Source organism: Pelodiscus sinensis, chromosome 4 (assembly GCF_049634645.1).
Source record: "Pelodiscus sinensis isolate JC-2024 chromosome 4, ASM4963464v1, whole genome shotgun sequence".
NCBI lineage: Eukaryota > Metazoa > Chordata > Testudines > Trionychidae > Pelodiscus > Pelodiscus sinensis.
In genome coordinates this window covers 24,925,979-25,070,157 of record NC_134714.1, presented here as the reverse complement: position 1 = coordinate 25,070,157, position 144,179 = coordinate 24,925,979, and the positions used below count along the sequence as shown (strand labels likewise).

The window sequence follows — 144,179 nt, the reverse complement described above, 5'->3', positions numbered from 1 at the left end:
TGCAGAAGAGCAGGAGGGCAGTGTGGATGCTCTACGGAAGAACAGCAGTTCTTGTGCAAGAACCTACCAGTATAGACATAGCCTCAGAAGCCTTGCAGGAAAGACCTATTCTTGCTTACAGACAACCCCCTAACCTGAAAAAAATCCTTTCCTGTAACCACAGTACACAGCTACATAATAAGCATCCAAGAATCAACCCCTGCAATCAACCCCGGAGCCAGCTCTGCCCGCACATCTATACAAGAAATTTCATGACTGGACCCAACTACATCAGCCACCAAATCAGAGGATCATTTAACTGCACATCCAGTAATGTGATCTATGCGATCAAATGCCAGCAATGCCCCAGGACCGGGTAAGAAGGTTTGAGGGTAAGTGAAAAAAATTAAATTAAAATGGAGCCTGCAGGTTGCTAATTGAGAACCGCTAGCTAACATTAGAACTGACGCAGTGCCCCATAGATCTAATAGACTGCACAGAGCACCTGCAAGACTCCTTAAGCACTGCAGCCAAGCTGAGTATGTTACAATAGTCATAGAAAAGTTGGAACATATGTTAAACTGGGAAGGGGAGGTGTTAGGAGTGTGTATTGTGCCATTAAGAGCAGAGCACATGCTAGGAAGATGAGGTTGGAGTCAGTCAAGAGGCAGGCTCACCAGATACATAGATAGGAGCACATGGGTCTCCTTTGTCTTATCTAATTCTGTTTTAGTTCTAATAGAATCATAGAATCATAGGGCTGGAAGAGACCTCAGGAGGTCATCAAATCCAGCAAGGCAGGACCAATCCCAACTAAATCAACGCAGCCAGGGCTTCGTCAAGCCAAGACTTAAAAACCTCTAGGGATGGAGATTTCACCACCTCCCTAGGTAACCCATTCCAGGGCTTCACCACCCTCCTAGTGAAATAGTTTTTCCTAATATCCAACCTAGACCTCTCCCACTGTCACTTGAGGCCATTGCTCCTTGTTCTGCCATCCATCACTACTGTGAATAGCCTTTCTCTGTCCTCTTTGGAACCTCCCTGCAGGAAGTTGAAGGCTGCTATCAAATCCCCCCTCACTCTTCTCTTCTGCAGACTAAACAAACCCAAATTCCTCAGTCTCTCCTCATAGGTCATGCTCCCTAATCGTTTTGGTCGCTCTTTTAGAAGCCTTACTTCTAAAAGTCTAGATTGTGCCTTTTAGTTATGAATCCACAATCCAACCCAGTGGTAAAGGAGAGTATTAGAATCTTTCCACATTAGGAGTAAATAGGTCAACTTGACAACAGAGTGGGAAGATGAAATCTGTTGGCATCACAAATCCTTCTTTCTGCAGACTACAGATGCCCCATGAGAGGTAAAGGTTAGGTTGTGAAAGAAGCCTGCCTACAAAACCTGCTGCCTCAAGATTACTTCAGGAGACAAGACAGGAGACCCCACAGATTGTTGTAATAACTTTTGTACAAGGCACGTCTTGTGAGGTATCACTTAAAACTCGTCATTTTCTCATCACTGAGATAATGACAAAATGCACATAGCAACGTTTTACATGAAACTATGAACATAAGCTGAAATTTTGACTAAAGTACATTTTCCAGGTACATCTGAGGAGTGGCCAAACCAGTCCCTCAGGGTATGTATACACTAGCTCGTTAATTTGAGCTAGGTAGGCAAATGAGGCGACCAGAGTTGCAAATGAAGCCCAGGATTTAAATATCCCGGGCTTTATTTGCATGTTCCCCTCCGGTCGCCATTTTGAAATTTCACTAGCCCGAACTCACTGCTGTGCAGCTACACACGGCAATGAAACATTAATTCGAACTAACTCCTTAGTTCAAATTAACTGTTATTCCTCATTCCGGGGAGGGGGGGGGGGAGGGTTCTTTTAAGCACAGGTCTCAGATAGCCTCAGGCAGCAGCCACACAAGGTAACTCCTGACCTGATGCCCTGCCAGAACCAGTTCCGGACGGCCTTAAATGTGATTCAGCGTCTTATCAGTGTGGACGCACTATTTCAGAATAGCAACATGCTATTTCGAAATGTATTTTGTGTGTAGACGTGTTAGTTTGAAATAAGCTATTTCAAAATAAGATATTTCAAAATAGCACTGTAGTATAGACATACTCTTAGGCACCTGTAACTGTTTTGTCTGTATTTTTCTTGTAATAATTTCTGATTTTTATGTGCCATTGCTTGTGCTCAGTCTTCATAGACAAGACAGCCAAAGGGTGGGAGACAGGAAGTGCCATATACCCCTTTTGAAGACAGGGAAGTAAGGCACAGAAATATGAAGTGATTTGTCAAAGGTCTCACAGGAAGTTTCAGGCAGGGCTGAGACCCTGTTCAGTGCTTTAACCACATGGCCATCCTTTTTTACTCATTAGCTAGATCAGAGGAGTCATCAGAAGTATGCTCTGTATTATTGCCTACCTACATGATACCAGACTGGTTTGCACTTTTGTGCTTCACCTTACCCACAAGGATGAGACAGATTTGACAAGGCTGTAAGCAGATGTAAAGATTTCTTTATCCTAATGTCAATGTTCAATATATTAACTTCATCCAAGCAGTCTGACCCTGGGCACAAGTAATGGGATACCAAACAGCTGACAGGATAAATCTCTATGGAAACCTTGACCCAATTTGTGCCACATTAGATGCATGAGGGAGGGGAGCTAGGCATGCAGTCTTTATGGAAGCAATCTGAATATGCTGAAGAAATGATAATGGGATCAGAATGGAAAGGTACTGGTTAACGAAAGCTCATCAACCATGTCAAAAACCATCCACACAAAAGTAACTTAGTGCTATCTGATGCTGGTCAGCACATGGATGCTGTGTGCAAAGCAAAAACAGGCAGAAAGCTATCAGAAATCAGTATTTACAAGGGGCTTCTTCAACTGAGTAGCCAAATGACTCATTAACTCCAACTAAATTAGAAGAATGTAAAGAGGGGTTCATATGAAAAATTGTCCAGAGAAAAACTCAAGGCCAAATCCCAAGCATAGCTCTATCAACTTCCAGGCAGCTAAGCTGATTTACACCAGCAGAGACTTTGGCCCTGAATTTCTTAAGAACATGGGGGTCACACAAATCCTGTCTTAGGGCATGGTAGAAAGTCTGCTATGCGAGAGAAAAGTTGACAGTGATAATGATAAGTGTGTTTGAGACTCCTTAAGCTAATCATTCAAGCCACGGATCAAGAGAGCGGGTGGTTACGTGGAACAAAAGGATAACGCCAAGAACCTTGTCAAGAGGGGGGGAAAGGGAGGGAAAATTTGCTGAAAAAAAGTAACAGCTGAAAAGTGAAGCTTATGTGACAAGATGGGTGATTCCCAGGGACAGAGATTTGGGCAGGAATAGATGCTAAAATTATATAGAAAGGAATATAGAAAGGATTCAGCCGAGTCAACAAAACAAACAAACCAACCCAAAACCACCTGGTGGAATTTGGAAAGGAATCAATAGGTTTGAAGAGACTGGCTTACTATAATTAGGGAAACACTCATTGCTTTGATTGGCATAACAACTGAGGGTGAAAACCTGGCCTCACTGAAGTCAATGGCAAAACTCTCCACACAAGTCTGGATATTTGCAAGGCATACCTCTGCTTATGGCAATTCCAAGTCTTGTGAGGGATAAATGACCATGCCTCCAAATATTTCAGAGCCTGTAATATTGCCACTGACCCTGAGTTTCTTTAGCAGACCAGAATATGAAGGTCATTTCTGGCAAGTATATAGCACATAGATTTGTCAAGAGCACAGATGTATCAGCAGGTTGAATAACTGTTGTCTAGGCCCAGCAGTTTAATAATCTAAGATGCACTTGAAGAAGGCTATTATTTTGTAGAGCTTTAATTCCTTTTAATTCTATTTAAATACTCAAGTACAATATTCTGTAGAGAACAACCCTGCATTAGTAGAAAGAATGGGCCAAAAAAGGTCATTAGATCTTTTCTATCTTTAATGTCTGCCATTCTAAGCACCATTCCATTCAGAACACTTAGGACAATAAAAGTATCACAAGTATTGTTGCTTTTTCTCCAACATTTGCTATGTTTCCATATGCAAAGACTAGCACATGTTCTTCCATTAAAAATGACTTGTTTTAGATTCAGGGAAAAAAGCAATAGCAAAAAGTAAAAAAATAAATCAAGGTGTTTAGGATCGGGAACACTGTGTTTCTTCGGTAACAAGCTGAAGCAATGGAGTTGGTTGTTGTCTCTGTAGACAAGCAGGGTTCTTTGAAATGGCGTGGTACAAAAGCATAAACTTTCAGGCTTCACACCCCACAATTGTGATTTTGGTTATAAAGGGTGAGTTTGTTCCCATTGTTACAAAAATTGAGAGGTGCTTTGATTGTGTTAATGGTTGAAGATAGGAAGGAGTATAAGAATAACTGTATTGTTTTTGCATTTGGGATCAGGACTGACACCCACACATAAGTCATTAGGCCTATAAAAACTGGACATCAGTTAGGATGCTGGTGTGCAGAGACCACTGCCTATCCTGCTGACCAGACTTGTCTCATTGCTTTCCGATATTCCCTGTTTCTCTGTACCATCTGTTCACTCGTCTAAATTTGTAAGCTCTCTAGGGTGGGCATCATCTTTTTGTTCTGTTTGTACAGCATCAAGCACCATGAGATCCTGATCCATGATTACAGATTTTAGGCATGCCATTAGACATAATAACAATTAATTATATCCCTGTGTCATTCAAACAAAGTCAGTGGAATTACATTAGTGGTGATTTAGCTCAGGAGAGTTTAAGGAGGCATCACTTCAATTGGGTTTTTTGCTCCTCTTGTTTATACTGATGCTTTCTCCAGAGATCCTATATAGCTGGGACTATTGGTTCTCTCAGCTGGAATGGGAAATTGTTCTCAGGGAACTATCCAGCTTCGTGGTTTGACATAAATGAGGAAGATTGAGATGAATCTTTCCGATTATGCAGTTGTGTTATATAAATCAGTCCTGGTCTTTTCCTTTCAGCATGGGTATGGGCATAGTTTAATCACATTTGGGATGGCAGAAGATTTAGGAGCTTAAACATGTGTGTTTGTGTGTGTGGCTGTGTGTGTGCGTGCACACCTATGTGCATGTGAAGCAGGTACATCTTAACTTCAAAGGATGAATTGTACCTTTCCCTGGCCTGGGCCACCATCACTTCACTCTCTCTCACACACACACACGCATTCCTCTTTCGCCTAAATATTGGTGGGTTTCAGAAATACTAAACAAATAAGCTCACCTTGAGCTTCTTATTGACAATTTGATATGATTTTATTGTCTAAGTTAAAAACTCTCTGAAGAAAAGAGTTCGCATATTTCCATCAGTCAGGGATCTATTACTCATGCTCGACCATCTGTTATTTAATGAGAATATGACAAGCTGATTGTTATTTTTTTTAACATGGCAAATTGAAAAATGTGACTTTTTGATCTATATTTTAATTACACCCCCTCTGACTTTTTCTCACTTGCACTTTTCTCATAATATGCATTGGGAGGGTAAATAAAGCTGTGACTTTCTCTACGAACCCTTTCTCTCTGGTGAGTATTGAATTTCTTTACATTTTTTTCTAGTTCACCTACCTATAACGAATTGAAGAGATTTAAAACTAACTTCTTTTCTTAAGCTCAAGAGCTAAGGAAGGAGTGAGTTGTGATGAGAGATGAACATGTCTGGCTTTCCAAGCAGCTCTAAGTCTTCTGCATTACTGATGATCGCAGATCTACTGTGCCCTGCATTTTCGTTGACAATATAAATCACAAGAAATCATGCCATGTGCATTCATATATTTATTGGTTTATAGGTTTGATTAAATATTGAAAACATGCTAAAACATTTCCTGCCGTCTAACAAAAAAAAAAGAGGGAGGGATATCCAACCCTTAAAAGCCTAGATTTCAATTAAATTGACCCCAGATTCATTTCATGACAGGTTGCTGCTTGTTTAGATGGGCTTCGTGCCTGAAAGATGCAGTTAAATCTGACTAGGTATAATCTGAAAATATTGCTTTAAAGTGGCTGGACCCAGTCACATGACATGTTTTTGTCCAAGTTCCACTATCATGTGACAATCTACAGTGGATTTATGAAATTAAGCACAGATGGCTACTTTGTTGTTGTTCTTTGAACTGACAGCTGCTGGTATAAAAATAAATTAAATATAATTTCATATAAGTCAGACTTTCAGTTTTTTGTTTTTTGTTTGTTTTTCTTTTTGTTAAATAATCTTCACAGATTTTTTCCTCCACCAGTTTAATTTTATTGATTCTTCTCCCCCCACTTAAATCTTTTCCATATCCGCAAGGCACAAACCAATGAAAAGATAAGGGAGCCTTTTGCCAAGCTGTCCTGACAATGACCTCTGTCCTGATTTGGAGGCAGATAGCATCTCTAGGGGCAAGTGGAGATCTAGACACCATAGTAGCCAAGTCCTTATTGTCAAGCAGACAGAGAGTGACAATGGAAACAAATTTATCAGCCTTGTGCATTTCTGGTCTATGTAATGAACTGAAACAGGGCCATCAAAACCTTTCCCCCTGGAAATGTTGCTGGCTGATTGTGCTCACAGATGAAAAAACATTTATCCACCATATCACCTTTAGGAACCTGTCTCCAAAAACCAGCATATGCTGATAAAAGGGAATATAATTATTTTGATCCATTATTATTGTTAATTATCATTAATTATTATTGCTGTTGTTTAAAATATGCATGTTAATAATTTGATCTGCAGCAAAAATGAATGGGAGTCACTCCAGGTAAGAAAAAATGGCAGATTCGTAATAGGCAATGAGCCGATTTTTAAGAAAACAATGTTTAAGGATTAGCCAAAGGGCTCTCCTTTATTCACAATTCTCCATGGAGCACTTTAAAGTCTTCTGTGTTTGTATCACTTAAAGTGCAGCTATTTTAGGTCAGTGTAAATAAGTCATGTGTGCCGTCAGCCTTGTACAAGTGCTTTCTGCTGCTTAATAATACATGTGCTTGTCCATTATAGGGGCTACATGTATATGTGTTGGGCTAGAGAGGCAGTCATGCAAAGATACCATCTTTGGGATAGTGGCCTAATGCTTTAGAGAGGAGGCATGCAGTGCATACTTTGATGACCTTAAGCAGGGCAGCACCTAATATACATATACGCTTATGCCATATAGAGAGACAGGCATCATGAATTTCTTCCCCAGCTCTGTCTGGCAGACCAGTGCAGTTACCTTATTACAGAGTGGGAGCAGGAGAGGAATTTTTAATTAGCCATCCCAATGGATAATAGCAAATCAGAAGCTTCAGGAGCTATCTTTCAGGTAGGACGGAAGGTAAAATCTCAGAGTGTTGAGTGAGGTTCTCTGCAGAACGATGCTGTTTGGATTAAGGCCCTGATAGGACCCTGGCAAGCAGAGCTCCTGCAACAGCCCAATGCCCCACTGAATTTAATAGGGCTACATGCTGGTGCAAGAGTCTGCCTGAATATTTCACACTGCACAATCAAGGTCTAATACTGGACACTCAGCAGCCAGTCCTGCTGCCACTGAAGTCAGTAAATTCCCATTTACTTCAGTGGTAGCTGGATGTTGAGCCACTGAAAAGGCTTTAAATAAAACAAACAAAAACACTCTGTGACACTAACATGATATTTGCAGCCACTCTGCTTGTGGTTTCTAGCCCTTTCCCATGGTCTATCTTGCCTATTTGTACTCTAAGCTCTTTGGGGAAGGGACTCTCCTGTTATGGGATTTGTACACTGCTCAGCACAATAGGACCGCATTCTCGGTTGGCCTTTTGGCATTATCATAATCAACATGCTAAATAATGATGATAAACATCCACATTTCAGAGGCACAGTCCTGTGGCTTGGTACCAGAGTGGGCTCCAGGAATCTCTCAGAATTGATCCTTTGGTGAGTTGCACACCACGAGATGAATGTGCAGCTGCTGGGAAAGATTGAGCATCTAATTATAATTAAAACCTGGTTCTGAGACTTTGTATCCTTGGTAGCATCACTGACTCTCTCAACCTCAGTAACACTTGTTGCTCCTGTCAGCATCCCACAGGGGACTTGTGAGGGTTACTCAGTTGATATTTGTAAAATGTTTTGTGTTTTTTGGGCATGGTTTTGTTCCCATGGACATCCCTAGTCGAACCCTAGTAGAAAAGGATCAGGCCCTAGAAAAGACAGGTCTCCCTTTTGCTGGAATTTGAATAAAAATAATAATGCGTTTTTGTTGGTTAATAGCCTACAAAACAAAACAGATTGGACAAACACCAGATATAATGACATTTGACATGATCTCATGATGATGAAATTGAGTAAAAGGTCTGGGAAATTAAGAATTAAAAACTAATCTAGCAAAATAAAATGATGAAAAGAAAAAAAGATAAGATTAGTTCAATATGTGTGCATTTTCCTTCCCTCCTCAGCCATAATGGATCTGATCTTGTTTGGCCTAAAACAAGATTATATAGATAAATAATTAAAAAAGAGGATTAAAACCAAGATTTTTATAGTAGGAAACAATGGCACTTGAGTTAATGAACAGACTTTAATATGGAAAAAACCATAATAGTGTTTCTTGTGCATATGTGGGAGTAGGGGGATTGTAAGAACAAGCGATGGCTTGATGCCTGGGATTGTCAAAGCCCACTAGGGCAGAATCACCTCTTTGTCTTTGCTGTGCTCAAAGTCATCAACCCATCCTGTCAAAGGAGAAACTCCTACTCTTTAGCACAACTGAAGAGACATTAGAGCCCAGGTCCAATCAAATACCATTGTTTATCTTGATAACAATCCTGGAGGAACCCTTGCCTGCACAGATAACTCAGGTTCAGCTCCTCGAGTAGCAACCAGGACATCTGTTTCAGGACTTGCTGTTGCAATCTCTCCACACAATTTACAGCATTATTACTGCAGTCTCTAAAACAAATGTGCGCAGCCTTTACAAAAGTCATCTAGGGAGCTAACTCTTATTGCTTTCAATAGGAATTAGGTGCTTAAATATCGCTGAGGATCTCAGTTCAAATTTGACATTCCTTGCGTATTCCGGAATTTGACTGAACTGCAGTCAACCATTGTATTCATTCAACTTCTGTCAGCTGAAACCCAGACATCCCCATAGTTAGAGAGAATCTTCTTAGGAACTGAGAAGGCGAGGCTGTGCAAGTGCACATTGGCAGTTTTGCTATCAGAATGGATGGTTGGGACAGAAAGTGAAGGTGCCATGAAAAGAGAATATTTGGACAAACTTAGTTTTAGGTGCCACTGACATGTATGTTCTGTTGTTGCTATGACTAGAAATGGTTTGCTAATAAGGAGAAAAATAACTTTTTATTGGCTCCTGCTAGGGCAATTGCTAGCCTATTAGGAGCTATTGTGCTTTGTCTGGAGCAAAATTATAAAAAGTGTAGTTAGAAAGTGAACTTTGGGCGGGGATCTGACTTTGAGAAGCAAATTCATGGAAGGCAGGGGAAGGAAGCCTGGCCACTGATTCCTCGAAATCACTCTTAATTTTAGGAAAATATAAATGTTCTGAGATGCTAAATCTACTGTGATAGCATGTCTGTGTGTGTGCTTGAAATCTAATCAGTAGTTTCAGTTGAAAACACTCTTGCTTGTATCTATCATTTATCAGATGGATGAGCTGTGCACCCATTGATTTATTCCTCACACCACCTGGCGAGAAACAGTAAAGTTGCCACTGGTTTGAATTCTTAAAACCCTGGATAACTTCTCACAGGCTGGAGAAAGAGGGAGCTTCCAGTCAGGGGAGGCAACAAGAAACCCTGCTCTGTTAAGCTGGCCTAGTCCAACCCAATTTACCTTGAATCTTCCTACTGCCACAGTTCTCAGCTTCAGCACAGTGTTCCTTATAGGCATCCTCAAGCCCTAGGAGTTCATCACTTAAAGCTAATTTCAAATTCACCAAACTAAATAACAAAAAATAGACCCAACTCAGTTCAGAGTTAAAGTGTATCTGAAAAATTTATGTCTGTCTTCCTGAAGTTCTTAGTGAGGGATGTTTCCAGTGACCTGGGAGTCCAGGATGTAAATAGTGAATTAGCGAAATGGCCCAGTGTCACAGAAGTATCTGGGTTAGTCAAGACTATGGGAAACTCTGAGGTGTTTCAGAAAGGTCTATAAACAGGGCAACATGATGGCAGATGAAATTCAGCATAGATAAGTGCAAGCTAATGCACATTGCAAGGAATAATTTAAACTCTTTGTACACACTGAGGGGCTGTGAATTAGTGGTGCTAGGCATCATTGTGGATGGCTCATTGAAGATGTCTGTTCAATGTGCAGTACAGGTCATAAAAGGAATGGGTGAAAATTTAGCAGTAGCTACTGGTGAATAGGCTGTTGTTATTCAGACTGGAGTAATGTTCAGCATCAGGAATTGGAGTACATTTTAAATCCATTGCACCTCCCAGAACCACATCTTTCCTTTTTGCTCCAATAAAGTCTTCTAGGGTGCATATGTGCACTTGTACATTTTACATATCAGGATTAGCTGGCAAGCCTCATAAAAGATTGGGGCCCTCCCTTAAATGTTCATCTACATCCATGGATACCTAAAAGTTCAGGGTAAAGCCCCGAAAAGTGAAAGTTATGCAGCAGAGAAAACAAACCTTGATAATTAAATTACTGTGAGTTGAAATTAAATGGTGTGTCCTGTTTATGTGGTCAGATTGCATAACTATTGCATTGTGGTTCAAGAGGATTTCTATACAACTTCCTCTGCTGTTGGTGCCCAGTTTTGCAATGATTTATCTAAATGCCCCTTTAATTGCCATCCTTGTGGAAAGCACAGCAATAATTCATCATTATCAAAGCAAATAATCTCTCACTGGATGGAGGGGGAAATGTGGTTTAGGGTTTGGGGTTTTTTCCCTAAAGCAATGTGCATAAGACGATGGCTTAGAATGTGTGCAATGTAAGTTAATTTGTATTCTAACTTCTACAGTGCCTTTGTATATAAATGGAAGTTATGTGCATAATTTATGGAAGATGGTATATGTGAATTGGAGTCTCTAACCCCCTTGAACAGACTTGCTCGGGCATGATGTGTATAATGCTAACACACTTAGACAGTGTGCAGAGTGGAATAGTAGGGAAAAAAATCACTCTAATACTGTGCATTACAATAATAAATGCAGGAATTAGAAGTTTGTACTTCTCTGTAAATAAATTATGCATACATAGTTTTAAATTAACCAAATTAAATGATTAAAGACACACCATTCCTTCATAAACATGTCTTGGGAGTGGGGGAATTCAGAGTACAGGAAAAGAGTCCCAGCTCCTCTGAGTGTCTCTGTTCCGTAAGAAGCAATTTTAGATGCTGTTTCTTCTCCTCCCGTTTTTTGCAATGATAGAAAGAATGTTATTATTGGTTTCTTCTGCTACTTCAACATAAAGCAACTGTTAAAACTAGAAGTATAGATGCTGCTTATGTCCTCCATCCAGGTGAACTACTATGGCTTTAAGCTGAAGAAATACTCCATATTCTCTAAGGGTGTGTCTAGACTACCTAGTTTTGTCGACAAAAGTGGACTTTTGTCGACAAAACTATACCAGTGTCTACACTACCGCTGAGTTCTGTCGACATAATGTCGACAGAGCTCAGCAGTTTTGTCGACGCTGGTATACCTCATTTTACAAGGCATAACACCTTCTGTCGACAGAACTCTGTCGACAGAAGGTGTTATTGCCTGTAACATTGCGTCCAGACTACGGAGTTCTGTCGACAAAGCAGCTTGCTTTGTCGACAGAACTCAATGTGTCTGGACGCTCTTTGTCGACGGAAGTTTTGTCGACAGTATCTGTCGACAAAACTTCCGTTGACAAAACACGGTAGTCTAGACGTACCCTAAGAGGTCAAGACGTACCTCTGAGTGGCTTTAAAGCTCCTGCTTCTGGATTTCAAATTGTAGATGTTCAACACTTATAAAATCAGATGCACGGTATCGTTCCTCCCCTACATACCACATAGCACTATGGAAGCAGGAGGTAGATGCTGGTGCAGGAGTAACTTTAGCAGGGGTGGCCTGTCCATATAGGCGAACTAGGGATCACCTAGGGTACCAAGTTAAATGGGGCACCAAATGGTGGCGCAATATCATTGAGGGGTTTGGAGGCGGGGGTGCTGATTGCATGGTTCGCCTAGGGCACCAGTTGCTGGCAGCTAGTCTAGGGCCGTCCCTGAACTTTAGGCAAACATGGCCACAATGGCAAGATCCACCATAGTCCACACTCCACTCTAGACATTACCCCCCTTTTCCTGAAAGAGCAGGTTTATCTACTAATTTCAAGAAGTGCTGGAGTGTCTCTAATTTATAAAGGCCACCAACCACAAGGAGACGAGACATCAGTGTAATGTGGCCTTTAAAGGGTGACACCAGAATGTTCAACCCCTACCATCTCACTTACCCCTATCCTGAAGTGTTTGCTTTGCAAGAGAGTCCTATTGAACCCAGAGCATGCTGAACACTGATTGAAGATGAATATTTCTGCCATAAATATCTCTTTGGAGTGGGGAATGCTGAATGTATGTATAGAGCCCTATTTTCTGTGAGCGTATCTGTTTCAGTTGAAGCAATCCTAGATGTTGTTGCTCCTCCTGTGTAATGACAGAAAGGGGAAACTGAGACACAAAGTGGTAATGTGATTTGCCTACGATCATACAGTAGCTCAGTGGTACAGTTTATAATATAGCCTCAGTCACCTCTTGGCTCTTTGTTCTGTTCATTGGGCCACACTCCATATTTGCAGTCGGCTGTGCCATTATGACATCTATTTAACCTATACAGAACATTCCAAAGTAACGTGTTTGCTGAAGCATTATAAGCATTTACACTTTTCTAAATGCTGCGTAACCAGCGACGTTAACTGAATTTGCATATTTAAAAATCTGAGACTACCCACAATATATATCTTTCAAATGAATTTTACACCTCTCCACTTGGGAAGAGTATACCAGGCTTGTCACTCCATGTAAAAATGATTATTTTAGTGCAACTTTCTCCACATAAATCAGTTCAAAGGCTGATGATTTAAGCTGCGTGAAAGCAGAACTAACACTGGCTTTAATTGAAGGCTGTGCAGATATGTCACAGTTCAAAGAGCTCGCTAGTATTTCTTCTTTAATTGCACCTTCAGCTATAATGCACTGATACTCACTTTCATTCACGGCATTTTGCCCGTATTTTCCCTCGTGTTTGCTGTAGAGATGGCCTTAGTCTAAATCCTTGCAGCTGACCATTCCCTTTCTTCAGGGCTGTGCATGAAACAAATCAGACTGAGAATTTTGCAAATAGACTCAGTTTTTAACAACAGATAGACCTACAAACCATTAGATCCCAACACTGCATGTCTGTGGCATACTTGAAATGCAGATCCAAATCTTGCATATTGAGCCCAATTCTCCTTTTCTTAAACCTGTGTTTGGGTAATTAAAATGGTAGTGGCACGGAGAGCTCTGTAATTAAGTCTCTGGAAACATTCTGGTCCTCTGTTGTCAGTTGCATGTAAGATCAACTGCTGTTGGGTGCAGTTTAGAGAAGCATCCCAAAAGATCCTAGGTCAAATTCTCTCCTGGCTTTTATCCTGTTCCACTCTTAAGCAGAACAGGGTTTCAGAGCATGTACATCTGGGGAGAATGTAGCCTGAAATATGCATATGTGGTAACTTAAGCAAATCTCTTTGGCCTGGAAAGATAGACTGGGGTTTCAGCTAAAGATGTTTTCTTACGAGCTCCAGTTCTCCCTTGTGATGGGTAAATTAGAATAGCTTTTCCCAAGGCAATGAGATATTTATTCTTTACTTTATATTCCAGCCACAGACAGGAAGTGAGGAAGCAGAAGAAAATTCAGATGGATAGAATTATTATGAACTTCAAATGTCTTGATAAATTTGGTTTGAACTTTGAATGAAAGCAGGGATATGTTTCAATCTATATATTAGGGATGCAAATGGTTACCTGGTTAACCAGTTTTCCAGTAAACATTAGGCTTATCGGTTAACTGGGCCAGGTGGCAGGAACCCAAACAAGGCAGCAGGCAGGGCAGCAGTGGTTCCAGCAGCAGCCCTGCCAGCCGCGGCCACAGTCCCAGCTCTGAAAGGTGGCAGGCAGGACCCCTGCTCCAGCAGCTCTGGCAGCCCAGCCATTCCGGCAGCCTTGGCCCCACCGGGTGGGAACAGGTGGGATCTTGGCCCAGCCATGCTGCAGTGGCAGCTCCAGCCTTGAATGTGCTAGAAGTCCCATCCCTGCGGGACCCTGCCAGGACATTCTAGCCCAACTAGATCAACCATGCTGCACCACACTGCAGGTGGGCGGTGCTCCAGCCTGGCTGGAGCAGCCCCCCACCTGAAATGCAGCAGGTTGGGCCTGCCCTGGCTGGAGCAGCCCATGACATGGCAGTCCTGGCTGGGCTGAAGTAGCCCCCCACCTGCATTTCACTGCAGATAGGGGTATGCTCCTGTCAGTCCAGGCCTGCCATGCCACAGGTGAGGGGCTGCTCCAGCCTAGAGCAGCCCCCACTTCAGGATTATGGTTAAAATTTTACATCCCTACTATATACATATATATTTTAGAGTTTGTGTGTCTGTCTGTGAGTACATCCATCCATCTCTCAGTCTGTTTGTTCAAGAACTCCTAAATGATTAAAGCTAGGACCACCAAATTTGGTATGCAGCTTCCTCTTAGCCTATCGTAGGCTACGTCTAAATTATGCATCCAGGGAACACGTCTGCTCTTCCAATATTTTTTGCAGAAGAGAAGTCACATTCTTTCGGAAGTCCCTGTATTCCCATTTCACGAGGAATAAAGGCTCTTCCAAAAGAGATTTTTCCAAAATTTGGCCCAGTATAGACGGGTCAAATTTCAGAAAAGCCTCTTCCAAAAAAATATCAGAAAAAGATATGCCAATTGTGATAAAACTCCGTAGTCTAGACGTAGCTTTAAAGCAAGCTCAGGGTTTGGTTGTGCCAAGAAAATGGGAAATGCCCAGAATGGGATTGTTTTCCATAACACAGAGTGGAAGGCATCTGTAAGCAGGGACTATTATGCTCTGCAATGACCACTGCAGGCAGCAAGTGTAAGGGACAGTTATACTGCAGAATAATCACATGAGGGCAGCCACACCAGGAAGAGAGTGGGCAGATGGGGCCAGGGATCTCCATATTGCTGGCCACCGGCCATGGGTAAGTAGCCTCCTGCCTCAAACCCCTCTCCCCTGGTCTTCGGTCATAACACTGGAATGGGAGTGGCCTGCCAGCCAAGGATCTACCACCATGCCCTCCTCCTCAGAAGCTCTGCCAGGACCAGTCAGCATAGTCCCCATCCCTCCCAGAAGGGACATGGGGTGGGGCCAGGAAGCCAGTTGCCCCCCTCCAATAACTGTGGAGGCCACAGGCCAGAGGACCCACCAGCCAATGCTGGGCAGCACAATGGAGCTGCAGTCATTGGAGCAGCACCACCCTCACTGCCCTGGTGAGTCCACCCCCGACATCTCAGTTCCCAGCATTGACTCTTACACTGCCCCCCCCCACCCTATGCCCTGAGCCCCCACAAGGACCCAAGCAACTCTGGGTAAATCCTCTAGTCTTATATAAAGCAATCCTCTGACACTCATTTCATAACTGGATCAATCAAAAATGATTTTGCTTGAGCAGCAGCCAGGCAATTTCCAACTCCGTAACAAATGAGATCCAAACTTTTTCTGAAATATGTTATTTTTAAACATTAAACATGATACATTTGTTAGCAAGATCTTTTTTCAAGACTCTGGCGCAAAAATAGCCTTGTAATGTAAACTGAGATTTGTCAACTGTTCGTGGTGCAAACCAGCGGTTTGGAATATTTATGTTTAAAAACAGTTGAACTCTTCTGTTTAGAAATCTACTTTTTTACATTTTTGCACTGTTTTCAATTGCAAACTCATTAGGATTTGAAACAGCTGAACTTAATGTTCACACAAAATAATGAAAGACTATTAGACATTAAACTCTGTGGATTTTTTTCTTGCGCAATGGGACCCCAATCAGACTGCAGCCTTTAGCATCATTATAATAGAAATAATTAATATTATATTTACTGTTTGCAAAATTAGCACATATTTACTCTGACCATAATGACGCCATTAAAAAGCTGTTATGGTTTTGTAAGTCAACTTGTACACACACCAAAGTATACTCTCACATGGGCATCAAAACAGTAAAGTCTTGTCTACAAGCATTTAGTTTATGGCAAGCTAGGGTAGGAATCATGGAATCTAGCTTGCTGCACTGTGTCCCTGTATAGAGTGGCCATATTTCTGGAAGAGAAAATGGGACACCCCCAGCTGCTTTCCCTAAGGAAACTACAAAACATCGATAACCTCCCCAATAATACCATCCTTGCCACCATGGATGTAGAAGCTCTATATACCAACATCCCACATGAAGACGGATTACAAGCAATTAGAAACACTATCCCAGAGGACACTACTGCCAACCTGATAGCAGACCTATGTAACTTTGTTCTCACCCACAATTATTTCCAGTTTGAGAACAACTTATACCTCCAGATCAGCGGCACAGCCATGGGTACACGCATGGCCCCACAGTATGCTAACATCTTTATGGCTGACCTAGAACAACGTTTCCTCAACTCCCGTCCCCTTTCACCCCTCCTCTACCTACGGTACATCGATGACATCTTTATGATCTGGACACATGGCCAAGAAACACTGGAGATATTCCACAGAGATTTCAACAACCTACACCCCACCATCAACCTCAGCCTGGACCATTCTACACGAGAGATCCACTTCCTGGACACCACCGTACAAATCAACAATGGAAGATTAGACACCACTCTCTACAGAAAACCCACCGACTCATACAGTTACCTACATGCATCCAGCTCCCATCCAGAACACACCACACGATCCATCGTCTATAGCCAAGCCCTTCGATACAACCGCATCTGCTCTAACCCCACTGACAGAGACCAGAAGCTTCAGGATCTCTACCAAGCATTTATAAATCTCAACTACCCACCCAGAGAAATAAAAAAGCAAATTGAAAGAGCCAGACGAATACCTAGAAACCATCTACTTCAAGACAGACCCAAGAAAACCAACAATAGAACACCACTTGTCATCACCTACAACCCCCAACTTAAACCTGTCCAACACATTATCAATAAACTACAGCCTATATTGGAACAGGATACCATACTCAAAGAGGCTCTGGGAGACAGACCCATAGTCTCCTATAGACAACCACCTAACCTCAAGATGATTCTTACCAACCACCACAGGACATACCACACTAATACCAACCCTGGTACCTTCCCTTGCAACAAACCCCGTTGCCAGCTTTGTCCACATATTCATTCTGCTGATACCATTATTGGACCTAACCAAGTGAGTTATAAGATCAAGAACACATATTCCTGCGCATCCAGAAATATAATCTATGCTATCATGTGCCGAAAGTGTCCGTCTGCTATGTACATTGGACAAACATCTCAGACACTTCGCCAAAGGATTAATGCCCACAAAACAGATATCAGACAAGATCACAAAGAGAAAACAGTTTCTTGCCACTTTAACCAGAAAGGACACTCTCTAAATGACTTAGCCACCTGCATTCTGCTACAAAGACCCTTTACATCTGCACTTGAAAGGGAATCCTCTGAACTGTCATTTATGTTAAAATTCGACACTTGCCAACAAGGACGTAACAAGACTTTGAACTTTCTCACCCATTACCAAGACAGTTTCCCCAATTATCACCTGTAATACCATTAACTCACAAACATCCCACTCTCCCTACCTTTAATATCAGCAATTCACAGACACTTACCTTCCTTCCTCCCCCTTCCCACCCCCCCGCATCCCCCTTCTGTTCTGCAATGTGATTTGTCCTTTTCATATTTGTTCATTTTTTTAATTGTATCCTTTGGTATATATGGTTGTGACTACTTTCTTCCACTATTTGATCTGAGGAAGTGGGTCTGGCCCACGAAAGCTCATCATCTAATAAACCATCTTGTTAGTCTTTAAAGTGCTACATTGTCCTGCATTTTGCTTCAACTACCCCAGACTAACACGGCTACATTTCTATCACTATTTTTGCACAAACACCCCTAGTGCAAAAACAAAACAGAAGAGGGTATGCAAATGAAGTGCAGGAAAATGTTAATCCATGCTTCATTTGCATAGGCTTTTGTGGCAAAAGTCATAGTGTATCCGTAGCCTGAGTGATTAGGAGGCTGGAGTACATGACCTACGAGGAGAGACTGAGGGATTTGGCATATTTAGTCTGCAGAAGAGAGGAGTGAGGGGGGATTTGATAGCAGCCTTCAACTTCCTGAAGGGAGATTCTAAAGAGGATGGAGAGAGGCTGTTCTCAGTAGTGACAGATGGCAAAACAAGGAGCAATGCGCTCAAGTTGCAATGAGGGAAGTTTAGGTTAGTTATTAGGAAAAACTATGTCACTAGGAGGATGGTGAAGCAGTGGAATGGGTTACCTAGGGAGGTGGTGGAATCTCCATCGCCTAGAGGTTTTTAAGTCTCGGATTGACAAAGCCCTGGCTGGGATGATTGAATTGGGATTCGTTCTGCTCTGGGCAGGGGCCCAGACCTCCTGTGGTCCCACTGAGGTCTCAATGACCTCCTGAGGTCTCTTCCAGCCATAGGATTCTATGAGTGACCCCACATGCTGGAATGCTGCTTTCCTCTCCAGCCTTGCCTCGCCCTTGTGGGTGGTCTGGCATCTCCGCTTTCCCCCTCTGCATCTCACCCACTTTTTTGAGAAATGTGGATATTTCCTCTGTTTTCTCTCACCGCCAGATCAAGTCTGCAAGAGCAAATGGAGGAAATGCCTCCTTTTGGGGAAAAAAGTCGAGATGGCCACGGTGGGGCTTAAAAAAAGGACTGTCCTAGTCAAAACGGGACATATAGTTATCCTAAGCACATGCATCCTGCTGACATGCAATAGTAATACGCACCAGCAGACTCCAAACAACCTGCATAAGTACTACAACTTTTTAAAATATCAAAATACATAATTGACCTTATAAACATATAGCCAGATTCCAGCTACTAAGAATAAAGCCAGACCATCTGTCTTGGCAGGTGTGTTATTGGGCAGCTGCAGGAACAAAAGGGGCTGATCAAAGGAACCGCTGCATCAAACAGTGCTCCGAGAAGGAAAACTTACAGTATTCAACATGGAATTCATGGCCCAGTAGAGGTAGGATGGCCGTATTCAGGGCTATCTTTACCCAAACACAGACTATGTTGCTGCATAGGTTTCCTGAAAATTTGGGGCCCCACAGGATCTTAAAGTCCACCTATCCACCTCTTCCTGTCCCTGCTCTGTGGCTTTGCTTCTTCTGGAGAGGATCTAGTTAACTTACATGTGAAAAAGCCTGCCAGAGCTACTAGCAGAACATGGAACCTGCGAAAAAGCCATTCATATACTATCAGTTTCTGAATCTACTGTTAGTCTACAGGACCATAGCTTAAAATTTGCTTTAATATATTTCATTAGTGTATTGCTGACGATTATAAAATCACATCTCTAAAAATCATCATCACCTCTTCCTGATCTGCCGTCGGGCACTATGCTTTTGACACTCTGGTAAAGACTCACTAAATAGACCATCAATTGCTCTCTCATTGACTCTGGTACTCCACTGGAATGAGAACAAGAAGAGTTTCTCCCATTGACTCCCCGTAGTGGAGACCCTGCAGCAACTTGACCTAAGGAATGTCAGCTACAACCAGGGGCAGATATAGGGCAGGGCGAACGGGGCGGCCGCCCCAGGCCCCGCACCTCAAAAAGCCCCACACATGCGCCGTGGCGCCACCGTGCATGCGCCGTGGCAAAGGGGGGGCCCCCGCGAAAATATACTGCCCGGGGCCCCACAGAACGGTCATCTGCCCCTGGCTACAACTATGTTATTCACATAGCTGGAGTCATATATCTTAGGGCAGGTCTACACTATGGGGCAATGTCGATCTCAGTGTATAGAAATGGATACCCAAGGGAAGGGGTATTACAATTTAAGATGAGCTGTTTTCAATAGATAACATGCACATCACTGCACGTTTGTTCACACTTGAATCTTCAGATAATCTGGACAGGACTTTGGGAAAGTCTGAAGCAGATCTGTTCACTCAGACCAAGAATTCCTCAGTGTTAATATGGCTTCTGACACTGGTAACCTCTGCAACCTTGGGAAAATCACCCAACCTTTCTGTCTTAGTTTGACCATTTGTAAAATTACTCCTAGCTCAAAGTGCTGTGAAATTTACTTAGTGTTTTTAAAGCAATTTGAAAGTGCAAAACACCTAATTATTTTATGGTCCATTTGTTTTTCTTAGTTTTGAGAGCTCATGTGGACTCAGCTGGAGGATCTGAGATACGTTTTTAGGTTCTGGGCAATACTAAAACTTAATTCTTGGCAAAATCAGGAAGGTGGGGTGTTTCCATTAGTCCTTTTATCTAACTGTATCTTCAAGATCTATGAATCAAATTAATTAACATGAATAATATATTCAGAGATAGAGGCCCAAGCCGTGCAGCTCTGATCCAATGTGAAAATTAGCAATGTTTGGCCCTGGAGTTTTGATTCAATCTATTTTTAAGAAAAATTGCAAAGTTAATTTCCAAATTCAAACTTTTCAGACACATCTCTAGTTGTATTGGTTTTCAGGACTATGTAAAAAGTGTTGAATTCAGCATCTGCTATATTTAAAAAAAATCTGCTGGGGAACGTGGGCTAGATTCACAAAGGGACTTTGTCTCTGAATTGCCTCTTTAAGCACCTCAGTCCAACACTTTGGAGCCACTGGTTTCACAGCCATGACTCCGCAGCCACCTAGCCCTGTAGGTACTTAAGCTGCTGCTTGTAATGTGCAAAGCCCCCTGCATCTTAATGCTGACCTACAGCTAACAAGCTGCTTGAATTCCCTGCTCCTGACAGATCCTGAGTAGGGTTTACAAAATTGGAAATAAGGTACAGCATTTTAAACAGAAAAGGTGATTAACTTTTGGTAGTTTCTTCCATTTCTCTCCCAAGGTCTTCAAGTCAAGATTGGTTGGCTTTCTGGAAGACGCACTTTCACCAAACAAGTTATCAGGCTCAACATAAGAGTAACCGAGTGACCTCTCAGGATGGCAGAATACATGATCTAATTGTCTTTTCTGGCCTTAAATTTGATGAAGTAATCTGTGAATTATAACATTCAACGCTAACAAAAGTTTTAGAAGGGATATAAAACCTGAGGCATCTAAGCCCCAACAATGCTCTCACTATGAGGGATTAAGACAAGACTTTTCATGGCAGATGGTTATCCCACATCTGCCCACACCAGGGTTTTGTGCATCTCCCTCCAAAACAACTAGTGCTGACCACTGTCAGAGATAGGATACTAGATAATCATAGAAACGTAGGACTGGAAGGGAGCTTGAGAGGTCATCTAGTCCAATTCCTTGCACTCATGGCAGCACTAAGCATTACAGTACAGTAATTCCTCATTTAACAAGTGTCCTCTTAACACGTTTTCACAATATCATGATTTTTTTTTTTAGGGAACATTTTTTTAATTACACGACCATCCCCGGAATAACACAATTTCCCCAGCCGGCCCGATGCCAGCGTCTGTGCAGGGCTTCCCCCGCCTCCCTGCAAAGCGGCAGAGAGTTCTTACCGCGCCATTTCCCGGTGACCCCCTCTCACTGGACGCAGTGCAGGTCCCGGCAGACCCGTCACAGGGGCATACTCCCAACGCAATCCCCCTCCCTTTTTCTCCCCTCCCCTCCCCTTCCCTTCCCCAGAGCGAAACACCTCCCCTCCCTGCTGTAACCCAGTCCCCTTTCTTCCCCAACTTTATGTCCTGGTCCCAACAGACACCACCGCTTGAAACACAACCCCCACCTTTTCCATTATTTTCAATGGGAAAATTGACCCCGCATAACATGTTTTCACTTAACACAATCATTTTCTGAAACATATCTGTAGTGTTAAATGAGGAATTACTGTACTCAGATCAGGGGGCGGCAACCTTTTCAAACCAAAGAGCCAAACTACATCAAAATTCAGAACATGTGGTCAACAAAGAGTCGTATAAGAATGCCCATTTGCATGACTGAAAATATACAGCTTAATGTTATTGATAATTGACACAACTAATAATAGCATAAATGAAACATTGTACTCACAGACTTTATTTAATAGGACTTCTGCCACTGCTGGGGGTGCAGTTTGTGGATGTGGGGGTGCAGGAGTAAGGGTCTTGAGTGTATGAGGGCTCAGGGCAGGAGTTGGGGTGTGTGGGAGGTTCAGGAAGCAGGGTGCTGGGGTAGGAAATAGAGTAGGGGGAGAGCTAGGGCTGGATTACCTTACCTAGGCTGCTGCTACTGCATCCGGGCAGCTGGGACTGGACGTGGGGCTGGGCCAGCATCACTGCAGCTGGATTGTGGCCTCCTACCCATGCCACATCAGGAGGGGGGCCACCACCAGCCCTTCCTGCAGTCAGATGGAGGCAGGACCATGAAGTCTGGCCCAGGATCAGAGCTGGGAACAGGACAGTGTAGCCAGATGGGGACTGGGCCCCAATTGGGACCTTGTTGGCCAGGCTTCATTTTAAATAAAATAAAATATTATGTCCAACACAAAAGGTTTCAATATTGTCTCTATTTATGGCAGGGGTGGGGAACCTTTTTGGGGTTGGGGCCACTGTCCCACAGAAAAATCAGTTGGGGACCACACAAGTGAGAAGCAAAAAAAACCCAAAAACAAAACCTCTCCAAACCCCTCCAACCCTCACTGATGTGGCCCCAAGGCTATGTCTAGACTACATCCCTCTGTCGGCAGAGGGATGTAAATGAAGCACTTCGAAAGTGCAAATGAAGCAGGGATTTAAATATCCCATGCTTCATTTGCATAATCACGTAATGGCGCTCTTTCGAAAAAGCGCTATTTTGAAATTGAAACTGCAGTCTAGACGTGTTTTTTTCTAAAATGGGGCACTTTTTAAAAGATCCTGTAAACCTGTAGGTTACTGAACAAGTAGGCTTGGCATTTTCAATAGTCACCACCAGTATAGAATACCCTGCTGAATTTCTGATTTAAAACTGCTGTATGTGACTTGTTCAATTAGATGGGCCACCGACCTGATCTGTATGGCACTTCCTACATTCCTATCCACATAAACCCTACCGATAGGAATTCTCTCAGTAGTTGCTGTAGTAATAATTTATCTGAGACTCACAGAGAGGCCAGCTGCACTTCCACAGGTGTTCCACTGTGGTGTGGCTAATGAATTCCTGTGATAGTGCTAGTGAAATGTGATTTACATTTTTCATTAAAAATGTCACCGGAAGTCCAGTCTCTGCATGTTACAGCATTTGAAGCTGCTGCCAACAGCGTACAGTTAATATTAATTAAAGTGAAAGATGACAGTACTAGGAAAGGGAACAGTTTTCTCCACTCAGATAAATGACCTTTAGCGAGTACTTGTTCTTTAGTTAGAGTGGGCCATTACTTCAGAGTGCTGAGCATTTTCAATAAAACTGGGATCTCTGACTCAGTGTTCAGACAGACGTTCCAACGCTGGCAACAAATGATCTTTGTTTTGAATTTTGTCATTAGCAGTTGACCACTCTCACAAGCCTGTTGTGTCCCGCTAGATGGTTAATTGTTCACAAATACAGCTTTCTAGCAAGCAGTGGACAGGGACAGTTTAAGAAAGGGGCTTTAGGGGATACAGCCCAAGGCCCCAGGATAAGCTTGGGGTCTGAGCACAGCCGTTCCCCCTCTATGCCAGGAGCTGTCACCATGAAGACCATTGCACCAGGAAGCACTGTTCCTGTGCTGCCCTTGCCTGCAGATTTTGGAAGGGGGCAGTGCCTGTAAATGAATACAGGCCACACAGAATCACTTGTTTCCCTCCTGCACCAAATGGGAGCTGTCCCGGGTAAATGCCCACCTCCCAAACCTCTGCCCCTGTCCCCTCCTGCACTCTAAGTCCCTAATTCTCTCCCAGACCCCACATCCTTTCTCCATCCCTGATCCCCTCCCACACCCAAACTCTTACCCAGCGCCCACATTCCCACCCCAACCTCCTGCTCCGAGCCCCCAACCTATTCCAAACCCCTTGAGTGTGGCCTGGAGCCCCCTGCATCTCAAATGCTTCATCCTCAGCCCCACCCCTCAGCCCATATCTCCAGTCAGAGCCCTCTCCCCCTCCCCACACTCCTGCCTCAACCCACAGCCCCTTCCCACACAGTAATGTCCTAATTTTTGGCACCACCCCACAGTCCAGAGTCCCCACAAAAATCTGACCCCAGAAGAGTTAATCCGGCTGTGGCTGCATGGGAAGGGGTATTAAACTCCACACTCCATTTCAGTGCTACTCATTTTTTTGTATGGCCTTTACTTTCCTTTGCAGAAATGGAGAAAGGTTGTGAGGATGATCGCGTGGAGTGCTTTTTTTTTGAAAACTGTTAATACATGCATATGACAAACAGAATTAAAATAAATTGGTGGGTTTCACATTTCTCCCCATCATTTTTATACTTGGTGGAGAAAAGTGCTGGTTGCCCTCAGGGGCAGAATGCCATGTACATTTCAAACATCTATGCCAATGACCCTCACTTCTCAATAGCAAACTTTCTTGTTGTTTCTGCCATGGGCAAATAAACTAAGGACAGTCATGGTCTGATCCTAATTCCTTTTAAATTGATACCTTGGATCATCTCAGTTCCCCTTGAGGGTCTTTCAGCTATCCATCAATATGAGGATGATGTCTGCCAGAGGGGTTCACTAGAGGGTTTTTAAGTAGCTGAGAAGCCCAACTTGTGCCTTACAAATTTTCCCACAAAAGTGACAGGTATAATCCTGGAGAGACATAGGTGTTGGCTGGACTGCTATGCCCTTTCTTTTCTCCTTTGTCACTTCTCTGTCTTTTTGGGGTAGGATGCTGATGAGGATCTATGACCTTCAGGAGCATCAGAGTACTCTTCAAGAAGAAAGTGTTTTAGGGGAAAGAGTCAATGTACTTGATACAGTTCATGCTTACAAGTTGTAAGTCTGGCACTCCTCATACATCAGGAAGGGAAAAGTCAACATCTTCCAGTACTTCTAAAAGAAAGTGGCTGAGAAAAGTCAGACAGGGCTGATGGCCCATCACCAAGGACAATGGAGTTTGAAAAGGCACAGACTTCCTTTAGATGCTCTTTACTGCCACTGACTCAAGAATGCTATGATACTACAGAGTCAGGTGACCTGGTCACGTGGTACTAGCCACCATCTTGAACAGCTGAACTCTTCCACTGTAAGGTGGGGGAATCAGACAAAGGATTCCCACCATACAGGAAATACTATATAAGGAGAGGGATGAAAACAATCATGGTCTTCAGTTTGCTTCTCCTCTGCTTCCCCATCAAAGAGATACTTGAAAACACCTGGAAACAAAAGGACTGGAACTGAGGGTAGGGGAGAAGAACTACTGGACCCATGCTATAAAGATATGTATGAAGGAACATACAGAATAATATTTAGGGTAAAGAATTATTATTTATACCCAATTTCTTTAGTGAATCCAGCTGAAGAACATAAAAACATCAGACCAAAGGTCCGTCTAGCCCTGTCTTCCAACAGTAGCCAATGCCAGGTGCCTCAGAGGGAATGAGCAGAACAAATACTCATCAAGTGATCCATTCCCTGATACTCATGCCTAGCTTCTAACAATGAGGGTATGTCTACACTACCCCGCTAGTTCGAACTAGCGGGGTAATGTATGCATACCGCACTTGCTAATGAAGCCCGGGATTTGAATTTCCCGGGCTTCATTAGCATAAGCGGGGAGCCGCCATTTTTAAATCCCCGCTGCTTCGAACCCCGTGTAGCGCGGCTACACGGGGCTCGAACTAGGTAGTTCGGACTAGGGTCCTATTCCGAACTACCGTGAAACGAGGAGTAACGGTAGTTCGGAATAGGCACCCTAGTCCGAACTACCTAGTTCGAGCCCCGTGTAGCCGCGCTACACGGGGTTCGAAGCAGCGGGGATTTAAAAATGGCGGCTCCCCGCTTATGCTAATGAAGCCCGGGAAATTCAAATCCCGGGCTTCATTAGCAAGTGCGGTATGCATACATTACCCCGCTAGTTCGAACTAGCGGGGTAGTGTAGACATACCCAGAGAGTCTACGGACACCATCCCTGCCCTTTCCATGCTAATATGATGTATCTATCCTCCATGAATGTATCTAGTTCTTTTTTGAACCCTGTTATAGTCTTGGCCTTCACAACATTCTCTGGTAAAGAGTTCCATGTGTGTTTTGTGAAGAAATACTTCCTTTTTAATTTTAAACCTGCTTCTTATTAATTTAAATGGTAGTCCCTAATTCTTGTGTTATGAGGAGTAAATAGCACTTTATCTACTTTCTCTATACCAGAGTTATTGTAACTGGAAGTTGTGCATAACTTCCTCTGCATTGAAGGAGGCGGCAAATGTATGGTTTGCACTCCTCGGGCACATCTATACCACAGTGTTATTTCAAAATAACGTGAGTTATTTTGAAATAAGATGAGCATCTACACAGCAAACCCGTTATTTCAAAATTATTTTGAAATAACAGGCTTCTTATTCTGGAATAATAAACCCTCATTTCATGAGGAATAATGCCTATTTCGAAATTGCTATTTCAAATAGCAGCAGTGGAGCAGCCACTCTAGGGCATCTTCCCCAGGGTATTCAAAGTAATTATTCCCCAGAGCTTCCTGGGACTCTAATTTGAGGTAGTGTGTCCACATGAAAGTACTCTGAGGCAGGCTACCCTTGAGGCTTCCCTGTAACGTGGATGTGCTATTTCGAAATACCCTTGTAGTGTAGACATACTCCAAAAGAATTGGGCACTCAGTGCTGTAGCAAGTCCCTAAAGCTGAGTCTGTATCATTCTGCAGCTCTACCTGTATCGGTGCTGGAAGAGACTTAAGAGCCTGGTTCAATAAGACAGAATAAAAGGGGGCTCAGGCTGCCAGGAAAGGCAGGGTCAGTGAGATCTCAGCATATCAAGTGACATCCCAAAAGAGTCCAACCTATCACACATACTGCACCCACTCACATTTTCCTGAGTTTGGGGGGGGGGGGGGGAGAGGAAAGAGAGGTGTGTCCACACTCCAGTCTACAGCCAGTTGATTGAGTCACATTCCTCAAGATATTTCTTCCTATGCAAGAAATTAAGTGAAGGGTTTGGGCATATACAGGACTGAGAAATTATATGTGCGTGCTTCCGTTTAAAGAGAGTTGTGCTGGATCTGCTTGTGAAGCAATTTCAAATTATTGAGAGCAGCATGTCACATTACCTCAGCAGAGGCCTTTATAAGCTGGAAGTCTTAAACCTTGATCACTTCCAATTGAACCACTTATAAAAAATGTGCACTGCTGGAATAGTTTAAATGACTGCATGCAATGTGTACTGACTTAACATGGGGGGGGCCTCAATTAAATAACAGTTCGGAACATAATGAACTGAAAAATTTCACACACCCCACAATGAGATAAGCATGAGGCGAAGAAAGTGAGAGAATTAAGAAGTACATTACACATAGCATCAGCCATTGGCTGGTGAGATTCAGCCAGAAATCCAGCATAATAGCTCAGGAACTAGTTGTTAATAAAAGTCACATATGACAGGAGAAGGGGCAATCCAGTTCTTTCTTTCACAAGAACAGGCTATCTGAATGCAAATTAGAGATACAGCTAAAACCAGCACCTTTGCTCTGACCACAGTTGAATTTTGGGGAGCTTTGGATCTGATCCAAGCGTCAGAGTTTGCAAGCTAATGCACACTGCCTTTACATTCCAGATATTAAGGAAGGAATGACAAACAGGATAAATCCAGAACCAAGGTAAGGTAACCATGCTCAGCCACCTACCCACTTCCAAGTTTGTCGGTGAGAGAGGCAAATCACAATTTTGACACACTAACACACATATCCTTTTCCCTGGAACTGGTATAATGGATGAGATGTAGCACCAAGAAGAGTGGCTGGAGTATCTTGGCAGTATTTTTCTTTAATGTTTTTGAACTGCTAAAAGCATGTAAAAAGACATGGGGAAATGTATATGGTACAAATGCGTCAAGCTTTTCATAGTACTGTTAAAAGTCTTTTTTATGTTTTAAGATTGTAAATTATTGTCAACTGTAATTGTTTACTAATTATTTCTCTATTTTTTTGTGTCCGATTTTTATCTTCCTAAAGTGGCACCTACTTTACTCCATAGTCACAAAGAGGAGCTGAATAGCAGCATCTCTATTCCTGAGAAAATATCCTTGTACAACATCTGTAGTCTGGGACTAGGTTCTTGGAATAGAGCTATATTATTTATTTTGGCTGGGCGGTTGTAGCCAGACAGAACCACCCCCCTCCCCAAATCCTTGGGAGGGAGAATCCGTGGGAACAAAACTCTGTCTTCAAGGCTCCAGGACCTCCAGAGGTGCTAGAATAACTATGGCCTTGGATGCTAGACAGAGACCAGATAACAGCAGCAATTGGGCCAGCAGACGATTGGGGCCTCGGGCTGCCCTTGGCTGGTACCAGTAATTGATACGCCTACACGCCATCCCAAAAGAGGAATCTGCCACCCCATCAGAAAAGAATGTCCGGCCCTAATGATTTAATTGCCTCCACCTCACAGGTGCAAATTAAGCTTTGACAACCCTCTGTGAGATCGGGCGTCACAAAGATGTTCCAACTTAACTGCCATTTTAGGACATGAGAAGCATCTACGTGACCACAGGGGTATAAAGTGGGGTCCTATACCCCACTCTAATTGGAGATCCAGCCATATACCTGCTGGTCAGGCGGTCTTGGACCCCCGAGACTTTAGGGACGCCTTCCTCTCGTACCGACTGCTTCCCATTGGGATTGAGAGGAACACTGGCTTCACCGGAGTAAGGATCACAGGGGTGAGAATATACCTGCTAGGTGTCTATTTTGCACACATTCAATAAGAGCTCAGAGAACCAAAAGGGTTCGATGGTACCTTTAAGTGACTTTTATTGTATTTTCTGTCTTGTCTTTATAGTGGCTGTGTTATCTGTAACACAGCAGTAACATTTAACAGCTAAGCTTGCCTTGTAACAATAAAATAGTAACTGTTTAAGCTTTAACCTGACTCCCCCTGTTGCTGTAACAGAACCAAACACAATCAAAAGAACCATAGCCAGTTTGGCTATCTTGCCACGGTCAGGGGTAATCGCAGTAAGAGCTTAGCGTTGAGTCATACCACCTCCACGGGGCTGACTTTTGGGGCGCCCGTCAGCCTCTCTGGCTGCCCGCTGCAAAGGGACTCTGTCCTAGCAGTTAAAGACTTGGGTGTGATAGGTCTCACAGACCACTCATTACCCCGGCCACCAGCTAACAGCGGTAGGAAATGCAAAATGGTCCCTACAAGTGAGGGTATGTCAATGCCAACTTTGCCATCATTTGCTATTTGATCCATGGTCGGAAACCAAAGTTGACGCATATGTACCTTCCCAAGTGACCATTCCATTTTACTAGCCATTTTATTATGGTGGACTTCTTATAAGCAAAAAAGGATGGCTAGACGACAGTATGTTGAGTGAGAGCCAGATGATTTAATTTATGGCAGTTTACCAGATATGAACCTAACATGAAATAACTGAAGTAGAATACAAAAGTCATTAGCATATAGTGTAACCTTAATGGTTGAAGGCAATGACTAAAAATGGTGGCCATGTCCTGATCTTCCCCCCCAAAAAATGTTGCCAAGCTATATGAAATAAGAGGGAAGCTAATGAACTTTTTTTTTTTAAGTTCCAAGTTTGGCAAATTTGAATCTAATTGATATTGTGTGAAATATAGGAATTACCATTTCAGCTCAGACCAGTGGCACATCATGTCACTTTTCTGCCATGATGATGAACAGAAGATGCATCAAAAAAATACAAGAATCACCACAGAGGACAGCTGTATTACATAATGTTTTCAGGGAAGTTTCTACATATTCAATTGGGGTGGGGGTTACAGCTTTAAAGATTAGGGTTAAATACTTTTTTTAAAAAAAACTACACAACACTTGTGGAACTGTGAATAAACATCCACACAAATGTTTAAGCCTTTCTGAATTTTACCAAGCCATTGGCGTTCACATTACCTAGTGGCAATGAGTTCCTTTTTGTGTTAAAAGCATTTTGATCCATTTTAAATTTTCTGCCTTTCAATGTTCGTTGACTGGCCCCTTGTTCTTCTATTTTGAGAAGGAGAAAAAACAAGCTGTTCTTAGAGACTTACAAATATATATATATAGTATCATGAGTTTTTGTGGGCAAAATCCACTTCATCAGATGTGGGGCTGGAGAGGAATAACAGAAATCCAATATTTTATAACAGAAAAAGGGAAAAAACAACTGGGAAATAAGCACATTGGTGCCAAACTGCACTAGAACCAATTACTGTGTGAAGTTGCAATTTTCAATGAAATCTGATACAGTTTTATCTAATCTTGTATTTGAGTGACAATATCAGCACATTCTACAGTAGTCATATAAATGTAACTTTTAGAGTTTCCAGCAGGAAATGTAGATTCTCAGTACCATTGTTCTTGAGGTTAGTCAATCCAAAGCCCTATAGTGAAGAATTATAGCTTCCACAAAAACAGACAGGCCTTGAGCCTGGATTCATTCCTTTCTAAGATTTTAATGCTGCTTATTTCCATTCCCTCTGTAGAAATATACAGAAAAAACCACTCATGCTTTTGCCTTTTATTTCTAATCATATAGCCTCTTTATTGCACCTGTCATTCCCATACTGGAGCATTAGGCAATAATCTATACAACTACTAGTCTTCTTTTAGCAATATTCGGTGAATTAACATCTTTACTGATACTTGAAAACACAAGAAGAATAGCTCCAAGGTGTAATTACTACACAATCACTCAGCACTTAAAAAAAATAAGTATGATTTTTACTAACATAAGGAATCATTATGGTTGCATTTGCTAGCACCTTGGATGCTACAATTCACAATTAACAATTGGCTCTTCTGAAGCACCTTTCCTTAAAGAACCGAGAAGAGCTTTAAAATACATGTCAACTTTCATTTATACTGATTAATTTCCTTAGCAGCAGTAGCATGTGAATATGGAGGTTAGACGTGTAGGTATATTTGGTCTTTATTTTGGGTCCTACTGAACATATCAAAATTCCCATGGATTTTATCTGGATCAGGATTTGAAACTGTGAAAACAAACAAAACAGCTTCTTCACTTCATCTTTTTTCATTGGTCTATGCATCTGTACATGATGTGCTGATTGGACTATAGATACAGGATACTGGTTTGGGCATATGGGTAATCATTTAGGCACATGAAGAAACATTTCAGAGGGCAAATTATATATTTTAAACTTGAGGACTGGATGTATATAAGTTATTGTCTTAAACAGCAAGATCAACTGACATCAGTTTACACTGCAAATACTTTGTTTTTCTATTTCATTTTCCTACAAAGTTTTACCTTCATAAAGGATCAGATAGCCTGTAGCTCTTTTCCCTTTGTTACTAACTGTACAATAGCTATCCTTACAGCAGAACTACATCTTTGTTCTCATTTAATAACCATCATTCTGTATCTGCCCATTTTCAAGAAGGAATAAAGTTGAGTGTTCCAGAAATCTGAAAAAAATTTGAAACTTGACCTTTATTAAGTGGGTTAATTGTCACAATCTCAGCATGTAGGAAATTAATGACCAAAAAGTGGAACTCCAGAGATTCAGAAGACTAGGTTAATGTCCAAAAAAGTCTACACTCTGACCTTTTTGACATATGCCAAAAGAAACAGCCACCCTGATAAATTACTACCTGTGTGCAATTATAATAAACCACTCTGATCATCTAATCACTTGAATTAATTGCTGCAAGTCACTATGGCTTTCTTATAGATATTCAAGTTATTCTCAGGAAGCCCTTGCAGTTTATGTGAGGTTGATTGTATAGGTCTGTTTCAGCACAGCAGATTCAGTTTAAAGTATATTATTCATACATTTAGGCTACAAAAGCGTATAAAACATTTATTAGCAATGAAATTAGGAGTCTTAGCTAAACATCAGCCCTAAAAATGGTGAACTGACTGGGAATAACGCTAAGGAAAATGAAGTTGCTTAAACATCACATCATGCACAGATTGCTGGATTTAGGGACACCTATATGACATTGAGAAGATGTGGTCACTCCTAGTGTCAGTTTTAATTGTACAGGGATTCAATGGACAGCTGAATAGCCACATCAAACCAGTTTTATAAAAACAGTATTTCTAAAATGGTTACATTGAGGTGGAAAGACCGGATAGCTTAGCACAGAGGGAATGTGATACAAACTCTCTTAACTTCTAGTGACTTGGCTAAACATGGACTGGCTGGATGAGTAGAGTGAATGGCTGTTTGAGGGTAGATGCAGAATGAATCCGTGACCTCAATATGAATTCCAAGCAACATCATAGACGTGAACAAGGCATTATCATGGGGATTAAACTACACCCATCCTTGCAGCACTCAGGAACATAAGTGGGGCACCATGCAGAAGCTTGTTCTGTCCATGCTGTTCCTGTTTGGAGGATGAATGACTTCAGTATCCAGGACTGTCAAGCTGATGATTAATATTAAAAAGACCAGTAAGTATTAAATTATTTAATTACTCTTCTGCTTTCTAATTCTGTGCACATACAAGATTGTAGCTGGAGACCAGCACTTCTCCTACATACAAGATTTTTGACTCCCTCCCATGCAGATTTCAAAACACCCTTTTCAAGAGCCATCAAACGCTCTCACATCTCATGCTGCACAGGGCTACTGAAATGTTCGTGTTATAAATGCCCTCGGCCAAACCAAATGTAGGTGGGACTAGTTTACACTCAAACGTTGCTATGTTTGATCATAGCTGCACTTAACCAAAGTAGCTGACAACGGTCATCATGGCTGTATAGTTAGTATACAAAAGGAAAAGTGGATTGATTTTTGTCTGCACAATGACCACAAAGTTCTGGTAAGCATCATGTCACCCACTGGTCACATTTTGTCACAAAATAACAGCCTGTACCATTTTCACTTTCCTAGAGCATGGGAGTCCCTGGATCAATTCCATTAAGAGAGGGCTCCTTTGTGGCAGTGCAGTATGCTACAAGCTCTCCATTGGGAAGCTTTGCAGCTTGTTTTTAGATCCAACAAATTCTTCTGTTCTTCCAGGCCTAGCATGAATGTTTAATATTTTGAAACATGACTGAGTTAAAATTACTTATCAGTCAATGTGGCGGTCTGCTAACAATTTATTGAAACCATCCCTGAGAACAGACACCAGGGCTTAAGCCAGGGGTGGGCAAAATTGTCCCAAAGGCTGGAATTGACCTTTCAAGGCCCAAGATCCAACCCATAACCCAGTGGGAGCCTCAGCTAAGCATCTTACCTGCCCCACTCTTGCATGGCGCTCAGAGCAGCTGGCTGCAGGGGCCATGTGTACTTCTGATTTAATTAGTATTGATGTCATGCTGCCTTCTCTGTATCTTTTTTTCTTTTTCAGTATCTAATGGAGTGAATTGTATCTCATGAAAGCTTATACCCTAATAAATTTGTTAGCCTTTGAAGGGCCACAAGATTCCTTGTAGTTTTTGCTGAAACAGACTAGCATGACTATCTCTCGGAAACATGTCATAAGACTGAATCCTCAATGGAATGTAACTTGTGTGTGCAGTATACATGCCAAATATGTTCATTAACAAAACTAAGAGCCTAAGTTTCCAAAGCTATTTACAAATGATCTAGGTAGATATATGGTCCTCCCAATAGGTACATTTTAAAAGGCTTTTAAAGCACCCACTCAGACTGTGATAAATCCCTTATACCATGGATATGGTACTTCCTTGGTAGCAAAAGGCAGGTCTTTCCATCTGTTTCTCTTCAAACAACAGTTTTACCAATACATGTAAAAATGTATTTTCACTTAAAGTTTGATTTCCTCAGCCCTTCCACAGGAGCCCTATAACAATGAGTAAGCCTTTTCTAATGCAAAAGCCCCACAGAAGAGAAAAACTGGGAGCCTTTAATGCTTCTTTCCAGCGCCATTCAGTTTCTACAATTTGTTTCACATCTTGGCATGTGACAATCCTGAACATGGCTTCCAAGATGCATGCATTATCATAAGTAAGCTGATGGAGGCAGCAGCATACTGTTGAGGGACCTCTACTATCCATGAGTCCACTCTGTTGCTGTGCTCTACTGAAAGTGGTCTACACATTGTTAAACATAGGAATATACACTGTATTAGAAACTTTTAATAGTTTAATTATCAGATCAACATCTGAAACCTTTATGCTATAGGAAATCCTCATTTGAGTAATATCATCTAAAAAAACTATTAAGAGTTTGAACTGTTGCTAATTTAGAAGCATTTGATTGAGCAATAGTTCGCCTAAGCAGTGTTATTTGGCAATGCAATCCATGAGAAAGAGTAAAACATATCTACTCTATATTTTAGAGAGTTTGTGCATCTGTCTGTCCCTGAGTCTTGTTTGTTCAAGAACTCCTCCTAAATGGTAAGAAGCTAGGACAACCAAATTTGGTATGCAGCTTCCTCTTCTCATAACTTAAAGCAAGGTGAGGGTTTGATTGTGCCAGGACAATGGGATGTGCATGGAACGCAATTGTTTTGTGATAGCAAGGACAATTATACTCCGGAATGACAATGGAGGGGGCCAGCAAGAGCACTCCCACAGCCCCTGAGCAGCCGACCAGTCTAGGGGAGTAGACCCTGCTGCCCCAAAAGCCTTGGAGAACCACAGAGCAGCTGGCAGCACAGTCTTGGCAGCCCCTGATTCGTTCTGAGCCTCTTCCCCGCAACCTTGACTCCTGCACACACACCCCATCCTGAAGGACCCAAGCAATGCTGGGTAAATCTTTGTGCAGCATGAACCTCTACCAATGTGCCAAAAAGAGAACCTCTACGAGTTGCAGCTCTATGATCATTCCTTCTTAAGAGCTAAGCTACTTTAAGCATGCAGCTTCTGCTAAGATTAAGTATGGTTTCTGTATGAATTACCATTTTAGAAATTTACAGAAAGTATCTAACTTAAGCTCAGTTCCTAAAACATCACTTGTATCCTTTGTCTAGTCTGTAATGTTCAGTTCAGGGGGAATACTGCAATTTTACTAAAGCTTCAAATGGAACAGTTGCAGAATTCCACTAGGTCTAAATTTTAGCTTGTCTCACCTATAGCAAAGACATTGATATACTGTATGAAGCCAAGTAAGTTTGTACAAGTTACAGGTTGTTAGATAAAAGACCCTCAGCAGATAATATTTTCTTTGAATTCTGCATGAAAACTTATTTATGTCTTGGAAAACATTCTGAGAAATCTGACTGATGTCTACTTACAAGATTACTACATATAGCTAACTAAACAGAAGCAAAATTTGGCATTTATCCTAGCATTAGTGTGAACAGCCATATAACCAAACATTAAGAAAGTTAACTTTAAAATGCTTTTGAAAAGGTCTGTTTTCATGACAGATGGCTATAAGGGCTTATCAGTGCCAAAATAATAATCCCCTCCCCCTTCAATTCTCAAATGCTTAAGGAAGATTTTAGATTAATATTTCTTTGAGGCCTCAGATCATCTAATGAGTAGAAATGTAAACTAAAATATTAGATTATTCCACAATAATACTGTATCCAACATGTTTTTGCTAGATAACACTAACGGATCAAAAATAGGAAAATGAGACTGCTTAATAGATCATTTACTGTGCTTCTTCGCATGATCACTATTGATTTGACTTGTGCTTTCTGTGGAGTACTGAAATGTATTCTTGTAAAAGGTTTCCCTTCCTCTCTCACTATTGGGGAAAGGCCACATACATATTAGGTAGGTTTCTGTTGTTGTTTGTGTAATACACTTACTAGCAAAGACATTGTAGAACTATGCTTTATTCAAGAAAACCCACACATTCCTGCCTGTGGTAACCACAGGTTTTGCTAAGCCATAGTTAACAGCAAATATTGGAACAAAATACAGTGCATCAGATTGAACCAAATTATTTAGATTTTGAATTACAGTGAAAACATTTAGGGAGAGCTAGTTTCAGAATTGTGTATCGCTTTCTACGATACATGTGCAATGAAATTGGCAGAAGCAGAAACAGAAGAGTATTGTTTCTAATAAAAGATGAAATTGTGACTATGACATTTAAACTCTCAGGATGACAATGCATGCTGTTCTACCTACAAGCAGCATTTAGTTACAAAAATATCGGTCCAGCCTCTAGTTACTTAGTGGGGAAACAATATCCCCAGTGTGATGGCAACATGCCATTCTCAGTGAAATATTTAGAAAAAACTATTTAACATTTTTTTACATCTCATTGGATTCCAAAGTTGCTATGGCAATATGAAAGTCACTTCTTGACATGTGTATTGCACCAACAATTAATGCAAAAGCACATTTTCAAGTTGTAATGTAAAAGAGAAGCAAAAAAATCTAAAATAAAAGACTAAATGTCAAAAGGCATTTTAATGCAACCAATCTTGGATCAACAAGTTGCTACATTCATTAAAAAGTTTAAGCAGTCATCCAAGCTTGCCCAATCTTTCCAGTATTCTGAACTTTTCAGGATAAAATAGTATAAAAAGGAAAGTCCTTAAAACTGAGCGCAGAATTAAGCTGTTTATTATTACTCCTCCTAAAACAGCCAATTTCAAAGACAAGCCTTACCACTATCCTCATTTCAGTACTAAACTGTGCTACAATCGCTTTCAGACAGAATTCACAATGTATGTGAGAGGGATGACCAGGACTGCTGGATAGCTAGCATTGTGCAGATAACTCACCATGCATCAGATAGCTACACAATTCAAAAGATAAAGTGTGCAACAGGCTTGAGTTTGGTCTTCCCCAAACTAAAATTACTCCTGCTTACTTGCCTTCTCCTTCAGGAAAAGGGAATCAAATATATTTCACCCAAAAGTTAAAGTTAAAATAAGGTTAGCTAATAGCTGTCACATTCAGTGTCACATCCAATACTACATAAAAATGAAAAAGTAGCAGACAGGAGTATTACTCATGGTTTTGTTTTAATAATGGTTTTAGCCAAAAATGTAGCTTTGAAAAATCTCTAGCAAATTGTGAAAATGTGAAGAAGTTGGGAAGCAACTTCAGCATGAACCACATGGTTTAAAGCTGTGGCTTGGCCTATCTGCTTTCAAACTCTCCATTACCTTGCCAAAGTTTAAATAAGGAGGTACCATTTTAAAATAAAAAGTGAAGGATGTACTGTAGTAGCCTAACTTTGATTCAAGGAGAAAGTTGAAATGTTTTTATACAGTAAACAAAACACAAAAGTAAACTGAAATCCTTAGAAATCACTGTAAGTATATAGAATTAGGGTTCTCATCAACATTTAAAACTACTGAAAATAAGGTTGCCATCTTACCTTTTTTAGACTGGTGTTTCTGGTTTTAAACAGGATTCTTCCAGTCTCCCAAGTTTCTGATCCTCTTACTCAGTTTTCTGCTGTACTGCTCTCCTACTTTCATGCTGAATACCGAGTCAGTCCTGCCTTCTGCTTTTCTTGGCAGGAGGCAGAGCAAGATTTTAATTTCGGTAGTCAGAGTGACAGAACAACAAAAGCACAGCAGATAGAGCATAATTTTTTCCCAAGGAAAAAAATACATTTGCCCCACAAGTCTGTAAAATCTTGCAAAGGCATCTCTTTCCCCAGTTTTTGTCTGAAAGCAAGATGGCACTCTTAATTGCAAAGGGATGATAAAATTTTTAAATAACTTAAAAATCATTTTTTTATAAAGCAGCAAAACATTTTCCTCTGCAGAAAGAGAAATGTTAACAAAAACACATCAATGTAAATGCACTGTTCATAAACTTTTGCTAATTTTAATTTTACAATAAAGTCAACCTTTATTTTATGACTACTCTTTAACCTCATCAGTACTGTCTGAAGAAGATTCTTTGGCATCCTCAGTCTCTCTGCTGCTTTCCTCTTGATTTAGATTTTCATTTTCTGATTTGGTCCCATTAAGGAGAGTTTTTTCACCATTTACAAACCCATTCTCTGTGACTTCTGCATCAATAGCTTCATCAATCTTTAAGTCCCCTTGGTCCTCTGCTTCTTCCTCTAGGTTTCTCAAGACGATTGGGAGTCTAGAATCTGCCACAGTGTTCTCTAGCAAGGCAATATTGCTCTCTTCATATTTTGGAAGTAGGGCTCCTTCTGCCATTTGTCTGCTATAGTACTCTCTGTTAGCAGCTGCACTCCTCACTGCTTTCTCCAAAATCTCTTTTTCACCTAAACGCAATTTGATAGCCATTGTTGCATGGAAGGTAAGGTCATGGGTCTCCAAGAAGGATTTATCATCCTGGAAGAAAAAGATATGAAGAATATTAATAAAGACAACTTTTGTCCTCCAATAAAAACAGCTTCAGATCTTGAAGCTTAAACTCCCAGGCAGGTTTTTATGATGGAGTCCAATTGAAGTTCATGGGAAATGATAAAGAAGCACAGGACCCCCCCATGGGAATCACCTTGCAGAAGCCCCAGTCAGTCAGTTTTAAGGATACTTGTACTGAAAGCTAGTTAAAGTGATATACTTTCTAGGTATGTGTGTTTAGTAAAATGTGTAATCAGTTTTAACTTGCTGTATATTTTTATATTATGTACTAGTAGAAAAACAAGGACCAACAATGCACAGAATCATGAAAGTGAAAAAGGAATGTTCATACAACTAAAACTTGATTAAAAGCAGTTTTGTTTTACTAGAATTACATGCAAAAATCTCAAGATTGTATAGAATTACAGATTCTTGGTAGCTTTACCTCCACAGTGGTTTTATAGGTTTTCAAAAGAAGAGATGCTCTGGCTTCAAGGAACGTCCAAAGTTTAATTTCATTATCCCAACTAACTGGAAACTCAGAGTTGCCAAGAGTGAAGATTTTGTCAATGGCATGCTCTCCTATTAAGTGTTCTTTCAGCTCTTCTGCAACAATCATGAAGAACAATAGGTTAAAAAAAAATCTCACTATTCACTATGGTAATTGACAAATGTAGAAAGCTTTCATTTACAACAATACATGATTTTATATTGATTGAGAGAAAATGTTCTCCTCTTAAAAGAAGTGATCCAACAAACTACTATTGATTTTGAGGGGACTACTAAGCAAAACAAAATAAAAAAAAAACCTGAATACTGTTGGTCAAAAGACATCCATTTAAATGTGCCTTTCACAGAATATGTCAAGTGGCTTGTGACAACTGTGGACAGGATGGACTAGGCCCTGAGGCCTCCTGCTGGATGCCTTGTGCTCCTGCCACACCCAGAAAAAGGCAGTGAAAAGTCCTCCAAACAGGCTAGAATGGCTGCAGGGGAAGCAGCCACACAGGGGCTAGGAAAACCATATAAAAGGAACTGCAGAACAGAGCAGCAGTTAGGCTAAATCTACACTGGGAAGGTTTGGTAATGAAAGTGCAGTAGACATGCACAAGTCGCCAAAAGTGAAAAGCAATCAAACCAGATTTTCTGCCTCCCATTGTCAACATTCCATGGCCACATTGCTAGTGCCCAGATGACAGACAGAGCAAAACAGTGCGAGTAAGCATTCCACAGCACAGTGTTGTAGAAAGGCAGAGCTAGTACCTGTGTTTCTTGGGATTCCCCCATAGCTCTGTGAACTCTCCATGTTAAGTAATGTCAAAGCAGCACAGCAGTCTTTCCAGCCCTCTCCCTGCAGCAGCAGTCTGACTGCTGCTGAGTTCCTAGCAGGGCAGAACAGGAGCAATCCAATGATTTGTTCTTTATTTGTTTCCCAAACAGAGCAGTTCACTTAGCTGTCAGATACCTCCCAGAACTTTGAAAGGGGAGGGGCAGCAGGCAGCAGAGATCACAAAACACTGAGCACAGACATCTTGGCAGGCATACTAGTGGAAGCCAGTTCTCTTGACAAAAAAAGCAGTCTACACTGGCTCCTTGTTGACAATAAAGGGAGGGGAAAAGACAAAAGTCTTATGTGGGGCTGGAAGTTCTCTCTCTAAAACTGGATGCTTTTCCCGACATAAGTCACATTGCAGTGTAAATGCTCTCACTGTTTTGTCACCAAAAGGTAGTTTTTGGTGCAAAATATGCCAGTGTAGACGAGGCCTTTGATGTAGAGTAGAACCCAAAGACTGAAGACTGGCCAACTGGCTGGAGTAGCAGGAGTTCTGTAGACACTTCAATGTGGAGTGATAATGGCAAACAGGACAGAGCCCTGAGATAAGAGTGAAGACAGTGCAGGGTAACAGGGAAGAAACCCACAGAATCAGAGCAGCAGTGGAAAGGACCGAGCAGACAATTGATATCTACACGGTCCCTTGACTAGGGCCAAGAGTAGAAGGCAGGAGCAGGTTCCCATCAACCACTGGGGGAAAGCGGCCTGGATCTTGAGGCTTCCTCTGGGGGAGAGGGAAATGAAATGGACTACAGTGGCCTAGCCAAAGGACTGGAACCAGAAGGGCCCTGAGAGGGTAGAGACACTGCCTCCAGGAAGGAAGCTTTGGGGGCACCCTTCTATTCCAGAACAGGAATGAACTGAGATACATTAAAGAAGGCATCAAGAGAGGCCTTGTTAGAATTATACCCAGAAGAGGGTTGTTTTATTTTGTACTCAGAGTGTGTAATTTTAGCAGAGACACCATAAACAAAAAGAATACACGCACATGCACTTGGTCAGTGGGCACTCGCGAAAGCAACCCCGTTACACAACATTACACAAATTTCATTAATCTTAATCTTTTAATGAACAAAACTCTCCCCTGCAAAACATTGTGTCACAAACTTCAAATTAAACATTACCAAAGTTGGTATTAGCATTTATACAATAAGAACATAAGAATGACCATACTGGTCAGACCAAAGGTCCATCTAGCCCAGTAGCCTGTCTGCCGACAGTGGCCAGCACCAAGTACCCCGGAGCGGGTGGACCGAAGACAATGATCAAGCGATTTGCCTCATGCCATCCATCTCCAGCCTCTGACAAACAGAGGCCAGGGACACCATTCCTATCCCCTGGCTAATAGCCTTTTATGGACCTAACCTCCAGGAATTTATCTAGCTTCTCTTTAAACTGTTATAGTTCTAGCCTTCACAGCCTCCTCTGGTAAGGAGTTCCACAGGGTGACTATGCGCTGTGTGAAGAACTTTTGCTTATTAGTTTTAAACCTGTTACCCATTAATTTCATTTGGTGTCCTCTAGTCCTTATATTATGGGAACTAATGAATAACTTTTCTTTATTCATCCTCTCCACACCACTCATGATTTTATATACCTCTTTCATATCCCCCCTCAGTCTCCTCTTTTCCAAACTGAAAAGTCCCAGTCGCTTTAACCTCTCTTCATATGGGACCTGTTCCAAACCCCTAATCATTTTAGTTGCCCTTTTCTGAACCCTTTCCAAGGTCAAAATATCTTTTTTGAGGTGAGGAGACCACATCTGTACATATGACTCAAGATGTGGGCATACCATAGTTTTATACAGGGGCAGTAAGATATTCTGTGTCTTATTTTCTATCCTTTTCTTAATAATTCCTAACATTCTATTTGCCAATAAACTTCTGTGTCATGTATAAACAATGAGGAGCCATGTGGCACCTTAAAGACTAACAGATTTATTTGGGCATAAGCTTTCGTGGGTAAAAACCACATCATCAGATGCATGGAGTGGAAATCAGAGGCATCAAAAGAAGAGAGTTACTTATCAAGTGTTTCGACAGTGTTATAGATTATGAGCAAACAAAATGTTGATTTAAATGTTCAAATTGCCAACTCTGGATTTTTGCTAAAGATCAGCATTTTCCATTTCCATAAGAATCTGGTGGTAAAGGCTGAAATATAGTCATTATAAGCATGCGATAAACTAACCTATGAATAAATAAGACTGCAAATCAAAAATAATCTACTGCCAGCAGAAGAAGAAGAAAAAAAAAAGACAGTGGTGATATAAATGGTATAATTTAAAATTAGAGCATTCACTCCATCTTCTATGTTGAGGAGAAAGTCTCAAAATTCTCAAGCTGTCAGCACACTAATATCACATGACCCAGGAATGTGGACTGATGTAATTTTGCATACCTTTAGAAAAGTCAATGGCCTCTAATGTTCTAATAATTTTTAGAATGTTACATAAGAAGACTGTGTTCTATTGTGTTCTCACAGACAAATCAATCCCTTTTCAATTTTCTCCTTAAAACATTCATAGAATATTAGGACTGGAAGGGATCTCGAGGGGTCATCAAGTCCAGTCCCCTGAACTCATAGCAGGACCTTGTACCATCTAGCATGACAGTAAACGATTAAAGTTTCACTTTGAAATTTTCTAGTTTATCTTCCCACTTACAAAATCTCAATCAATAGGAATTTTTGTGAATGTTTTACCTTCACTCATACAAAATACTCGAAGGAAAGCCAGAAGCTGAGCAGAGATTGGAGGCTCAGTGGAGTGCAAGGCAAAAACACTGGAGCTGACCAAAAAAAAAAAGAAAAGAAAAGAAAAGAAAAAGAAAAAAGAAAATGAAAATTAGACTATGGTAACTTCAGTATGAAACAGTCAATGTAGAACACCATAATGTCTGAGTAGGTTCTGAAAAAAATGTCACATCAATTTCTGGGTCTGAACTAAAGAAACTTCTCCAAACTGTTACAGAAAGAGAACAATCACTGCTCCGCAGAAAAGGCAATTTTATACTTAAAATGACTTTTTATATGATTTTCATAATAAATTCATGCTTGAATTTAGTTGCCTGATGAGTAATGTAAAAGTAAGATTACAGGCAGTCCCCACACTTACGTCAGATCCGCACTTACGAACGGGGCTTTTCTCGCCCCGGAGCTCACGGGCGGCGGATCGCCACCCGTGTCCTCCGGGGCGAGAAAAGTTTCTCCCAGTCTCCCTGGTCTGCTGGGGGGGTCCAGCAAAGCCGCTGGACCCCCCCAGCAGACCAGGGACACCCGAGCAAACCCGCCCAGGCGGGGGGAGTCCCGCTGCCTGGGCGGCTTTGCTCCGGGGCAAACGAGCAAAACCACCCAGGCAGCGGGATTCCCCCCGCCTGGGCGGCTTTGCTCCTGTCCCCCTGGTCTGCTGTGGGAGTCCAGCAAAGCCACTGGACCCCCCCAGCAGACCAGGGACACCCGAGCAAAGCCGCTGCCTGGGCAGCTTTGCTCCTGGGCAAACGAGCAAAGCCGCGGCTTTGCTCTGGTGTCCCTGGTCTGCTGGGGGGGGGGGGTCCAGCTGCTTTGCTGGAACCCCCCAGCAGACCAGGGGGACAGGAGCAAAGCCTTGGAGCACGCCCGCAGCGGGACAGCCCGGGCGCGCTTGGGCTGTCCCACTGCGGGTGTGCTCCGCGGCTTTGCTCTCCGTCTCCCTGATCTGCAGGGAGACGGGGAGCAAAGCCTTGGAGCACGCCCGTAGCAGGACAGCCCGGGCGCGCGTGGGCTGTCCCGTTGCGGGCGTGCTCCGCGGCTTTGCTCCTGTCCCCCTGGTCTGCTGGGGGTGGGGGGGTGCAGCTAGTGCCCCCCCCCCCCCCAGCAGACCAGGCTTTTCTTGCCTACCCCTGGGGTAGAGCAGCTGGGGGCTGCCGGGTTGGTCCCGCAGCGCCACTCCGGACCATCCCGGCAGCACCCCAGCTGCTCTGCCCCAGGCGTCCTGATTCAGCCGCTGCTGGTCAGTTTCAGCAGCGGCTGAATCAGGACGCCTGGGGCAGAGCAGCTGGGGTGCTGCTAGGTTGCTCCAGTAGAGCCGAGGAGCCGCGCTGCTGGAGCAACCCAGCAGCACCCCAGCTGCTCTGCCCCAGGCGTCCCCAAGTCAGCCGCTGCTGAAACTGACCAGCGGCTGACTACAGGAAGCCCCAGGCAGAGTTGCTCTGCCCCAGGCTTCCTGGAATCAGCCGCTGATCAGTTTCAGCAGCAGCTGACTTGGGGACGCCTGGGTTTCTTATGCTGAATCTGTATGTAAGTCAGAACTGGCATCCAGATTCAGCTGCGGTTGAAATTGATCAGTTTCAGCAGCGGCTGACGCCAGTTCCGACTTACATACAGATTCAACTTAAGAACAAACCTACAGTCCCTATCTTGTACGTAACCCACTGACTGCCTGTATTCTTATAAAGGGCTGATTTCAAAACGTTAACAAGCAGTACACTGATAAGTATCAGTCATTAATCAATTACTGACAGTCAACAACAGAAGGGCATGGATACTAGTTTCCATTCAGATGGTTCCTTTCCCCTTGAGAAAATAATGTTTCATGATTGCTGCCCACCATACTACTGTCTGAACAGCAGTTTCTTCTAAGTGTTTGAGTACCTTCACTGGCCTTGCGCTCCCAGCAGTGCTTTGCTTTTGAAATGTACAAGAGCCCTTTTAGGGCTCTTGTACATTTCAAAAGCAGGAAAAGTGGGGCCAGAGAGGGACTGTTTGAGGCCCCCGCTGGCCTTGTGCTCCCACAAGTATTTCGCCTTTGAACTGTAGAAAAAGCCAGCAGGGCTGTTCCTGCATTTCAAAGGCGGAGGTGCCCTTATTGACTAATCAAATAGTTGATGCTAATTACATTGACTATTTAATTAGTTGATTAATCTAAATTTAACATCCTTAAGCCACATATTGGTTTACATTTAACCTTTCCACTGTTTTTGATGAAGCACTTAGTATTTCATTTGCTAAATAAATGGACAAGATATTAGGCCTATGCAAACTCTTCAAAAGCAATTTTAATAATGTACTACTGGACTGTATACATTTTGAAATATTTTAAACATGAAAGAAAACATTCAGTTCATTCTGCTTTACTCACGTTGGAATGCCAGCACGAGCTAAGACCTCTGCCTTCATAGCATATAGCCTGTCACTTTTACTCACTCCAAGCTTTATTTTCACTCTGTCATGTGAATTATTATCAAAGAAAAAACCACTGTGGATCACAAATTCAGCATTCGACCGAGTGCCATAAAAAATGTAAATCTAGAGGGATGAAAAGAGAAGTGAAGGGATGGGCAGAAGGGGAAAGTTTAAGATTAATTCACAAAACTGACATACGTGGAAAATTATTTACAGAAAAAGTTATATTGACATGAAATATGTATTTATGTGGTTTTGTCAGAAATGCATGTTTATTTTCTCTTGATTCAAAATAACAGAGTTTCGCCATAAAACTTAAGGAAGTTGCGCAATATGCTCAAAATTTATATATATTGAAATGGGCCTATATTTTATACCCTATCTGCTAAGGGTATGAAATCTTCATATTATATTAAATATATCCATTAGTATTCAGCTGATGCTTTCTATATTATCTCCATTTCCCCAAACTTTTTCTAAAACAAATTTGCATTTTAAGAGTATATTTATTAACAACTTTCCTTTCACTTACAAAAAATATATTTAATATCTACATATGGTAATGTCTTTTGTTATGAGTGCCACATGACTGTAGACATGTTTCAATCTAAACAATCTAAAATATTAGATGAAGCTGCATACATTGCAACAAGTGTTTTAAAATAAGTGAGAATTTAAAGAAAAAAAAAATCACTGAAAGTTCACATTGAAGTTTTTCACCTAGCATTTATCTGTGTAAAGCTGTTGGTACAGCAAGCCACAGCACTAACCGCTGCTTTTTAAGCCGCAAGAACCTCTTTTGGGGGGGAAGGGGGGGTATGGAATTGCCATCAGAAATAAGAAATTTATCTTACATATAATTCCAATACAATCACTGACTTTAGAGATAAAAACATTCTAATTACAGACCTTTAAATTACCTTCAATTCATCTTTTAAAAAATTATATCTACAGAAGCTTGCTAGTGATTTAGATTCTTAAATAAGCTTGCATTATAAAGTCAACAATTATATGAATGATAGTTCTATGATATACACTTATAAAGACACAAACCTATGCAAACTTTGGATACATTAAAAGATTTTAAAGCCAGAAGGGACCATTGTAATCTAATTTGACCACCTACACAACACAGGCCACAACATTTCCCTGTACTAATTCCTACTTCAAGGCCAATTACAGCATATCATTAAAAAAAGATGAAGGATAAGAAGGAATATATCAAACATTCTTTAGAGCACAAAAGTTGTAATCCAAGGAAAAAACAGAACTCAAGAGGACTCCAAGTCTTGCACTCATAGATGAGTGCAAGGAACCTGCCTAGGAACTGAAAGTATCCCCAACAAATTAAGTATCAGAACACAAATCTCAGTAATGGGGGAATTATGCCATTTTACTATGGCTTCAAATGCAACAATTGCAGAATTCCCCCAGGATTAAAGACCTAAGCCCCCTTCTGGTCAACGAAATTCTATGCTCAAACTGTTTGGCTGTGTCTGCATTGGCACCCCTTTCCGGAAAAGGGATGCTAATGAGACCAGTCGGAATTGCAAATGCCGCGGGGGATTTAAATATCCCCCTTGGCATTTGCATGAACATGGCTGCCGCTTTTTTCCGGCTCGGGGTTTTGCCGAAGAAAAGCGCCAGTCTAGACGGGATCTTGCGGAAAATTAGCCCTTTTCCGGAAGATCCCTTATTCCTACTTTCAAGGAATAAGGGATCTTGAAAGTAGGAATAAGGGATCTTCCGGAAAAGGGCTAATTTTCCGCAAGAGACCATCTAGACTGGCGCTTTTCTCCGGCAAAACCCCGAGCCGGAAAAAAGCGGCAGCCATTTTCATGCAAATGCCGCAGGGGATATTTAAATCCCTCGCGGCATTTGCAATTCCGACTGGTCTCATTAGCATCCCTTTTCCGGAAAGGGGTGCCAATGTAAACACAGCCCCTATGAACTATAGGTCGAACCTCCCTAGTCTAGCACCCTTGGGATCCCAAACAAGGGAATTTGCTGGACCAGGGGAGGTCAAGCATTTGGGGATCTCCTGGGGCTCCCCTCCTGGCGGCAGCTGTTCCCAGGGGTTCCCTGCCCCCTCCCGCCCCCCATGTGCAGTTGCACCAGCTGCTCCCGTGGGTTCCATCTGCTCCCATCCACTCTGAATCTCTGGGGCCAGGGCTCTCTGGTCTAGCAACATCCATGGTCCAGCTGGACCACAGATGTTGCTGGACAAGAGCATCCCAGACAAGTGACGTTCAACCTGTAACTCAATTCATTAGCTTTTAGAGGACAGATGCTTCTCTTTAGAGAGATTCTGCTTTGTAACAATTTAATACATCATTTCTTAATCGACTGGATGTGAAAGATGTGAGGTCAGCATCTTTCCACTCATCTTCAGAACACACTGTGGAGTTAATAAATGTCTTATCTACACTCAAAGATAAGTCTTATGTCTTATCTGCACTGCGTTGGTGCTGAATATGACTTAGTTTATCCTTGTTTCAGTGAACAATGACATTCAGCATCCAAGAATACATTTGCAGCTAAACTGTGCACAACGGTACTTCATCTGTACTGGTTTTCAGCAACAGGTACCTTTCCTGATGTTGGCAAATCTTTCTGATTTAATGATTGGACCAATTAGTCTCAATCCAGGATGATTACTTTCAGGCTTATTTCTGATGAAGGACTTGGGGCATACAAAGCATATGCCAAATATCTCCAGGATCAATGGTTTTTGTCTACTGGGCTGTTGATAACACCACCTCTTATCTGTTAATTGGACGAGTACTAGCCTATTACAAATTAGTTGAATAAAAACTAAGACAGACATTGCATTGAACAAAACCAAGAGGGAGAGTTCCATCACCTGTGATAGCTGATGAAAACTGAGGGCATGGACCTTTGATAACCATATCTAAAATATATACATCAGTGGCTTTTACAGTATACACTCCCCAGTGATTAAATACATGAAATGGTTGTTACTCAAGGGGAAGCATTCAACTCCTACAGTGGAGATTTGCAAAGAATGATTATGTGACAGTGTATTGTGCTCATTATTTTGACAACTTTAGTTTAGTTTTTTAGCTTTACTAATAATTTACAATGTATTAGCCAACTACAACAAAATCATGATTATAAAGACCACCATACCCACAAGATTCTGCTATTAAATCTTTGCAGAGATATACTGAGCATTACTTTTAGTACCAATTATATTTGCAAGTTGTGTGGCTCTACTGCAGCTAAAAAAACATTCGAGTTTAGTTATTTACAGACAAGCAGAAGTTTGTGTGAAATCTTCACTCCCCTTCACCACAATAGTCAGTTGCATGAACAATACATTTATTTTAAAACTACCACACACACCACCCCTCTACCAAATAGCTATAGTATAGATAACGGTCTCACATTACCTGTTCTCCAGCCTTAAAATCCTGTAGTGCTACACACTCACAACGGTCATCTTCTAAATTGTAGCCAGTGGTGATCTACCCAAGGGGGAAAAAATAATCAGTCTTGAGCATATTATATTTCTTTCCTCCTTATTTTCATAAAGTTGCCTTTTATTAGAGATGGATATTATCTAAAGTAATTGCACACGCTACTTTTCCTTCATCTGACGCAATATGGTTTGCGCTAAATGTTTTATGAATCTTAGGCAATCATTTCTTAGGAATATTAAAAATATCAGCACTGGAGAGATCAGGGAAAGAATTTACTTACCAGAAGTAAATGGAAAGATCTGAGGGAAATACTCTCCATAGCCTACCACTTGCTGGTCTCTACCTCAATCCAATAGCTTATTATAAAGTTCTTGTGCATGAAGTCCCTCCTATGAGGCATGCTGGAGTGCTGCACTGAGTATGTGACGTTCTGTGTCAGAGCCTTCAACTACCAGTGCATTTTGTAATCTCTCTCAATGAAAGAGGTGTGCATAACTAGGGATCTTTAAATAATACCATCTTCAGAGACCTACCATTTACTTGCAAAAATTCTTTTATCTTAAGCTTAGCAATTATTTTTAAATATGGAAGGGATTTTTCTATGGGACCGGGGGGGGGGGGGGGGGGGGGGGCGGGACATTCTTTACCATACACTGAATATATTTCTTTTAAGAATCAGGATAAAAATGTTTATATTAATAAGTAAAGCCACCCTAAAGTGTATTTTTTTAAAAAAGTTAAATCTGGCATGCTCTTAAGCAATCACATTCAACATGGAAAATATCTCAAAGGATTCAAGAGAGTATACTAGACAGAAGAAAGTTGTGCAATCAGAAAACAACTTTTATGACAAGTATTCTAAATCTAGTGTTTTCACAACTACAGTGTAGTAACATAGGTTGTGAACCAGTGTGACAAATTATAAAAAGCCACAGATTTTCTCTCTAGATTGTTACTTCGTTAGAAGTTTGTTTTTTCATTTACAGAGATGATGTTTGAACTCAGGTACTATACCGTGACTGCCATCTTGCATTTGCTTGTTTGAGAAGAGAGCCCCTTAGGCTATCTTGAAAGCTTGGCTGGCAGTTTACATATTAATAATTTTACACTGCTTGCATGTACAGTCAAGCATTTGCAAGCCAAAACAATGCTTTCATAGTGACCACAGGAAACTCTTCTCAAACACAGCAAATCCAAAATGGCAGCCATAAGCAGATCCCTATGGGACACTTATAACAACACTGTACACAGATGCCACAGCTCAAAAATGCATTACATGAATTTTGTGATACTGCAAGTCCCTTATACACTTTTTTTGCAGCCTCGATAATCCAGTTTAACCTGACGCATAACATAGGCCACAATCACTCAAAGATTCCTGTATTGCACTGGATCAATAGCTGTTTAAGTACAACACAGCTATAGAAAGACATGCCAGCTTGATTTCAAAACTGAGTGCTAAAGAATTTATCACACCCCTGGGTAATCTTTTTTAATGGTTAAATATCTCTGTTAAAAACGTGCATCCTACTTTTAGTGGCAATTCTCAAAATTTCCTCTCCCAATGACAGAAATGCTTGATATTATCTCAAATGCTTCCTATGTCTTGAACAGTTTCCTTAGTTGCTTCATAAATTAAAGAAACCATTTTCAAATTTCAACAGAACTTCAGATGGGCTGCTCCGAAAATATAGTGCTAGACTCATTATTTACAAAGTTAACAAAGACAAGGGAAACAAGAAAATGAGCTCTGGAGTTGCTTTCCTTTCCAGAAGATGGATAACAAGTTGTCTCTCCATTTAAAGTGTGTTAGGAGCCAAGCGGGCAGGCAGCCCAGCTAAGTTCTGGCTAATACTGGGTCTGGGAGCTCAGACCCTCCCTGGACAGGGGCTACTGCCACCCCGCACTGCTGCTTCTGTATCAGAAGTAGCAGCATGAGGCAACAAGCAGCCAGTCCGCAAGGGGAGCTGGTTTTTAAACTGGCTCATCTCGTGGACCAGCTCCCGCCTGGTACGCCATGCTGCTGCCTCTGATACAGAGGACACAGCATAGAGTGGGAGGAGCTCCTCAGGAGTAGGACCAGAGCACACTGGCTGCCAGCCCCATCCCTGGGTATGCTAGAATAGTCGAACAACTGATAAGAATTCATGAATAGTTGATTAACTTCAATCAATCAATATTTAACATCGCTAATGAAGATACACATTTTTACATAGTTCTTAGATACAGCTGATCTAATTAGAAGCGTCAGAAGCAAGAAAAAGCTGGATGGACCTAATGCCAGCTAAAACCCAAAGAGCATTTAATAATTTATCATGTGGAAAAAAAGACTTGTGGGACAGAGCAAGAATAGGGACATATTATTGTAATAGGGACTGAATGAAGAGGTATGTCAGACTTCCTTTGGAACAGCACTGGAGAATGCAACATTGTTGTTTTCATATATTCATGCAGTGAGTCAAGTGTTCCCTTGAACTATTTTATCAGGATGCATTATAATCAGAACAAAAAGACTCCTACCCACTCCCCCCAAAGCCTACTAAAATGCATAATTCTGGGTAGATGAGTAAACTGATCTCTATAGGTATCCCTTCTACTTCTTATAATTTAACTAACCTAAACTTGCAATGAGAAGAAAGAGTTCCATCAGAGCTTGTCTAATCACATTCAGTTCCTAAAATCTGCAGCTACCTTCTTTGTTTATATATTGATATACATTTCCTTTAGAGTAAACTACTCAAAGTAATTTGAACAATTGATTACAGATCTCTCAACTTTATCCTTACAGTCTCAGGTCGACAAGTTGCCTATGCATCAAATCTATTCATTAAGTAGCATAACAAAAAATTACCAATACCCGGAGAAATTTGAAATAATTAAAAACAGCATGCTTGACCTTGCTTTTACTATAGGCTAAGTTTAAGATTTTTTCAAAGAAACATCGTTTGTCTTCCCTTTTTTCAAATCCCAACTTTTGAAGGCACTCATTAAGGACCATTTAACAAACCTCTCCAAAAGCATCAAGGAAAAGAAATAGGTTAAGGAGAGTTACAGTAAGTACCACACTTGCACCTGGAAAAAAGTCTTGAAGGAGGATTTTTTCTTTCTAAATTGTTTCATGAAGTTTAAGAAATGTTGCATACTTGAGGTTAGTCAAACACTAAATCTATTCTTGAAATAAAGTGACAGTGCTACCAGATTCTGCAACAAGCACTCAGCTGTGAAAGGTACTGGTTAAAGAAAAACAGATAAATAACCATCTCAATCGGAAAGACAAAAGAAACAGCAGCAGCCAGGACTGAATTCTACTGCATTTGGTACAGCCAGCCATCATGATGTCCTCTACAAAGAAACATGTTGTATGATTTAATGAACCAGACTGCTAATATCAATAGAAAAATGCAAATAATTACTACAGTCTGGCTGAAAATTTAAGTAAAGCTTCACTCATGACCGTACTACTGCTAACACATGCTGACCTGTCATCCACATCAACTCTCCCTTACAGAGACCAGATTACTAAAATATGGAAGAATAGGTCATATATGCTTTTTATATACACGTCATCCTACTTACTGACAACATAATTTGAAAGTATAAACTGTGAAATGTACAGAAGCTTTATGGTTAGCTAAACAAGCCAGGCAAACCATTCTCTTGTGAATTCTCATTTCATCAGTTTAAGATTGATCAATCTGTTACCAAGTTGAGACTTGGGCCTCTATGAGCTGGGAGGAAATCTCAAGCAAGCCAAAATGTCAGCAGGTCTGACTTGCTTTATACACATGCTATCTCTTGAATGTTTAATATGCCCAAAAGTAGTGTTTTTGCATGTATTAAATAGAATTTTTTTGATGTAATAACAGATGTACTGGTTTTGTTGAACTAGATTTTGTTCTTGCCGTTGCAGCCTCCATTACAAGGCTCTTTGGGCATAGTTAAGAGCAGGCAGCATTACTTATGCTTTGGGTATGTCTACACTATCAAGAAGTGTTAATAACACTTATGTCAACACCCAAAAGTCAACAAAACACAAATTGCTAGAGGATGTTTTCTCCCTCTCCCTCTCTCTCTCATATATATATATTTATATATACACACACATATATACATCTCCACTGATGGTACCATCGTTGACGCCGTTGTAGGAAGGCAGAGCTGATCACTAAACATCTTGGGATCAGTGAGCTCTCCGCGCTGTGGTATGTGAAAGCATGTGGCAGCCTGCCCCTCCACCTTCTAAAGCAGCAGTGTGCCTAACCCTGTGCTCCTAGTGCAGGGCAGAACAGAAGCAATCCAATGATTTGCTCTTTCTTTGTTCTCCAAACAGAGTGGCACACTCAGGTGTCAGATACTTCCCAGACCTTTGAAAGGAGAAGGGTGCAGTGCAGCAGAGATCAAAACACCAAGCAGAGCTATCAGAGCAGGCACTATGGGAAACTGGTGGAAGCCAGTTCTGATGACAAAACAAATAGTGTCTACACTGGCTCTTTGTTGACAAAGGGAGGGGGAAAGAAAAAAGTCTATTATAAGGGTTGAAGTTTTTGTTGCCAAAACTGGGCACTTTTACCAACAAAAGTCGCATTGTAGCGTGTAAGCTCATACTTTTGGCTACATCTAAACTACACCCCTCTCGGCAGAGGGATGAAAATTAGATGTATCGAAACTGCAAATGAAGCCAGGATTTAAATATCCCGCACTTCATTTGCATAATGGCAGCCGCCACTTTTTTCCGAAAGGGGGCTTTTTGAAGAAAAAAAAAAAACCCCAGCAGTTTGGATGGGGCATTTTTGACAGAGATGTATAGGATCTTTCAAAACAGGGCATTTCTGTCGAAAATGCCCCATCTAAACTTCCGGGTCCCCCCCGAAAAAAAGCGACGGCGGCCATTATGCAAATGAAGTGCAGGATATTTAAATCCCAGCTTCATTTGCACTTCCGATACATCTAATTTACATCCCTCTGCCGACAGACAGGTGTAGTTTAGACAGCCTTTGAGTCACCAAAAGGCAGTTTCTCATGACAAAATCTTGTAATGTAGACAAAGCCTCTATCTACACCAGCAATTGAGCAGCAAAGCTTTTATTGTTCACAGGTGCTTAAACACCCTTCCTCTCCCCAAATGACAAAAGCTTTGTTGCGACAAGCACCAGTGTACACGATGCTTTGTCAGCAAGACTGCTCTCCTACTGACAAAGCAAACATTGCTCGTAGACAAGGGGTGGAAGTTTTTTTGATGGCAAAAATTCCAACATACAGTGTTTACGCTGACTTTTAGCGACATGCATTTATCGAGACAGCCATGTCACTAAAAGCTGTGTAATGTAGACATATCCTTAGTTGCAAATTTCTATCCACTTTTTCTCAAGGTAGCCAGTATATAGAAATTGTCTCTCTAAACATCTATCATATTTTCATATACCCAATACAAAAGTATCTAGTCTCATGAAAACCTTGTCTGGTTAGCAACATCAGATACAGAACTTTGTATGTGCGAAGATTAGAAATATTCAAATTTGGCTAGGAAAAAATTTGCCATCAAGCCAGTCTTGTATTATTGGAAAGTTTTCTCAAAGCTGCATACAATACAAAAGAAAAAACTATGCACAGTTTACAATTACATATAAAAGTCTCAAGTATGAGAGATTTTTGTCATTGAAATAGTTATTTCAAGATATTTAAACATTTCTTTAAAGTGTTTGCTTTTGAAGGTCAGCAGGGAAGATGGACTTCCTGTTCAAGAAAAGTAGGCATTAAAATGTGCACTAGTAATTGAAATGGTTTAATATATTAAGTTCTAAAGCTTCTTATCCACATTGAAGAAATCCTTACCAGACCATTGATGTGATTACACATGTCCCATAAAGGAATCAGAGCTAAGGTAACTCGTGAACCATCTTCCGTTGGAATCTGGTTTTGTCGTGTCATAACAGAGGAAACTGCCCATCTGCGAAGAATAAAAATGTCAAAATTGTATTGTTTAAACACAGCTAGTTGATTCAGCTGCAATCCAAAAAACCCCGGCCATTTAGATGAGCATTTCCAAACATTCAAATCTTTGTTTATATAAAAAATGTGCCCTTCTCAAATGCTACCATCAGCATTTCCTGTCCACTTCAGTGTGTGATCACAATGAATCCAGAATTATGAAAACCGAGGTATTAAAAAAAACTGGCCACTACAAACAATGAGTAGTCCTGTGGCACTTGGAAACTAACAAATCTACTAGCTTTCATGGGTAAAACCCATTTCATGAGTTGGACTGGAAATTGCAAATATCAAAGGCGGGGAATTTGCATTTCCATATCAAAAGCTATGAATGGGACACATCCAGCTTGACTTAATTAGCTTCATTAACACTAGTCTTACAATTGACAGGTAACTTATTTTGCTGATAGATATACCCTGGATTCTGTAATTTCTAGACCAACTTATCTGATGAAGTGGGTTTTATCTACAAAAGCTCATGACTTAATAAATTTGTTAGTCTTTAAAGTGACACAGGACTGCTCATTTTTAAAGTTACAGACTAACATGGCTACCCTTCTGAAACTTTTGGCTTGTATAATTTTTTTTTTGTACACCTTAATCATTCACATTTTGGGCAACTTCACACTTAATATTGACACATCTCTCCCTCCCACACTATCAATGAAAGAAACAAAGTAATGATTCAGGACTACAAAAGGGCTAAATGATCCCTATGATAGCTCATGAATTCCTCTTATTCAGGATATTTTGTCATGCTTAACACAACTCAAGCTCCCTCTTATCTGAACTGATTCCATGTCTTATAACAGTGTTTCTCAACCTTTTTTTAAAATTTATATAAATAAAATAAAATACCCCTTTCTAAAAAAAAAAAAAAAAAAGTTATAAGTACCTCCAGTTTTCAGACCCACACATATTTTTCTATGATTGCAACACATTTATTTAATCGTCCCTGGGCAGGCAATGAAATTTTTGGGTGTAAAAAGTACAAAAATAATAAAGAGCTGTAAAACTCAGAACAAAATTTCAGTTGTCTTGATGCACCCCACAGAGTACCTAAGGGTACTCATACCACTGGTTGAGAAACACTGTCTTATAACACCTCCAAAATGCACTCTGGGTCACATGTATAGTAAAAGATTTCTAGGTCTCACACAAAATATCACTTCCAAGGTAATATATGCAGGCAAAACCTTTTGTGAAAAATAAGGGGGCTTAAACAGCAGAATAAAAATTATCTAAAAGTTACTCAAAGAACACACTTATCTCAGGATGTCATGTGTCACTTGGCTAAATTAACTTTTCTTCTTGCCTCCCCTCCCCGATTAATGACAATTTCTATATGATTGTTGTAATGTAACACTTACTCTATTCTTTGTTGTTTCTAAAAAGAAACAATGAGTATCTTAAACTACTTAAAAGATCACAAACAAGGTTCCTTATTTCTAATGAAGCATTTTTCACTTTTCAAGAGCCCAAGATTCACTTTAAAAAATACACCAACCTGTAGTCGTCATAAGTGAAAGAATCCTTTAAGGGCAGTTTGCTGGCATTAGGATGGGTCTGGCAAGTAGACATTTCAGAAAGAAGTGAAAAGAAAAAAAAAAAAATCAGAAATCAGTCAGCAGAATTTTCATTATTTAGCTGCCTAACAGATCCTAACAAGAGCCAAATGAAGCAGGAGGCGTCCAGCCGCGCTACAGAGGGATCATCATGCTATTATGCTCTCATACATCACTGTCAACTTAATTTGTTGTGCCCAGCAGCCGCCATAAATCTGTTTCTTCATATTTCAAGACTGGAACCCACAGACACGACACAAATAAAAATTTAAGGTGGACTGACTCCATAAAGGTAAAAAATAATCAACCTTACAAAACCCAAACAAGCAAGTTCTACAATCCCCACTCCTATCCTGGAATCTTAATTCTGCTTTACATATGAAGAATAAATTTATTATAAATCTTTCTTTCATTCCTTGTATCTACGAAAGGTGCATTCCACATTTCAGGAATCGCAATAGACTAAAATATTTATATAGTTTTAGTGACTCACGTAGGTTAGATAGTTTTAGTGCAGTAATCAAATGTAAACAAACTCATCCAGAAGTAGGATAATTCTATTTATCACATTACATATAAAGTTAAATATTTTAGTTGACATTAGCAAATCAAGTAATGTGGTTAATTTTTTTTTTAAAACCTATCACTCATTTCTGGTAAATGACTTCCTGGAAGAATCCAATATGCAGTATATGTAAAATAGGCCATCATACATTTTTCTAAGATGACTTGGACATTTCAAGCACTTTAAAACTTTATCCCAATTAACAGACTGAAAGCTATATTACCATAATTTTAATCTTCAAATTCAATTAAGTCTGTAGACACATTGCAGTAAGTGATCAAATGAACAAATGGTTATTTCTTAAGATACAAATGAATTTTTGCTTGGCTGTATCTTTGCAACACTGTTAATACATGAAGCTCCATGTAGTATGCAGTTTTTACTCTTGATGCATTAGCATCAAAAGTGCATGGTAATTTATCATCTCTCACTGTAATGTACTTGCTGGCACTGTGTGCAGGACAGTAGGGGATGAGGTAAAAGTGGCTCAAACCGTAAATCAATTAGAAAACAAAAGCTTGCGCTCAGTGTGCAATTTTAGGCAAATTATACATTACAAAAGACTGCCAATTGGGTGTTAGGTCCCAGGTGTCTGCTCTCCCCAATCCCTATAGTTAACCCTTTGGATGGATTAGCTCTAAAATTTATGATTTTTAAGTAAAAGCTAATAACTTGAGCTTCTCTTTTAAAAATCAGTGAGAGCTTCTACATTTCTATATATATTATACCTTGCACAGCATGTTACCTTGGGTTTAAACAATCACATTTTACAAAATAATTTCCTTTTCTTACAAAACCACTAACACAATATTGAGCCATAAGCAGCATATTTTAGGAGGCTTGTTCTCTTGCTAAACTATACAGTAAAAGATGACCATGCTAGAATCAAAGATAACTGAAATTATGTATTCTACTACAATTCTAAAAAAACCTCAATTATTTCTTTAAAATTTAATTTCCATTCTGATTATCAGTATATCAATAGCCTTGTATAATCAACTAAACATCCATGAAAGTTAACATTTTCAAGTGAAATAAAAATATTAACAGCATAATCATTTGATTTTAAAGAATATGCACTAGAACATTTACATAGAGCTATTACAAATTGGTAATTTACGTAGAGCTATTACAAATTGGTAACTGTCAAAGCAAACTTCATTCCATGCCTAGCAATCCTAATGAAAATTTTCTGTGAACAGTGAAATTTTGAAATAATTTTATTATCGTTTCCCATTTATATTTAAAACGCATAGTTAATCCACGAATATGTCGGCATATCGCTAATGATTACAAAGTTATTCTATTTGCTGCTGTAATTTTTATTAAAACAATTTTGCTCAAGAAAAGCAACATGGAGTTTTTCAACTGTCATATCGATATTAGTTTTGACTAAACAGTTCATAATCACCAGGAGAGACCTAGTAAGTGTGACACTGATGCCATCTACTGGCACTGGAGCAGAATAATCACCAAAATGCTGTGCCTAAAATAAGATCATTTCCTCTTGAATTTGATCAATAGTCATAGCATGGCCTGGCAAGATCAAAATCCTTCAAAACCCTCCTCCCTTAATTCACAACAGCTGGCTTTAGAATAAACATGACACTAATTAAAATGAAAATCTCCTCCAGCATTACCAACTAGACGCTGTTGGCTCATTCTAATTCACCATTGTTAAGTCCTAATATTTGAAACCAAAATTTAGTGTAAACTTATACTACTTTAAAATCAAGAGTATGCAGCAGTTTATCTTGAGATCAAACGAAACTTTAGGTGTACAAGAAATACTTACTTTTCATACCAACTACCATTACGGACAAGATGAATGATTGTCAACAATTCTATCCATAGTCAGAATGTACTAAAAAAAGGTGAATGGTTTATAAACAGGAAACTAAGGATCTCAATATTTTTACAGGGTTTTCCTTTCAAACAAACTTGGATTTCAAAGGTCTTCGACTGAACATGCTAAAGTGAAGTTCTTAAATTAAGCATCAGATCAAGTACTACATAGGAAGAAAATAATCAGCCAAAGTGTCCTAACCATGACCTACAGCGAGAATCTTTAGAAAGCAAGAGAGCAGTTCACATTATGATCAAGCAGCCATTGGCCTCTCCAAGAGTATGAATTCGTGTTAATTTTGATGGTGTAGTTTTTGTATTTGGAGATATTCTGACATCAAGGAACTATACTGAGACCAACAGTTAATTTCAGATGGGCTATTGAACACCCAGCCATCAGAAGGTAACGACTTTCAGTAACTACATACATCAATCCAGATTTTCAACATGTGACCTCAGAGTGAAGGCTGTGTATTCCATTAATCCCCTCATTTATAAATTTCTAGAAATTAAAGACTGACATCTTTTAACAGATGAGGTACATGTAACCAATGTTTTATATGGATTAATTATAACAAAGGGCAAGAATGGTATGGTTTTGTAATAAAAGATGCAAGCCAGAATAAAATTACAAAAAAATGTAATTACCATATTTATAAGAACATCTTCCACAATGCAATATTCTAGTAGCTATTTTAAAGAAATTAAAATACTCTAAAGTCAGCATATCTGATCATATTAGATTTCTGCCCTGAACTATTTTAGCATGCTACTTAAAAATATACCATGACATTTAAATTAAACCTATAGATTATAAGAGTTTGAAGACAAAAAAACATTAACAATATTCTGATTAAAAAAATTGATTTAGCATGTAGCTTCTCTTTATGGTCCCTTGGTAAAAATGAAATCTCCCTAACAAACACTTAATAAAACCTGTCAATATATCTAGAAAGAAAAATGACACAAATGCATTAAGTATTAAATACCCTTGGAAAAAGTCACATATTCCATGAATTTTTGATGTACTATCTTGACATTAATGTAAAACCTTGATATTTATAATTGACAGATATTTAATAAAGTATAGAAGATGGCTGCTGCATAGCATGCAAATTTTTCAAGTTGATCAAAAAAATATAGACATGTATTTAAACTAAACAAACACTTAATATTAACAAAATAAGATCTCACTTTAACTTTATGAAGACTAGAGGTGTTAGATTGAAGTTAATTAGCTAATCAAGTAGGCAATGGAATTTCTTTCAGGCTTCGACAAAAAAAGAGAGAGAGAGAGACACACATCGTCGACCGATGACATGGTCTCCCAGTTTTAAAAAATATGAAAAATGCCAGGAGTTTAACACGCTCTTACTGCATTTAAAATGCAGAACTGCAGCGGTCCCACAGCCAGCGTGAGTTGGGACTATTCAATCTCAGGTCTCACTGGCCCTGAGAGCTAATCCTACTGCAGTTCTGCCTCCCCTGCCCCACCCTCAGAACCGGCTCCTGTTCTGCCTTCCTCCCCACCCCCGGCTGCCTCTGACATAGGAGGGGCAGCTGCGGGGGGGGAGGGGAGAGAGCGAGTAGTCGACTCAATTACCCAATAAAGCATAGGCTTATCAAGTAGTCGACTACTCCCTTACATCCCTAGTGAAGGCCTTTAGGGTGCATCTACGCTACCGTAACTTGAAATAAGATATGCAATTTGAGCTATGCAAATTGCGTATCTTTTTTCGATGCTATTTTGAGTTTGTGTATCTCATGGATTTCCGCAGACATCTGAAGAAGTGGGTTATACCCACAAAAGCTCATGATACCATCTATATGTTTTGCTAGTCTTTAAGGTGCTGCTAGACTATTCGCTGTTTCTTAAGTTTTTCCAGTTACAGACTAGGTTACCCCTCTGAAGCTTTTAAACATTTCAGAGTATCTAACAATTTTCAATCCGGAGGTGTTCACTATTCTGACTAATGGCCCATCTAGCCCAAGATCGTGTCTTCAGACAGATGCCAGTACCAAAGGAATGAACAGAACACGGTAATTTCAAGTGATTCATCTTCATTCCAGCTTCTGGAAGTCAAAGGCTAAGGAACAACTTAAAGCATGGGACAGCATATCTGACCATGTGGCTAATAGTCAATGATGGATCTATCTCCATGAACATATAAAATTCTTTTTTGAAACCTGTTATTTGTTTTGGTCTTTGCAACATCCCCTGGGAACAAGTTCCAGAGGTTGATTGTGCATATGAAGTACTTCCTTATGCTTGTCTTAAAACTGTTTATGAATTTTACAGTCTCCTAGTTCTTGTGTTACATGAAAAGAGTGTGTTATATAGACTGTTTGCTTTCTCCACACTATTTATGATTTTATAGATGTCTAATCATAGGACAGTCAACTCATCAGACAACTCTCTTCTAAGATGAACAGTCACAGTCTTTTCAATTTCTCCTTGTATGGAAGTTGCCCCAAAGATCTAATCATTTTTGCTTCCCACCTCTGAACCTTTTCCAATTCTATCTTTTTTGAAATGGGGTGACTAGAACTGCATGCAGTGTTCAAGATATGAGCATACCATCGATTTATAAAGCAACATAATTATATTTTCTGTTTTATCTATTCATCCCTAACCTAATGGTTCCTAACATTGTGTTAACTTTGACTGTCATTGCACACTGAGCAGATGTTTTCAGACAATTATCCACAATGACGCCAACAGTTCTTTCTTGAGCGGTAACAGATCATTTAGACCTCATCATATTGTATGCATAGTTTGGGCTTATTTCCCCCTGCATTTATCAGCACTGAATTTCATCTTCCATTTTGTTGCTTAGATACCCAGTTTAGTGTCTTTTGCAATTCTTCAGTCAGCTATGGACTTAACTATCTTGAATCACCTGCACATTTTGCCACCTCACTGTTCATCCATTTTTCTAGATCTTTTATCAATAAGTTCAATAGTACTGGTTCCAATAAAGATCTGTGGGGATCCCTGCTGTTTACCCCTCCCCTGTGAAAACTGACCATTTATCCCAATCCTTTTTTTTCCCCTTATCTTTTAACTAGTTACTGATCAAGAGAGGACTTTCCCTTTGATCCCAAGACAGCTTACTTTGCTTAAGAGCCTTCAGTGAGACGGTATTTTGTATTCTGATATTACCATTCCCATTGATTATCACTGTTCTACTATTACATCAATATTCTCATTTAATGCCAGGCACTCTAGCTCACCCAATTAAGTATTTAGACTTCTAGCATTTGTATATAACCATGTGTACATTTTGTCATTGAATCTAGTTCTTCAATTTGTTAGGTAAATGTAGAACCCATAACCTGCTCTCCTTTTCCACAATTCTGTGTCCTTTATCAGGATTCTAGATGCAAGTGTTAGCCCTTTATTCCCTTGGTAGAGGTCATGAAAGGTATGCAAAGAGCATGCCAAGCCCCAATGGACACTATTGAGCAAAAATTCTGAGCTGTGAACGGGGTATGTGCACACCAGGAGTGGCATCCATGTGTACAGATACTAAAAGAAAGATTTGCTGAATCCTTCTGTATTAAATTAAAGTACGTGATGGCAGGAAGGGAAGAGAGCATCAATCAGCTCACTATTAAACTTTTGTGCATAACTTTGATGTTACTGGATGCCTTGTTGGGAATATGAGATATGGTTTTGCACAAGAAATATTTTCAGAGAAAAATCTGTATTGTTTCTTAAATTTTCTCTGTGCAGAAATACATAGATATCTAAGATCTTTCTATCTCCTGATTTTCAAGGAGTTCATAGCAACATAATCGTAACACCTGCCTCTGCACAGGTAAGCAATCAAGCAAAACATGAATTGCTACAACACCAGGACCTTTCCCACTGACTTATTTAGGTTACCTCAGATTTAGAAGTCCCTCCCTGAAGAATTTCTCTTTTATGTTACTATTCTAACAGGATTCTACTGCCTGGATGAAAGCAACAGCAGCCATCAAGTATCCTGATTCTAAAAAGTACTTAGGCATGTTCTCAATGGTTTGCTGAATCAGGACCCAAAAGCTGAGTTCACAGACCTCTCTGCTCTGGCTTAAACATCATATTTACACTTTCATTCGTATTAAGTTACAACAGAGGTTCCCATACTTTGCTTCCTAATCTTGTTGACAATGAGGCTGTGAAAGGAGTCCAGGGAACCTTTTTCCTGTCCCTCTTTGAAGACTAAGTTTCGAGTACTCACATCCCAAAGGAAAAATATCGAACTATTTTTGCATCAATATCACTAATGTAGGTGTCAATCTCCTAAATAAAACATTGTGTGCCACTGCAGCTCTGTCAAGCTTTACTTCTGCATATCATCTCTGGAAACAACCCATATAATAAGTCCCCACCACTGTGGCTACTTCAATCACAATAACCCCCACTGTAGATTTTCCCACTCCTAATTGATTCCCAACGAACTAGTAGCTGCCTGGTGTTGCAAGCTGCCACAAGACTAATGCCACTTGCTTCTCAACTGTCAGAGAAGGTCTCATTCTCTTATTGCTGCACTTCAGGGCCAGGAAAAGCAATTTATAAGCATCCATGAAAGTGGCCCTACACATGCAAACATTTTTCAGCCACTTCAGATCATCACAGAGCTGCAGAATTATGCAACACCATCAGTCTGCTTGTCTCATGGCACCAGAACTGGTTTTCCACTGTCAAGAGAACCAAATAAAGTTGGTGAGTCCTGGATAGAGTCTAGATATACTCCAGCATAAAGTGCAAGATACTTCTATGATTCCATAGTACTTTGTTGCTGAATGGGTTCCATGCTTACCTTGCTATGGCGCCCGCATGGATAACCAGGAAAAAAAAAAAAAAGGATGCAAAAGGGTTGTTTGCCGCTGCTTTCAAAAGGAGGGGTGGAAGGAGATAGGTGCATATGGGACATTGACAACTAGGGACGTTTACATAAATACCCATTCGTTAACGTGTAACCGCTGTAATTTTTAGCGGTTACAGGTTTACCCAGGGGAGGGAAGGGGCAGACAGGAGCTGGGGCTTGCAGGGAGCTAGCCTATCTCCGCCTGTTCCTGCGTCCTCCCCACTGCCTCTCAAACAGGCAACAGCATCGGGAAGTGCAAGGGAGGCAGCAGGAAGCTCCCACCTCCCCACCCCTTGCTAACTCTGATACAGAGGAAACAAAGGGAGGGTACAGGTAGTCATTAAGATGAACTGATAAGCCCATCCCTACTGACAACATGTACCCAGAACCACCCACTGCATTGCTTTAGTCCCAGAATGCAAAGGGGCAGCAGAAACTGTGAGTGCCACTCACAGACTATCGCTATGAAAGTTGGTGGTAGCCACTGTACTGTGAACACAGTATGTTGAACTCTTGCATACAGTATACACGTGCATCTTTCACTTTACAAAATTTGGAACTAAAAAAATCATCCTTAATAAATTCAAACTTATCTTGTAGTATAGACAAGGCAAAAGTAAAACTCAGTTTAAGCTTCCAGCTTGTTAGCTTTCACTTCTTTGAACATTAAGCTCAAGAGTTTTTCTTTTGACCAAGAATTTTTTTCTTCCCCATCCCAGTGAAGTCTCTCATTTCCAATATGCTGACTAACACGAGAAAAAAATCATTAAAAGCTAATTGATACTATATGATAGCTTCAGGTGAAGGTGCAGGTGTACGAAAAGACATACTCAGGACCAGAAGCAAGAAGTTTTGTCCACAATTGCTGGGTAATCCTTTGAAGTAGGGGCCTTGAAGAAAAACTTCGCTGTATGGAGCTACAACTTCCCTTAAGCTTAACTAAATAAAAATTCAAAAAAGGAGCAACCAAGTGATCTAGAGGGAACCAAGAATTCTCATCTTCTCTATCGCTTGTGTGATGCCTAACCTAATGAGGTAACCCATTAGTCCTGAATGGTGGATAGGAAGAAAACTATAACAAGATGTTTTCTACTGTGTGTAATAGTTTATTTCTACAGATATACACGTGACAGCTAGGACTATGTCTATTCTAAAATAAGTAAGTGCAAGATTATATAAGGTGAGAAAATATCCTGGTTTGTAAATTTCTTTTGAACACCAGAGCAGATGGATCTCTAAACTTTAAAAGGAACAATAGGACAATAATTAATTAAAGCTATATTATTCGCCTTTTGATTTGATGAGGCACCTGAAAGTACTGTTAGCTTAAGTTTGGGACAGTTATTTTTGTTTATTGCATATAATAAATAGATAGAATATTCTGTATCATTCATACATTGCAGCAGAATTCTTATGAGGAAGGAATATAACACTTGCTGACATACTAGAGTTGAACTGTATCTTCCATTATTTCATACATTTCATTTGCCCCCCTCCCCCCAAATGTACATAGCCAATTGAGATAGCAGTGGCATCCTAGTCCCATCACACACACACACACACTAATCACATAAGTTACCAGTCCTAAGGTTCAGAAAGCAATCAATCCAGAACATCTGGGATGTAACAACTGGACATACACACCAGGTAGGTTCTGGCTTCAGTCTTACTCCCCCAGTCATCATACAGACTAATACAGGTTGAACCATTACTGGACCTCTGCCCACTGTGGCTCTTTCTACAGGTTGGACCTCCCTTGTCCAGCACCCTTGGGATCTGATTGGTCCCAAATCAGGTGATTTGTCGGACCAGGGGAGGTCCCTCCAAAAATGGCCTATGCTGTCCTGCTGCTTCCAGCTAGGGTTCCAGCTTAGCCCCGCTGCTGCCTGCCCAGCTGTAACTGCCGTTACTATTGGACCCCTGCGGCCACCCTTGCTGTCCCGAACTCCACAGCTGCTGCTGCAGTCCCCGAGCTCTATGGCCAGAGCTCCACATCTACTGCTGCTGGGCTGTGGCTGCCACTGCCAGGCTCCTGTTATCACCTGGTCACAGAGGTCAGAGCTCCCTCCTGCCCCTCCGTGCCCTGCCCCCTAGCTTCTGGCTTAGTCTCTGTGCCTTCCCTGCCACTCCTGCCCCATAGACTGACCTCCCTATACCTGGGCTCTGTGGTCCAGGAACCTCCATGATCCTATCGGCTTTTAAGTTGACTCCCCCCAGTACCAGCTACTGCTTTCCTCCCCCTTGCTGCCTCTGATGGAGAGGCAGCAAAGGGAGGGGGGAAGCAAGTAGTTGAGTAGTGAGTAGCCTAGGCTTATTGGGTAGTTGACTACTTGCTTACAACCCTAATATCCACTTAACAGGTAAAGCGAAGACAAGTTCAGTGAAAGTTTCCTCACAAAGTGATATTCATTTTTACTTTTAAGTTCCTCTAAGGTGATCTGGTTTAACTTCCCTTGTATTCAACAGCATGCCTCACTGAAACCCCATGTAGTAGTATGTAATGAGAGTCCAACATGAATTTGGTAGATCAGAACTTCAACCAAAATGCTATCATGGAAAGTCAAAGGGAAACATGTCCTATTTTTCACCAACAGAAAAGATTTCTGACCAGAATTACTATTATGCAATAAATATACACACACACACAGTTTTTATCGTGTGCTGTAAATACTGATTTTCTTTTATAAACGAAGAACTCACCATTCTTTCCTCTCCAACCCCCATCCAAATGTTTATACGAGTTAAACCAGGGTCAGCAACCTATGGCTCAGTAGAGAGCCACACATGGCTCTTTTGCTGCTCAAGCTCAGCCCTCCCTCTCCCCCGCCTCCTCCCCACAGCAGGGAGCCCGTGCTGGTGCCCCAGTCTCATGGCCCCTACAAGACTGGAGCACCAGCACCATCTTTCTGCGAGGGATGGTGGGGAGAGAAAGCATCCAAGTATCTCCACTGGATCCAACTCAATGGGAAGAAACTAGAGACGGAAGCAGCTGCATGCGCTGCCACTTCCCTGCACTGCTTCCTGGAGGCTTTCCCCACTGCTCCCATTGGCTGGAATCTGGCCAAACAGTGGGACTGGCACAGGGCACAAAAGCAGTTAAGTACACCTCCTTCCCCTCATGCCCAGACCCTGCACCCTTCCATGCGCCCCCTCCCCCAAAGCCCTTCACCAAGACCCTGCACCCCCTGGCCTGTTCCTGTCCCCTCACCCTGGCCAGACACCCTACCATCACCCTGCTTCCATCATCTCTCCCCTAGCCAGACATTCACTGCCAGTATGCTCCTGTACCCTCCCTTGCTCCTGCCCTTTCCCCCCTGGCCAGACACCTACCCCCAACCTGCTCCTGTACCCTTTCTTGCTCCTGCAACTCCACCCTGGCCAGACACCCTATACCCCCCAGCCTGCTCCTGCCCCTTCCCCATGGCCATACACCCTACCTTCCACCCAAATCCACTCACTGACAGCGCTGTCCCATACACTTAACCCTTAATTTTTGGGCCCAACCCAGAGCCGGGGGGAAGGAAGGGGCACAAATCTACTAACCCTGGAACCCCAGAAGAGTTGGTCTGGTCTGAGGCCTTGAATGTCAGTCCTCCTTGCCCCTCCCCCCATCATGGGGCTGGAGTAGACACCCCTGCCATAAAGTTGAAATTTTTTGTTTTAGACGTAATATTTTACTTTATTTAAAATGAAGACTGAACAAGGCCCCGATCACAATCACAGCCCAGCCACCATCTGGCCGCTGCATCCTGGGGCAGGCCCCGTGGTCTGGACCCCATCTGGCCCCAGGAAGGGCTGGTGGTGGCCCCCTGCTGATGTGGCATAGATAGGAGGGGAGGCTACAATCCAGCTCCAGTGATCCTGGCCCAGGCCTTCGTCCAGCCCCTGCTGCCTGGGTGCAGCAGCCCAGCCCTGGCTAGGTAAGGTAATTTAGTCCCAGGACCCCCCCCCCCCCATACTCTATATCCCACCCCCAGTGCCCTGCCTCCTGCACCTCCCAACCCCTGCCCTGAGCCCCTCATCACTCTAACCCTGACTCCTGCACCCCCATATCCACAAACTGCACCCCCAGCAGCAGCAGCAGTCCCATTAAATAAAGTCTGTGGGTACATTTCATTCATGCTATTATTAATCATGTCAATTATCAATAATATTAAGTTGTATATTTTCAAGTCATGCAAATGAGTATTCATATACGGCTCTTTGTTGACCACTTGTTCTGAATTTTGATATAGTTTGGCTCTTTGGTTTGAAAAGGTTGCCGTCCTCCAAGTTAAACTAATTTAGCAACACATACTAGCCTCCTAATATCAAGTCTGACCATAGAGGATAATACAATTTGTAATTTCATTAAAATTAATAATTTAACACAGACACGTCCCCTAAACAATCATGCAGTCCTTGAAAAATACATCCTTTGAATATTTTTCCTGGTGGAAAGCTCAATCTAGTCAACAAAGTAGAAGGTTTAAGTACACAACAATCTCCACTGAGGGTCTCAGCCCCACACCAAGCAAAGGCAACATCTTTAGTGAAAAACCTAACTGCTCCTAGAAACTTCTGCTTGATAATGATCCCAAAGCAGTGCAGACTGGTCCACGTTGATTTTCATCATTTGAATCAGCTGCCACCAAAAGGTTGGTTTTCTTCTTTGGTGGTTTGGGTTCTATGGTTTCTGCATTGTTGTGTTGCTCTTTTAAGAATTCTGATAGCATGTTCCACATCTCCTCTCAGATTTTGGAGGGAACTTCAGATGTTTAAACCGCGAGTCAAGTGCTGTAGCTATCTTTAGAAATCTGATATTGGTACTTCCTTTGCATTTTGTCAAATCTGCAATGAAAACGTTCTTAAATCGAATACATGGTGGATCATCATCCGAGATTGTTACAAGATGAAATATATAGCAGAATGCTGGTAAAACACAGAGCATATTATTTTAACAAAAGTCATCAGCATGGAAGCATATCCTCTGGAATGGTGGCCTGAGCATGAAGGGACATACAAATGTTTAGCACGGGGGTTGGCATAAGTGACACGCAAGCTGATTTTCTGTGGCACATGGGATGAGAGCTCAGCCCAACAAACCTCAGGATTGCTGCACAGCTACAGGCTGGAGCATCAGCTCTGGCTTCCTGGGGGGAGGGGGGTGAGACAGGAGAGGCATGCGCATGGCGTGGCATAGAGGTCGGTGCAGCCCAGCAAGACCCTGCACTGAGCTCTGTGTCCCTGGGGCTGCCCCTGCTTGGCCTGGGCATGCAGCTCCTAGGAGCTATGGGGTTAACGCTACAGGTTCTGCCTCCTGCTCTGGGGGGGTGGGGCGGGGCGGGACAGGGCGGCGAGTCACATGTGGGATGCCAAGGCCAGCACTGTGCTGCGCTGCTCCCCACAAGGTGTGTTTGTGGGGGGGGGGGGCCTCTTTCCCAGCACCCTACTGCTCCTGTCCGTGCTGGAAACAGCCCTGGACTCTGCCAGTGCCCGCGGCCTGCAGGCAAGGGGCAAGTGCCAGCAAAGGGCTGGTTCGGGAAGGGAAGTAACTCTACCCCCCCATGGCTCCTCCTCACCCCAGCACTGCTCCCAGGGGCTGCAAGTCCCAACACTGCTGCCCTGCTGGTGAGTGCGCAGGGGGTACTGGTATGAGAGGGCACGAGAGGGCATGAAGGAGGATGCAGGGACAGGCTGAGAGGGATCAAGAGCTGCACTGAGGGGGGTGGGACGATATAGAGGAGCAGGCTGAGGAGGATCATGGGGCTGAGGGGAGTGAGCTAGGACAGAGTGAAGATATGGGGGGGGGGATACAATTTTACTTTGTAGAAGCTGCACTTTCCTTTACTCCCCATTTCTTTGCCTCCCTCCCCAACTAGCTATTTGGCAGCACTCACCTTGTCTTCGTTAGTTCCCCAACCCCCTCCCACCCCAAAACTCTCTCTTGTACTCCACCCCACATCCTCTCCTGCTGCCAAACTCCCTTCCAGACCCTGCCCTCCTCACCTCATCCTACACCTGTCCTCCCACGCAGATCCTGCATCTCTATCCTACTCGCAGCCCTATCCTGCACACTGAACCCCTCATTTTTGTTCCCACACCAGAGCCTAAGGGGGTCCACGAAATCCACTAACTCTGGAATCCCAGAAAAGTAAATCTGGCCTATGGGAAGCCCTGAACTTCAGTCCTCCTGTCCCTTCCCCTCAGCCTGTGGGGCTGGACTGCCACAAAAGTGATGTGTCTCAGTTGGGGGCCACATCAGTAAGGGTTGGAGGTTTTTGGAGGAGTTCTTTTGCTTCTCATTTGTGTAGTCCCGACATGATTTTTGTGGGTCAGTGGCCCCCGACCCAAAAAAGATTCCCCATCCCTGTCATAAATAAAGGAAACATTGAAACCTTGTGTGTTGGATAAAATAATATTTTACTGTATTTAAAATTAAGTTTGATTAACACGAGAAAGTTAAAATGCTTAATCTGTTTAATAATTTAAAATAAACCATTCTTCCTAGCTGTAGCACTAGAAAAAGGCTCAGACATAATTATATAATGAACAATGAGTTTCCATTTGCAACTGGTGGCAAGGTTTGCATTAACCTATGTGGCCCATGGGGTGCACAGTGGAAAGAGCCCCTCTCCCTCTCCTGGGACAGTAGCACAGCCCAGGGCAGCAGGCATGCAACTTCGGAAAGGTTGCCAACCTCTGGTTTAGCATATCTGGCACAAATACCTTGAGGAGTATAAGATATTACTCGAGAATACAGGGGAGTTATCAGGAAAGCAAAAGCGCAATTGGAATTGCGGATAGCAAGGGATGTGAAGGGTAACTAGAAAGTCTTCTACAGGCATGTTAGCAATAAGAGGATGATCAGAGAGGGTGTGGGGGCCCTTATTAAAGGAGGGAGGAAACCTAGTGCCAGATGATGTGGAAAAAGCTGAAGTACTCAATGCTTTTTTTGCGTCTGTCTTAACAGACAAGGTCAGCTCCCAAACTAATGCACTAGGCAACGCAGTATGGGAAGGAGGTGGACAGCCCTTGGTGGGGAAAGAACAGGTTAGGAACTATTTAGAAAAGCTAAATAAACAAATCCATGTGTCCGGATTTAATGCATCCAAGGGTACTGAGGCTTTGGTCATTATCTTTGAAAACTCGTGGAGATCCGGAGAGATCCTGGATGATTGGAAAAAGGCAAATGTAGTGCCCATCTTTAAAAAAGGGAAGACAGACAATCCAGGGAACTACAGACCAGACAGCCTTACCTCAGTCCCCGGAAAAATCATGGAGGGGATCCTCAAGGAATCCATTTTGAAGAACTTGGAAGAGGGGACAGTGATCAGGAATAGTCAACATGGATTCATGAAGGGCAAGTCATGTCTGACCAATCTGATTAGATTCTATGATGACGTAACTGGAGGGCAGGGATATGGGAAAGTCAGTTGGATGTGATATACCTTGACTTTAACAAAGCTTTTGATACAGTCTCCCACAATATTCTTGCCAGCAATTTAGGGAGTATGGATTGGATAAATGGACTGTAAGATGGATGGAAACCTGGCTAGACTGTCAGGCCCAACAGGTGATCAACGGCTTGATGTCAGGTTGGCGGTCGGTTTCTAATGGAGTGCCTCAAGGATCAATTCTAGGACTGATTTTGTTCAGTATCTTCATTAATGACCTGGATGAGGGGATGATTTGCACCCTCAGTAAGTTTGCGGATAACACTAAACTAGAGGGAGAGGTAGATATGCTGAAGGGCAGGGATAAGATCCAGAGTGACCTAGACAGATCAGAGGATTGGGCCAAAAGAAATCTGATGAGGTTCAACAAGAACAAGTGTAGAGTCCTGCACTTGGGATGGAAGAATCCCAAGTATTGTTACAGGCTGGGGACCGAATGGCTAAGTAGCAGTTCTGCAGAAAAGGACCTGGGGTTTATAGTGAATTAGAAGCTGGATATGAGTCAACAGTGTGTCCTTGTAGCCAAGAAGGCTAATGGCATATTAGGTTGCATTAGGAGGAACACTGCCAGCAGATCTAGAGAAGTGATTTTCTCCCCTTTATTCGGCTCTGGTGGGGCCACATCTAGAGTATTGTGTCCAGTCTTGGGCCCCCACTATAGAAAGGATGTGGACACATAGGAGAGGGTCCAGTGGAGGGTGACCAAAATAATTAGGGGGCTGGAGCGCATGACCTTTGAGGAGAGACTGAGCTATTTGGGTTTGTTTAGTCTGCAGAAGAGTGAGGGGGGATTTGATAGCAGCCTTCAACTTCCTGAAGGGAAGTTCCAAAGAGGATGGAGAAACTCAGGTGTTCACAGTAGTGACGGGTGGCGGAGCAATGGTCTCAGGTTACAGTGGGGGAGGAGAGGGTCCAGTGGAGGGTGACCAAAATAATTAGGGGGCTGGAGCGCATGACCTTTGAGGAGAGACTGAGCTATTTGGGTTTGTTTAGTCTGCAGAAGAGTGAGGGGGGATTTGATAGCAGCCTTCAACTTCCTGAAGGGAAGTTCCAAAGAGGATGGAGAAACTCAGGTGTTCACAGTAGTGACGGGTGGCAGAGCAATGGTCTCAGGTTACAGTGGGGGAGGTCCTGGTTGGATATTCGGAAAAACTATTTCACTAGGAAGGTAGTAAAGTACTGGAATGGGTTACCTAGGGAGGTGGTGGAATCTCCATCCCTAGAGGTTTTTAAGCCTTGGCTTCACAAAGACCTAGCTAGGTTGATTTAGTTGGGATTGGTCCTGCCTTGGGCAGGGGGCTGGACTTGATGACCTTCTGAGGTCTCTTCCAGCTCTATGATTTCTATGAAAGTCAGCTAAAAAAGTCCCATGGAAATTCCTGTTCTCACTTTCAGATAACATTGTAAATAAGAAACAGGCAATATTATCTCCCATAAATGTAAAGGAGGAGGACTGGTTGGATCCATAGCCTCTAAAGTTGTATTTTATTTTTGAATGCAGTTATGGATCAACAACAACAACAATCCATATTTTTAAGTCCCACTTCCACAATAAATTGAACTACAGTTCTTGTGTGGTAAACTGAAAAATACTACTTTTTTATTTATTTTTTTACAGTGCAAATAATTGTTATAAAAACAACAAAGTGAGAACTGTACACTGTGCATGCTGTGTTGTAACTGAAATCCAAACAAAATATTTATAATAAATTTCAATTGGTATTCTATTAGCAGCAGCGTGATTAAAGCTATGATTAATCATTATTAATATTTTAATCATTTGATAGTCCTAGTAATTTTCATGTTAAATTTAACAGGATTTAAAAAATTAATTAAAACTACAAATTAAATATTTGTTTTATAATGGGGCACCCAACAGAACATCATTACAGATGCTGTAATCTATAGCCTCTGGCTCTGTGCTGGAAGGGAGAACTGAAGTGCATTCCAGTATTTCCACCTGCCACTCCTGATTCCTTTCGCTGATCTATGAAAAAAACTGCTCTGTAATAAACTGGAAGCATGCAGTCAGATGCGGCGGGGGGAGGCGGGGAAATCAAATAGGAAATCCAATGCATATTCCTTCAAAAAGTCACAAAAGATATTTATAAAGAAAATATAACAAATGAACTCATAGTGAATATCTAAACTATATGGCTCCCTCTTGTGCTGCTTATACCACATTTCAGTGCACAAAAAAAATCCCACCAACATTAAACCAACATTTGGACTCTGTTCAACCTTCAGTTCACATGCTATGCCCATCACTGCCAACAGAAGTTACATGCACATGCATCCAAGAGAAACGAAAACCCTGTAGTGAACAAAAGTTCTCCTTGAAACTAACAATAAAAACCTCTTAAAAGAAAGGCTACATACATATAATGCTACTGATTTTGAAATTTCCTGCTTTTTATAAGTAGCATTCCAGGGTCCAAATATACCTTTCAAGTCCATCTGCAAAAAGTTTTCCCCCTTAAACTATATGTTAGTTATCCAATTACAAACATTTAAAAAGGTGTCAGTTTGGTTTATAAGTCCTGGCTAACGTGCTCAAGGGTTTATTTTTGTCTGCTCAATCTCACACCTGTTTTTGCTTATCAAACCAGACTACAGTTTAGCTGGTAACAGCTGTTAAATGCAGGAGTCTGCCTGTTCCTCATGTGTATCTGAGACTAAATCACTTTGAGAAAGGGTTTAGAAATATAGTCTTAAAAGAATACCTCATTTATAAAGAAACAAGTGAAACAAAGCAGACTACCACCAGTAAAAAACATTTAACTCTGCATTCACATGAAAAGCAAAATGTGTTTTAATGACTGTCAACTTTATTTGTGAAGTAAACTAAGTATCTAATTGACTATACCATTAACCACCTAAATTCCCAAAAGTCACTAAAGAGTCACATTGTGCAAGCTAAAACCAATCCAGAATGAAGGGATTAAAATATTTTTACTTCACTCATCAGTCTCATCCTTTTTTCTAATGTTGGAAGCCATTATTATTATACGTTTCATTGTAATATGACAAGCATTTCCTTCTGTGGCGGAGTAGCTCAAGAGTGTGGTGAAGTTAGAAGACTGGTTTGTATAAAATGGAGCACATATCAAACTCAAAAAGATTTTCCTTAATGTCTAACTTCTGGTCACAGGGGCCAGCTTTAATACAAATTTCTACACTAAAAACATGGGAAGTACTAAAGGAAACAAGTGGTGCATGAAACCTAATATTCCCTTTTGAAATACACTCAACTTATAGTACTTTGGGCAGCATCCTTTAAGGTTAAGATGTTTTTACTACAAATTCATCTCTTGCTCTGCTCCCAGTGTCATTACCACAAGCTTAATAACTTGAAAAATAATTCACCATTTGGACCAATACCTTCAATGTTAGACTTCTTGCCAAAAAAACATTTGTGTTCATGTGTAAAAATTATACTAACATGGTTATGAGCTTTTCTAATTTCTAAGAAAGGGTTTTTTGTTTTGGAGGTGAGCAGAGATATATGAAGGAGATTTAAGGGGGAAGGGTTCTGCTGATTTTTTTTTCTGCCTTCTACAATGCTCTGAAAATTATCAGGTCTCTCTGGGGAAAAAAGTTGTAAAATACATATAAAACCAAAGGCTGTGCAATGTGGTGGTTAATACTGACCCTTAGTTACTTAACTTTCTAACAGATTTTAACTGTACAGAATTAACTTTTAGTTTTGCATTTAATTATTGTGTAGTTGTCAGTGTCAGATAGAGGGCACATAATTCTCACTTACCAGAGTGTGACTCAATGCTAAAGTTATGCCAGAATGGTCCATAACACTGTTCTGATCTTTCCTTCCATTCTGGAACTTCTGCTGGTTCCAGTCCAGAAGGCCTCTTTCCCTCCTCAAGTGCTAAGTCAAGAGTGGGAAACCTAAGGCCCGGATGTGGCTTCTGGCTTGCCTGGATGCAGCCCCAAAGGCTCAGAGCTCCTCCAGCATTGGGGACCTCGTGCTGGTGCGCCAGCTTCCCCATAGTTCCCCCTCAGGACTGGTGCACACAAAATCTACTAGCCTGGGCCCCACTAGGCTCTGGTGGGCGAGGAGAATGTGGGGAATGACTCTCTCATCAGTCAGGAGCCACGTCAGTGAAGGGTTTGGTTTTTTTTTCCCCCCCCCTCACTTGTGTGCAGCCCCCTACTGATTTTCTGTGGGTCAGCGGCCTCTAATCCAGAAAAGGTCCCTCGCCCCGTGCTAACCCTAGGTGATCGAGTTTGGTGACAAGTTAGCATGGAAGGACTTGGGGACATTGCAACCAGGATTGGGTTAGGGAACACGGGGTTGGATCCACCAGAAGCCTGTTCCAGAAGCCAGGCAGCATGACTGCTTGGACAACACAATCCACCATAGGCACAGGGAAGGCCAGGGAAAGGACGGGCTTTGTGGAGAACTACTCCTGCTCCTCTGGGAAGCCTGAATTTCCCATCACTCCCTCTTCATCCTTGGTCTACTTAGGGTTCCTCACCTACCTGCATGTCCTTACTTTTTTAGAGTGCTATTACTAAGTTAAATCCAATTAAAACCATTGCATAATGGGAACTAGCACAAACCCCAATGGAAATGAAAATGGCTATTAATATTTGATAGTGTACAACCATTGTAGTGCAGCGCATTAATGATAAATGGAATGAGTAAAGATCTGGAAATCAAAAATTCCTAAATTCTAAGCCCAGATCTGACAATGATTCACCGTGCAATCTCAAGTGTCTCACTCAGGCTGAGTATATGCTAGAAAGGTTTTGCTGATACAAGTATAATGGCAAAATACTCCCTCTGAATGCAGATGCAGCTATACAAGCAAAAACGTGCTTTTTCTGGAAGTAAGAACAACCACTCCCCATTTATGTGTTGGGTCGGAATATCAGAGTCGAGGACAGTGTGTGTTTGTGAAAATGACAGACACACACACACAACGTCTGAGACTGACAGATTTGCATTGCCAGGCTTCCTCCACCCCCTTCTCTCAGTGTGAAGATAGGTAGGGTACAGAAGTGCGACAAGGAAGTACACCCTGACATCAGCACCACGCTCTTCTCCCTCCCACACTCTGCACAGGAAGCAGAAGGTTCCCGGGGGTGGGGGGTGGCAACTCCAGGGCAGAGGGCAGGAGCAGCATGACAGTGTATGGAGTGGCAAATGAAGTGCCAGCTCTTGATAACTTCCTAGCCAAATCACTCAGGATCACCTGTCAGAGGCTCCAAGATCTACCGGTAGATTCTGATCTGGTTGCTGACTACTGACTTAGAGAAGGGTGCTAACTATTGAATCATCCAAACAACTTCCATGGAGGCCTTCCATCTAAAATATTAACCATATCCCAAACCAGGCAGAAGCAGGCTGATCAGCTGATCACCACCTCAAGGTGTTATAGTTGGAATAACTAGGTAAATCTACACTTCTTAAAGTAGTAATGGCCCAATCTTCATATAAATACAAATATATTACTACACAGAATACTGATGTTTGTGTGATCATAAACAGGGGATTCCCCCATTAATACTGTTCTAAAACCAGTTACTGATTTTTCATTTTTCTGCCTGGAAAGCAACACCAGTTTCTTCTCCCAAATCGTAACATTTTTCTATTCTAGCACAATTTTCAATACGATTGGCAAATGCCCAACACAAGCCAGATTATTAATTATAAAGCTATTTTCATGGTAATTTTTAAATATTAAAAGAAATATAAAACATTTTAAAATTCAATACATATGGAATAAGTGCTGGGCAACCTGTGGCCCACTGGGAGTTCTACACATGGCCTGCAAAACATTTTGTTTACCACTGCCCACACACAGAGTTGCCAGAATGCACTGGTTTCCATCAGCATCTTTTTTCCCCCCTTCTTACTGGTATTACTAAAGTGACACGCACATAAAGCAACAGCATGTGAAGTGAAGTGAGGTGAGCCATGTGTTCCCTCTGCATCCAATCAAAGTACTTGATTGGATGCAGGTCAGTGGGCACATCCCGCAAATTCCAGGTTTGTAAACACAGCTAGCACAACTATCCTCTTCCAGGAGACCATCTTTGTCATGACAATCTTGCAGCCCACTGAAATGGAGGGCCATTCATGCAGCTCACAATCTAGCCTACGTTGCCCATCTAAATAAGTTAAGTGTTTAGTTGTGCTAGGAAAATGGGATGTGCCTGGGATGGGACAGCTTCTCATAAAACTATACAGTAAAAAGAATCACTAGGCAAGTGAAAGGGACTGGCTGGGATCATGCTTCTACCCCCACCCGGGACTGCCCCAACCCTGAACCTCCCACCCCAGATGCCCTTTTTTGGGGGGGGGGGGGGGGGAGAAGGGAGAAACTGAAGCACATTGAACCCAATTCATAGAAAGCTGTTCGCCTTCGTCAGGGAGTGGAGAGGAAAGTGCACAATTTGCTCCATTCTTCACTCTGGCTGGAGAGTGCAGGAGGAAGACAAACTTGGACCTGCTCCAGCTGGAGGACACACACCCCTTCCCCAGTTGTGCCTTCTGGAGCTGCAGCGGCCATGGAGAGGCACTTCTCACCAAGGGCTTCATTTCAGATTTTGGGAGGGAAGACCTGTGGATGCTGGGATGGAGGGGTGGAAGGAGGACAGAGGCTTCAGCACTGTTACTGAGCATGCTCAATACAAGCCAAGCACCAAATGGGGAGGGAAGGAGCCAATGAGATCAGCCCTCTCCCCAACCAAGGTAACCAAGGTACTGGAAAACTCTACTTTTTTGGCAGACAATTTAGTAGTTAGCTGATAGGAGCACTTCATCTAATTCTTATATAAAAGAAAGACAGAAAATTAAATAAATACTAGACCCATTCAGCTCTAACATCTTGTGTCACGTCACTTAAGGGCCTTAACATTTTAATGTAGAGTCTTATTTTGTTACTATCTCTGTGGAGAGATACACCCATCAGGGCTCCTGGGCTCTGTCTCAGCTCTGGAAGGAGAGTGGGGTCTAGTGGGTTATAGCAAGAGGGCAGATACATTTCAGCTCTTATATAAGAATGTCAGAATGGCCATACTGAGTCAGACCAAAGGTCCTTCTAGCCCAATATCTTCCAACAGTGGCCAATAACCTTTTTCAGATGGGTTGACCAGATCTACATACAGTATTCAAGATGTGGACATATAATGACTTTATATAGAGGCAATACAGTATTTTGTCATCTTATATGTTCCCTTCCTAATGATTCCCAATATTCGGATAGCTTTTTAGTTTTTAGATTGCCACAGCACATTGAACAGATGTTTACAGGGAACTATCCACAACAATTCCAAGATCTCTTTCTTAAGTGGTAACAGCTATTTTGTATCAATAGTTAGGATTATATATTCCCATGTTCATTACTTTGCACTTATCAACACTGAAGTGCATCTACCTTTGTTGCCCAAACATCCAATTTTGTGAACTCCCTTTATCTCGTTGCAGTCAGTTTTGATTTAGTCCCTGTTCATGCCTTTTTCAAGAACATTTCTAAATTTAACACAGTAATCCCAGCAGCACAACACTCAGTCGTACTCCTTTCCCCCTTATCTTTTAAGTGGGGGTACCTCTCTCCTCCCACTGGCCCGGTTTTCATGATGATCTAACTATCCTTCAATTACTAGAATGCCCAGCCTTTTGTTATTCTTAATCACCCTGCCTTCTTTTTTTTATTACAAACGCCCTTTCCTAAAGGCAAAGCTACAAGGAGCCCAAACTGTTGCATTTAAGAACTACCTCTGGAGTCAGGACATGCAGCTTTAAGCAGTCCTCAAGTATGAAATCCAGCGGGTTCAAACACAGGGGTGGGGGGGGGGGGGGGGGCTATTGCTCCCTAGCCCTCAATGAATGGTGCCTTTGCTTCTCACCTGACCCCACAGTGCTGCGATATTCCTCTCTTCACAGGGCAGCCTGCATACTGAACTCATTTCCAGCCCCACACCAGAGCAATGATTAAATGCAGCATGTACATTTGTGTTTCATTTTCCAAAATCAAAAGTTAGTTAAAGACTCAAGCAACAAGGGGTAAATCTTCTAGTATGATACAAATGAAAGGCACTTCTAGAATTAATAATTTATCGAACTTTAAAGATGATGGTTCAATTTCTGCTTCCTGTAAATTCGGCTACTTTGTATCAAACCTACTAAAATATGACATCCGCTCTTTTATATGTTTGTCTACTGCTAAATTACATATAATGAATCATATTTTCAGCTTTTTAAACAAAAATAAAAATTGTTTTATCATTTAATGTCATTGTTTTACCCCTTTTACTCGCAAAACCCCATAAATGCAATATTAAATTTAAGCTGCTTACCTGAATGACTTTGTAGAAATAGGCATACTGTCTAGCTGTATTTTTATACTGGCTAAAGACATCATGTATGGCCTGAGTTGACTGAAGATACTGCACTTCATCTTCTTCAAAATATAAAGGGGTATCGTAGTCACTGGGGAGAGTTTGGATGTATGGCAGCCAGAAAGAGAGAGGATTGGCACGTTCACAAAGAAGATGAAATGCCAATGTAATATTTCCCATGGCCTGTAGAATTCGGTCTTGAGAATACAAGGACCCTGAATTAACCATAAAGAACAATAAAAGGCTGAAAATAGTTATATTAAATTTATTTTAAATTAATACAATTAAAAACTGTGCATGGAAATTGTACCAGTGTACAGGGCTCCTGAGAGACAAGATTGTTATACTGAGTGCTTGTAATAAAGATACCACATAGCTGTATGACATTAGGATATACTTTTGTATGGCTAAAAATAGATTAATCCAAAGCAATCTATCAAAACAAAGCTATAGAAACATCAGGAATCTATCGCTACTGAAATGCATCCACCCTCTAAGGAGAGAGTGTCAGCCAGGCGAATAGCTGGTGCATGGGTCGGGGAAGGAGGTGGGGAAAAAAAAGAGAGAGGATGGCAGAGAGAGAAAAGAAAGAGGGTAATGAAATTCTGGTCATTGGTACTTCAAGACTTGAGATACCGAAAACCTGCTTAGACCACTATTCTAGTCCCATGTCAATGTGTAATATTATATCAAATAAACTCTTCCCATTGCACATATTTATAAGCAAGTTCAAAAGTTGCTCTTACCTAACACTGAATTTTTAGCTGATTCAACTGTCATCAGCATCTTTCTAGGAACCCAAAGAAACAACTCTTCTGCCTAAAAAAGGAAAAACAAAGCAAAGCAAAACAAAAAACAAGGAAGGACAGAAACTCATTATTTCACATGAAATACAAAACACCATTTCCTTAAAATATCTCATATATACATGTACATAGCCTTTAAGTAAATTAAAGGTTTTCCTGTCTTTCTTTAATCCTAAAGTTATTTTGAACCAAGACTCTTTGCCCATTCACTACCAAGTAAACTGACATACTGTGAGAACTTCCTACACTATCATAACAAAAGTTACATAAGAAAATAAATCTAGCCCGAGGGAGGAGCAATAAGCCAGATGTAGCTCACCAGGATTAACCCCTAATGAGTTACCAGCACTTTATTTACCTGCGCTTCCACAGTTATTGCTGCTTAAAGCTCCCATTAGCTGCGGGTCGCTGTTCCTAGCCAATGGGAGCTGGGTAAAGTGGTGTCCCAGTCCACGTTGCTTCCTGCAGTTCCTATTGACCAGGAACAGTGAACCATGGCCAATAGGAGCTTCGAGCTGCAGTATCCGTGGAAACACAGGTAAATAAAGCACTGGTGGCCCACCAGAAGCTAATCCTGGTGAACTGTGTTCAGTCGGCAGGCTGGCTATTGCTCACCTATGGTCTAGCCTCTACCTGGTTTAAAATATCATGCATAAATATTACCTTAATATTAAAATGAATGTACCCAGGTTACAAAGTCAAGCACTCACAACTAAGTAGTACTCAAAGTTAAGATGACTGAATCACCTTAATTCTTCCTTCTCATTTGCATGTGTTATGATGCAGTCTCTAATTACATGAAAACTAGTATGGGATCATATGACCATTAACTTTTAGCGCATAGATGGAGGAAGCTGTTCAATATTTTATCCTCCTCATTCTATTAACTACACACCATCTAAATCCTGTAACAAATATGGAAATATTCATTTCTTTGCTATGGCATTTTTAATTGTAGCATCTGAGTGTTTCTCACACATTAACATCCTTGGCGGAGACAATTGTTAATGAATAACCAGTTATCCTGTAAGCATCACCCATAATAGATGATGCTTACTGGGTAATGGTCAACTGGTAGCTAGGGAGCAGCCCCCTGCCCACCATGGGTGAAGGGCTGCTCCAGCCCCACTGGGCCCCCACGCAGGGCTGCCAACTCCCATCTCATATAGGCTGGGAGTTGGCAGCCCATTGCAGAGTAAGCAGCAGCCCCCCTCCAGCCCTCCTTTGTTTAATCAGTTAACCGGTTAAAACTGCACATTTAAACCAGTTAACTAATTAAATGAGATTTTACATCCCTAATCTCCACTGCAAGTAAACAGAGCATTATTATCCCAATTTTACATAGGAAATATACAACAAGGGAGAACCTTTACACTAGTAGACTTGTAAACTAAGAAAAATACAGTTTGGGCATATATTGTATACCCAGAGGATGGAGTAGCAGAAGGGCATGCGAACAGCAAGGCATAAAGATACAAGAAATGGTTAGCTAAATTGTCTGAATAAATAACCAAACTAAAGATTCACAATTAGTACTTTTTTACAACCCATAAAACAACTGGCCATTGTTAAATAATACTAAATTAGTATTGTAAATGTACTCTTTCGTATAGTTTACAATACATTTATAACAGTTCCAGTGAAGTGAACTCTCCATTGGAGAGAGAAAAAGAATAGTTTCAATGTTCTGGTGTCACTCTTCCACTATGTTTACAGACATGATTTTCTAATTTGTTTAAATGTTCATATGCTTACCTTTATTTCTCTTGTTGCTTTCAAACCAAAGCCCTCTTCTTCAAAATTTGCTAATTCGAAACCTTCTGTGGATGCTCCATTTTCAGTGGCCCATTTCATTAGTTCAGGAAAATAGTCTTCTCTTTTTCCATCAAAGGTAACAGACAAACCTATACGCACAAGTTATAAAAATAGAGAAATGAGAGGATCTAACAATCCACAGAGGGTCAATATAAATGACATAAATGAAGAACACCCAACTATCACACAGCTATCCTTTGAAGAGGTTGGGTCAGAATGAGTGTTTGTTAAAAGTAACTCAATAAAGTTCTACAGTCATATCCAATTTTATTCAACTTAAACACTGCCACATTTGCTTACTAGTCACCTTAAAAATGGTAAACTAAGGTAGTCTGTGAAAGAATATGTATGAAAATTTTCTTTTCCTTTTTTCATTTAAATGAGCGGAGAGAAAAAGACATTCCAGTGATAAGGGTTGATAACTGCATTGATCAGAACACTAACGTGAATTACTCCTGGGAAAATTCTGTGCCAAAAAATTAAGAATTCTGCATACCAGTTTCAATTATTTTTGGTTATTTATTTCAATGTCTGTAACAATACAGACAACAAAAGATTCAGGAAATTTTTTCTGACCTAATAAATTCATTATTAGGCATATTAATATATAAATAAATAATAATTTGTTTAAACTACTGTATTTCTAGCATCCTTTGGAAGCAGGGGAAAGGCTTGAGGGAGTCAGGGGTATTGAAGCAGCTGAGGGAGAAGGAAACAGATCATTAGGTATGAATTTGGAGAGTTGTTGGATATGGATGGAAGTAGTATGGAACAGGATTTTTTGGGGAGTGAGGAGGGATTGTTATGGAGCTTCCCCCATGCAGATTCTGGGAGAATATTAGCCTCTCCCATTCAGTCAGGAACATCTGCCCGTTGCCAGATATTCCTGGATTCCTACGTCCTTGCAACCCCTATCTATGTGTCTCCCTCCATTCCTACTCAGACACCCACTCCTCCATCCTCATGTGGCGCTGCACCCCCTCCATGTGTCTGTGCCCCTATTTAGCCATCCCCTGACCCTATCTATGTAGCTCTGCAACCCCATCCCCATGTGGTCCTGTGCCTCCCCTCCCATTAAGCCCCAGTTTTCTCCCACTAGCACTCATAAGCCTGTCTGACTATACCCAATACCCCACATTGTCTATCTCCCAACAGGACTTGACAGATGCTGTGAAGAAGGCAGGCTCTTTCTTTTCCCTAGCTGGCTGGGAGCGAATGCGGTAGTCTATTGTCACAGAACCCATTGGGAAAAAGGTAGAACTGCCGCAACATTTCAGCAGCTTTTTTCTGCACAAAAAAATTGAAAATATATGTGGCTCACTAATTATGCATGTGTACAGTGGGACAGAATTCCTCCAATGCAGGGATAGATTTCAGTGGACGGTCACAATATTACACTAGGGAGGGTGCAGTGGGTCCATCCATGCACACAACCATAATTTCTTAATACCAGGCATTTAACTAAGATAGAGGGCTCTGCAACATATAACCATTAACTTGCGAGAGATCCTCAAGCTCTCTCTAGGATTCAGCTCTCTTCTATATCCTCTCACCCTTCTCTTACCCCTAGATAGGTATAAGGGCAGCAAAGGGGATCCCTCTATTTGAGAAATCTCAGGTCTCACTTTCTGCTATAGGGTACACCAGCAAAACCCTAGGTCTCTTTTACTTCTTAGCCTTCATATGTACGAGACATTAGCCATTGGGGATGCCATCAATTAGTTTGGTCACACACCTCATTGCCCCCACCTCGTATCCATTTTCTGCATAATTCGATCCCTAAGATTCCTAAACCAATATCATCTCCTGAATCGGACATCCTGCACCTGCATCCAAACAGAGTCTGGATAAGTTTTGAGGGATGCATCTCTCATGGAAAAAACTCTTGAATATTGGTTTTGAGAAGTTTAAAAGCAAAGGCAAAGTAACTAAATCTGTATTACCTAAATTGTATATTTTCAACCCTCTGCTTCAATAGTGAAATCTTCATTTAAAATGACAGTGCTAAAGGTTAAATCCATCATCTTTCATAGATAAATCCCGAGCTTCATTTGCAAGTTCAAATGACTACACTAGCCACCCTAGCTCGAGCTAGGGTGGCTAGTGTAGACATACCCTAACTTCCTATTCCATTATTAAATAAATAAAAATACTTCCATCTCTCACAAACATGCTCATCTCAGTCAAATGTTGCCCCTTTTTTGTCCCTTCATAAGAAGGCTATTTTTAGACAATGTTCATACATAAATCCCAGCTGTTAAGTTTAAAAAGATGCATTTGCAAATTAAAAAACAAAAAACAAAAAACCAACCATGTATGGAACAGTGCATACAAATATATCCTATTACTCTGGTCAGAAAATGATTATATCATAACAAAAAAATCATGCTTGATCACATATTAAATGGGAAAATGCAAACTTGATGGGTCAAATTAATAGCCCACCCAAACCTTATCTACCATACGATTCAAAGGTTCTCTCAGCGTGAGCTAAAATCATTGTTTTAACCATATGATTGTATTAGTAGTTCTCATCTGACAAAATCTCCCACACAATAATAGTTAAGTGTCATTCTGACAATTCTAGTCACACACTAGGGATGTTAAATTTAGATTAATTGGCTAATCAAATAGTTGATGCCCTTGGATCAGGGCTGCTGCTACACTTCAAAGGCAAAAGCGCTGCGGGGAGCATGTGGCCAGTGGGACACTCAAGCAGTTCCCTGCTGGCCCCATGCTCCCCGTGGCATTTCAAAGCATCAGCACCACATGGAGCCTGGGGTCAGTGGGAGAGTCCCGCGCTGACTCCAGGCTCCACGCGGTGCTGCTGCTTTGAAGCACCCACTCTTCTTCCCCTGCCCCTTGCTTCCTCTTTCTGATAGAGGAAATGAAGGTGGGGGGCAAATGACTACTCAACTAGTGTGTCAACTACCTGATAAGCATTTGCTTATCGGATAGTCGACTAATCGTTCTCATCCCTCACACACACTGACATTTTTTCTGTTGTCATACAAATACGCTTCAGCCATTAGCATGCTATCTGGGGCATTATTTCTTCTAATTAAATCAAAAAGGATTCCTTCCTTCCCAGCAATATCTGAACTATTGCCTTAATCCAGAGAGACTCAAATTAAACAAAACACCCTACCACCACTTACGTGCCTAAGCAAGAAGCAAAAAGACTTACAGAGATTGTTTTGACATCAACTTTGTGGTTTTATGAAATTTGTTAACATGTTACTTTTCACTAGCAATAGCTCCTGCATTTGAATATTTTCCATATACCTGTATAATTGTTTGGTATAGATCCATGTTATCCAACACAGTAACCACATGTGGCTATTTGGCTGGATGAATGTGGCTAATTCGCTACCGCTATAGTGGCTACTGCTTCAGAAGTGGTTGGATACCATGGGTACAGATCTCACTGACATAATACATGACACAGAAGTTGATCTAAATTTTGCTGTTTTTCTATTACCTTTTTGTTTTTTGCGGATTTTCTCAATAAGAGCTCGAATTTGCACATATTCTTCCCATTCCTTTCCAGGGCCAGGGGTTGGGCTGCTGCATTCTAGAAGCCAAAAATAGTACAATTTAGTCCTTTTATCATCATGAGAAAGGCCTTGTTTTTATGCTAACTTTAAGTAGAACTTATTATAAGTCCTCCAACAGATACACAATATATGTTTTGTCCAATATTGTAAGCACTATAAATTTCCTGTTCTTACAAAAGCATGTAGTAGAAAACTTTCGAATTCTCACATTTCTTGCCTCAAAATGTGTCACTGATCCATTTATCTATTCTGATAAATAAAAAAGATTCAATAGCTAATAAAAATTATGAAGAAAATTAAAAACAGAATTATCACCAGAAGGTTTCTTCAAAACAAAGAAGATCCCTGTAACAAAAATAGATAATGGCAACAATACTTGGTTAAGATGGCAGATAATGTTTACTATTACCTTTTCCCTAATTATGTTAATACAATGCTGTGAAATACTATGTGGGTTAAGACAGGGTGAAAAATTTACCAATAATTTTCTTGCGTTGAACTACAACCACCACCATCCCAGTAACAACACATAAAGTCGTGCCATTTTTTCAGTTTGGGACATGAATGAAATGCATATTAAATTTGTACAATAAAAATCTCTCTCAATCTGATGCCTTCAGGATTGCACAAAATATCAAAGCATAGCCAAAAAAAGCGAAACAAACAAACAAAAAAAAGATAGGCATCAAAGCCCTGTCTTTGCTTGGAAAAATCAGGGTACACAATTCATCTGTGATAGCATTGAATGTGTAAAATAGAAAGTGAGCTGTAGGTTTTACCACTTCATTGTCTTACCACTCTGAAAAATGGTGGTTACCAATCCTAATTCTATTAATGTAGCATTTGAGTGAACCTTAGCAAAATCAGGACTCATTTTCCAGCTGTACTGTCACTACTACTGAGAGCTATAGTAGACAGTGATCAGATATTGTACCGCTGTCTCAAGAAAAAACACTGTCTTAATGACGATAAACACACTGAGCTCTTTCTACACTAGCCTAAAGTATATACCACCAGTAGCAAAACAAACTGACGTTTACTGTAGACAAAACCTATCCAATGGAATTCATTTGGTGAGCTCAAATCCTTTTATAGGTGCCATGGGCTATTTGTAGCTCTAAGCACCACAACTGAATAACGGAGAAAGCTAATAAAGGATGCATTTCAAGTTCTCTTTAAGAGGCTGAACATAGGTTATAGAATACTAGAACTGGAAGGGACCTCAAGAGGCATCAAGTCCAGGTCCCTGAACTCCTGGCAGGACCAAGCACCATCTAAATCATCCCAGAGAGATATTTATCTAACTTGCTCTTAAATATCTCAAATGATGGAGATCACAACTTCCCTAAGCAATTTATTTCAGTGCTTAACCATCCTGATAATTGGGAAGTTTTTCCTAATGCTGAAAAACCTAAGCCTCCCTTGCTGCAATTTAAGCCCACTGCTTCTGGTCCTGTTGTCGGACATTAAGGAAAATAATTTTTCTCTCTCCTCCACCTCACACCCTGTTAGATACTTGAAAGATGTTATGTCCCCTCTCAATCTTCTCTTTTCTAAAGTAAACAAGTCCAATTCTTCCAGTCTTCCCTCATAGGTCATATTTTTTAGACCTAAGATCTAATTTTTGTTGCTCTTCTCTGTACTTTCTCTAATTTCAACACACCTTTCCTGAAATATGGTCTGATATTTTTTAAGTGTGCAGGAACATGTAGGAAGAGTAAAACTTCAGACTGCACAAGATATTGTATATCTGATACAAAGTCAAACTGAAATTCTGACACAGCTGTAGATAAGAGATTGGAATCTCAAGGTAGCACTTGCAGGAAACTTAACTAATGCAATTAACTGCCTACAGTACTAAAAGGGCAAACAGGTCTCTTTTACCTCCTTTCCTGCCTTCTACAAAGACGTTTAGAAAAATTAAACTTACTCTGTAATAATTCACTAATTAGATTCAACACCTCTTTTGGAGAAACTGTTGCTGTAGCTCCAGTACCTGACTTCTGAGTTTTCACTCTGCTCTTCTTCCCCATCTTCCAACTATAAAGGAAAAACAGACAAACTGTTATTCATTATTAAGAAATAAAATATAATAATTAAAATGTGAAGTAAACAGGGTCTTTTCCTTTTAAATATTTTTTAAAGCACGTTTAATAGTTATTTGTTACCACACCAGTAAATATGCTCCAAATGTTGCATTCAGGCCCTCTAAATAAGACGACATTTATAACTACAGTAGAAGTATACTTTATGTAGAGATAGAAAAATACATCATATCAGTTCGGCATATTAAAAAGTATCTACACCGTCCTTTTAAAAATGCTTCCATTATGTTATTTTATCTGATGTTTGCTAAATAGTCATATTATGGACACCAATTCTCAAATGACAACTTAAATTTTATTCTGAATTAGGGATGTTTAAAAGTCGACTTACTTGCATTTCCATGCACCCACTTCACTGCCTCTATATCAGAGGCAGCAAGGTGAGGGGAGAAGGAGCTGGGAGAGGTGGGGGAAGAGCTGGCTTAAAAGCTGGTTCCCCGGAGCACTGACTCCAGGGGATGGGGGGGAGGGGAGAAAGGAGAGGCAGAGGCACAGCAGCTGCAGCACTGATTTCTAAATGTAATAGGAGCCACCAAGCTCTTACTACATTTAGAAGGCATAGGCGTAGCGTGGGACTTGGTACTGTTTCAGTGCCCACTCATGTCAGGTCCCTTGCTCTCTGCGCCGCTGCCGCCACCCTTCCCCTCCCCGCTTGCTGCCTCTATCAGACAGGAGCCAAAAATGGAGGGAGCCAGCTTAAACGCCGGTACCTCCCCAGCACCATCTCCAGGATGCTACTTCCCCCACCCCACTGCTCCCTCTATCAGAGGCAGTGGGGGCAGGATAGGAGATGCTGCTGCAATGTAGCCCCTGTCCCCAGGGGTCCCAGAGGGGAGCTGTCCCCCCCCCACGGATAGGGGCTGTTGCCACCAAGCAGCCAATGTTTCATGGTGGCCAGGGCTGGCAGAGGGCAAGGTCTGCTCAGGCAGCACCCCCTGTTCATGGCCAGCCCTGGCCGCCATGAACAGGGGCTTCTGGACTCGGCACAAGCCTCTGCATTTTAAATGTCGTAACTGCCCAGCGGCAATTAATACATCTAAAATGCAGGACCATAGAGTGGGTGGCTCCGGAGCCAGCACAAGCCAGGACTGCTCATTCCCGGCTGGAGTAGGCTCCTGCAGCTATCCCCACTGTGGCTCTGCACACCAGTGCTTATCGACTAATTGTACAGTCGTTAAAAATTATCGACTACAAATAGCCAGATAATATTTTAACATTCTTACCCCAGAGGTTGAGAGGTTCGAAGTCAGGCTACCAAGAGGCAGCATAATTGCACACTGGAATCCAGAATGAAGTGCCACAATGACACTATCTTTGGTATAGATATTTTGTTAAAACACCTGCCCCCACCGTTGCTGCCTGAGGAAGCAAGAGGGGGAAAATGCACGTAGTTGACAGGATTAACCGATAATCCTAAACTTAGTGGTTAATCATATAGTTATTTACATGCTGACATCCCTAACAACCAGTTAAGAAAATTATGGAGTAACTGAGCCATTGGCCTACTAATTCTTAAAATGATTTTCAAGAGGAACTGGACTATTGTAGATAGTTCACAAATAGCTGGCTATTTTAAAATATGGATAAATTTGTTCGATGACAGCTTCACCACATTTCATATCTACATAATTTCATCCTTTAATATTTTGATGCATTAGAAATCAAACTTTATTTTGAGACTGCTAGCATTACTACTAGAGTTCACATAACGGCAGCTGAAAAGATCCTGACTGAAGTCAAAACTATTACATCCCAGTTGACATTCTATTGCATAGCCTAGACCTTTACATTTAAGTAGAATAACCTTGAAAAAATAACTTTTGCAGGCATACACACATTTTCTACTTCTTATACATGCATTAAGAATACAGTAATCCTGGTAGCACCATACCAACCCGCTGCCCTTCCACTAACGATTTTAGTTAAATATTACCTGATTCTTTAAAGAAGCTATTGGCTTCAAAGTGTCATTAGCTCAAAGGTGCTCAACACTCCTATATAAATCTAGCAAAAAAAAAAATTTATAATCTTCTAGGTAAAAAAAACTCATGACTTTTTAATATAACTATATGTAGTTATATTAAGCAGGTGTTGTTACATTAAAAACTTTAAGGCGAGAAATGACAGTCCTGGGCATCTTGTCTGACATCCTGCATGCTGCAGGCTACAGAACCTCACCCACCCTGAAAATATGCTCATAACATAACCTGTGCTTGATTTACTGAAGTCTATAAATCCTGACTGAAAGACTTAAAGTTAGAAAATCCTCCAAGTTCTAATCAGGAAGCGACCCACACTCCATGCTGCAACAAGACGACAAAAGCTCCCAAGATATTGAACAATCTGGCCTGGGAGAAAATTCCTTTCCAATCTCAAATATGGCATTCAGTTTAAATGCTGAGCATATGGGTGAAACCCAGCAGCCTGAGAAATAACTCTCTGTAGTAACTCCCCATCTATCGTATCATCTCAAGCTACTGAAAACATTTGCTAACAGTCATGGATGGGCTATGTGCCATTGAATGCAACCTCATACCACCCCCACATTAACTTCCAGCTAGGGATAAAATGTGCTTATTTGTGTAAATGTGTATCCGCTGAAATTTTCAGCAGGTACACATTCACACATGGGAGTAAAGGGGCAGGGAGCATCACCTCCTGCCTCTCCTCCACCCCCCACTGCTACCTCTGTACGAGAGGCAGCAACGAGGGGGGGGGGGAGGAGGGAAGGCAGCTCCACAGGAGCCAGCGTTCACGGGGAGTCAGCTTAAAAGCCAGCTTGCCATGCACACCAGATCATGCCTCCCCTCCCACCTGTGAGGGGGGAGGGCTGTGTGTAACCGAGAGGGTTAACTGATGCGTACACAGTTAACCAATGAGCCCTGGCTCAACTACATACTTACATCTCTACTTCAAACTAGTTAGGTTTTTTGCACCCACTAGTCCTCTTGGAAGGCTGTTCCATAAATTTACTTCTCTAATAGAAATTTTTATCTATTTTCAAGCCTAACCAACATTGACCCTAAACTTAAATAACTCCTCTCTTGCTAACATTTATTCTGCTGATGAATTTATAGAGCCATTTCATCTCCTCTGTCTCTCTTTTGTTAGACTAAACAAGACAAGCTCCTTCAAACTCTGTTAAGGCAGGTTCTCCATTCCTCGGAGCATCCTACTCTCTCTTCTCTGACTTTCCAAGTTCCAACTCTTTCCTTCTTCACCTGAAATTAACTGATTTAAACATGGTAACTCGTAACTCATTCACAGCTAATGAATTCACAATAATCTGAAAGACAATCCTTCGTAGAAGGAGGCTGGGAGAATCCAAGCACAGATCATAGAAAGTCTTCAAAAAGGAAGGTAGCAGACAGGAGTCAAATTCATTTCGGTCTGATTTCTGTGAAGAAAGCAAGAGGGGAGTCAATGTGCCTCCCTGAACCTATGGGTATAAACGCCTGGTTTGGTCTCTGGGGGCAGGTTAGGACAACATTAACTCCTATCTTTGATACAAATGCTGGACACAGATAAGCACAGTAAATGCCTAAGTTACACCATCTTCCCTGCACTGACCTAATAGCTTCTTTACAACCTATTTCCACTGGAAATCCTTATTAAAGGATGTAGTGGTCTCTCCATCACTTGAAGTTTTAAAATCAAGACTGATGGCTTTCTAAAAGATATGCTGTAACTCAATCATAATTAGCAGGGCTTGCCGAGCCGCAGCGGGCCCGGCTCGCCAGCCGCGCTGTCCGGCGATCTGCGCATGCGCAGATCGCCCTGCACATGCGCAGATCGCCCGAACCCGGCTCTTCTGGGTTGTAATCTACTCACCATGGGCGAGTAGATTACATAGTTTGTCAAGCCCTGATAATTAGAACCCTGCACAGATACAAGATTTGTATCTGCAGCTGCAAAAATGAGCCCTGGATATCCGCACTGACATCCACAGATGCGGATACCAGCACATCTCAAGTAGATATCCACAAACCTGAAGGGTTCTAGATACAAAATCTGTTTCTGCATCTGCATCCATAGCTGCAAAAATGAGTTGGGGAGATCTGTGTGTGTGTGGATACCTGTGGATTTACAGGGCTCTAACCATAATTTACTAGGCTTAATTCAGGATGTACTAGGTGATGTTCTCTAGCCTATTTTACACAGGTTACATTAAACGATTATAGTACTTCCTTCTTACCATAAGGTCCATGTGACTTTGTGCTAATGCCAAGTGGACAGAGCACCAACATGAATTCCAATCCTAATGTACAGTTGAGGAAAAAAGCTATATTGAAAAAATTCTAAGGAAGTTCAAGCAAAATACATAGATAAGTTTATTCTGATGCTCTTCAGTTAATTACAGGACTTCTATTGATGTTAGTTCTTGCCCACAATTAAAGATAAACAGGGACATGATATACAGGCAGTCCCCGGGTTACGTACAAGATAGGGACTGTAGGTTTGTTCTTAAGTTGAATCTGTATGTAAGTCGGAACTGGCGTCCAGATTCAGACACTGCTGAAACTGACCGCCAGTTCTGACTTACATACAGAATCAACTTAAGAACCCCAGGCGTCCCCAAGTCAGCTGCTGCTGAAACTGATCAGCAGCTGATTCCAGGAAGCCCAGGGCAGAGCAACTCTGCCTCGGGCTTCCTGTAGTCAGCGCTGGTCAGTTTCAGCAGAAGCTGACTTGGGGACGCCTGGGGCAGAGCAGCTGGGGTGCTACTGGACCAACCCAGCAGCACCCCATCTGCTCTGCCCCAGACGTCCTGATTCAGCCGCTGCTGAAACTGACCAGCAGCGGCTGAATCAGGACCTGGGGCAGAGCAGCTGGGGTGCTGCCGGGTTGGTCCAGTAGTGCCCACGGGCGCTGCAGGACCAATCGGCAGCGCCCCAGCTGCTCTGCCCCAGAGTCCAAAACAAAAGCCTGGTCTGCTGGGGGGGGGGAGCACACTAGCTGCGCCCCCCCGCCCCCCAGCAGACCAGGGACACGGGGAGCAGAGCCACAGCGGCAGCGGGGTGCCGCGCCTCTGAGGCTTTGCTCTGGCAAAGCCTCAGAGGCAGGGACCCCACCACGGCTGCGGCTTCAGTCTGGGTGCCTGTGGTCTGCTGGGGACGGCCCCCAGCAGACCACAGGCACCTGGACTGAAGCCGCAGCCGCGGGGGGTCCCGCGCCTCTGAGGCTTTGCCAGAGCAAAGCCTCAGAGGCGCGGGGAACCGCCGCTGCTGCCGCTCCAGTCTGGGTGCCTGTGGTCTGCTGGGGACGGTCCCCAGCAGACCACAGGCACCCTGACTGAAGCCGCAGGGGGGTCCCGCGCCTCTGAGGCTTTGCCAGAGCAAAGCCTCAGAGGCGCGGGGAACCGCCGCTGCTGCCGCTCCAGTCAAAGCGGCAGCAGCGGCGGTTCCCCGCGCCTCTGAGGCTTTGCTCTGGCAAAGCCTCAGAGGCGCGGGACCCCCCCGCGGCTGCGGCTTCAGTCAGGGTGCCTGTGGTCTGCTGGGGACCGTCCCCAGCAGACCACAGGCACCGGGTCTCAAGGGGCAGCAGCAGCGGTTCCCGCGCTTCTGAGGCTTTGCTCTGGCAAAGCCTCAGAAGCGCGGGAACCCGCCCGGTGCCCCTGGTCTGCTGGAGACGGTCTCCAGCAGACCAGGGGCACCGGAGCAGCTTACGAACGGGGCTTTCTCGCCCCGACTTCCGGGGCGAGAAAGCTCCGTTCGTAAGTGCGGATCCGACGTAAGTCGGATCCGCGTAAGTCGGGGACTGCCTGTACACAATGACACCTTTGCAATCCTAATACATTATTTTTTACATATTCCTTCATTCTGTTTGCCCAATATTCACATTTTCTGTATTTCATCTTATTACACTCATCTTAGGCTATTACCCTGCAGTTTCTTCCACATTGGTGGACCGTTCTGCCAATACAGTATCTCAAATAAATCAATTTTACTTGAGTACACACTTCTGTTTGTATAGGTCCACCTGTATGATCAGGTATACAGTTTGCAAGCTCTTCAGAGAAAGGACCATGTCTCTTAATAGCAATGTAAAGCACCATACATCTCAATGGCAATATATATAAATGTTTAATATCGATTATTACAATTTAGTTTCTTATATAAATATGAAGATTTTGTTAAGACATAAATGTCATAGCAAATTATAGTGCTTTTACTCTATTGTTTTACTCTACTGTTCAAAGGAAAAGCAGCTTTGAACAGTCACACAGTTGGCTAAAGGTTTTGTTATGAGTGTGGAGTAGAGATCATCATGTATGAGTAATAAGGATCAGCTATATATGTATCTAATCACAGCTGTTTCATAGGGAGACATGAAAGTGATGCCACATACAGCTTATTCATAGGCTTATTTTACCTCTCAGAGTACATTTACACTATGAAGCTATATTAGTATGGAGTAGAGTCAGTAATGAGAAACTATTTGCATTTAAAGCACTACTAAAACATAATTCATTACCAAGTGTTTTATGGACTCCAGCTTATTCAATTTGATGAAAGCCAAGAGAAATTAAAAAGGTACAGTACAGCAAGAGTATTAATTTCACAGGAGAAAAAGATTTGTTTTAGAACCAGTTTTTTTAAGTTCAAACAAACAGAACCATCAAAAAAGAAAAAAATTCTAAATCAAGACTGACAGGCTACGTGTACACTGCAGGCTCTTGCACGGAGATGTGTTTTTGTGCAAGAGCATCCATGGCAGTGTGGATGCTGTCTTACGCAAGAAAGCTCTGATGGACATTTTAGCCAAGGGGTTGCACAAGAAACCCCTGTTGCCTGTATACACTGCCTTCTTGCGCAAGAGCTTTTGTGAAGAGAGGAATAACTCTTGTGCAAGAAGCCCTCTTTTCCGACGCTGTACTGCAAATTTACTTGCACAAGAGTGCGCGTGCAGTGTAGATGCTCCACAAGTTTTTGCGCAAGAACAGCTGTTCTAGCGCATAAAGCCTGTAGTGTAGACATAGCCACATAGTTGCCTCAGCACCCCAGTCTGAGATGAGTGCTATCACAAACCTAAACACAAGAACCAACAAATTCTATGAACAATATTTTTGGATTAATTGCACAATCCTGACAAATGTGTTCCTATACAAATGATTTTTTTTTAAACAGTAAATTGTTATCAATATGCAATCATGATATAAATTCCAGGGGATAGAAATGGTGTCCCTGGCCTCTGTTTGTCAGAGGCTGGAGATGGATGGCACGAGACAAATCTCTTGATCATTGTCTTCGGTCCACCCCCTCTGAGGTACTTGGTGCTGGCCGCTGTCGGCAGTCAGGCTACTGGGCTAGATGGACCTTTGGTCTGACCGAGTACGGCCATTCTTATGTACTTATGTACCCATTTTCATTTTCTTCTGTGAAAATGTATTTGCCATGTCCAGACTCTTGTTTCTTGTCATCACAATGTGTATTTGGAAACAAAATCTTGACTGCAAGATTAAACTAGCAAGCCCACTTCACATAACAGAAAACCAAACAGTGGGGCTGTGGTATCTTGCAACTTTGTAGTAACAAGACATTTCCTTTCATGAAATGCTCCATTTTGATCCCAATTATACATTTTTATCCAGTTCACAAATCAAAAAGCAAATTCTACCCTTCTTCCCATCTGCATATCCACCTCCCCTCAAAAAAGAAACTGAGAATCAACTGTTTCGATCTATTAAAAATTGTTACATGTAATGAAAAAACCCCACATATGTGATGCTTGGCAAAAACAATTTCTACTGAGTTGTCACCAACACGCATGTAGAAGCCTTTTCTAAAGTCAGCCCAGTATATACAGCATTTGCTTGACGAGGACTTCCTCGGGGGTCTCATTTAGTTACTAAAATATTGCTCCATAAAAGTGGCCTAAGACTACTTTAATAGAAGACAGAATTGTAATCCACTTATGTCAACAGAACAGTGGATTTAAGCAAAATCCTTCTTGGTCACATGGTTTACCAGCAAATGAGAAACTGCAATGATAGTGTCATACTTAAAGAAAGCCATATAAAAAGAAAAAGACAACTCAGTTCTTTATTCGGAAGTAAAGGAAAAGTCTTGCTGATATATGGAATTGGTTTTATAATTATAGTTATATTCAGATTTCACAGTTGATGAGAGATTTAAGATTTTTTTTAAATTTCAAACAATAGAAATTTGTAATGTTTTTATTTTAAAATAAAATCTGAATTACAAGAGATTGCATACTGAAGATGAACAAAACAAAACTTTTTCAGAGAAAAATTAAATAAAAACCCTAAATCACTAATAAGGCAACGAAAAGACATGCTCCTTAGCGGAATATACATGACAAATACGGCAGAAACAAAATATATCTTGTTGTACAAAAACTTATTAAAATAAGGTTTGGATTGGGGCCTACAGTTTTGAATGACCACCAATAGTTACAGTCTAATTCTTTTTTTTTTTTTTTTAAGATGTCATCTTTCTATCCAAATAATTCTGCAGAGAACTAATGAAAGTGCCCATCAAAAATAAGAATACACTGACACCATAATAAATAATCTAGGTTACCTGCCATAGCCACATTTCCAAATATAGTGTATCAGCTAGCTTGGCAAAAAGCAGCATGCACAACAGTAGCAGTGATGAGTTTAACTGATCTTCCTCCTATAATGCTGCTGGCACAGAGAGGATTTCTTGTGTCAGGCTGTGAATTTCTGTTCTAGCCACACGAATGTTCCTTTAATGAGTTAGAATATGCTCACCCCTCTCTTTTTTTAACAGTTTTTGAAATAATGAACATGAGACACCTCTATAAAACATTTTTCCCTGAAAATGTTTGTTTGTAACAGTTTCATTTTAAAAAATAACAGCCTAAAAACAGAACATGGAAGGGATCCTCAAGTCCACTAGTATATGGTATTCTAGGGCAGTGTTTCTCAAACCGTGCTCCGTGGAACCCCAGGGCTCCGCGAGGCTGACAAACTGGAAACGTTGATAGGTACAATACTTACAATCAGCGGACCACTGGAGCTCCGCATAAATTTTTACGCATGTAAAGGGCTCCAGAGCCCACAAAGTTTGAGAACCGCTGTTCTAGAGCATTTCTGTATCAAAGCAGTAGAGACCTATAGAAATATACACTAAGTTTCCATGTCAAGCTCTAAAATAAGGACATTTCAAGGATCGAGACAATGTTCCAGGACAGATTAACTGTTGTAGAGTGTTCAGTCACTGGGACATACTGATGGAGAGTAGGTAAGGGCACAACTAGCAAAATTAAGGTTCCTACAGCCAATGAAAGGGGTCTGCAATACCTATTTAGGAGTTTTGACTGTTCATTTTTTCCACACTTATTACATCTTATTGAAGTGAGAAAAAATATGTTTAAATGTTTGTGACTAATAAAGGAACACAAAAATCAAGCAAGTCAATACAAATTTATAGTTTTCAAGAAGAAATCAGCCCTGTGTGTTCTTACTGTGGAAGAAAAGAATGAACGTAAGTGCAAAGTAGGGGGCTGCAACCCTTGCTCACTACACTCCCCAACCCCCTGTCAGCTAGAGAGGATCTGGTCTCAGCCCATCCCAGCCCTGGCTCTCCCCGCCCACCCCGGGCTGCAGGGAAGGGCTGAGCCCAGGCTTTTTCTCACCCCTCCTACCGCCTGGCTCTCTCCTGCTCCTCCCCCCATAACGCCCCTTCTCCCCCCTCCCCCATCTCTCTCTCTTGCCCCTTGGCCCCTGGACTGTTCTCACCCCTCCTCTTTCTTGATCCCCTCTGCAGCTGCTGGGGAGGACCTGGCCATGGCACACCAGCCCTGGCTCTCCCACTGACATAGGGTGTGTGTGAAGGGGGCTGGGGTGGGAGAAAGGGGCGCATCTCCCACTCACCTGGAGCACTAAAGAGGGGGAGGCCTTGTGGCTCCTGCCCCTTAGAGGGGGATAGGGAAAGGCCATGTGTGGCTCCTGGAGCTATGCAGTGTGCAGCTCGCAGCTTCTGCCCCCCTGCTCCTGCAGGCACTGGAGAAGGGGACAAGCTGCATGGCTCCTGGGGCTGCACAGCTTCCGCCCGCCCTCAGAGCACTGAGAAGAGGGGAGAGGAGAGGCTGTGCAGCTCCCAGGGCTACACAGCTCGCGGCTTCTGTCCCTGCAGCCAGAGCACAGGGGAGGGAGGGAAGGGCAACATACTACCCCAGCCTCCCACTTACTTGGAGGGCTATGGGGGTGCATTGATATACACACACGCACCCCGCATATGGGCCTGGACAGGATGCAGCCGGTAGGGCTGCAGGCTAAGAGGGGTGAGTGGGGAAGCCTGCTGGCAGAGCGACGAGAGGCCGTTTCCAGGTGGGGGGGGGGGGGGGGGGGGACATGTTCTGGGCTTGGAATTGCAGGCACGACTACCCAGAGTGATGTATGATATCACTCTGCCATCCCACAGGAAAAAAAAATGTGTATATAGAGATTGATAATACAACTCAAGACTTTAAAAAAAAATCCTTTAAAAATTGGAGAAATATAATTAACTCAATTCATGATGATATTAAAGCCGGTGAGACTAGATCATTATGGATACAGAAAAATAGGTTCAAAAGACAAAATTTTCCTCTGAAAAACTTCAGTAAGGACATACCACAACTGTATGCAAGAATTACATACAAATCTCTAAGTTCTCCAACGCTCCTTTCAAACTGCAGGTAATGCAACAGTAGTCTGACTCCAAGCCAGCCATGCAGTTAATCATTTATTTATGGATTACAAACATCAAACAGAATAGTTAAACCATAACTCCTCTTTCAGAATATCCCTTGGCCTACTGACTATTTAAAAAAAATTAAGAATGTTGAAAAATAGTTTTAGTATGCAACAGACTCCTAAAAATGGTCAAAAATAATATCATGTATTGAATATTAACACCAATGGGACAGATTATATTTCAATGTGTATATCATATAGGAATATTAATATTAACATTCCAACTCAAACAAACATGTGATATTAAAGATTCAATAGAAACATATATACGATACATCGCTTTAAGGTAGCTGCACAGCATTCTTTACGTGACCATGAATTCTAGCTTTTTACTCAACAATTTTGAATTTCTGGAGTAATATTGAATAGATGTGACAATACATACACTGGAGTTCAAAGTACTTCTCCCTTCATTAATTTATACCTTGTCCAACCCCAACACAAAACAGCTATTTTCCTAAATACTTTCAGACTCATGAGGTAAAAAACCCACAAGGTTTTAGTCAGTCAATAATACCCCCTACTATTACTCAATTTGCTAAGTCACTGCAGTTTATGGCAGATCTGCCTAGTTAAGAAAAAGCATACAAGACTATGCCAGATTAATCAGGTTCTGGCCATTAACACCAAGAATCCTCTAGGTCCAAACTGCAACTCAGTATTAACTTGTCCAGACAAGACAACAAATAGATAGCAACTGTCTATGGTATTTCTCAACAATTTGACATTTCTGGAAAATGCTCCAAAGATGGGGACACTTGCATAGCACATTTAAGGCCTTTCACCAGCCTCTATGGTATACCATAACTTCAAGCTTGCTAGAAAGCTGCAGTTCTATAACACTACACATACAGCAACTCTGTTGTAAAACAGTGAAACATGGGCACAGAGGAAGACTAAAGAGCACTGGATTGACATTTTTTGATTCTCATCATCTTGGTCAGCTGCTCTACATTAAGTAACAAGACAAGATTAGAAATGAGCATACTTCAAGCTGAACCCAACCACCTCCATCAGGCATGGTTTGGTTTTGGCAGCTTTCTTATTATTATTATTAGGATGAAAAGTCCAACAAATTCCAAAGTGTGTTTACCAAGGAATATCACTAAGCCCAGAAATCATGTAGTCGCCAACAGCTTTGTTGGCACAGTAAGACCATCACTGATGGATATGGTGATTGGATATTCAGTTTTCCTCATACATTTAGCTTGAGATCTAGCTAGGTGGCATTCAATCTGCAAGGAGGCTATGTCCCTTTGTGATCTGCCATAAAGACAATGATGATGAAACCAGTGTAAAATTCTTCTCGATAGTGTATAATTTGAGGAATACAAATATTATGACAATGCTACATAAGTAAATACCAGTTTTACCCGGGGCTGGGAGCCAGCAGTCAATCTCAGCTCAAATCTTGCTTTAGTTGGTTAACTGGTAAAACATTAGGTAAGTCTAACCTTTAACTGGTTAACAGTATAAGCTTCTATGACACTGCCATAGGTTGACCACCTTCAGGAGCAAGAAGTAGTTTAGTCTCCATTCTGATGTAGCAATCAGATTCTTTCCCAAGGTTGCCAAACATGGGAACCAATTGTGGCAAATATGGTAATGGTGTCAGTCCATGGAAACTGAACTGAGACACACTCGTTTCACACAGACCATCCAACAACTTTTGGTCACTACTGACCTTGACTTGATATTCATTAACCTACAGGTGGAAATCCCTTATATCCATTAAGAGTTCCTTAAGTCATCAATTCCTCTTGATATTTGCTTTTTTAAAAGATGACCTGAAAATGAACACATCAGTGTTCTCTGAAAGCTGAGCAGTTGGGCGGCCATCCAAAAGAGATTCCAGTGCTGCCCAGCTGATTAGCAGAGTACCCACAGCGGGCAGCATGTGTTTCTACTGGTGATGTACATCTGCACATGTCTCAGTGTACCTAACAAAATTTATTCCACACACAGATGGAAAAAAATTAGAAGGAACATTGCTAAGGATATGCACAAGAGGTGCTATTTGCACCTAACCCTTAATGGACAGCACACAGATTATTAGTAGGAACTAGGAATGCAAAATCCCAGTTTACCAATTAGCCATTACATTTAACCAGTCAACTGCTTACCTTGGCTCTCGTGGGCAGAAGGCCACTCCAGCCCATTCAGGCCGTTAGTTAATCAGTTGCCACTTTTATCCCTAGTAGGGACTATGGATGTTAAATTTAGATCAACTAATCAAACTCCACCGACTACTCAATTTACCGGTAAGGGTATCTCTGCCTTTGAAACATAGAAAGAGCCTGCCAACTCTTGCTACATTTCAAAGGTGGAAGTGCTGCAAAGAACATGGGGCCAGCAGTAGGCTGCTTGAGTCCCCTGCTTGCCCCATGCTCCCCGCAGTGCTTCTGCTCTTGAAATGTACTTGCTACATTTCAAAGATGGAAGTGCCACCAGATCCCTGCTGCGCTCCTGCCCCCCTCCCCTGAGACGGTACTGGGGGAACCTGCTTTTATGCCAGCTTCCGCTCCCACCTTTGCTGCCTCTCTCAGCAAAGAGGGCGGAAGCAACTAGTCAAGTCACTAGTCAACAATCCGATAAGCATGAGCTTATCAGATAGTTGACTAGTCGCTTACAACCATAGCATAGACCTACAAAATTAATGACCATGAAAAATGCATCATAGACCATGAAATTGTTTCTTGTGTGTGCTTTAACACACTAAAGATTTCATAAGAAAGACCAGTGTTTCTTAAACTGGGGATCCAGGCCCAAAGAGGAGGTGCAGGGGTTGCAAGATTGTTTTTAAGGGATTGTGACACCCTTTACTTCTGTACCACCTTCAGAACTGAACAGCCGGAGAGCAGTGGCTGCTGGCTGAACATTTAACTCTGAAGATAGCACCTGCCAGCAGTGGCAAAAAGTAACTGTGGCAATGGCTGGGTGGCTGGAGAGTGTGATAGCTGCTGAGCAAGAGCCCATCTCTGCAGGTAGCAATGCAGAAGTAAGGATGGCAACCTCTCTATTACTATCCTTACTTCTGTGATGCTGCTGTGATGGCTCTGCCTTCAAAGCTGGGCTCCCAGCAAGCAGCCGTTGCACTACAACACCCCAGCTCTGAAGGTGGCATGGCAGCCAGCAGTAGCATAGAAATAAGGGTAACAACACTGCAGCTTCCCCCCATCACAATAACTTTGGAGCCTTCTCTTTTTGCACAAGGACCCCTACAATTACAATACTGTGTAATTTCAGATTTAAATAGATGAAATCATGAAATTTACCATTTTAAAAATCCCATGACTGTAAAATTGACCACAACGTCCCGTGAATTTGGTAGGATCTTTGCACTTAGGTTATGTGGAACTAGAAACAGTTCCAAAATACAGTGGGTAGTTGAGATAGTCTTTGAGAGAAATTCCACCGGTTTAGCTTTCAAGAAACTATTCTGCTTATCATAGGAAAAATATAAAAAAGATGAATAAAAATAGATTACTTAAAAACAAACAAAAATTGGATTTTTTCATTTAAATTGAGTTTTGATTTTTGAATAAAATCCAATTGCAATTACTTTTTAGAATACCAAGTTTTGTGTGTCATACGCTGAATTCCATTTGTATAAGTTCTGCTAAAATTTTTAGCCAAAACATAACAAATTTACCAGTCAAGAGAAGCTAGAAACAATACCAATACGGTATGGGGACACAAATAAAAACCGGCAAATTTATTTCAGAACAATCTCGTTTGATTACTTATTTTCAGGTCAAAGTGAATCGGGATGCAATAACATCAGAAAATTTGGTTAATCGGTGCAGATATTGATAGGGGGCTATGTCTAGACTGCCCCTCTTGCGCAAAAATATGCAAATGAGACAAAGCGTGGAATATTGCCGTGCCTCATTTGCATAATTAATGGGGCTCCGTTTTTGTGCAAGAGGCTTTTGCACAAAAACCCTCTCTTGCACAAGAGCCGTTCTTCCTGAAAAAAAGAGGAAGAACGGCTATTGCACAAGAGGGGGGTTTTGAGCGAAAAAGGAGCCTCATTAGTTATGCAAATGAGGCATGGCGATATTCCACTCTTCGCCTCATTTGCATTTTTTTTGCACAGGAATGGGAAGTCTAGACATAGCCTTATGGCTTAGGTTTCCCAGCATCATAATAAGATCCTGTTTTAAGTTGTTTATAACTTTGCCAAACTTTTACCAGTAAGGCAAATTTCCTAGGTCATGAGTCTGTCTCATGCTACATTTTCCTTCAAAGTTGCAGCTGAAACCATTCAATTATTCAAGAGAATAAAACTGTGGAAAAAGATGTTTTAAAGAATTCTTAAGTCTTTTCATTGAGAAATTAGCAATTCCAAGCTTTGGAGCAAGAACTTCTTGGTATCGGGACTGGTGTCAGGGATGTGCCTTTTGCCATTCCCATGATAATCTGCCCACATTTGGTCATGTGATGAGTCTTTGAAATGTCTCAACTTACATATGATCAACCGCTAAATTCTCAAAAGACTGTGTGTACTGAGCATGCTTCAGCCCAAGACAAAGGGGACTGAGAAGGATTTTCTGTGCACCTGATGGCTGCCAGGTTCCACTGTGAAGTTGGAACTGAGAGTAGCAAAACAGTCTTCTCTGTTCACAATACCCTTCCTGCTGGTGCTCAGGCTGCAAGAAGCAAATGGAATATGGTTCGTGAAATGAATACAGAGGAGTTGGGAGAGAGGAGGGAAGGAGTTAAGGTGGAGAGATTGTAGAAATCAGAGTGGGGGGGCAGAAGAGAGGTGAAAGAACAAAAGGAGAGAGTGGAGAAATGGAAGCATGCAGCAGCTGGGGTGAGGTGGATTGCATAAAGCAGAGGAAGGGGTAAACAAATCAGTGAGAGGGCTGGATAAGAGCAGAGGAAGAGTAGGAGTAAGTGCAGGGGTGTGTTGAGGGCTCCCCAGGAAAAAAAAAATGGGAAAAGAGCAAGAGCTGGAAAGTGGGAAATGAAAAAAGTAGATAAGGATTGAGACACGTTGTGGTTACAGAGGCAGAGGGATCCTTTCAAAATCTGGTACCATACCTCAGGAGCCAAATTAAGGTTGCAGGAGCAATACTGATTTGGACACCTGAGAACACTTTACTTTGCACCTTAGTATTTTTGTTCAATGTAGTTTTTTAGATGTAATGGAAATAACGATATTAAACATACTACTCTTTAAAATGTATTTTTAACAACAACAAAAATGTAAACACCTGGAAACCTGGTCTGGAAAACTCAAGTAGCTCTAATAAGTTAACTAGTAAAGGAGAGAATCAGAGTTAAATTCAAAACCATTTTGACTATCAAAAGCTGTATCACATAATAGTAGGGGATTTGCCATCACTAGCATAAGGTTGAGGATATTGGTCAAATATAAGAAACATTGCACTGCTACTGCTTTCACTGTACCTGGTCTGAAAAGAAAAAAAAAGCCTTAAGATCAAACTAATGCTTTTCATAGTATTACATTCACTTTCTTGAAAGTGTTGGGGGGGGCGCGGAGAGGGAAACCTTGTACAATCCTTGAAGATCACCAAATTTCCATTTTCAGGTATGTTAAAACTCAGCATTGGTAAAATATTTCAGCTACAAAACAACTTATTGCAGCATAATTTATGTCACTCAGGGGTATGAATAAACGACCCTCCATAGTGAAATAAGTTACACTGACATAAGCACCAGTGTGGACAGTGCTATGCTGACAAGAAAGCTTCTACTGATAACACAAAACCACCTCTGCAAGAGGCAGTACCTACTATCCAAACAGCTCTCTTCCTATAGCACAGAGCCTCTTCACTGGATGCATTGATTGCGTAGACATGCTCTTACAAGCAACCACCCTTCAGAAATCAGCAAATGAAGTTACTGGAATCAAATGCATTTTTTAAAATAACATCAGCCACAAAGAGGGGAGATCTATATATGTGTTCAGACACAAATTAGTCAATTCACAATTTTCTACCTGGCTTTTACCAAACAGAATAATCCCGTCTCAATACGACAATTATAGTTCCCAATAATTGGGCCTCAAAAGGTATTTGATTAGCAGAACATAGGCCAATTGTAATGAAGCAGAAAGGTGTCTTGACAATACTCTGACTTGCTATGTACAAAATACCCGTAAGTTTTCCCTCAAAGAGCCCACAGTAACATCACTAATAAAGAAATCTGGCATTCTAAGATTAATGAAGTCTGATTGTATTCATTGATAGGATAGAAATACTGGCAAATCTAGCATCTTGGTCAAGGCTTAAGAAGTTTACCACACATTTTAAACCACAAAACTCTTTGAAACATTGGCGAGTGAGGAGAACCAGCCATGTCTAAAGCAATACCTCTTGATTCCTACAATACTGGCATTTTCTACAAGATGCTATCCCCAGATGCCACTCAGGAAGACAACACTGCATTAATCAATATTAGGGAAAAATAATGTTTTGGGTTTTTTTCCTAAATTGATGTGCCAGCTTTTTGGGGGGGAGGCAGAGAGAGGATAAAAGAAGTTGTGTTTTAGCTGTTTTCCATTTGTCAAGGAACAGGAAAGGTTTCAGGTCAGGGCAAAGGGGGCGGGAGAACACTAGACATGAACAGACAGAAGGGAAAAACTACAGACTTACCAGAGAACAAGCATCAAGGACAAAAACTGAAAGGAAATATAACTGTTGAAAAAAGGAATTGATTAAAAAGATGCAAAAAGATTCTGGAAGCAAAAAAAAAAAAAAAGCTTACCAACAGAGGACCTAGATCATATGAACAGAGAGTGACTGAACATCTATTGGACAAATTCAGTTCAAAGTTGCCTAACGGACAAGTAAGGGCCATTTAGGTTAAGAAACTCTGCTTGTGGATAAACTCTGCGAAAGAGGTACAGCCATGGGAACACGGGAACAGTTCAAGCTGAAGAGAAGCAAAGAACAGGACAGCAAGAGTGGAGTTAAACTTATGCGAAGGAAAAGTAAAGTTGATTCTTCTCTCAAGTGGCACAGTATCGTGTAATATTTTGTTCTTAACATAAACACCACATTCGGTATTAACCGCAAACTATGTACAAGCTCAAAAAGGCTAAACATTTAAAGTTCTCTCTTTTGTCTTAGTTTGTCTTTCCTAACAGCATCACCTAGCTGGGTCATCACACTTTTTTCTTCAATCATTTATAAATGAAGATATGTATCATTTCCTCTCTCTGCCTCAGTCTCTGCACCTGTAAAATGAAATTAAGTGATTTACCAAAGCTCATGCAGCTGGTCAGCAGTGCAGCTGGCTATATAACCAAGGTCTCTGACTCCCAAGACCCAATCCACTGGATCATGTTGCCTGCCACCATTAGCCATTACAATGTTTTGGTATACAGGCAGTCCCCAACTTACGCGGATCCGACTTATGTCAGATCCGCACTTACGAACGGCGCTTTTCTCACCCCGGAGCTCACGGGTGGCGAGTCGCCACACGTGTCCTCCAGGGCGAGAAAAGCTTCTCCCGGTCTCCCTGGTCTGCTGGGGGGGGGTCCAGCAAAGCCGCTGGACCCCTCCCCAACAGACCAGGGACACCTGAGCAAAGCCCCCGCCTGGGCGGCTTTGCTCCTGGGCAAATGAGCAAAGCCGCCCAGCCGGGGGCTTTGCTCAGGTGTCCCTGGTCTGCTGGGGGGAGGGGTCCAGCGGCTTTGCTGGACCCCCCCCCAGCAGACCAGGGGGACAGGAGCAAAGCCCGCAGCGGGATAGCCCGGGCGCGCCTGGGCTGTCTCGCTGAGGGCGTGCTCCAAGGCTTTGCTCTGCATCACCCTGGTCTGCAGGGAGACGGGGAGCAAAGCCGTGGAGGACGCGGGCAGTCCCGCCACCCGCGTCTCCCTGGTCTGCTGGGGGGGGGGGGGTGCAGCTAGTGCCCCCCCTACCCCACCCGACCAGGCTTTTCTTGCCTACGCCTGGGGTAGAGCAGCTGAGGCGCTGCCGGGCTGGTCCCGCAGCGCCGCTCCTCGGCGCTACTGTACCAACCCGGCAGCACCCCAGCTGCTCTGCCCCAGGCATCCTGATTCAGCCGCTGCTGGTCAGTTTCAGCAGTGGCTGAATCAGGACGCCTGGGGCAGAGCAGCTGAGGTGCTGCTGGGTTGGTCCAGTAGCGCCAAGGAGCGGCTGCACTACTGGAGCAACCCAGCAGCACCCCAGCTGCTCTGCCCCAGGCGTTCCCAAGTCAGCCGCTGCTGAAACTGACCAGGGGCTGACTACAGGAAGCCCGAGGCAGAGTTGCTCTGCCCCGGGCTTCCTGGAATCAGCCGCTGATCAGTTTCAGCAGCAGCTGACATGGGGACGCCTGGGTTTCTTAAGCTGAATCCGTATGTAAGTCAGAACTGGCGTCCAGATTCAGCCGCTGTTGAAACTGATCAGTTTCAGCAGCGGCTGACGCCAGTTCCGACTTACATACAGATTCAGCTTAAGAACAAACCTACAGTCCCTATCTTGTACGTAACCCGGGGACTGCCTGTATAGTGCCTACCTGCCATTATACAAAATGCACCTTCTATCCACAGTCTATCTACCACTTCCAAAATACAATTACCCACAATATATACATCTCAATCATCCAAACACAGATATAACCTTAACTCAAACTCAACTAGAGTAAAATCACATCCTGATCGAATAGTTTAAACAACTATAAATGTATGAAAATTTTAATGTATTATATGCAAAAATGAACACTGCCTGTGTAAACTAAATCTGGCTCCTTGACATCACTTTTTTAACAACAGTGGAACAAGCCTAAATAAGCAACAGTGTAAAGCTTAATATTTAATTGGTTTAAAATCTGTTTTAAATGTACAATTCTGTGAATTCTATACCATGGATCTAGTAGGGAATATTTCATAATTCCAATTGCATATTCTTTCACCAAACAAATACTAAACAGTGCTGCCAATAAAGATGCATTCGTCTCATATATACAGACAGACAATATATGTTTTTTCCTTTTGGTTCACATAAATATAGTATTCGTGACTAGAAAGAAATTTGGAAAATTCAGATCTGCATCCAGTCTGCAGCTCAGTTCACCTTTACTTGGATATGCCAGTATTTTGATTCTACATGCTTACATTTTGGCTGAAATCCTAAAGCTATCTCTGGCTCTGCTTTGACAGGCAACAGGGTATGTTTTTCAATTGTGTTAGCTGAATCCAATTAACACAATTGAAAAGCCCTGTTAAAATGCAGGCGAGCATGTCTGAAGTTGTCATGTTACATTAACGCAACTAAGCTAACATGACTGATAAAACACACCCTTAAAGACACATCATTTGTGTATTTGTAGTTTGCTGAATGGATGACTAGTTTAAATTGGAAGCCAGATGTATGGATAATATCTGAAACATCATTCATCCAGATACCTACAGTAGCTTCTTTATATTATGTTTTTATTAAAAAAAAACCTAAAATATATTTAGTATATAGCACAATAAATTTTAAGTATTTTTCTTAAAAAAAAAAAAAAAACACAACAACAACAACAACAAAAACCACACATTAGTAAAACTGCTTCTCTGTAAAAATACACATTTCTCTACTAGGTGACCTTAATGAGGAAAAATGCTCCTTCCCTTTCCTTGTCAATAACTGAAGGCTAAGTCAAGTTATCATTCTGAAATGTGGACTAATCATCATAATCTTGGGAGCAGAAGAGGGGAAAGATGTGTTTATTTCACATGTAAAATGGTATATTTGTGAAGAGCAGAGTCTGCCATTTTACTCTGGAAGAGATAATAGTGGTATGAATTCATCTTTGTATTTCTTAAATGGTACAGGCAGTCCCCGGGTTACGTACAAGATAGGGACTGTAGGTTTGTTCTTAAGTTGAATTTGTATGTAAGTCGGAACTGGTACATATTGTAGGGGAAACTCTAGCCAAATATTTCTCCAGAGCTCAGTTTTATTCTCCCACATCTCACTTCCCTCAGTCCTTTATTCTCAAGCTGAGGTGTCTGCTGAGAAAAGCTGCTCCGCGTCTCCCTGGTCTGCTGGGTGGCGGGGGGGGGGGGGCGGGGGGGGACGCTAGCTTCGCGTCTCCCTGGTCTGCTGGGGGGAAGCAGCTAGTGCAGGGTTGCCTCACCCCGTTTGTAAGTAGGGATCCGATGTAAGTCGGATCCATGTAACCTGGGGACTGCCTGTATTTTATAGTCTAAACTAATCCTCTTTGAGCAGGAAAGGAAGTTGTAGAAACAGCTTCACCATGGCATCAATATCAGTAGCAGCTTCAGTACTGATTTAAGCAGGTTGCAACACACAGGCCCATGAAGATGTAATACCCCTGCAAATCAATCAATTCAAAAGATACTTAAATCATTCAGTGTATTTTAAGCTGCTGGGCTTAATTCTGCCACACACAAAAAAATAAAATACAAAAACCCCATAAAAAGTCAAAAAAGATGGCAGAAGAGAAAACAAAAGGAGTGCTTAAAACAATACAAACCAATGTTATATTATTGATAATTGAATCTAAGCCTCCTCCTGCTCACCTCTCTATGAAGCAAGAGACTCCCACATACCAGCAGAAACAGAGCTGGATCCAGAAAAATTGAAGTATGGGAGAATTATGGAAGGCAAAGAGGTAAGGGGAGTTGATTTAAACTCTTTTTTTTTTTAAATGTGAACTCTGATCAAAGCATTCATCAAAACATCAGGGAGAAGTCAAGTTAAGCATTTTGTTTACTTTCATTCCACCCTTGCTATCACTTTTTGGAGGGAGGAACAAGAAGAGGAAGTTGATGTAACTGCCCCCAGTTTTCATAAAAGTGAAGAAAATGTCATACCTTGAGAGCATATACACAGGGATTAAAACAAAATACTCACACATAACTGCAGGACAGGGAGTAGCAGGTAGGTGTGGGGTGTAATGTTTTTCTCTCCTGCCCTGGCAAGACAGTGAGTGGAAAATAGACAAGCAGCAAGTGGGAGAGCTGAAGTACATGTGATGAAGTACTGTCATCCCACCTTCTCTTCTCCCCTATCTCAGTCAGTGAAATGAGTGTTTTCTTTTACCAAAAGGACAGTGAGTGGGATGCACAGGAGAAGAAGCAAAATGAGAAACAGAGAAGTGTGGTGATACCCATAAGAGTAAGGGGTGGAGTGGTGGGTGAGGGACTGAGGATTGCAGCTCCCCCAGGAGAAATCTGATGTTAATAGGAAAGATGAGAAGGGAGAAGCTACAAGTGGGTGTCAGGCACAGACAAGAAGAGGAAGGCAGGGTGGGTGGGAAGAAGGACCACGACTTATGCCAGCAGGATAACAAGTGGGAGGCAGGTTTTCAGTACCAGAAGAGCAGGCTGCTAGGAATGGGATGCTCCCAGCATAGGAGACTGGATGGTGAAAGTTCAGGCGGTGAAGCTGCTCCCGCACCCTAAAGGGAGGGAAAGATAACACGCAGGGGCGCAGGAACAATTTCTGTAGTGGAGGGGCTCAGACCCACTGAGGCAAACTGCAAGCCCTGGATATAATGGAAACCACTTCAAACCAGGGGGTGCTGCAGCATCCGCAGCAGCACTAGGAGAGACGGGGGCGGCCGCTGAGGGGTGGAGCGAGGTCAGAGTTGTGCCGGAGGACACGGGGTGGCGAGGCCTGGGCGGGCGCGGAGCGGATGGGTTCACCGAGAGCTGCTGGGGGTGGCCCCTGCGGGACACAGATGATGGGAGGGGGTAGCGCCCCAAACCCGCCAGCGCGTGAGAGGACTGCCCCCCCCCAAAAGAAGAGGCCGGAACGGCCGGTGGCTCCCTACCTTCCGCACGACCGCGACGGCTCCTTCTCTTGGAAACGGCGCGCAGCCGCCCGCGTTTCTCTCACCGGACACCGTCCGCTGCCCGGGAAAGGGGGAGGTGGCGGCCGAGCTAACCCGAGCCCCACACTCCCAACGCCCGGCCCGCCCACTGATTCCACCCCGCTACCTCCATTGGCTGAGCCTTACCCACACAAAGGGCCCGCCCCCAGCTCTGCCACAGCCAAGGCATCTCATAGGCCGCCCCTTCCCCGCCGCCCCTGTCGCTCACCCACTGGGAGTGGCGGAAACAGGGACAAGGGGTGTGGCTACTCCCGATTGGCGAAAATTCACCCTACCACTTTCGATTCCTATTGGTTGAAGAGGCCTACAATCCTCTCGATTCGAGTACCTGATTGGTCTTCCTCGACACAGCCACGGTAGGGTGCGCGCAAACCTGTTCTAGTGTGCGTGTGATGGGGAAGGGTGGAAGTTAGCGCTGTGGCTAGGATCCTCATTGGTCGGCTGGAACGTGGGCGCCGTGCCCTCGCGACGCTAACGCAGCGACGGAACGCAACGCCTTGGTCCGATTCCCAAAATGGCGCCGCGCAGGGAGCGAAGGTGTTGTCGTTAGTGGCCTCGCAGTGCTGCGGGGGGTTCGCGCGCTTGATTTGTGAGTGTCTCTCGGTGGGAGTGTGACCGCGTACAGAGTGGGATGGGGCGGAGGTGACATGGGGCTCTGGGGTAGGTATGCGCGAGGAGCGGGATGCCGTGGTACGGGACTTCTGGGTGCTGAGCGAGGGTCGGGACGCTGAGGAGAAGGGGTTGCGATCGTGCCGGGGGGTGCTGTGGCCAGGCGGCTGAAGAGGGAGGTGTAAATTGAGATCCCGGTCCTGAGGCAGCGGGAGATTTGAGGCGGGGGGTGGGCGTAGCCGTGGGGCTGATTCGGAGTGGTTGAGAGCCGAGTGTCCTTGAGGGCCCTGGCGCTGGGGAGGGTCCGTGTGAGAATAGGGTGCCAAACATGGCTATCGGGCCACTCGACCTTCGCGCGTTGTTTCTCCAGTCTTCAGTCTGGGCAGTAGCCCGCCCCTTCTCCCCCATCCCCCGGAAGATTGGTGTCATAAAAACGTAAAATTTGTCCTTCGGTTCAACTCTGCTAACTGCGTTACACGTAGGAAAAGGCTAGTCGAGACCGTACGTTGGATTAAATCAGTATTTGCTGTATGTGGGGCAGGTGGTAGTGTGATCTTTCCTAAGAAAAGTTTCACTGTAAACTAGCTTGTTTGTGAAAGTGCTGTATTGGGGAGGTAAGGAATGAGCTCGTGGTGCCTGCTAGTCGTTGTTGTTTTTGTGATGTAAGAAGAGACTTTTAAAAATAAAGCTGTTAGTTTAATGTTCTTAAAGTATTCCAATTACCGACTTTTGTCTGTTTTGGTTTTGATGAGAAACCTCTTGAAACAAAGGAGGGAATTCCATACAAAAAAAATGCTGTACTCAATATTTTAAAATTCTGCAGGTTTTGTCTATAAATGTGGAGTCTCCAACACGGTAGTGGAAAACATAGCCCAGTAGCTGTACAGAGGCTGGAGATCACCCTACTGCTCCCTTTTCCCACAACACTGTGGTGAAGCTGCACCCAACCTTGACAAAACACAAAGTCCAACTCTGCCCCCAAAACACCCTGGGGTCCTGGCCCTCTGCATCAGGTGCACCAGCTATGCAAGGGCAGATGCAGAACAGTGGGATCCAAGTGTGCAGAGGCTTGATGTGGAGAGGTTCAGGTGTGGGAAAAGAGGATTTTGGGTGTAGGCAGCTTAGTTGAGGGGGGAGTCCAGGTATGCAGAAGATCTGTATGCACAGTGGGGTCCAGTTTAGGGCTGTAATAGTGTAGTCAATTAACCAATAAGCAAAAGTTTATAGGTTAATGCTATAGGCCCCTTGCATTCCCGCCACCCGGCCAGTAAATTTTTTAGCAGGCTGGCCAGCAACCTGGCTCAATCCTGGCTCACACTGGGTCTGGGACCTACCCCTCTTGCGGCTCTGCATTAAAAGTGTATCAGGAGCTGGGTGGGCAGGCATCCCGGCTCAGTTTTGGCTCATGCTGCGTCCAGGAGCTCAGTGATCCCCTGGACAGGGACTGTTGCCTCTGTATCAGAGGTAGCAGCGCAGGGTGAAAGGCAGCTGGGCCAGGAGGGGAGATGGTTTCTAAACTGGCTCACCTCATGGACCAGCTCCCACCTGGTGCTCCTGCACTGCTGCCTTGGTCCCAACTCTGGGGCTTCTATAGTCCCCGCACTGCTGCCCCGGCCCCACTTCCGGGGACTATAGACTAGTTGAGTAACTGATAAGAATTCATGAATTTAATAGACTGTTCAACTAACCGATATTTAACATCCCTAGTCCAGTTGCAGGGGCATAGGAACTTTGCAAGGGGATCCAGATGAAGATGATTGGGGCTAAGAAGCGGATTCTGGGTGTTGGAAATTTAGCAGAGGTGTCCAGATATTGGGAGAGTGTGGATTGGCACGGTGGGAGTCCAGGTGCAGCTGGTTGCAGACCTGGTCTGGGTGCAAGAGGCTTGTGGGGTGGTTCATATGCATAGGAAGTGGGGTTCATTGGACTGAGAGTTCAAGTGAAGGGGTTGCACGGGGTAGTCTGGATACAGGAATACCCACAGTCCAGATACCGGAGGCAGTGGGGCTTGGCACGGGAGTCTGACTACATAAGGTAGTACTCAGTGTGGGGGGACTCCAAATGTAGAAGCTAAGGCTTGGCAGAGGAGAGTCTGGGTATTGGAAGGGAAAGTGTCTTGATGCACAGGGTTGTCTGTATGGGGAAGAGGGGTCATGACTCTGACCCAGCACCAGCAAGTGACTGGACTGGGCTGGTTTTGAAAAGACACTGACATTTAGGAAAAAACAAACAGTCTGGAGATATGCTCACTTGATTCCCTGAGACTGAGAAGTAAGTCTTACGTTTGTAAGACCTTTATGCATGTAGGCCTGTTCTTGTTTTAACATTTTTCTCTGATTGCTGCATTCCTGCGGAGAGAGAAATAGGTTGCAATGAATACATATAGATGGCCAAACTCAGCTGGGTCTGCAGAGTAATCATAATTGGTGCCTGGAGACACTGTAAAAGAGAGGTGAATCAAGAACAATGAAGGCACAGTATCTGTAATTTGACAGAAAGTTCATGGAGGAGGGAGCTTCTGCTAACCCTCTAATTTACCTAGAAATTCACAGGAATCCATTGGAAACTGAAGCACTGATTTAATTTGCTTGTAGGAACATACCTTGCTTTCTCAGTGTGCTACCACATTCTGCACAATATCTTGTTTGTTGGTGGTTTTAAGACATGGTCCCATATGGAGTGCATTTTAGTAATCTTAACTTTGAGATGACAAAAATGTAAATGAGGCAAGATCCATATGTGAAAATGATTAGAAAGCAGCAACCACCAGATCAGTTATCTGATCTTCCTGTGGCATCTAGGAATCCAGTTGGACCCCTAGATTGCAAACCTGGCCAAGCTGTCATGGCATACACACTAGATCAGGGCTGGGTGAGAGACTGTTAGCAGGCCAAATCTGTCCTGCCTAGCCCTTTTATCTGGCCATGTGGCAGTTCCTGGCCCTGCCCCATGATGCATTGTCTGGGAACTGGAGGTGCCCTTTCAACTGCTTCTATTTAAAGGGCTTGTGCCTTTCCTGTGGCTACCAGGCAATGCGTTAGGGGTGGGGCTGGGACCTCTGAGCCCTTTCAACTGCTTCTATTTAAAGGCACTGCCGCATCTGCCCGAGGCCCCACCCCCTTTGGCCCACAACCACTTAAACATTTTTTGAAGTGCCCCCCCCTTCAAAAATTATTGCCCATTCCTGCCCTAGCTCAAGTGAGCAAATATTGTACAGTAACTTACTTGCCCAAGTTTTGCTAATTTTGCATTTATACATTCTTTTAATTTTCCATTTGCCTGCAGGCTAGGGAAATACAGTGTATATGAAACCTGAACTTCTCACAAATGAAATATCTTACCAAATAAACTTTTTGCATCGTCTTTATGCAGCAATTAATTAACAATTTAAAATGGTTTCCCTTCTTTCGGGTATCTTTTCATTCTGCCTTGTGACTTGTCTAGCGTATGTATGCATAGTGAAAATATCACTTATCTCAGGATGAAAAATGATGGTTTATTGCAGTTTTTTCTGATTATATTTTTTTTATTATTTTGAAGCTGCTGTCTGAAAATCCATTGTCTGAAAACGTATCAAGCAGGAACGATTGTACTTCAATAAATGAAGGAGAATAAAGAAAATTCCAGCCCTTCTGTAAATTTGGCAAACCTGGACCACACAAAACCATGTTGGTACTGGGATAAAAAAGATCTGGCACATACACCATCACAGTTAGAAGGACTTGATCCAGCTACTGAGGCACGATACCGCCGAGAAGGAGCCAGATTCATATTTGATGTAGGAACACGTCTAGGACTGTATCCTTTTGAGTTGATATTTTTAGCATATGCTTGTAGCATTATCAATTAGAAAGTCTCAAAAAAGTATACAAAGAGGGTTATTGTTTGTTTGTTTGATTAATTTGCAAAGTATAGTCTTATTTCCAAAGCATCACTAAAATTTTTAAATTAAATATTTTTGATGTTTAATGTTCTACTTGAACATTTTCTTCTGTTAATTAAGTCCTAGTTTACGCACCAAATGAAATACAGGTTGAACCTCGCTAATCAAATACAGCTTGAACCTCTCTAATCTGGCACCGTAGGGACCTGACGAGGGCCATGAATAATTAACTGGTTAACCATTAAGGGTGAGGTTTACCATAGGGATGTTAAATTTAGATTAACTAATCAAATAGTCAATGGGATTTCCATTACCAACACTTACAATGCTTACTGGGCTCTAAGAAGACAGGGGTAAATTAAAGCTAAACAACTGCACAGAACACTGAGAGCCAGGACTGGTGGCTGTAAACAAATTTTATGGGACCATGGGAAACTTGGTCACACCCATGATAAATGGACATCTGGCTAGCTAAATTCATGCCGGACCACAGATGTTGGTGGACAAGAGAATGCTGGACCAGAAACGTTCATCCTGTATCTTAACTGATAAAATGACAACATAAAGGAGAAAAAGTGGCCTGTCAGTCATATGGTGGTTGAAATTAAAAGCTTTGGGTCTTTTCCTTCAAGGCTCTGTTTAGGCATGTGATTCAGTTTATATTTTTTCTTGTGCATTTTGTCCAAATTTTCTCTCCTAACTATTCCCTCTACATGGAATTACTTTCCACTTTTGTATTGTATACCAATAATCCTTTTTCTAATTAGCTCTAATTAGCAGCTACATCAGCCCTTAATCACATGTTAGTGGAGAGTTAAAGGGAGGCAAAATCCACCTGTCAGCCACAGGGGAAGGGAAAGCCTTTCTCTTGGCTGTACTCCCAGGCTGAGTTGAAACAGTGGTCTCAGTACCTCCATTATTTGCTTGGTTGTTGCAGTCATTACATTCCAAGGCTCCTCCCAAGGCCTGCCGCTATTGCTGGCTTTTCCAAGCTTGGTATGGAGCTTAAGCTATGCAAGTGACTTTTTGTTAGGAACCCTCTGTACCAGGATGAACTTGACCTTGATTCTGTAGCCAGGCCTTTTACACTATTCTAGATATCTACTGGTCAGAGCAGACAGCTTGTGGTGTTTGTTTTTGTTTCGTTGTTTGTTTTTTGGGGGGAGGGTTGGTAAAACATTACATTTGCTTTCAAAACTTTAAAAATAAATATCAGATATTAGAAAATCACTCCACTTATTTGTTCAAAATAGGCTTTTTCTCTGATTCTGCTTGTGTATTGTATGTTTTGAACTTGTATTATACTGTTTAAATCCTTATTGTGTAGCGTAGACACTATGACACTTTGGCAACTGGAATAATTTATTTTCATCGGTTTTATATGTTTCATTCTTTTAAACAGTTTCCAAGATATGTAAGTATTTACAGCACTGACTTCTTAATTCCATGGTTGCTTTAAGTATGGAATATTTAAAATTGTGCCAGCTTAGGAATGTTGAATGCCTCATTTATTAAATAAAGCCTCATATTTATGAATTATTATCTGAAATGTCTTCCCAAAAATATTATAGTTAATACATATTGTTTCTTTAAATGATTAAGCTTTCTGTTAACATTATTATGCTTTCAGAATTACAGAAGTATGTCAGAAACCAGATAATTAAAATATTACAAGTTACAGTTTCATGTATAATTACAGTTTCATGTAGAAATAAGGCATGCTTTAGCCACAAGTATTACATGTTTGTTCTGCTAGTCTCCATGTAATGAACATTAAAAGTTTTATTTTCAATATAAAGGCTCCAAATGTTTTCTAGAGTAAGTAGGAATTGCTGTTACAATTTTGTTACAACAATGTCATTCCCAAGAAAGTTAAACTAACCTGCAAATCACAGTTCATTAAGTCATCAAAGAAACTACGTGCATAATTTTAAACCCCTTTGTGTGAGGCATTGTTTTTATGCCAAGTTAAAAACCTCTGGTTGTATTTGTTTATAAATAAAATGCTAGTTAATGGGCTGTCTTCCAGAAGGCTGTACTGTATTTACTTTGAAAATGGAAAAGCTAAATTATGTGTGTAATCATTGCATGAGCTTCTATTAATTGTTCTCTGAGAAACAGCCTCTCATAACCTGGTTTTTGAAACTAACACTTAAAGCATAATTTTTAATATGTAGATGCAGCATTGTCAATGTAGACTGACTGACAGAATTTTCTTTGTTAGGTGACTGGAGCCTGCTGTCTCTTCCTGGCAGGAAAAGTTGAAGAAACTCCCAAAAAATGTAAAGATATAATCAAAACAGCCCGTAGCTTACTAAATGATGTGCAGTTTGGACAGTTTGGTGATGATCCAAAGGTAAAATAACATATTCATGCTTATGATTCTTTTATTTAGCTTTTTAATAGAGTTAATAATTGTACTAGGGATGTTAAATTGCAGGTAATTGACTAATCGAATAGTTGATGCATTTTGCATCAACTAGTCATAGGGTGTGTCTGCCTTTGAAGTGTAGAAACATCTCTAGGGCTATTGCTACACTTTAAGGGTGAAAGCACCACATGGAGCCCAGGATCACCTGGGGAGTCTCCTGCTGACCCTGGGCTCCATACTGCACTGCTGCTTTGAAGTACCCTCTTCTTTCTCCCCCGACCCTTGCTGCCTCTTTCTGATACAGGCAGCAAAGGGGCGGGGAGCAACTAGTCGACAAACTTGTTGACTAGCCAATGAGCATTTGCTTATTGGATAGTCAGCTAATCTGTCACATCCCTAAACTGTACTACATATTTCTAGGCTTTATTTCTCTTTGGAGATAGGAAGAAAGTTGGATTCTCATTTGAAAGGGCACTGTCATCTTCATTCTTCAAGTTAAATAAATAAAGCTAAAATTTAATATGGAAGACAGTAGGGGTGAGAGTGGGGGTTTTCAGTCTCTCACTGTGCTGTTGGTGGTTTTACTTTCCTGAGCAATAGGAATGTTAAATTTAGATTAATTGAATACTTTATGGGATTTCCATCTACTATTCGATTAGTCCGATGATGCGCAACCCATGGGTCTGCCTGATAGAAGCGGCAAGGGGGGGAAGCAACTAGTCGCATCACTAGTTGACTAGTCACTTACATCCCTACTGAGCAGTGCTGCCTGTCTTTCACAGTTTATTTAGCAGTCAGCTCTGCCATTGCATTTCCTGTGATAACTTCAGTTTTCTTAGTTAATACTCAGCTGTCATTATCACAGGTCAAGGTTTTTCAAAAATGACTAGTGATTTTGGGTGCTGCAGTTTTGAGGGACCTATCTTGAGGTATCTTACAGGGGCTCGATTTTCCACAGAGTGTTCAGTGCTTTCTGTAAAGCATGCTCCTTTAAAGCATCAACATGGCTATGCAATAACTGCTGTACCTAAAATTGCTAGTCACTTTTCATCATAGCCAAAGTGTATCTCTTGTCATATGCCATCCCAGATGTAGAGCAGCTCACTCCAAATGGAGTTTAATCTGATGTAGATGTATTAGGTAATGAGGTGCAAGAATAGGGGTGAGAGAGAAATTCAGTTGCTTCATCCACTGAAGTAAATATTTGGTAAATAACCCTAAAAGTTTAAGAATATTTAAGAGACACTAATAGATTGAAGCATAGTTAGTCTCAGTAATAATTCATTTGGGTCAATTAAATCGCAGAATGATAAAATTTACTGTAGATGATTCAGCCTATTGAAGATCAGGGGCATGAGTAGTAGGGAATAACTGAAAAAAGCTATAAGGGTGACTTAATCAATTTTATAAATACCTGCATGGAAAAAGATAATGTAGCAGACAAAGGCATAATAATGTCCAGTGGTGGGAAGCTGTAGCTAAACAAATTCAACTGGAAATAAGGTCACGTTTCAAATGTTTGTGAATAAAAGAGGGAATTGTGGTTGGTTTGTCATATTGTCTAGGAGGAAGTCATGGTCCTGGAGAGAATCTTATTACAGACAATAAAGTTTGATTTACAAGTGGAACATCCGTATCAGTTTCTTCTCAAGTATGCCAAACAACTCAAAGGTAAATATAAAAAGTTGTATTGCTGAACAGTATTCAACAGTTCTTAAATAGCACGCTTAATCGGTACTTCTTTAAAAAATTTTAATGTACACACCAATCATTCAAGAGAAGTATTAACCATATTTCCCAGAAGGAAACTGGCACAGAGGTTGTGACTCCCGAGTTCACAAAGTGAGAAGTAATATAATTTAGGTAATCTTAGTTTTCAGGCCTGAATTCAAACCTTTATTTTAAGTTGTTAACGAGATCATGTTACTTTTCTTAGGTTATCACTTTGGATTCAAATGATTTACATGCTAATGGGTTAAGGGTTTTCTTTTCATGGCCAGGTATAACTTAGAAACTTACTTGATACTTTTGTGTATGGGCCCCCCCTACAGTTTTTTCAAAACCCCAAAAATTCAGTGCAAAAGGTAAATGTTTTGGGGAACTTGGAGCATATTAAAATGTCAAAAGGTTTACAGCCATAACACATCAGTTAGAGCTCATATACCAGAAAATATTATAATATTCCATATCATTTTTCTAAAGGAGTCTTTCCTTTTATAATAGTTTATAAAACTAAATATTTTGAGCTTTTTAGTTAAACTTTTTTTGTTTCTCTCTTTCAGGTGATAAAAACAAAATTCAAAAACTGGTTCAAATGGCATGGACTTTTGTTAATGACAGGTAAAAATGTTTCCAGTCTTTTAAATATTTCAACTAGTTAGCGACACTTAGTTTATTTTGGATTCTTACCTCTTTCTCCAATAATACAGCCTAAGTATTTATCTCTCTTTGTGCACATTCCAAAGACTGCTCATGTTTGTCCGTGGGTCATGCGTTTGACCATCCTCCTTCTGCCCTCACTCCCAGGTTTTTAACTGAAAGAGGATTCCTCTTATTCCAGGATAAGACTTAGATCAGGAACTTTAGGGGAAAGCTCAGACTTTCCTTCCAGCTCATACAGTCCAACTGAGGCCAGAAAGGAAATAGCCAAACCCCAGACTCTCCCCCACCTCTCCCCAAAATGTCTTGGCCTGGAAAGCGGTCAGTCCAGAAATGTAGTCTGTGCAACATATTTTATATTCTTTGTAGTGCAGTGCAGTAAGCAGTGTTTATCACAACAGACAACACTTGGGGAAAGAAATAAGCAAAATAGTCAATTTTACCTTTAAATCAGCTGTAGCTGAACTGAATTTAATTATGAAAGATGATTATGTAAAAAATAGCTCCTTCTTAATAGATGTGGTCGTATGCCCATTGAGTCATTTCTGCAAACCTTAGAGCAGGGGTTGGCTGTTGTACCTCGGTGTTTTCGTACCTCGGTACCTTCGGTGGTCTGGACTGTCAGTGTCGTCTGGTCAGGGTTGTCCTGGCGCGTTCCTGACAGGACCTCTACTCCATTGGTGATAAACTTTCGGCTGCGTGCGTAACAATCAATACTCCCTTTATCTAGAGTGTTAGACCCCCGTGCACTTGGGTCAACACAGAAGATCTCTGAGAGGCCCCGGAAACGACAGATGCAGGCAAGGTTTGAAATCAGTCGAGCAGGTTTATTGTCAAATGCGAAGCTCTATCAGTTGGTAACAGAGATCAGTACAATGTTACACCACTGGGCACACTATGGCCCGCGTTGACAAGGTACCAACACCGGGCAGGCCTATTGCCATATAACAGATATTAACAGCAGTTAGTCAAAGTTAAGCTACTGTGCATTCTGTAAGGTTAGGCAATGACACCTGCCGTTCAGGCGCCTGGTGCGCCCCCCACAAGGTCGGCCGGAGAGCACCCTCTGGTGTCCTTTTATGACAGGTACAAACAACTTACATCATTTCTTTACGTACCAGGTTACCACCCTTTGTTGCCTAGTTACCACCGCTCACCTTATGGAAGGGGGGCTTACTTACTGTCCTTCATGCTGTCAATTCTGACCTGGTCCTGAACCTAGGTCAGTATGTGCATTAGTTTTTAGGGAGTTTTTGTACCAAGACGTTTATTAAGATGTTCCATTACTCCCCTTTGGCTTACAGTCTGTACCCAGTGCCTCCCTGTGTCCTTCCATGCTTGACCTAATTTACACAATCACACAATTATCAATAGGGCTTCTTTCTTGGCTCCTGTGTTACTGAACCAAAGTCTTGCTCGCTAGATTGCAAGGCCTGTTGCTGTTTTCATGTTACAGGCCTCTATTTAGGCCTGCTGACTCCATGTTACTGACCCTCAACTTACTACATTGGCAACTTATGGCGTGCGTGCCACTAGTGGCACATGAGCTGATTTCCATTGGCACGTGAAGCAGGAGCTCAGCCCCACCCCTCGTTCCTTGTGCAGCCGGGAGCCTGCACCAGTGTTCCCTTAAAGAGTGTGCCTATGCGGCCACACACACAAAATACTAATCTAAGCCTGCTCACCTCCTCAGCAGCACTCACTTGGTGAGTATCTTGGCTGCTCCAGCTGACTGGATTGGTGATAACCTGGGACCACAGAGGGGGGTGTCTGCTCAGATGGTCACTCCGGAGGCCAGGGCCACATTAGGGGATGGCTGGGGCTGCGGCTGAAGCCGCATTGTGGGGTGGCTGCTGCCAGCATTTCAGACCTAAAACACACAGCGGGTGAATGGGTTGCTGCTGGGGCATGTTGAAGCTACGGCCAGGCAGGTTGCTGCCAGGAGGGTTGAAGCCATGGCTGGGTGGGTTGGAGATGGGGACAGATCCATGGCCGCATTGTGGGGTGGCTGCTTGGGTGGCTGCTTGGACGTGCCATAGGTTTCTGAACCCTGACTTGGAAGCTTATGTGCTGCTTAAAGTATCAAACAGTGAGCCCGAGATCAGAGAACTCGGCAAGTCCAAGGATCATAATAAATGGTAAAATCTGCATCTTTATTTATTTATTAATGAAGAGGCTGTAAATAAGACTATTGACTTTAAAAAGTGTTACTGACATGCTGACCCATAAATAGAACTAAGTTAAATCTTGGCATGCCACTACTGAAAGGTTGCTGACCCCTGCCTTAGAGGCTTAAATAAATTTATTGTACTATATACTTCTGTTAGCTTTGTAGAGCCAGCAAATGAGAGAGAATGAGCTAGGCTATGTCTTGGTGCATGAACATAATTGTGTAACTATTCTCCAATTTCTAACTACAGGCAGTCCCCGAGTTACACAGATCCGACTTTTGTCGGATCCGCAGTTACGAACGGGGTTTGCTGCCTGTCTCCCTGGTCTGCTGGAGACTAGCAGACCAGGGAGACAGGAAGCAAAGCCTCAGAGGACGCCGGCAGCGGGCCAGCCGCGGCGCGTCTGGGCTGTCCACTGCCCGCGTGCTCCGCAGCTTTGCTCCACATCTCCCCAGACCAGGGAGACGGGGAGCAAAGCCAGGGAGCACGCGGGCAGCGGACAGCCCAGACGCGCCACGGCTGTCCCGCTGCCGGCGTGTTCTGCGGCTTTGCTGCCCATCTCCCTGGTCTGCTGGTCTCCAGCAGACCAGGGAGACGCAGAGCAAAGCCGCGGAGGACCCGGGCGGTGGGACCGCGGTGCGTCTCGGTCCCCCGCCCATGTCTCCCTGGTCTACTGGGGTGGGGAGGGGGCGCAGCTAGTCAGTCGAGGCTTTTCCCAAGCAGTCGAGGCTTTTCTCTGGACGCCTGTGGTAGAGCAGCTGGGGCGCTGCCAGTTGGTCCCGCAGCGCCGCTCTGGATGCTACTGGACCAACCCAGCAGCACCCCATCTGCTCTGCCCAAGGCGTCCCCAAGTCAGCCGCTGCTGAAACTGACCAGCGCTGACTACAGGAAGCCCGAGGCAGAGTTGCTCTGCCTCGGGCTTCCTGTTGTCAGCCGCTGGTCAGTTTCAGCAGCGGCTGAATCTGGACACCAGTTCCGACTTACAAACAGATTCAACTTAAGAACAAACCTACAGTCCCTATCTCGTACGTAACCCGGGGACTGCCTGTATAGTGTTTAAATTTAGATGTTCAAAGCAAATTGGCCTTGATTTTTTTCAAGGGAATTTTTCTGATTTCTAAATATAGTGTTGAGAGAGCACTTGATCAATTTTTCTGAATTTACAAGAGAAAAATGTCTTGATTGCCATCCTTCATATTCAATCTGGGATCTCTGAAAGTCAGGATGTATTCTTTCCTTTCTGTTTCACCATCTGCTCCTCAAAATTGCTCACTTTTCCTGTGCTTAATTTTTGGTATACAAAATTAGAATTTAGGCCAAATTCTCAGTCTGAACACCTGTACAATCCAAATGGAGATCATTGGTTTAAATGGATGCTGATGTACGTTGTAGAAAGGTGCCTGGCATAGGTGTGATTGAATACCATTTGGCTTGCATCATTTTTATTGTCGATGGTGATTATGTATATGTATTTAGGTTTGTGGTGCTCTATCTAGGTTGTCTAAAATAACTGTTCTTTTGGTTTTCTAGTCTCTGCACTACATTGTCTCTGCAGTGGGAACCGGAGATCATAGCTGTTGCAGTTATGTATCTGGCAGGCCGTTTGTGCAAGTTTGAAATTCAAGAGTGGACATCAAAGCCAATGTATAGAAGATGGTGGGAGCAGTTTGTTCAAGATGTACCTGTTGATGTTCTAGAAGGTACGAGAAATACTTTGACACTTACATATATATTTTTTTTAATTTGAGGTCTGGATTAAGGTTGCCAATTTTTTGATTGTAGGACACCAAACACCCTTGCCTTGCCCCTTGCTCGAATGTCCCACCTAGCACCCATCTCCCCGCCTCTCATTAACTCGCTTGTTTTCACTGGGCTGGGGCAAAGAGTTGAGGACTCTGTCTGGGACTACAGGCTCTGGGGTGGGAAAATAAATAAGGGGTTCAGAGTGTGAGACCGAGCTCCAGGCTGGAGCAGAGGTTAGGGTGTGGGGGAGCGGTGAGGGCTCCCACTGTGGGGGCGGGTTCTGATGTTGAGGTGGGGGCGATGGCTTCAGGTGGCTCTTACTTCAGGTAACTCCTGGAAGCAGATGGCTTTTTCCCTGAGGCATTTCCCCCTTAGTTTACAATGCTTCCCAACCAGCTCACACTTGGTCTCTCTTGCTGTGTTTTAGCCTTTTAAATGGCTCTTAACACATTTAAAAGGCAGAGCTGCAGTGGGGTTAGCTCCCTGGGCCAGGAGGTAAGCTGGCTGCAGCTGCCCCACTTATCCGCTAATTGATAAACTAATTGACTAGTCAATGGATTTTCTATTAACTAAATTCAACATCTCTACTTCTGACTAGAACCACTGGGGTCCCTCTTTGAGCCATGCTGGTTGAAAACCAGATTCCTGGCAACCTTAGTGTAGGCAACAGGAATTTTTTTATTGTAAATGTTGGAGCCGGATCATAACTCTGAATTCAAATGCCTCTGCCCTTGGAAATGATCAGGTCCTGTGATTCCACCATAACATTTTTTAAATACAAGTGGTGCAGGTAGTTGCGACCCAGGAAGTGGAATATTGTGGAGATCACAGCCTGGAAATCCTGCAATAGAAGACAAGTTTTACACACATTGATCTTCAAAACTCAGCAAGTGATCTGTCTACAGGGTACATGTAAATATATAGTACTCCAGATTCTCCCTACATTTTATATACTGCATTTCTCTTTTATTTTATTTTTAGTAGGGCCTTCCACTGAACCAGTTTATAGAGCAAACTGCATTCCAAAAAATAGCAAGGAATGTTGTAATATTTTTTTACAGTGTTCCACATTATAATTAGTGCTTCTGATTTTCAGTTGTAATAGACAAACACTGATAAAACAGCCTGAGAGAGAAAACAAAATTTCTGGTTAGCTATAAACAACAAAAATGGTTGCCACAGGCTTGTCTGTTTGGAGCAAGAGAACATGACTTCTAAAGCGACAAACATGCTACTGCATTGAATATTAATTAGGATGGGATATAAAATCCCATTTAATTGGTTAACAAGTTAAGCATTGTTTAACCAGTTAACCGATTGAAGGGGAGCAGGGCTTGAGCAGCCTATTGTGGGCCGGAACTGGTAAGCCATTCACATCCCTTATATTAATTGGTTCCTGTAGACTTGTGATGCTCACTAAAGCTCCCTGGTGTGCTTTAACATGATATTGTTTGAAACAGTACTACATTGAAGTGTGCTAGGGAGCCTTACAAAAAGGCTATCATATACCTTACTCCTTAATGTATGTGCAAAGAATTTCCAGAAACTCACTATTATTGTATACCTACATAAGTCAAAGTTACTAATAATAACCCCCCAAATTTAAATTAATAAACCCTGAAAGGCAGAAATCCAGCAACAGAGCATTTTACCATACCTTTTACATGCTTATTGTAGTCCCCAGTCTGACTTGACACTCACTTCATATTCAGTGGGAGTTACAATCTTCTTGTTGGACTGTGTTCTTGCATTCCTCCCTTCTTATGTGCATGTAGTTTATATTTTATCCTTCGTTGCTTGTAACCCATTTGAAAGATAGTGGCTTTTGGAAGTTAAATAACATAAAGGAACCTTTTGAAGGTTTGGATGTTTCAGTATATATTTAGGTCATGAATCCAAGACCCAAATCATCATTGTTCTGGGTGCTTGAAAGACAAAACATAAAGGACAATTTTCCAAAACAGCTGCTAAAATCTATCTTGAAACTTATTTTAACTTGCATAAACAACTAGTTTAGTCTACAAGAGAGTATAAAAAATAGGCTTAGTATTTAGCATGTGGAGTCACTACAAACGTTTAATAACAATATTGGAAGAAAAATATGTTTAAATAGATCAGTGGTTCTCAAACTGTGATCTGCAGCTTTTGGCTCAGTGCCTCATCTCCCTCCCCACCAGCAGCAGGGAGCCTGTGCAGGCTCTCCAGTCCCACGCTTCTTCCACCCTCCCCTGTTGCTGAAGTTGGAGCACCAGCACTGACTTCTCGCTGGGTCCAGAGGGGAGAGGGGGAACCAAGCTGAGCCTCAGAATCCAGGTCATTGGGAAAACATGTGGATGCACGCATGCACGCGTATGTCCTTATTGGCCAGAATTGTAGCCAGTTGGAGGTGGCACCTGGGAGTGGCAGGGGACCAAAATCCAGGTAAGCACCTCCCAGCCCCTTTGCTCTTAAACCCCACACTTCCAGCCTGCATCTGCTTCTGCATCACCCCCTAACCAGATGCTTCTGCCACCAGCCTGCTTCTGTAACCTCCTCCTGGCCAGACCTCACCCCCTCCTGCATCCAAGCTGTATTCCCAGACCCCCACTCTCAGCCTTCTCCAGCACCCTACCTTTCACCCAGACCCCTTATCCTAACCCCCTCTTGGCAGCCCCCTCCTGCACACCTACCCCATCATTTTTGTCTTTACCCCGAGCCTAAGGAGACTCTCAATCTCCTACCCTGGGACCCTAAAACAGTTAATCTGGCCCATGGGAAGCCCTGATCTTTAGTCCTCCCTGTCAGTGTTTCTCTAACATTTTCTGTCCTTGGGCGGGTTTTTAAAAAAAACAATAAGTTCACTGTTTTAGATATTTGCACCACCCCAAAAACATTCCGGTAAGAGAATGGCTTAAGATATTAACACCTTATGCAAACTTTGTTTGAAATGAAGTCATTCAGACACCCCAAACAAACTGCCCCCTGCTTCCACCTCACTGCACAGATGCTAGCAGCCACACACCCTCTCTTTTTCCCAACCTACCCCATGCAGTCAGTCCGGGTATGTCTACACTACAATGTTAGTTCGAACTAACGGACGTTAGTTCGAACTAACATTCATAGGCGCTACACTAGCGCTCCGCTAGTTTGAATTTAAATTGAACTAGCGGAGCGCTTAGTTCGAACTAGGAAAACCTCATTTTACGAGGACTAAGCCTAGTTCGAACTTACTAGTTCGAATTAAGGGGTGTGTAGCCCCTTAATTCGAACTAGTGGGAGGCTAGCCCTCCCCAGCTTTCCCTGGTGGCCACTCTGGCCAACAGCAGGGAAACTCTATTGCCCCCCTCCCGGCCCCGGACCCCTTAAAGGGGCACGGGCTGGCTACGGTGCCCGTGCCAGGTGCAAGCCTGCCAGCACCCAGCCAGCAGACCCTGCACCTGGCATGGCACAGAGCCACCCACCCAATGTCCCCCAGCCCTCCCCCTCTTCCCGGGACCAGGCTGGCGGCTCCCGGGAGCTTGCCCGGGACCGCAAGAGGCGGGCACCTTCCTGGGCTAGTGCAGACATCGTGGACCTCGTCCACGATCTCTGCACTAGGCACAGGAAAGTGGCCGGCTAGGGCAGGAGAGCTGCCAGCCTGGCCACCCAGGAGCAGGTGTGCATGAAAATCAAGGGGGTCCACTGAGACCCCCGACCCTGAGCTTACAATGGCCGTACTGGGTCAGACCAAAGGTCCATCTAGCCCAACAGCCTGTCTGCCGACAGCCGCCAACACTAGGGACCCTGGAGCGGATGGACCGAAGACAGTGACCAAGCCATTTGTCTCGTGCCATCCCTCTCCAGCCTTCCACAAACTTTGGTCAGGGACACCACTCCTACCCCCTGGCTAAGACTACTCCATGGACCCAACCTCCATGACTTGATCTCACTTCCCTTTAAACTCTGTTCTAGTTCTAGCCTTCACAGCCTCCTGCAGCAAGGAGTTCCACAGATTGACTCTTTGCTTTGTGAAGAACAACTTTCTGTTACTAGTTTGAAGCCTGCTACCCATTCCTTTCCTTTGGTGTCCTCTAGCCCTTCTTTATGGGAACTCATGAAGAACTTTTCTGAATGCACCCTCTCCACCCAACCCCTGCTTTTAGAGACTTCTATCCTGTCCCCGCTCCATCTCCTCATTTCTAAGCTGAACAGTCCCAGTCTCTGTAGCCTCTCTTCGTCTGGGACCTGTTCCCAACCCCTGATCATTGTAGTTGCCCTCCCCTCTCCCAACCTTTCTCTTCCCCTCTCCCACCTCCTTTTCCCAGTCTCCCCCAGTTTTGTTCAATAAAGACAGAGTAAATGTTGGAAGAAACGTTATCTTTATTTTGTACATCAGGAAGGGGGGCTAGGGAAGGGTAAGTGGAAGGAGGTGAGGGAGGAATGGGGTACGAGCCCCCAATGGGGAGGACTGGGCTGGCTCTGCGGGCTTCTGGGGGTGGAAGCTCTCCTGCAGCCCCCCAATTACCCCCTCTCCCCAGATGGCAGCCTGCGGCAAGTGCAGCCGGGCTGATGGCCGAGTGCTGTGATGTGCCCAGTGTGGGCACTCCGGGCACTCCAAGCCAGGACTGGTTTTCAAGCGGGGCACCCCAGAGAACTGTCTGTCCGGGGTGGGGATCGGGTCCCTTTAAGCGCAGCCCTCGGCTAGTCTGAGACAGCATCTCCACACTCTAAGTCCTCCTCTGATGCCCTGCCGGCACTGCTTCCGGCCATCCTTAAGCCCTGTTCAGGGTCCACTAAATGTGGACATGCTAGTTCGAATTAGCGTTTTAGCAAAACGCTAATTCGAACTAGTTTTTAGTTCTAGACGCGTTAGTTCGAATTAGCTTAGTTCGAATTAACTAATTCGAACTAAGTTAGTTCGAACTAACTCTGTAGTGTAGACATACCCTCCCTTATCTCCCCCTTCCCAGGAGGCTTGAGAGTGCTGAGTTTTTGCCTCTCTCTTCTCATGCAGAGGGATGCTGTAAACTCCCCTCTTCTCTGACTCATTAGCCAATTAATTAATCACTCCTCCCTCCCAATGCCCCCAGCTACTAATGGTTTCCTTATCTCCCTTTTATGATTCTTGGACCTCCTCAGTTCAAGCAGGCAGCTAGCTCCTTTTAGCTGCTTGCTCAGTGAGATGTCCCTCCTGCCGGCAAATCAGCTGAGCTTGTTGCCAATATGGGACCTTCGAACTTCTGAGCACAGCTCAGAAAACTGCTGCTCAGGCATGCAGCTTACAAGGAACCTTGCTCCCCCACTCGTCCCCATGGGCGTGAAGTACCAGGGGAGTGAGATGTCTGTTGGGGACCACCAAATGATTTGTCTGTGGATCAGTGGCCAGTGACACACAAAGGGTTCCCCACCCCTGCCATAAAGACACTGAAACCTTTTGTTTTGGACATAAATTATTTTTTTTTACTTTATTTAAAACAAACTGACATTTTAAAGTTAAAGCGCTTAATTTGGGGTGGGGGGCAGTGCCCAGGGTTTGGGTGGAGACCTGGGGCAGGGAGTTGGGATGCAGGAAGAAATGGGGTGTTAGAGACAGTGTCTCGCTGGAAGACACTTACCTCAACGGCTCCCAGCCACCAGCCCAAAGGTTTGGCAGGCAATTTTACCTGCCCCTATCTAAATAGACAAAAGTGAGAGGGGAGGATTATTTCCATTTTACGAATAAGGAAGATGAGACCCAGGACATGTCTAGACTGCCCACAGCTTTCGAAGGAAGATATACAAAATCGGTTTGCATTTGCATATCTTCTTCCGATCCCGTTTTCGGAAGAATTAAAAAAAAAAGCAGTCTAGACACAGTTCTTTCGGGGAGGGAAAAACCCTTTTTTGAAAGAACCCTTCTTCCTAAAAAAAGGTGTAAAGGATTCTTTCAAAAAAGGGGTTGGATTTTTCCCAAAAGAACCATGTCTAAATGGCTTTTTTTCCCAAAAACTCTTCCGAAAACAGGATAGAAAGAAGATATGCAAATTCGCGCCAAATTTGCATATCTTTTCAAAGCTGCAGGCAGTCTAGATGTGTTCCCAGAGAGAGGGGTCTTGGGCAAATTACAATCACACAGGAAATCTGTGGCAGAGTTGAAAGACTAAAACTAGATATCAAGAATTGATTTCTTTGATAAGGTGTCATTTCTTTCCCTTAAATGTCCTTGCTGGTTAATTTGCTTTTAATATATTTAAAAATATTTCATTCTTCTTTGTGGCTGTTTGTCCCACAAAAACAGAGAAGCTTGGTATAAAGTGATGACAGTAACAATTCGTACATCTGCCAGGACTTTGCATGTAGTCAAAGTAAATAGAAAGAAGTGCAGTTATAATTATCCTAGGTATTGTAGTGTAGTTTTCAAGTAAGTGTCTTTTTATAGGTTTCAAGCTGATTTGTAAATATTGTTATATTTTACTAGAAATGTGTAACCTTTTTGGACTTTTGTTAGACATCTGTCACCAGATTCTGGATCTGTACTCGCAAGGGAAACAGCAAATGCCTCATCATACTCCACACCAGCTACAGCAGCCACCATCCCTTCAATCTACACCTCAGGTGCCTCCAGTCCTACAGTCGCAGCAATCTCAAAGTTCAGAGCAGTCACAGACACAGCAGCAAAAAGAGTCCCAGCAGTCAGTGCAACAGCAGCAACAAACACAATCTAAGAAACCCTCTCCTCAGTCAAGTCCTCCAAGGCTGGCTAAACGTCCAGCGGTAAGTTTAACTGAACATAAGTTGTGAACAGACTTCTAATTTAGAGCGGGAACAGTTGTTTCCTTGGCTAAATTTAAATTATGCTCTGAAAAGTAAGTGTAAAATATCACCTTATTGCATGTTGGATTTTTTTTTCTTGCTTTATTGAGTTGAGACCTATTTATTTTAGTACCAAAATAAGTTTTGTTTGTTTGTTCTTGTCAAGATCACAGGGTCAGCACCTCTCCTGTGCATTGTCAACAGAACAGTTTGCTCTGTTCTATTCAGTTAGGCCTATGTTCCTCAATTGATGTCTGAGAGTTTGCCCAGGTGTTACTGATAAAATCACTTGATCTGCAGAAACTTTATTTTAAGTGTTGATGGATGAGAGAGGGAAAAACTCCAGGATTATTTTATATAAAACCCCTGTCCACAGTGAGCCAGGGCACTCAGAGAACAAAGGCTGCTCCACAGCAGCCTTCCCTGCCCCTGTGCTGCTGCCTATAGGGTTCGGGGGAGCTCCAGGGAGCTAGCATGTAAGGAGAGCCGGCTTAGAAGCTTGTTTTCTACACGTATCAGCTCTCATCTTTCTCCATGCCCTGCGCACTGCTGCCTCTGATAGAGGCAGCAGTGTGTGGGGATGGGAGGGCAGGTGGCTCATGTGAGCCAATATGCACAGGGAGCCAGCTTAAAAGCTGGCTTTTTGCATGTACCGGCTCCTGCATGTCCCTCTCACTCTCTGCGCTGCTGCCTCTTATCAGAGGCAGCAGGGGTTTGGGGGAGACAGCCCTGCGGATCCGGTGCTTGTGGGGAGCAGGCTTAAAAGCCGGCTTTCTGTGGCACCAGCTCTCCCCGTCCCCTCCCCCTCTCCACCCCTCACCTCTGAAATAGAGGCAGCAAGGCGAGAGAATGTGTGTAGTTGAAAGAATGTGCATAGGCTTATCAGTTAATTGTGTACTCAACTACACGTTGCCATCCCTATTACAAATCTCTAGAGAAAACATTTTATGAAGTTATAGAATCATTTACCCATAAAGTAAGCTGTAAGAAAAAATTTAATTTAGTTCCATCTCAGAAAAAAAAAATTGCAGTATTTGCTGAATGGCACTAGTCAAGTTAAGTTCTTTGGCCAAGATCCTATAGTAATGGGGAGGCAATGTGTGCATGGTTAGAGAAAGCAGAATATCAGTGGTTGTGTCTTAAAGACTACCACTGACCGGGCAGCATGGCTCAGAATGGTCTTCAGGAATGTAGTTGTATATCTGTGTTTGTAAAGTATTGGTGCAGGAGTGTTGGTGGATCTTACAGGAGCTCTGTAACTTGCCTGGTTCTGCTAAGGAATTTACATTCTCAATAAGATTATGTGCTCATTTAAATTCCTGTTAGATTTACTGAATTTCTTAAACTCCATTGGATTGAGATGGAGAGGGGGAAGCACAATAGACCAGAGATAGACCTAGAAATAGAGCCCACATCTTCTGTCTCTCAAGTTAGCAGTCTGTCCACCGGACCATGATGCTGCTTCAGGAGATTATAAATAAGTAAAATTAGATGCAAGCAGTAAAAGACAAGAATTACACAGGAGCTCTGTGTTCTCACACAATAGATGCATTTTTCAATCTCTTTATACTCTCACGTTCTTAACCTTCAACTCTCCCAGCCAAATCAAATTATCCACACCCACTTCATATTGCCTGATTCAGCATTCTTTGTGTTTAATGCGTCTTTCAAAAGCTTTGGAACATAACAACCATTTTAGTTTCTTTAAAAAAAAAAAAAAAAAAAAAAAAAAAAAGCAGCAGCAGCTTAGGGCTTGTCTAAACCACAGTTCTTACACTTGAATTGGAAACATTTAAATTGATGCAAAACCTGTGCATGTACTAGACCTTAATAAACTCCATTCTATTAGTACTAGCAGTATGTGTTTGCTAATTACATATTCATTTTTTTAGTTATTCAGATTTTAAAAGTTTCAACAGGTAGCCGAGTTAGTCTGTACAACAGTATAAACTAAAGAAACAACAAATGGTATGTTAGCACTTTATAGACCATTGGTTCCCAAACCAGGGGGCATGCAGAAATTCCGGGGGGGGGCCTGAGGTGACCCAGCAACCTCCCCCCCAGTCAATCCCACCCCAAGTTTTGCTGCTACAGTATTTGGGGGGGGGGGTTGAGGGTTTCTCAAAAATCAAAAAGGGGGCGTGATGCCGAAATGTTTGGGAACCACTGTTAGACTAACAAAACATGTTTTGTTAGTCTATCAGATTTTATAGTGTATGGATCTAATCTAGATATGTGAATTTTTTTTTTTTTTTAAACAGGCTGTATCTCCCAAAGAAGAAACTAAGACATCAGGTAGTTATTGTATCTCTTTAAAATGTTTATTATCTTTCATTTTTAATAAAAACTGCTACAATCATTCTCTGCACTTTCTAAAATTGTTGGTTAGTTTACTTGTAGGTCTATAAGTAACACTGGTTGGTTGGTTTTTATTATGCAGGCTTAAATACCAGGTTTTTTTAATGGATGTTTGGAAGTACATTAAAACTGTTACTAAAGCATAGTTCATTTATGATTACAGAAATAGGCTGCTCAGTAGAACTATTAATATTATGAACGCCATCTCCATTATAACTTAAATTTCTAACAAATAATTGGCATAGCTGGCCATTTGTACCCAAACACAACAGTTAATTTGTGCAAGTAAGAAAGTTAACCATGTTTTTCCCTTGTCAGAGAGTTAGCCCATCATATGATTGTCTTCCAGCATCCACTTTGTAAAAGTTACTTTGCGGTACTTTCCAACCATGCCTCTGTAATAAGTGTGGCTAGTTCTGTATTAAAGTAATAATTTTTCATATAATCATGTTTAAAACTTGTTGACATACCCTAATAATCCTTGGTGCTATTTATTTTTATGCACAGCACTAATTTCAATTAGTATGATATTTAAGTAATAATCTGTGGTAGTGCCAGAGTCTCCAAACAAGTTGAGGGCTCATTGTATGCAGCATTGTACAATAGCGCCTCACTTAACATCATCCTGGTTTACATTGTTTTGCTGTTATGTCCCTGATCTATTAGAACATAGCCGTTTAAAGTTATGCAATGTTTGCTTATAATGTTGTTTGAATGCCTGCTAATAGGTAGGAGCTTGGAGCCAGGGTGGGCCAGCACCACCTACCTGCTGTGGATCAGCATCTCCACCCTTCCTTCTGCAGCAATCAGCTGATTTGTGGGGCCCAGGAGGTTGAGGGGAGCAGTGAAGATGTAGCATAAACCTTCCCCATCGCTCCTGAGGGCTTTCTGAACACCCTGAAACAGCTGATTGCTCTGGGTGGAAGGTGCACAGCCTGCCCTCTTTTTCCCCAGGCTGTTGCCTGCAGCAGCCAGCTGTTCTGTGGTATTCAGGAGGCATGGGGTAGGAATGAGGATGCCCTTGAAAGGAGGCATGAAGTGGGAGTGGGCCTGGATCCGAGTCCAAGTTTGAGCGCCTGTTGGCACTTTGGAAAGTCAGTACCTACACAGCAGGGCATTATCTAGGAAATATCTCACTTGATACCAACATGGTTGCTTTAGGAAAAGCTCAGAGAGTTCACGAGTAGGTCCTCAGGTAATCCTGAATTTACAGTTTAAAACTCATACTGTATGGCTACGTCTAGACTGGCATGATTTTCCGCAAATGCTTTTAACGGAAAAGTTTTCCGTTAAAAGCATTTGCAGACAAGAACACTGACCATCTCATGTAAGAAATCAGTGCTTCTTGTGGAAATACTATGCTGCTCCTGTTCGGGCAAAAGTCCTTTTGCGCAAAAGGGCCAGTGTAGACAGCTCAGATTTGTTTTGTGCAAAAAAGCCCCGGTTGCCATTTTCGCGCAAAAGCGCGTCTAGATTGGCACGGATGCTTTTCCGCAAAAAGTGCTTTTGCGGAAAAGCATCCGTGCCAATCTAGACGCGCTTTTGCGCGAAAATGGCAACCGGGGCTTTTTTGCACAAAACAAATCTGAGCTGTCTACACTGGCCCTTTTGCGCAAAAGGACTTTTGCCCGAACAGGAGCAGCATAGTATTTCCACAAGAAGCACTGATTTCTTACATGAGATGGTCAGTGTTCTTGCGGAAATTCAAGTGGACAATGTAGACAGCTGGACACAGCTATATGTATATGTCTCAGAGAAAATTTTTTTCCCTGGGAACTCTGCCACCTACCTCCTCCCCCTTTACATTAATTCTTATATGGAAATTGGATTTGCTTAACATTGTTTTGGTTAAAGTCGCATTTTTCAAGACCATAACTACAACGTTAAGCAAGTAGTTACTGTACAAACATAATAAAATAATCGTTATTCTAAAGCCCATCTGGATTTTCAATCTTAGTCTGCTGATGGAGCCATGACTAAACTTACATTTTTGTTGATTGGGGTTTTCATATGTCTTTTTTCAGAACCGCCACCATCTAAAATTCCTAAAATTGAGACTTCACACCCACCAATACCACCTGTGCACCCACCTCCAGGTAAGCTTTTATTAAAAGTTAATTCCCAGCATGCTATTTTTTTATTTAATATTTTTCTTCCGCTAGTATGGGCTAAAAGTGTCTCCTATTTTAATAAAATATATTGAAGAAAGGTGATGAAATATTTGATAGTGTAACTAAACAATCTGTGCATAAGTAAGATAGTGGCTGGAAGACTTGTTTCATATTTGAGATTCAGTATTTTATTAGTTAGAGCAGTGTTTCCCAACTTTATTTGGCCATGAAACCCTTTTGAACTTGAAAGAATTTTGCGGAACCCCTAATAAGCGTCTTGTATATGAAGCTGAAAAAGTAGACCACAAATAAGTAAGGATACTAAACAAATGCTAAACAAGCTCACGAGATCAACATTTAGTTTAATTTCACATATATAAATTGACTATGATAGATTAATCTTTGTCACGGTTACATTTTTAAATATAAGAGATCACACGCTATAATGAAGTAAAGTATTTGCAAGAGCACTACCTGCGCACTCCCATACAAGCAACTGGTTTGACAGCTGAAGCTTTGACTTTGTCTGACGCAGCACTGAAAGTGAATATGGGAATTTATGGTGGTATATAACAGGCGATCGCACCACTCACTCACTGCACGCGCAGCACTGAGTAGTGACATTATCATCCCCACTCTGGCATTACACAGGGACACTGCTCATGGAAAACAATTCATAAATACTTGAATACTAATTTTTTTTAAAAAAATCATAAAATGTTATTGTAATGGAATTTTCTCCTGGAATCCTTATTTTCACTTTGGGGAACCCCAGGGTTCCATGGAACACCATTTGGGAAATACTGGGTTAGAGGTGGTAATATCAAAGCTGATTTACAAGAAGTTTTGGAAAAATTCAGGCCAATTGGAATTTGAAAATATTAATTGAGAGAGTTTATGATTTGTGGTTTCACCATTAACTTTAGTGGGCACGATCTTCGTAACCTTGAATCCTCAAGTTTGCAAAGTATTCTGTTCCATTGTGATAATCTATAGGGAAACTTATCAAGCACCAAAAAATATAAACCATAGAAATATAGACCTGGAAGAAACCTTGAGTGGTTTTCCTGGAATTGAAGGGATACCTACAACATCCTTAACTGTATTTGTTTAACCTGTTCTTATAAACCTTCAATGACAGTGATTCTACCACTTCTCTTAGTAATCTATTTGAGTAGAAAATAGAGGCTGGTTTCTCTACAATTAAGTATGGTGAACAGATCCTGCTTCTCCTGTCATAAAACAATGGGCACTTCTTTTGGAGTAGGGTATGTGCAGCTATGATGCATATATCAGATTTATATGAATTATTTACAACAGTCCTCACATTTTCATTGAAATTTTATATGGGAGAGGGGAGAAAAAGCTGACTTTGTTCTTCTTTATAGTGCTACGCACACACCTTGCCACTGTGTTCTTCTATCTCTTGTTGTCCCCTCTTAGGAGCTGTCATTTTAGGTTTCATTCTTATAGCAAGCACTATCAAATATTTATGTCTCATCTCAGGGTCAGTGGAAGGACAGCTAATGTATCAAGGCACTGGAAACACAGTACTACAATTTCTTTCACAAACATATGGCATTTTGGAGCATTACAGGGTTCTCTGGCAGATCAAGCCCTCTTTTGGGAAATCAGTGAAGGGAAAGAATCAGTGAACCTTCCTGGTTGGCACTATATAAAAATTAGGAACTGTGTTCAAGTGTGTATACCACATGTGGGATTGTATGAGGCAATTTGAAACTACTGTCTGATGCTAGTGTAGCACCTGTCACCCTTTTATGAACACCATGCAATAGTTAATTATTTTATATATTACCGCTCAACAACTGAACTCCTTAAAATGCAGGATTTCCTACAACAGTTGTGACCAAATAGGAACTTTCATTCATCCTATTTTCAAGTATTCACATATCTTTTATGGACAGTAATACAGTGGGAATCTGGTTAACATCTGGAATATCCACTGCAGGTAGTACGAGAAGTAATGGGCTTAATCTGCAGCAAGGGAGATGCAGCTTTTAGGAAAAACTTTTGTCCATCTTCAGAACTAATTCAGAGCACTTGTTCTATAGTAAAAACTAGCATGTGCAGACTTGTCCTCTCTTTCTGTCTGTCTGTCTGTCTGTCTGTCTGTCATTTTAGTTATCCGTTGGGCAGCAGTGAAATGGTAGCTCTGCAAACTTCTCCCCTTATATGATGTGTAGTAGCACTTAAGAGGTTTACCCTATACCCCTGGCAAAACTTCAATTGCTAAATGGTGTTTTCCCACATACCCCCTTCTCCTCTGAGTGATCCTTACCAGCACCAAACACCCCTATTTGCTCTAATATAGCTTTTTCATTGAAAAGATGTCTTGTACTTTATGAAAGTGATTTTATCCTGCATACAAACAGGACATGTGCCTTAGCTTTAAGTAACAAGCTTATTTCCATCGGTCAAGCATTTTAAAAGTGGCTACTGTAGATTCTGAAGTTACTGCCATTGGGTTCTGTCAGGAGGAGATGCTTGTCTCCCCTTAGTTCAAACCAGCTTTGATCTTATTTTTAACTCTTTACTTCACCCCCAACTCTTGTCCAATCAACCTGAAGTTTCATGGGTGCAATCTTGTACCAGTTTAAGATTTTTTTTTCTTGTTTTGAGATAGGGAAAGGTGGTAATAGAAATTAGACAGTGTATGGGAGAAGAATGCTCAGATAAAATGACCCAAATTTTGTCACCCTTTCCTAATGCTTGCCAGTTTCATGGTCTCAAATCTGTATAAGTCCCTTTCATGTGGAATGGTTGCACTTAAACTAATATTCTGGCTAGTTTTTTCCACTGCCTCTCCTCTTTAGCTGATTTTTCCTTTGCATCTAGCTTTTAGGATGTGGGACTTACTGTAAGGGATAAAGCCAAACATAAAGTGGTGTCTGTCAGTTGTGACCAGATATTATCAAATATAGTTAGTGCTCAGAGATCTAGAACCCAATGGAACAGGGCCTACAGTGAGCCTGCTGTTTCTGCAAGTATGGTATGCACGATCTTACAAAACAGACCTGATAATAAAGTTAAATTGCAAAGTAACACATTGTGTTTTAGGAGGTTTTACACAGCCTCCATTTTCAAAAGCCTTTCATTTTCAAACCATAGCACAGGGCTACTCAACTTTGGAAGCCCCTGGGTGCCACAATGATACAGCACATGCTGAGGGCTGCAACTTAAGCATGGTTGCATGTACATGCAGATAGCTTTTCATACTGAGGCATGAATACAATTAATGTAAAACTTCACAACATGCAAGTCCCATTTAAGTCAAAGTTCTACTGATATTAATAAAATGCAATATTTACCTGATTTCCACCCATATGACAGCACTTTTCATGAGCAATTGTGGAATACAGGCAGTCCCCGACTTACGCGGATCCGACTTATGTTGGATCCGCAGTTACGAACAGGGCTCGCCCCGGAGAACACGGAATGCGGGACCTCACGGTCCTGCCGCCCGTGTACTCGGGGGCTTTCTCCACATCTCCCTGGTCTACAGACCAGGAAGACGCGGAGCAAAGCCGCGGAAGGGCTTTGCAAAGCCTCGGGGAAGCTGGCAGCGGAGCAGCACAGGCGCGCCTGGGCTGCCTCGCTGCCTGAGCCCCTCCGCGGCTTTGCAAAGCCTCGGAGCAGCCCAGGCGCCCCGCAGCTGTCCCACTGCTGGCGTCCTCAGAGGCTTTGCTCCCCGTCTCCCTGGTCTGCTGGTCTCCAGCAAACCAGGGAGACGGGGAGCAAAGCCGTGGAGGACCCAGGCGACGGGACCGCGGTGCGTCTCGGTCCGCCGCCCGTGTCTTCCTGGTCTGCTGGGGTGGGGGGGGGTGCAGCTAATACGCCCCCTCCCCCCCGCAGACTAGGCTTTTCTCCTGACGCCTGTGGCAGAGCAGCTGGGGTGCTGCCGGTTGGTCCCGCAGCGCCGCTCTGGGCGCTACTGGACCAACCCAGCAGCACCCCAGCTGCTCTGCCCCAGGCGTCCCCAAGTCAGCCGCTGCTGAAACTGTCCAGGGGCTGACTACAGGAAGCCCGAGGCAGAGTTGCTCTGCCCCGGGCTTCCTGGAATCAGCTGCTGATCAGCTTCAGCAGCAGCTGACTTGGGGACTCTTGGGGTTCTTAAGTTGATTCTGTATGTAAGTCGGAACTGCCGGTCAGTTTCAGCAGCGGCTGAATCTGGACGCCAGTTCCGACTTACATACAGAATCAACTTAAGAACCCCAAGAGTCCCCAAGTCGGAACTGCCGGTCAGTTTCAGCAGCGGCTGAATCTGGACGCCAGTTCCGACTTACATACAGATTCAACTTAAGAACAAACCTACAGTCCCTATCTTGTACGTAACCCGGGGACTGCCTGTAAAATATATTAAGACACCTATGACTAGTTGTGATGAGGTACCCTTGCTGATGACAAAGGTACTGTACAAAGGTAGGGAATTAGCCTTCTTCCACTGGAGGAAAATAGAAGCCCCAAAACAAATTAACACATGGCTTCAGTGTTTGTTGACATTTGTAAAGCTCTTTGAAACATGCAAATACGTCCTGCAGCACCTACAATTCACTGTTTTCAGCTACAGAGTCACACAGCTACCCTTCTGAAAATGCTAATGGCTTAAAGAAAATATTCTTTTAACATCTATATGCAAACTTTGGTTGGTTGGTTCTGGACATCCAACACTCTGGTCATGTGAAGAAGTGGGCTGTGCCCATAAAAGCTCATGATACCATCTACATGTTTTGTTAGCACTTTAAAGACTAACAGACTGTTTGCTGTTTTTTAAGTTATTCCTGTGACAGACTAACTCAGCTACCCCTCTGAAGCTTTTGTTTGAAATATAATCATGCAGATATCCTCTTCTTTCTCTCTTCTCCAAACCAGCCTAACTGTGGACTGCAGTGAGTCAGATGCCCCAAACTGCCCTCTGACTCTCTCCCCTTACTGCACAGATGCCAGCACTTAATCACTCCCTCTTTCTCCCACCTGCCATGTGGTCAGCCCCTTTACTTCCCCCTGCTTAGCCCAGGAGGATTGAAGAGACTGACAAGTCTTGCCCCCCCCCCCCTCCGCAGATGGGACTTCCCCTAAAGCCAATTAATTACTGCCTCACTGCCTTCTCCCAGCTACTCATTCCCTGTTTATCTGCTGATTGTCTTCCCTGTGGCAGGCAGCATTTAGCTGCATTTGCAGAGGCCCAGACTCAGCTGATCCCTCTGCCTGCTGGGGAGCTTTGAACAGCAGAGTGGCTGAGGCCGCCCGCGCAGCTTAAAGGGAACTTTAGTGCAAAGCCCTAAGAGCTCCAAGCCCCCAGCTGCCTCCTGTGTGTGAAGGTTCCTTAGTCCCAGTACTGCCTCTTCTCACCACTGCTGGCTGGCACAGCCCAACCTGCTGCCAGGGATGTGCGGGAGCACCTGCACCTTGCACCAGGACAGCCTGCCTGGTCTGACTGAGCCCTGCTCAGCCCAACCTGCTGCCTACCCCCCCTTGGGACCAATCTAGGGAGCGCTGCTCTTACCATGGGCCACGTGTAGCTCTGTGGAGGAAGGGGAGCGTTTGCTTCACCTCTTCGCCTGCTGGCCGGAGCTGCTTTTGCAGCCAACCGCCAGGCTGCAGCAGCAGTGCAGCCTTCTGTCTGCGTGGAGGTGGCGGGGGGTTAGCTCCTGCCGCGGACCCCATACTTTGAGACCCACTGCCCGGGCCACCTGTTGAGTAGCCCTGCCATTGCATATACTGTGACCTTTTGTAAACTTCCCCATAATCTTATTAGAACTTACAGGGCTGATTGAGGCAAACAGAGGAATGGAAGCTGGTGTAGAAATTGAAATCCCAACTCATCAAAAGAATTCCTTTCATTGTGCCACACTTGTATTTATCTGATTTGTTTCCTTGAATAAAGATCTTGAAGGCAATGTCAGCACAGGCCTTTGGAAGTTTTGTTTTTAAGTCTCTGCTGGTCACTGTGCATTTAGTCACAACTATTTGTTCATCTCAGCACTGTGGAAGAAATAAATATTAAGAATAAGGTGTTTTTTTTTAATACTGTGGGGTATCTTCAGTTTCTTCTGTGTTTTGAGCTTGGGTCTTACTGCATGTGACTTCCATATGTTTTTAGCTGTGGAACAAAACAGGAAGACAGCAGACTTCAATGTGCACCATGTTAACTTTTGGGGAAGAGCATAGCAGTGTAGGTAATTCATACTGCTGTGCTACAGAAAAGTAAATGAAGGTTTTTTTTGTCTGTTACAGAACGTAAGCTTCCTTTGACAACTGCAGTTTCAATGGGAGAAGCAGAACAAAGTACTACAGTGGATTCTGTAGACATACCAAAAGTCCAGATTCCTCCTCCAGCTCATCCTGCACCAGTACATCAGCCACCACCTTTGCCTCATCGTCCACCACCACCACCACCTTCCAGCTACATAACTGGGATGTCCACTACAAATTCTTACATGTCAGGGGAAGGTTATCAGAGTCTTCAGTCAATGATGAAAACTGAAGCTCCAACCTATGGAGCTTTGCCACCAGCTTATGGACCACCAACTCACTTGCCGTATCATCCTCACGTGTATCCTCCTAACCCCCCTCCACCTGTTCCTCCTCCGCCTACATCATTTCCACCTCCTAATATTCCACCACCTACTCCTGGGTACCCTCCTCCACCTACGTATAATCCTAACTTCCCACCTCCAAGACTGCCTCCCACTCATCCACCTCCAGGGCTGGGAATGCCCCCAACCAGTTATCCCCCACCTACAGTTCCCCCTGGTGGACAACCACCTGTACCACCTCCAATACCACCACCAGTTATGCCGCCAGTTGCAGGACTTGGACGTGCTACATGGATGAGATAGCATGAGAAAGGTGTACAGTAACTTTGAGGAATAGTTTAACAGGCACAAATTAATAGAGCAGTAACCATATTGTGAAAATAAATAGGAAGGTAATTTGTATAATCTAGATTCTGGTATAGTATATAAAGACATGGAACAGTGAAATGGAATCTTAGTTGACCTACTTACAGTAGTATTGTTGATGACAAGATATATAGGCTTTAATATAGACACAGCAGAGCTAATTAATCTAACTGTATGATTTAAACTAAGTTGTCTGGCTTAAACTGTCTGAGTTATTTCAGCACTGGATTACTTTGTACTTAGTGAATTTAACCAGCCATATTGGCTCACTTATATCAGTAAGAAGTTCTTCTAGAAATCAGTGCCTACTTTTATGTATCAAAATTAGTCAGATATCCTGAAGTTCCATCTAGACTTAAAAAAAAGCATTGTCATTAAGTAACTCTGAGATGCTTAATGTTAAGCATCAGAGCTACTTTATTTAATATGTATATATTTACAACCCCTAGCTGACAAATAATTTTGAGATGTTTGTTTTGGAATGTACTGGTATCTTGAAAAATTAAATGTTTACACCTATTTGCAAATTCTTGTACATAAATATATATTTTCTAAGTGTGAAAATCTGAATGTAACAGCATACTGTGATTTACACCTGGGTTAAAAATAGGACTGCTTCATTCACTTGTACCCAAATAAATAGGAGCTGAATTTAATGGATTTTCCAAGTTATTTCAAAAAAAATTTCCCATTAATAGTCTAAAAACTACTGTTCATGTTTATGCTGATAAAAGAAATCTTATGTAGGTGTCTTACATTTTATACTAACTCATTGAAAGAATTGTTCAGCAGTGTTCTATCAAAATTCAGAAACATCACAGCTCACTTACGAAGAATGTACTTTATTTTATTCAACTGAAAGTATACACTATCACAATCATACTTCATTTTTACTAAAATATTTCAAATGAATGTTTTACACATATCAAAAATCTGATTACTATTCCCTCTCCCTCCCCCCCAAAAAAAGCCAAAGTGGTTCAATAAAAGGTATAAATGCGTGCTACTGTCTAAAGATTTTGCTATGTACACAACAGCGGGTGCTAATTTATTCCAGTTTCTTTTGTAAATCATATACAGGAGGAATGTAAGATCACATTTAACAGAAATCAAACTTCAAACTGATTTCCCAAAGCAGCTCAAATAGACTTTCCTCGCATTATGAAAAATATACAATTTTATCACTTTACAGTCATGCACTTTGAAAAAGATCAGTAGTACTTTTTCCCCCTTCCCTCCCCAGTTTCTAAAAAGATAAAAGGTCACTTTAACACTGATTGATAGCTAATATTTGGATAAAAGTGTGCCATTCTCAAAGTTGGGTTCAGCCATGAATCACCTGAAGTTGGTTACACCATAGCATTTCAAAATGTTTGTGTGAAAATGCTTGTAAGTTACTCACTCAAACCTTAAGGGCAAGATTCTGCTTCCTTAAAGTGAGCAAAACTCACTTGAAGTCAATGAAAACTTTGTTTCAGGGCTGCCTAATTTGCAGCTTTTAAATATACTGGGGACAGTAACCCCTTGTATGTAAATTTCATAGCCATCATTTGGGGGAGGGTGTCCCTCCAACTTACTATAGAAAGTTTTTTCAGGTAGATTTCACAGTAGACCTAGAGCATAATAAAGAGTGGATTTAAATGTGCATATAAAACATGTTTTTAGACAACTGAAAGTTTAGCACCCAAGTCATTCTGTAGCGTCATTGAGTGTCATTTTCCCCAAGGAAGATACTTTAGCTCAAATGGAGCTAAATACCAAGTAGCAAACTTTAAAAAAATTACAGCACTAACTTTCATGTACCTCTATAAAAATCTACAATGCACAGCTTTTGCATATGGGACTTGTGCTACCAAGTAGAATCATACAAATATAATTCTACCCTACTTGTATAAAGGTAGTAGTTTAACTAAGACTGTCCTCTAAGCCAGCTCTCTAGGGTATACAGGCCATAGGTTTAGTGCTGTTTCCCTTTTAATTTAAAAGTTTGAGATCTGCAGAAGAAACCAGAATAGGGGTGGCCCTGGAAGCCACAATTAAGAATATATTTGGATGTGTTGGTCAGAGCTAATGAAAGTAGTAAACCGGCTAGTTGTGTTGAGAGAGCTCATTCACTGCTTGGTTGTTAGGCTAATCAATTTGGAGACCAGCAAGCATATTATCAATGCAATTAATGCTCTACAAGCTTTACTGGCAACACTTCTGCTGCGTTAGTTGAAATTTGTTGAACTAAATCAATTCTGGACACTAGCATAATTACAATGGCCTTTCATATGGATGGACTAAGCAGCCATATATACATCTGCTAGCTCAGAGGGGAAACCTTTTATTTGCTGCCCTACTCTGAAAGTGCTTTTGTCCCTGCTCTTTATGTGAAGAAAAATCGCAGAGATAAGTAAGAAAAGGAACTGCTGGATATAGTCTATACTAACAGGCCAAAAAAGGGCAAAATGAAAAGTGAGGAAGAGGAAATTCAGAATTCCCTAGAGATCAACTCTTAAAAGGCAGACAGTGTGCCATTTTCTAGAATATAGTCTGCCAGTCTACATAGACTGCATAAACCAAATAATGCATTACAGTCAGAGTTACTCAATAGTGGCTGATACAGCTTAGCTATGCTTTAGCTTGGAAGTTCACTGCTGTCTCAGGAGTTTCTAAAAATTCACTGAACTCAGCTGCCAGGACCCATTCTTACCTACAGTGATTGATGCAATGTTTTGACACTGCTTAATTTAATTTTTGTGTATATTCCTTTTCTATTTTTTTAGTGCTCAATCCTGAATATTCCTTACTCAGACAAGTAGGCTTATTAAAGACGGTGAGGACTATTCACTTGTTAGAACCGGCAAGACTAACAGTATTTATAGGTGCTTCACGCTAGCCAAAGTAAGGAACTCAGCGAATAAATACATTTGTTTTATTAGCAATAACCAACTAATTCAACTTCACGGAGGTAGCTGTAACTGGTTTTCTAAAGGGGCAACATCTAAAGTCATTAACACTTCAAATGAAGCACCAAAACCAATTTTGAAGAGGTGACATT

At 42.2% G+C, this 144,179-nt stretch overlaps 2 protein-coding genes across 7 annotated transcripts; one reads left to right on the top strand and one right to left on the bottom strand.

Moving 5' to 3' along the window:
* Positions 1–35,971: 35,971 nt before the first annotated feature.
* On the bottom strand, positions 35,972–109,948 carry SETD3 (SET domain containing 3, actin N3(tau)-histidine methyltransferase). 4 transcript variants are annotated; one of them, XM_075926602.1, is made up of 13 exons: positions 109,779–109,948; positions 87,112–87,221; positions 85,106–85,198; positions 81,565–81,713; positions 79,750–79,822; positions 78,962–79,218; positions 55,877–55,935; positions 54,214–54,328; positions 48,352–48,426; positions 44,895–45,061; positions 42,482–42,561; positions 38,891–39,051; positions 35,972–38,433 (listed from the first exon to the last, which is right to left on the bottom strand). In XM_075926602.1, the coding sequence occupies exons 2-13, from the start codon at positions 87,212–87,214 to the stop codon at positions 37,987–37,989; spliced, it is 1,779 nt and encodes a 592-aa protein (XP_075782717.1). In that variant the 5' UTR covers positions 87,215–87,221; positions 109,779–109,948; the 3' UTR covers positions 35,972–37,986. The 4 variants fall into 4 exon arrangements, with proteins under 4 accessions (XP_075782717.1, XP_075782718.1, XP_006123824.1 ...); XM_075926603.1 differs by having other exon boundaries at positions 42,482–42,567; positions 109,779–109,938; XM_006123762.4 differs by lacking the exon at positions 109,779–109,948 and adding an exon at positions 108,857–108,880 and having other exon boundaries at positions 42,482–42,567.
* Positions 109,949–110,258: 310 nt separating this feature from the next.
* CCNK (cyclin K) lies at positions 110,259–142,138 on the top strand. Of its 3 annotated transcripts, none has more exons than XM_006123766.4 (11): positions 110,259–110,498; positions 113,988–114,245; positions 115,663–115,744; positions 116,555–116,686; positions 118,267–118,372; positions 118,984–119,041; positions 122,782–122,951; positions 129,440–129,705; positions 132,006–132,039; positions 134,127–134,198; positions 140,469–142,138. In XM_006123766.4, exons 2-11 carry the CDS (start codon positions 114,049–114,051, stop codon positions 141,071–141,073), a joined length of 1,722 nt encoding a protein of 573 aa, XP_006123828.1. In that variant the 5' UTR covers positions 110,259–110,498; positions 113,988–114,048; the 3' UTR covers positions 141,074–142,138. The 3 variants fall into 3 exon arrangements, with proteins under 3 accessions (XP_006123828.1, XP_006123827.1, XP_006123829.1); XM_006123765.4 differs by having other exon boundaries at positions 110,260–110,427; XM_006123767.4 differs by lacking the exon at positions 110,259–110,498 and having other exon boundaries at positions 114,105–114,245; positions 115,658–115,744.
* The last annotated feature ends 2,041 nt before the right edge of the window (positions 142,139–144,179 follow it).

Coding starts and splice junctions, on each gene's coding strand:
- CCNK (XM_006123766.4), top strand. CDS start 114,049: ATGAAGGAGAATAAAGAAAATTCCAGCCCTTCTGTAAATTTGGCAAAC. Junction 114,246..115,662: donor GTAGGAACACGTCTAGGACT/GTATCCTTTTGA, acceptor TGTGTAGCGTAG/ACACTATGACACTTTGGCAA. Junction 129,706..132,005: donor GGCTGGCTAAACGTCCAGCG/GTAAGTTTAACT, acceptor TTTTTTAAACAG/GCTGTATCTCCCAAAGAAGA.
- SETD3 (XM_075926603.1), bottom strand. CDS start 87,214: ATGGGGAAGAAGAGCAGAGTGAAAACTCAGAAGTCAGGTACTGGAGCT. Junction 85,199..87,111: donor AATTAGTGAATTATTACAGA/GTAAGTTTAATT, acceptor TTTGGCTTCTAG/AATGCAGCAGCCCAACCCCT. Junction 81,714..85,105: donor AATCCGCAAAAAACAAAAAG/GTAATAGAAAAA, acceptor TTGTGCGTATAG/GTTTGTCTGTTACCTTTGAT.